The sequence below is a fragment of the Sciurus vulgaris genome (assembly GCF_902686455.1).
Source record: "Sciurus vulgaris genome assembly, chromosome: 12".
Classification (NCBI taxonomy): domain Eukaryota; kingdom Metazoa; phylum Chordata; class Mammalia; order Rodentia; family Sciuridae; genus Sciurus; species Sciurus vulgaris.
The window spans coordinates 101,877,552-101,988,981 of record NC_136473.1 but is presented as its reverse complement, the minus strand read 5'-3'; the positions used below and the strand labels follow the sequence as shown (position 1 = coordinate 101,988,981).

Here is a 111,430-nt window from a genome sequence, read left to right as displayed (position 1 = left end):
TCAAACCAAGGGCCTCATGCATGTTAGGCAAGTGCTTTACCACTGTGCTACACCCCAGGCTGAATTATATTGGGGGGTGGTTAAAAAGTATTTGGCATTTAATATTGGTAGATTAAATTTTTATACAAATACTTTCAAAAATTTAAAATAGAATCTTGACTTTGTTTCTTTGAATATGAATTTCACGTTTGAAGTGGCTACATGAAATTCCTAATCAAGACTCTTTAATGATTGGCTGTTAAAACCTTTGTTACCATCAATGAGAGATGTATTCACACGTTAAAAAAAAATTTTTTTTTTTGTACCCGGGATTGAACTCAGGGGCACTTAACCACTGAGCCACATCCCCAGCCCTATTTTGTATTTTATTTAGAGACAGGGTCTCACTGAGTTGCTTAGCCCCTCACCATTGACTGAGGCTGGCTTTGAACTCACAATCCTCCTGTCTCAACCTCCCCAGCCACTGGGTAACATTTTTAAAACCATTTTTATAGTCATAAATTTACAATGGATGAACTTAAGGGTGACATCATCAAGTCACTAGACAATGTTTGGCATATACTTGTAAGTCTCTAACAATATTGTGCCTTTGCTTTATTTAGTGTAAATAAAATACACTGTTTAAGCTAGTAATGTATGTAGGCATCAATCACCTGGACTCACGATTCTCTACGATTCAAGGGCTTTTTAAGAATTTGTTTCTGGAGGAAAACAAACTTGGAGGTAAAGGTCCAGTGGTTATGGAGTAGTTTTCTTTTTCCCTTTCCTGCTGGTCTCCTTTCTACCCAGCCTTTCCTCTGTCCTACCTCACTAGGATCATGTCTGGCACATAGTAGGACCTAAAAGGCATTTGTTTCTTGAATGAACATGTCTTTCGGAAGGCACCAGCCAGAGCTAAAACCATGACAGTGTAAAGGTCACCCAGGAAGAGGGGGCAGAGTAAAAAGAAGAGCTGAGCACAGACCCTCAATTAAATGCACATGCGTGTTTAATGGAGTAACAGGAGTAGGAAATAAGAGTAGAAAGCTGGGAGCCATGGCCATGTGGTGTCATCACAGAAACCACCAGAGGAGAAATGTTTGGAAGGGCGGGCGGGCACCAAGAGTGAACCCCGGAGATCATCTGCAAAGAAGAGATTGAGAAGCCCATGTCATTTGTCAATGAGAAGATTTGTCATTGATTCTGGTAAAAGTAACTTCAGAAAGATGCACTGAGTAGCAGGCTGATTGCTTTGGATTAAGTGGTAATAGAGGGAAAAGTGGAAAAGACTGTTCTACTGTTTATTCAGGATTTGGCCAGGGAGAGGCTAGAGAGGGGATATAGGTCAAGAAGTGTTTCTCATTCTCTCCCTCTCTGCATGTCTGCATATAAGATAAAAAGGATCAGAGCATAATTTTTTGTTGTAGGAGTTTGTAAAGAGATGTTGAACATCCATGATTGTGTAATAACCAAAAGACAAGTTTCATGGTCTCGAGGTGTTGGGGGATGGGATCACGAATAGAATGGATGGCTCCCTCACCCACTGAGACCAAAAGTTAGGATCTGAAGGGGCTAATTTATAGGCCTGGACGGGAAGCTGGGGGGAGTCATTAGGAGAGCCCCCATGGAGCGTAGCAGTTTTCTAGTAGTGGGGCAGCAGTGGGGTAAGAGTGGTGGCAAAGGCTTGCAGTAACTGCTATAGAAAATGGACTCGAATAAAGACGTGGAATGGCCCCATACCAGGCACGATGTGTAAGAACTTGGGAGGCAATCCTGTGCTGTCGCGTGCTTCTCTCACCACTCCTCCACTGTGTTCTTCAAGAAATTCTCTCTTCCTTGTCATAAGGCATATATTAAAGCTCCAGAAACTTTAATGACACAGGCACACAAAAAGGTCTTGACTTTTCCAAGGCAAGAATACTCGCGTGAGCAGCTGCAATTGGAATATACTCCTGGATGCAAGCAGGGCAGGAGGAGACCAGGTGCAGGCAGCTAATTACCAAAGGAAAAGTGGCCTCTGGTTGTCATAATGGGTGGGGGGATGGGACGACAAATGGGTCTGAGCTTTCTGGCTGTAGTTAATTAATTGAAGGAACCCAAGGAATGAATAACCCAAGAAGTCATTTTGATTTGTATGACAGAAAAAAACAAACAAGCCAAGAAAATAATCCTAGGTCTAGGGAACAGAGGCCTCCCATACGCTGGAGAGAGATCCTTTTTACTTCATTACCCGTACCAAGTCAGATACCAGATCCATAGCCTTTTACATGTAGCTCAGATAGTCTTGAAAAAGGGTGCTGGAGATGCTGTACCCTAGACAGCAAACTGTTATCTCAGACTTTCTTCAAAGGCCTTGCAATCCCTTACGGATAGCTATTCAAGAGAAAAGAAACACTCAAACTTTTTAGTGACCACTACTTGCTAATTCTAAGTAATCCTAATTTCTGGGACCCAAAATGTCACTGGTTGCCATCAACATTTTGAGCTTATAGGGGTTAGCTTATAGGGATTGGTTAGTGGGGATGTGAATTCATCCTGTGGTAATGGACTCTAAAAGTACCAAGTGAATAGCTGGAAAAAATAAATGTAGCAACTGGCTGGATTCCTACACTGCCACTTAGTCATAGAGTAAGTGCTATTCTGATAGGAAGCACCATCTGAGGTGTCAGAACAGTACATCAAAACCAATGCCACATCGCTGGAGAACTATAGAGGCAAGTGCCACCACCAAAGGAAAGACCACTATGATGGCTCCCGCCTCATTGCCACCCACTTACTTCGCTGCAAACCCAATCAAGCTGTGACTCCAATTCTAGCCTCTCTTCAAATGGGGCATGCTTCTTAATAAAGCAACTTCAGACAGGCCCTGACACTTGGTTTGCAAATATTGATCTGGAATTTAATTCCATAATATCCTTAAAAAATCTGTCTTTTTAAAATATTATGCACCTGTGCACTAAAGTTCTCCAAAGAAGCCACGTCTATATTCAAGAAGCTGCAGACTCTTCAATGTTGGTTAAAAGATGGGAGAGATGGAATGTTGCAGATCAAGAGCCATTGTTATCTTGGGCTATCTTTAGTTCTTTTTAATAACTCTTTACTATCAACCTCTGTATCTGACCTAGCATTCTTGTGACTACTAGGTAAAACACTTGGCATATAAGTATATTAAGGTTGGTAGCGTTCTAGCCTCCACCCATCTAAAGCTGAGAATGGAATACATCTGAATCCTGTAAAAGATTTGCTAGCCTCTTTAAACATCTGAATCCTGTAGAAGAGGTTTCCCTATCCACCTACTTGATGACTCCACCCACTTTCTTTTGTGAGTACAAAGGCTCATGTAACTTATTCCACAGAGAAAACATGTTGTTCTGGTATCTTGAATTTGTGTTCCCCTGTCATGATCACTCATATTGGGCTTGGAATGAGTCATTTTTAAAAACTTCCTTAAGGAAGTTATTTTCTGTCAATACACCAATAACTTTTATGATTCAATCAAAATTTTTGCTATTATTGTCTATCACACTCCTATCCTTATTCATGTCTGTATATTTAACATGGGGATCACAATTATGTCTTTTTCAGTTATCCTTTCAATAACAAAGAATAAATAGTGCTCTATATCTCACCTCTTATATAATTGGAGATGAAAATCTGGGATATCTTTTTTTTTTTCCAATTCATTGTTCATTTATCAGGAGTCATTTTCAAGTCATTCAGTGAAATGATAAATTTTCTGAAATCTTGCATGTCTGAAAATGGTTCTCCCCCCACAGCAAACACACTTTACTGCTGATTTGCCTGGGTAAAGCGTTCCAGGTTCAGCTTTGAAGGTACTGCTCCCTTGAGAAACCTTTGGCAATCTATTTTCAACTGCTTTATAGGTAGCCTATTTCTATGTAAAATCTCTGTCCTAGGCTAAGTCTAAAATGGGGGTCTTTTAAAAGTAAGTATTGTAAGGATTTAGTTGACCCTTAAAATCTGAAGATGTGTGTGTGTTCAAATCTGGGACATCTCCTTTTTAACGCCCCAATGCTTATCATCATTCTTTTCCCCTCATTTTTAAATCGGTGCAGTATAATTATACATAATGGCATCCCCATTCTATTCTTTGTTTCTATAACTTATGTTATTCAAATATTGCAATGGCTGGGTCCATCTTCAAACTCTTATTTTCATGTTTGTTAACTTGCTAATTAGCCCCCAAGGTTCTGTAAACTAGTTATAAATCTTGTCTATTTTCTGTCTTTCAGGGATTTCTCAATATTCCTGGTTCGTTGACTAAACATTTAGTCCCCTGGGGCTTTAAAAAAAAAATGTGTATGTCATGGGGTTTTAGGCAGAAGGTGGGTGTGCTCAGGTCTCTTGGTTGTCTTGTGGTTTAACATGTTCCCTTGCACATTTTAAACTCTTGCTGACTCTCTATAAACTACTGTGTTTGGTCTTCAAGGGTCTTACACCTCTGGCTTATTCCGCAGATACAACAAAACATCCAAATATATTCTTTTAGTCTGTTACCTGCAGTGGCACCTGGAGTCACTCCTCTCTCCCAGGATCTAAGGTCGCTTCTCGCTCCGCGGTGGGAACTGCCTGTGTAACACCCCCACCCCACTGAACCCGGACCTACTGAATGAGCACGTCTGACCTCTGCTGAGCAGACCTGGCGCCGTCTTTCCACTTAACAACCCTACAGGTGCGTCCGGGGCACACCCTGCTTAAGAGCCAGGCGGCCTCGTTCCCCGCCCGGCCTGTCGGCCTGGCCCCTGCCCCTGCCCCTGCCCCCTGCCCGCGACGAGCCTGGAGAGGCCCACGCGCCGGCCCCGCCTCGCGTCTCCCAACCACGTCGGAGGAGGTGGGCGCGGGCGGTCCCGCAAGGCCAGCCAGGCCGCCTCGGAGCCCGGCCAAGCGGCCCCGCAACCGGACGGGCCCCAGCCCGACCCCCAAGCGGCCGTCCTGCCCGGCCGTGCGGCCCAACCGTCCCACCCGCCGCGCGCCCTCGGGCTGGAACGCGGCGCCCCGGCCCGGCCTGCGGCCTCCGCCCGGTGCGCAGGCGCCGTTCCTCCGCGGCCCGCGGGCGAGCGCCTTCCGCTGCCCCAGCCGCAACGGCAGCCGGTCGCCGCGGGTCTCCTCCGGCCGCCCTCCCGCCTTCCTTTTCGCCCCGCGTCTCGGAAAGCCGTCGGGCAGGTGGAAAGACGCCTCCCCAGTCCCGCCAGGGGCAGTGAGGGCCGTCGGGGCGGGGAAGGGAGCACCGCCGCCACCGGGCACCGGGGAGGAGGCGGGCAGAGAGGGGTCGTGGGCTGGAGGTAAGAGGAAGCGGGAGCCTCCCTGGCGCTGCCTCCCGAGGGACCAGGTATGTGGGCGCGGACGTGTTTGAGTGCGGCCTCTCGCCTGTCGAGGAGGACCGAGTTGCTCCTGCCCACTTCCTGGCCCCGTTCCCGCACAGCCCTTGCCTCATGCAGAGTTGGCAGTGGAGAGTAAGCCCAGCGAGCCCGGTTGACCCCAGCAGCCTGCAGGCCAGCCGACCGGGCACCTCCCACTGGCCAGAGGCCATGGTTTCTTGATTCCCACGTAGGTTCATCAACACAGGTTGAGTTTTTAGGGTTTGAATTGTGTGTGGACTTTGCAAAGCACGAGCCCCGGCCCACCCTCAGCTCGCATCTCAGTAGTTCATATTCCACTACTGGTCGTTGAAAAAAAATAATAATTTTCAAGGATTTGCCTGTTCTTCCTCTTAAGCAGCGTTTGTGTTAAATTCTGTAGGGTACAATGTCGGAACAAGAACGTATACAAGAATGCCTCAGGAAAGAAATAAGGTCACTTCTTATTTCCACCAAAGATGGGTTGACTCCACAGCAGTTGGAAAAAGAGTACCTTTTGATGGTTGGCAACCACTTACCACTCCGAGTCCTTGGGTATCGGTCCACGATGGAACTGGTGTTGGACATGCCTGATGTGGTTAGTGTCTGTCCCTGTGGGGATGGTACAGTAATACTGAAAGGTAAGTTTAAGATTTTCGAAAATCTGTAAACTTTGTAATAAGAAATAATCACTTAGTTTAGAATTGTTCTTTATCTACAGTTATGCAGCATCCCAGGCATTGAATCTGAATTTGGGTGGAACAGGGAGGAGGAATCACAGGTGTCTCTGAGGCAAAGTCAGAACTTTACCAGAATTAAGAAACTGTCCCAGGAAAAGCTTGCATTCACAAAAAACTACAGTTTTGCATGATTTAAGGGTGCACCTTAAGTAGGGAGAAACATAACAATGGGAACATCTAATTCTAAAAACTTGTTTTAACCTCAATGAGGCACAAAAAGCATCATAAGGAACTTTGCTCTTCAAGATTTTCAGATCTTTCAGGGGTCAATTAGCAGTAATGATGATACATTGGGATGTCTTTTCATCCTCCAGTAGAGAAGCTAACAAGCCATTCCCCAGAATGCAAGAAATGGAAGGGCCACAGGCTTCTGTTTGGAGAATTCAGAATTGTTTACATAAGCACAGATAGAAAGGATAAAGGGAGTACCTTTTTTTTTTTTTTCCTTTTTTTAAAATCTAAACCACAATTTCTTTTTTCACATTTCCCTAGCCATTCCAGATGAATCCACCAAAGGAATAGCAAGTTTAGTTGCAAAGCAGAGGAGCAGCCATAAGGTTCGAAGCTCCATGCCAAAGGGAAGGGCCACTGTTTGCTCTGCGACAAGCTCTGGTCGAGTGCCTTACCGAGGAAGGGTGACCCCTATTCTTCCAGCTGTTGTGAAGAGTGAGTTGAAAGATCTCTTGGCGCTGTCTCCTGTTCTCCTTTCCGATTTTGAAAAGGCATTTGCCAAGCGATTTGGACGATCCTTTCAATATGTGCAATATGGATTCCTCTCGATGTTCGAAGTGCTGAATGCAGCTTCAGACGTCATTTCTGTAGAGCAGACCAGAGCGGGTTCTTTGTTGAAGCTAAAGAAGAGCATATCCATGGAAAAGCAGAGAGGATGGCCAGCAGGTAAGCATGTTAGTGCACATAATTGTATCACAGATGAACAAATGTTGGAGCAGCCCTAACATACACAGCTGTGTAATTGCTATGCTCCATGAGTGTGTCAAAGTTGAAACCTGGCCCTACCACTTGCAAGCTGAGTGTGGGGCAAGTGACTTAATCTGTCTAAACTCTAATTTCCTCATCTTTTAAAGTAGAAATAATAATACTTGCCGCTTGCTGAAGCCCTTACATGAGATAAAGCCTGTAAAGAGCCTGGCATTTAGTAAGCTCATAATGAGTGGTAGCTGAAGGCTCAGGACTAATGTGATTATTCATATAATATCTCCCTAAACCCAGACAGTATGGAATTTATCCACTAAACAGAGGGGCAACCTATTTTGGAGACTTATATCTGTTTCAGTGATTTTTTTTTTCCCCTCCAAAGTTTGCATTTAAATTAATGTGGGTGAAATATCATGAATTTACAAAGCAGTATTTAAATGGTGGTAGATAATATATTTGAATATATGAGGATGTGCTATGGTCAGGGAAAACTCTGAAGGCTATGAGTATTTCAGGTCTAGCCTTCATCCTTAGTGTTCTTGAGGTGTTCAGACTTAGGGAAGTTGGACTGAGGTGTATAAACCTAGGAGACGAGGTTACACTGGATAAAGCAGCTTACCAACTGAATAGTGTGGGGGTGGATAGCCTTTCCTATGATTGGATTGCTCATGTCCTCCATCTGTGTTCCCTTTTTCCTTTCAGGATATCTTGGAAGTAGTTGGTTTATTTGGTGAAGTTGATCTTGGGGTCAAGAAAGAGCTAGACTATTGTGATTTCCAGTGATGTAGCTTTCATGTTGTACAGTAGAATACGCTTCCCCCTCCTTCCCATAAATTTGAAGAAAAAGCTTATGCTTTAGAAGCTATCCTTTTTTCTGTTGCTTTTACTCTCCTCTTCCCATACTGTGAGGTGGCTACCCAGTTTGAATCATAGTTCTGAGCACACTCCTTAATTGGAGACTTTTTGGTTTAACAAGACACAGCTTTTTAGGTTTTTCCCTATCAAATCCAGCTTCTCTGTAATTATATTCAGGTGATCCGAAGTGGAATATTTTTTTTTTTTGTCCCAACCTTTCTGGTAATGTACTTATGATCTCCTGGTTTTCTCCTATTGATTACTAATTATGTACACAGTCGGTGATTTCTATTGGTTACTCGAAAAACATAGGCTTTCCTTAATTTTTGCATTAAGTTGAAGGCAGTTACTCACAGTAGTTTTTTATATATACACACCAGAAATTAAGCTCGAAATTGCTAGTGACAATGTTTTCTTCTATTATTCACAAAAGGTAAAATTTTTACCCAGCCATTTAGAATGAAACAACATGGGTCATATCCTACAGGCTGCGTGGTTGCAAAGGCACGCTTTTCACAACACACTCCAAACACGGAACCACCAAAGCAAATACTGAGCATGGACAAGACTGCCACGTTCAATGCAGTGGAGACTTCAAGGCTGAATCACACTGAAAAATTAAACCAGGTGAGATATCTGAGTTTGGAGATAGGAATACACTGAAAATGTGGTGGAAAACTGACCTTCTAAAATTGAAGTCATTCATTTAATTTTGACTATTTTCTGTGGTTCCATTAATTTAGTAAGAAGTGAGAGGTGGCAGTGAGTTGATGGTTTTATCAACTCTGGTTTCTACTGTTTTACTGTATATGTTCACATCTTGTGTGTGTGGTTCTGTTTTGGGTCCCTATTCTGGTCCACATAGCTACATATCTGTCCTTGTTCCGGTACTGAACCATATTGATTACTGTAGGCTTTTAATATCCTGAAAGTATATGGTTGAGTCCTACAACTTTATTCTTCAAAATTGCTTTGACTACTCTAGGTTTTTGCATTTCCATATACACTTCGTTTGATATAAATCAGCTTGTCACTTTTTACCAAAAATAAGCCTGTTAGAATTACATTAGATATATAGACAAATTTGGAGGAAAATGACATCTTTACAACATTGAGTCTGCTGATTCAAAAGTGTGGTGTATCCCATCATTTATTTAGGTCTTTAAATTCTCTCAGCAATGTTTTATAGTATGCAGTTCACAAGGCTTGTATGTATTTTATTAAACTTTTCATATTTTTGATGGTAGCATGAGTGGTATTTTCAAATCAATCTTTGCTAACATATAGAAAATCAGTTGTATTTTTTTTAGTATACTGACTTTGTATTTTGTAATTTTTGAATCGAGCTACTTGATAAACTCATTTTGATTGTTCAAATCATTCTAGTAGCTGTTCTGTAGAGTTGGGATTTTCTGCACAGACTATCACGCCATTCTGGGAGGAAGGGCGGTTGCTGCTTTTCTATGTGCTTTTTCTTCCTTTTACCTCTTTAGGCCAGCCTCTCTAATATGAATAGACTGATGAGAGTGGAAATCATGCTTTGTTCCTAACTATAGGAGGAAAGCATGTAGTCTTTTTTTTATTATTATTAACTATGATGTTAATTGTAGCTTTAAAAAATAGATTCTCTATCAAGTTGAGGAAATTCTTTCCTATTCATGGTTTCTGAGAATCTTTTCATAACTGTGTTGAATTTTGTCATAAATTACTGAGGGAAGAGTGTTGAAATATTTAAATAAGTTGTGGATTTGTTTTACCTTTGAGTTTGGCCAGCTTTTGCTTCAGTGATTGTGAATCCTGCATGCACACTTAGGATTGCTATTTGTTCCTCACAGATTTTCCTATTTGTCACTGTGATTGGCTTCTGCTCATTAACCTTATATCCTGCAACCTGGCTGTAATTGTTTATTAGACCCAAGGGCCGTTTTTATTCTTTCAGATTGTCTATGTGGGTGATCCTGTTTGTGAACAAAGACTATTTTATTCCTCCCTGGTCTGTATACTTTTTATTTCCTTTTCTTGTTTTGTTGGATTATTTGGGACTTGTGAGAGGATGTTGAAGCAGTGGTAGGAGAAGGGACATCCTTGCCTTGTTCCTAATTATTTTTTGTGGTTCCACTTTATTAGCTATACCTCTTCTATAGTTTTAGTGAATGGCTTAGGGTTTTCAACATATATTATTTTTAACTTACACATTTGACCCTAAATAATATACCAATTCATATGTAGTGTTAAGTGCCTTAGAATAATGAATACACATTCCTTCCATTCTTGGAGCTATTGTTGTGGTATTTGTATCTCATGTTATATATCCCTTGATACATTATTTTTGGTTCAAAATATTTTTATTTTATTTTTGCAGTGCTGGGGATCGAACCCAGAGGTGCTCTACCACCAAGCTACATTCCCAGCCCTTTTAAAATTTGTTTTATTTTGATGCAGGATATGGCTGACCTCAAACTTGCCATCCTCTTGCCTCAGCCTCCCAAGTAGCTGGGATTACAGGCATGTATCACCATGCCTGGCTAAAAATTTGTAAATAAAAAATGTTTGCCCACATTTATTTTGGTGCTTTCCAGTCTTTTGTGTCCTATTTGCTTCCAGTATAATTTTCTTTCTGCCTGGAAAATTTTAACATGCTCTGTAAGACAAATAGGTTGGGAGTAGATATTCTTAGCTTTTGAAAAAGCCTTTGTTGTCATTTTTGAAATATAACCTTGCTGGATGTAGAACTTTAGGTTGATAGGGCTCCCTTCCACCTGCTCTTCAGTACTTTAGAGATGTTATTTTGTTGTCTGCATAGTTTCTGACAGTTGTATAGTCTTATTTATCTTCTGTGTATGTTATTTTCCACTGTCACTTTCAAGATTTCTTTCTTCATTATTTTCTACAATTTGATTTTGGTGTCCCTGTTCCTTGGTATAATTTTACTTGTTTGTTGTCCTGGGATTCATTAGCTTCTTGAATTGTTCAGCTTCTTGTATGTGTATTTGAATTTTCATGAAATCTGGAAAATTTAGTCCTTAACTATTTTTCTTCCCTTCCATCTTCTCATAGGATTACAATTATACCTGTTTTAGTGTTTTTGTTATCTTCTTGAAGGTCACCGGGTCTCTGTTCTTTTTCTTTTTGTCCCTTTTCTTGTCTCTTTTTCCTTCCGTCGTGTACTTCATTTTGGATATTTTGTTGCCTTTAAATTAATTAATCTTCAGTTTTTTACTGGATGTCAGACACTGTGAAATTGTCATTGTTGGACTTTACATAGTAAGTTACTTTTACTCAATTTGGTGATATTTGAGTCTTTTAAACTTTTTTGGGTAGAGGATCCTCACTGTGTTGTCCAGGCTAGTCTCCAGCTCCCAGATCCAAGGGATCCTCCTGCCTCAGCCTTCCAAGTTCTGAGACCACAGGTATGTGTCACCACGCCTGACCTGCTTTTAGGCTTTGTTAGTAGGGCATCAAGCTCTGGACCAAATTGTGTTCCCCCAAATTCATATGTTGAAGCCCTAACTTACTGAATATGATGGTATTTGGAAAGGAGGCATTTGGCAATAATTAGGGTTCAATAAGATCACAAAGGTAGCTTTCTTATGGTGGGATTAGTACCCTTATAAGAAGGAACAGCAAGTTGGGTGTTGCGATGCTTGCCTGTGATCCCAGTGACTCAAGAGGCTGAAGGCAGGAGGATCACAAGTTCAAAGACAGCTTCAGCAATTTAGTGAGACCCTATCTCTGGGGCTATGGCTTAGGGTAAAGTGCTCCAGGTTCAATCCCCAGTACCAGAAACATAAAAAACCCAGAGAGCTTTTGCTTATTCTTAAAGTGGACACACAGCGAGAAGCTGGCCAGCTGTGAGCCAGAGAGCCCTCACAAGGAATCACACGGTACCTTGATCATAGACCTCCAACCTGGAGAACTGAAAGGATAAGTTTCTGTTAAAGCTACCCTGTCTGTGGTAACTTTGTGTGGCAGCTCGAGCAGACCAAGACAGAGGGCACAGAAAATCTTCAGGCTGATTTTGATCCCTGCACTGAGGCATTCTTTTCTGAGCATTTGACCCTTCTCCTGTCTGGTGGGAATAATAACTGTAACCAGCCCCATGTGAGCTTGGGTGGTGATTGACTTACTACTCTTTGTTTTATTTCTTTAGCCTCAGAGAACTTCCGCCCACTTGCACAGATCAATACTCATCAGAAACCTGCAGGGGGTCTGTTTGCAGATTTTGGAGCTATTTCTTGGTGCTGGTCTTTACTGCTATGTCCTGCAAAGTTTAGCATCCTTGTTGTCCCCACACTGATGCGTCTCTTCAGTTCACCTAGAGCCTGTGCGCTGCCACGGCCTGAGCACTCCCCAGGGTGTAAGTGGGGACTTTGAGGGGTCACTTCTCAGCTCTGCACTTTGTTACTCAGCATCTGTAAATTGTCATTTCATATATTTCCTGTTTTCTACTTACTTCCGGCATGTTGGAAGCTATCACCTTGCCTTAAATGGTGAAGCTAATTCCTAATACAAAAAAAGCAGCCTAAAAAATTACTGATAGTCATACTAACAAAATGTTTACTTCTTTGATAGCGATTTTCTCATTTTTAACAGTTTTCTCTTGACGTTTCTTAGGCCAGATGGGCCTAAGACTAACCTGTTCATCTGTGTTCATAGGTAAACCGACTGACTGCATCCTTGTGAAATTGACTTTATCTTTGACATTCAGAAAGGATAACCATGAACTGTTAGTCTTCTTAGTTTATTAAATAAAAGTTTTATTTTTATTTTTTAAAAGTATTTTATTAGTTGTTGAACCTTTGTATGTGGGACTGAGAATTGAACCCAGTTCCTCACATGCTAGGTAAGTGCTCTACCACTGAGCCAAAATCCCAGCCCAAATTTCATTTTTTAAAAGGCTTTTGCCAAACTGCCATCCAGAAAAGTATCAATATACACTTCAACTAAAATTCGTTTCTATTTCTCTAGCCTCTGGTTATGTAATCCTTAGGATTCTTTATGGTTATAAAAATTTCAAATATTATTTTGGTAGAACTGGAGATCAAATCCAGGCCTTACACATACTAGACAAGTGGTCTACCACTGAGCCATACCCCCAGTCCCCAAATGATAATTCTTGAAAGACAGGCACAAAAACATTTTCTCTCATCAAGAAACTAAATATTGGGCTGGGGTTGTGGCGAGCGTCTAGCATGTGTGAGGCACTGAATTCAATTCTTGGCACCATATATAAATAAATAAATAAAGGCCCTTCAACAATTTAAAAAATAAACTAAATATAGGATCACTTAATTTCCATTGTTGGCTACTGACAATTTGAATTAAATGTTAGCCATCTAGTTTAATGAATTATTTATTCTCATCCTTCTGTTTTTCCTTTTGAGATGTTAATAAGCTGAAGAAACTTTGCTTATTAATTTTTAAAGAATTAAAGGAACTTTTGCTATCATATGCTAGAAATACATTTTCTAAGTTATTTTCTTTTGTTTTTTTTTTTTTTTTTTTGGCCAGAAGTTCACAAGTTAGAATCATCAAATCTGTCAGTGGTTGTTTTCTACTTTGCTTCTGATCTTGAGCCTACAAAGCCCTTTCCCACCTGGAGGTTTTAAATAGGCTTCTATTTGTTGCAAGGTTATAAAGAAAAGATAACATTTTAATCTAGATGCATTATAATTTGGGGCTATGATCTGTGCTGGGGCCACACTTTTAATTTGGTTCCTTTTGAGCTCACATTTACATTTGTTAAAACACATCTACCTTGATTAGTCTCTTTTCAGACTTTTCTCCATTCTAATATCTTATCCTGAAATTTCAGAATTATTTTGTAAGTGCCAAAATTTTAATAAGATATCTTAGACTTAATTTTTTTGAAAAAGTGTTTCACATTACATAAATGTGTTCATTCAACATGTTGCAGCTCTTTTTCACCCTGGGCTCTTTGTTACAGATCTGAAGTTTTCTTCATTAGAGTTTGGCATGTTTTTGCAAGTGTTTCCTCAGGTTTTATATATTGTGGTCCTATTCTTGCTGTTGACAGTGTGATTGTAACTAATCATGGATCCTGAGAGAAGTTAATTTTTTAAAATACTACTTTGAAACTGACCACCTTGCTGAACTAGTTTAAATAGTCTTTCCATAGGTTTTCCAAGAAGACCATCATATCGTTTGTGGATAAGCTTGCCTTCTTATTCTCAATTCCTAAAGTTCTATTTCCTAAATATATTGTACTGACTAAAAATTCCAGAAAAATATTAAAGAATGATATTGCATATGTTTTTTTCAGAAATTTTAAACTCTAGAATTCAGGAGGAAGACTGCCTTTTAGCCAGGCAATAAGAAATGCAAAGCTTAAAACATGTGCTCATGGATGGTCTCAAGAAAAGGAATGAAAACGATGCAGACACGTTTTATCTGGATTTCTTTTTTCTTGAGTTTTGTCCCGTGTGTTGCAGCTCCAAGTGTTTTTCATAGATACAACCGAGTACCCTCTCCCTGACTCTTGTCTTACACATTAGAAAACTTTATTGTAATATTCACCATGAGCTTTAAAGTAGGTAAACCTTAGACCTATAAAAGAATGTTTTTTGATCTTAAATGAATTGCATCAAGTCTCGTTTTAGTTTGTACCTAACTTTTAATTTGTACCTGAGCAATTGTTTTTACATGAATTAGGTGCTATGCATATTTTATTTCACCTGATGACCTGATTCGCTATATTTCAAGAATATCCTTGAAAAGCAAATAATATGTTAAACCATTATCAGAAGGGGCTGTTCAGTAGGTTAGTTAATGGAATTCTCTGGAGGTTATATTCTGTGGCCAACTTTGAGTAACTTTTCCCTAAGTTCAGATGAAATTTTTAGTATGACAAATCAAATTCCTTATGGCCTATCTTTTAGTTAAATGAACCAGACTCTTATTTATAGGATCCTACTCCATTTGGGTTGCTATAGCATAAATCTCATAAACTGGGTGGCTTATCAACAAAGATTTATTTCTCACAGGTTCTGGAAGCTGAGAAATCCAGGATCATGGCAGTGGAAGATCTGAGTCTAGTGAGGGCCTGCTTCCTTGTTCATAGATGGAAGTCTTTTCTGTCCTCACACAGTTGAAGGGACAAAGGGTTTCTCTTGAGTTTGTTTTATAAGGGCACTTTCACACTCATGACCTAACCACCTCCTAATGCCCAGGCTTTAGAGTTAGGATTTCAACACAGGAACTTAAAGAAGGGGCACATTCAGGCCATAGCAGATAACCTGGCAGATTCCTAGAAAGTGTGTGTGCAGTTTGTAAGCATTGCCACAGAATGTTTCTGTGCCAGCTTTGTGATCTTTATCAAAAATTGTATTAATGTTTTCCCATATGGCTAAAATGTCTTCAGTGTATTCCTCTAAGAGTAACTTCTGTTTCTTTCTGCTTTTAGCTTCTATTTCGTCTTCTCCAAATGCTTCCACCCTCGTGTTTCTAAATTACCACCCAGGTGTCTGTTTTTTAAAACTTTTTCTTATTACAAAAGTAATACAGATTGCAGAAATTTTGCAGTTTTGAAAGGCACAGAAGATAAAAATCCATCTGTGCTTTTGTCACCTAGAAAAATTGACTTTTTAAAAAATGAAAATCTTTTTGTGACTTTTTTCTGCCACAATTATGCATTGTAAACATTCACATCGTTATATATTCTAATGCCTCGTGATTTATAACGGAAGTATAAGTGGGCCATAATTTATTTAATTTGTAACCTAGGTGGGTGTTTTCTCTGTCTGGTTTGTGCTATTATGCTCAAATTTGCAAGCCTATTACTTCACAGGATAAATTTCTAGAAGAACAATTACCAGATCAAAAGGCATGGGCACTTCTGTGGCTTAGACATGATTAGATTGTTCTCTCTAATGCTGGTTCCAGTTAACGCTGGACATGCCCGAGTATGCTACTTTCCTTGTGCCTTTGCTGGGATTCAGTTGAGAAGGACACTTCTTCTGAGAACACTCCCACCAATACCCACTGCTTTTCTAATACCTTTGGGCATAGTGTCCTGTTATGGCACTCTGTGGGGATACTTTCAATTTTTAAAATTGACAAGTAGAATTGCATAGATGTATGGTATAGAATGTGATGCTCACGTCTGTGTACACTGACTAGATCAAAACGGCAACACGTACATTGCCTCCCACACTTTTGTGTGTGTGTGGTGGAACCTCTGAGAATCTCAGCAATTTTCCAAGTAATATATTGTTATTGACTGTAGTCACCATGATGTATAATTGATTGATCTCTTGAACTTACTTCTCCTGTCTACTGAAGGTTTTTGTCTTTTGGCAACATCTCAGCAACCCCCCAGCCTCAGCCTCTGGTAATGACCATTTCACACCTCACGTAAAAGTGAGATCGCATGGACTAAATGTTTTTCAGTATGTTCATTATAATTAGATATTTATTTATATGTTTTATATTTTTTATATGTTTATATTTATTTGTTTTTTTTTTGTTGTTTCCCCACACTAGACTGTTCCATGAGGGCAGAGAGCATATATAGTTTATTGATCCCTGAGTATTCAACGCAGTATAGTGGGAAGAGCATACTAAATGCTCAGTATATTTTTGTTAAATAAGTAAATGAATGTTTTAAAACTTTTTCTCATTTGACAGGTAAGTATCTTACTGCTAATGAGTATTTGAGGTTGAACTTTGTTTTTATTGGTTATTTGGTGTTTTTAATTAATTGCCTATTCATGTCTTTGTTTTTCTGAGAAATATATCTGTTCAGAGCTCTTCTCTGGTCCTCTAGGCTTTTATTCTGAATATGGTATATTTTCTTTATAGCTTCCCAATTTTCTAAAATATTCAATCTCATTTACTTGATTTGTTTCCTGTTTCTTGTGTTTGATCTATAGGCACTGTCAGGTCCACCTTTGATTACTTTCTTCGTGTCCTCTTAATTTTTTTTGCACATCATAACTTCCCTCTATTTACCTGGACTTTCAAGCAACTCCCCCATCCCATTCAGTTTAAAGTCAGCTTCATTTACTCATAGCTTGAATGTTTTTTTCTTCACCTTTTTGAAATGCATCATTTCTAGCTAAGAGCCCATCATTTTGTTAACTTCAAACTATGATGGGAAAATATTTGCTCTAACAAGCAACATAGTAAGTACTTGATGCTTTGTGGGACAAATGGTACGTGTCATAACAGCTTGTCTCTGCCCTTGCAGCAGCCATGATAATATATAAATGAATGTGGCTATGTTCCATCAAAACTATGGAAACTGAAATTTGAATACCATATAATTTTCATGTGTCACAAAAATATTATTCTGCCTTTGGTTCTCTGTATTTCAAAATCCTTTAGTTTCTGTAACACTTGAGGCTCCAGGATATTTCTCTGATCTTGTTATTCATCCCTGGAGAATCGGCAGTTCTTTTCCCTCCATCATCTTTCCTGTTTCTGTGTATTTCACCTCTTGTAATATCTTTTTTCCATTCTTATTCTCCCTTCAGTCTAGTTTAAACTCTTGCTTAGCATCCTAGCTAAAACAGTGATCTAATTGCTGCCAAATCACAGTTCTGATCAAGGCTCTCCTTTGTGAAAAAATCTAGCATCAGTTCTGTTTTCACCTAATATATCCAAAAACAAACAAACAAACAAAAACAAAAATCCAAAAAAACCTTCTTAGCTTGGCCTTTAGGGTGCTCAATCTACCTTCCCAGTTATCTCTTCTACAATTTTCCTAGTGCCTTCAGGCAATTTATTTTTCTTCATGAAGTTCCTTCTACCTGCAAAGTGTCTTCTCCACCATCTCTGCAAAAATTTACCCATCCTTCAAAGAACTAAAAATGAGACTACCTGTGTATTTGTAATTTCATGTGATGGATTCTTTTTTTTTCTTTCTTTTTTTTTTTTTTTTTTTTTTGTGTGTGTGTGTGGGGGGGGGGGGGGGGAGATAGTACCAGGGATTGAACCCAGGGATACTTTACCACTGAGTCACATCCTCAGCCCTTTTTTATTTTGAGACAGTCTCACTAAGTTACTGAGGTTGTCCTTGAACTAGTGATCCTCCTGCCTCTGCCTCCTAAGTCACTGAGATTATAGGCATGCATCTTTGCACCTAGTAGGATTCTCTATAATAGCACGTTTAACCATAGTCATCCTTAGGTTGTAGCTGTTTATACATATATTTAATTTCCTTCTTAATTGTAATTGCCTTAAGAGGAATGATGCTGTCAAAGCTGACTACCTTTGTCCCCTGAAACACCTAGCACAGTGATAATTTAATAACTTGTTATGATGAGAGCATGTTGGGATATGATAAAACTGTTATGTTTAGATTCCTTTTTGTTCACTGGGACAGGTTTAGGGAATTATGACAGAGAAGAAATGTAAAGAAGCAAGACCTAGAGCTGAGATGTTTTATGAAAGTTAATGATGTAATCATAGACATCCCTTTTCAGATCCACATGGAAATGCCCAAGAGAACATGAAACTAGGGAAAAACTTAAGCCTTAGAAGCTAAATAGAAAGCCATCTAGCTGCCAAAATGTCGAGGGATTTCTACTAAATGTGTACCAGTGACACTGGATGAAAAGAGAAGTGAATCCTGCCAGGGGGCGCACTACCACACAGAGGATCAGGGCAGGGTCATCCTGAACTCGTACTGTGCACAGGGTGCCATGATTAGCCCTCTGCATGCCTCGTCTCCTAGTTTTCACATCAGCCTCTGAGAGATGGATGGTATCTTCATTTTTCAGATGAAGAAATAGGTTTCTTCACACAGGTTTTATATAATGACAGTCCAAGTGGGAGGCCACCAAAGGAAAGTTGAGGAGGAAAAAATATGATAGTGATTGTATCTTGGTGATAGGAGTTCACGTAATTTGTATTTTTCTTTATAACTTTGTGACTTCTCTGATTTTACATTTAGTTGTCAACTGTAATGACCTGAGTGAACATAACTTCATGCTCTCCCTCACTTGATTGCTTTGTTCACTAGACGTGGGTTATGTGAATGTACTGTACTCTGCTCTCTGGTCACCACCTCCTGTGCTTCTAGCCTACTGTTTGCTACCATGCATCATATTTTAACTTTATTGTGTCTCTGTGCCAGTGGCTTCATTTGTTGTACTAAAATACTCATACTCTTGCTATCCTAACTTGGGCCTCTCCTGCCTGCTTCCAATCTAAGCTGAGATTTTCCTTATTTCCTCAACTTTATTTTTCTGGGTTTTCTTTCTTTCTTTTTCTTTTTTTTTTTCTTTTTTTTTTTTTTTTTTGTTGTTGTTGTCGTCTGATCTCCCTCCTCTTTCCTTCTGTTTTTAGGAGAGGCCTTGTTTTTGGCTATCGGAGTTACTTTTCTACCTTCTGGCCTCACATTCAGAGTCTTTGTGCCACTGCTGTTTTTCATCCTTTGCATCTGTTGCTGCAAAAGAATTTTTCCTTCCTGACCTTTCGGGCCAGCGTCCCACCTATGACTTACTCATTCTGTCTCTCCCGCATTAGGTGTTCACTAAGTATGTGTTTCATAAACCTCCAACAATGGGCTGGGGTTGTAGCTCAGTGACTGAGCACTTGCTGGGCATGTGTGAGGCCCTGGGTTTGATTCTCAGCACCAATATAATAAATAAAATATTTTCATTGACAACTAAAAAAACTCCAATACTTTTATAAATAGAAAATTAGTGTCAAAAATCCCTTTCAATCTGTTACAGAGAATGTTATGCTGGAGAATTCCTCATGTGTAGTTTCATGAAAATTCTATCTGCATATTTATGTGGTATGAAAAGTCAGTGCTACTTCTTAAGAAGTGTTTTATCCATTTGGTTGAAGGACATTTCCTTTTACAGATATTTCCTTTTTATGCTGTTTTAGATTTTTCTTTGATTTTTATGTGTATGTCTTAGTCACAGGGCTGTGACTTGACTTTTCCCCCCATAGTTGGAGAACACGTTCAAATCGGTCATTGCACAAATTGGACCTGGAGGGACCATCCATCCAGAACTAAAACATAAGATAAAATTTGTAAGTATTTTATATTTCTTGGAAGCAAGAATAATTGATTATAAATTCAGATATCATTTGTGGTTGAGTTTAATTTGCTTGCAAGTATTAGTTTATATTTATACCTGATCTTTTCTAATATATTGCAAATAGAGTAGCTATTTTTTTAGAATCAAAAAATACATAAAGTATACACTTGTAAAAAGAATTTAATGTAAAGTTTAGAAAATATAAGTTCAACCACAAATGCTCTCTTCCTTTCCCTCCTCCCTTCATCCTAATAATTTCAGTTTTACATGTACATCAAATACTATTTCACATAATGTATGGTGTCCCATTATGTTTATTGTTTTTCACTTATGAGATCCATGATGGATTAAATTTGGATTATTTTTACTCTTGGCTGTTTAAAAAGGCTGTAGTGATGTCCTTGAACATTTATCCATGTTCATGTCCTTGACCAATCTGTTTTGCCTTATGAGCATGTGAAGCTCTTTGCTGTTATGCATGGGCTGCAGGGTGCACACGGTTAAGATGCTGTGGAAGCCGTTAATCCTGATTTGGATGATCAGGTTCCATTGCAGCTCTTCCTGCCTTATACTGTCCCATTTCAGGGATCATGACTTTGCTGGGAGAAATGCAAAATCCCTGGTACATTCAGGCTGTTTTGGGTTTTTGTTTTTGAAACTTGAATGCCTGATAGTTATTTGTTCAAGGATAGTAAATATGACCTTTTATGATACCAAAAAGTAGAGAAAAATTAAATGTTCATTGATAAAGCATTGGTTAAATTATCCACATAGTGTAGGGAATATCATGTGGCTTGTAAGAAAGCTTGTGTATATCTTTCTTAGCTAACTGGAATTCTCCTTCATGTTTTTGAACTCTAAAATCAGGTTTTATAGAATCAGTATTGAATATGGTATTCTCATAGAGTGAGTGATGTGGGTGTGCATACACACACAGGTTCCAAACGCATGCTTTCTGAAGTGTACAGCAATGGCTATCTCTGGGAGTTTGAAATTTTTTTATATATATTTTTCCTGAAGCTTGAGTTAGAATTTTGTATAAAATATAATCAAGAAAGATCTAGGAAAACACAAAATTTTATGCTGCATTGGAGATTGAACAGATCCACTTCTAGGGATTTATCCTAAAAAAAAAAAAAAAATCAGTAAATAAATGTGCAGAATGCAAGTATGAGGTTAATCATTGCAATTTTTGTGTTAATGAAAAATAAATGGTCATAAACAGATCAATACATTCAGGTACCTTGAATATTTTGAAAAACGTGTAGCCCATTTATCCATGTTTACTGATGTAGAATAATGTCTATGGCATGACATTTTAAAAAATGGTTATATAAACTTTAACCTTGTTTTTATATAAACATAAATGTTTTTATGAGAATATAGGTAATAGTGGCTATTTATGGTTATTTTATCTTTGCTTAACTGTATTTTCTGAAAATTTCTATAGCATCCATTGATTTCTTATAATTAAAATGCTTGACTATTAATGCAGAATATTAAGTGTATGTGAGCTGAACATAAAGATATTAGCTGGGCTAAAGAAATGAACTTCATGGGAGTTATGGCATTGTAGATTATGTAATAATGATTCTCAACTCTGGAAATGTTAGGAATTGCTTTTTTATAATGCTTTTTAAATATCGCAAAACATTTTTTTAACAAAAGCAATGTGTGATTAATTCATTGAATCATGTTATTTTTGCCTTTGTTACTATTAAGCTTTATACTGTCTTATTTTAAACATTTTGTCTCCTAGCATTTCAATTCTATGTTGTACTTCGTTTTCTTTTCATTAGGTTGTATCTAAGTTTCCAGAGGGTTTGTTAATTTCTAAACTTCTTGGAGAGTTTGAGGTAAGTTTTTTTCTGTGGCTTACATTTCTTTTGATAGAAATTATGTTGCTATTCCTTGGATCCCTCAAATTTATACTCTTAACACCTACACATTGTTTTGTATTTTAGTGTCTTTTTCTTCAATACAAGAGTTAAGGATACATACTTGATTATGTATAAAAGGGGTCTTTTTACCACTTGGTGATAACATCTTTGGAATTCAAGTGGATTTATTCTTAATATCTGACAATTCCAAGTGTTGGTGGGGAATGTGGAAAAACAATACCTCATTGCACATTCTTGATTTTATATTCAGTGATATCAAGAATGAAGGTAAAAATAAGGTATGTTCAGATAATCAAAAATAGGTCATTGTAAACACACCTGCACTATAAAGAGATGCTGAAGAATGGACCTCAGGCTGCAGGAAATGATGCCAGATTGGAACTTGAACCTTCAGGTAGAACTGAAGAATAAAGGATATAATATGTCTAAAAATATGCTTTCTTTCATCAATTAAAATGACTATTTAATGCAAAGGTGATAATATATAATTGTGTTTTAACTTAAAGATATAATACACCACCATATCATGCAACAGCATAATGAGTGAGGGCAGAATATGGAACTCTAGAATTGCAAGGTCCTTAGGCTTTATGTGAGATGGTACAATAAGCCTGAGAAGTTAAGGATGCGCACTGCAATACCTAGAACAATTATTAAAATGCTGAGTTATAGCATAAATCCAGTAGATGCATTAAATGCAATTGTATAAAATATGCAGTAAATGTAAGCAAAGTCAGGGAAGGAGGAACCAGGAACAAAATACAGTTGGAATCAACTGAAATTAATTTTAAATTCAGTTATATTCATAAGTGAAAATGGACTCACTACTACAATTAAAATATGGAAATCATGAGACTGTGGAAAGCAAAATGCAACTGCATGCTCTCTACAAGACACACATCATAAGTGTGAGGATAGATTGGCTCAGAGTAAAAGATGAGAAAGATACATAAGCAATATAGAAGAACCGAAGTAACTGAAATAACTTCAGGTAACACATTTGGCTTAAAACCTGCTTTATTGGAGATGGACACGTTCCATCAGGGTAAAGGGCCAGTTCTTCAGAAAGACAAAACAATCATAAATGTGAATTCACCTAGTAGAGACTTTAAAAATTCTCTAAAGTTTGACAGAATTAAGAGTTCCATAAATGTAGTTGGAGATTTTAAAATTCTCTTCCCAACAATTGGTCAAATGGCTAAAAAAAATGAAGAAATAGAAAATCAGCTGGGTACATGGCATATACCTGTAATCCCAGCTACTGGGGGAGCAGGAGAATCTCAAGGTTGAGGCCATCCTGAGCAATTAACGAGACCATCTCAAAATGAACAGGGTTGGAGATGTGGAGTACCCCTGGGTTCAATCTCCATATGCCCCCCACTGAAGAAAACCTTGAAAAGCTGATGCTTTCTACCATCTTGATCTATATGACTTTTATGGAACACTATACCCAACAACTGAAGAATACACATTCTGTTCAGCTACACGTGGAACTTTTGCCAAGATAGACCATATAGTTGGCTATAATGAAATAAATCAAATTTCAAAATATTAAAATTTTACCAAGTTGTATTCTAAGGTTATGATGGAATTTAATTATAAGTCAACATAATAAGTCTCTCAAGAACCCCATAGATGCTGGTGTGATGACTTGGGCAGAGCTGCTTGCCTAGCGCATGTAAGGCACTAGGTTCCATCCTCAGCCCCACATTAAGAAATAAAAGTTACTGTGTCCATCTACAACTAAAAATACATTTTTTAAAAAAGAACCCTATAGACATTTGGAAGTTAAACTGCATTCTTCTAAATTTAATACAGATGAAATTACAGGGGAAATTGTATAAAATTTCTAATGAAAATAGTGTCAAAATTTGTGAGATACATTTCAAGACAGAAGACAAGAGTGTCCAATTTCATTGCTTCAATTCAACATTGCACTGGTAGTCCTAACCAATATAAGACAAAGAATTAAAACTGTCTTTCTGTAAAATACGACTGTCTTTATAGAATATAGGAATAAATTCTGAAAAAACTACTGAAACTAGTTAGTGAATTTATTAAGGTCAAACATATAACATGCAAAATCTGATTGTATTTCCGTATATAAGCAAAAAATTGGAAAGTAAAAATTATAAAGATTCTGTTTACAATAGTGTCAAATACTTGGAAATTAGTTCAACAAAAGAAACATTAATAAATTGTCAAGACATCTATACTGAAAATTACCAAACATTTCTGACAGAAGTTGAAGATTTAAATGGAGAACTATAACATGCTTATGGATGAGAAGACTAAATATTATCATTAATAGATTCAGTATAATCCCCATCATAATTCCTCTTACTTATTCCTCTTACAAATCCACAAATGTCTGTCCTTAGAAAATCCACCATTTTGAACTGAAGCAATATTTAAACATTTTTTTTAGTTGTAGATGGACACAATACTTTTGTTATTTTTATGTGGTGCTGAGGATTGAACCTAGTGCTCCTCCACCACTGAGCCACAACCCCAACCCCCAAGTGATTTTTTTTTTTTTTTCTGGACTGGTGCTATGTTAGTCAGCTTTGCATCATTGTGACAAAATATCTGAGAAAAATCAACTGAAGGAGGAAAGATTTAATTTGACTCAAGGTTTCAGAGGTTTCAGTCTAATTGGTGGGCATGGTTCCCTTCAGGCCCTGCATGGAGGCAGTGCATGATCGTGGAAGCACGAGGCAGAGGAAAGCTCTTGGCTCATGGTGACCAGGAGACAGACAGACAGCTTGCTTTTTTTTTTTTTTTTTTTTTTTTAAAGAACTCCTTCCCCCAAACCCATTAAGCTGTGAATCCATTTATGGGGTCAGAGCGAGCCCTCATGATCCAATCACTGCCCAAAGGCCCACATTTGAACACTGTTGCACTAAGGATCAAGAGTTTCAACATGTGAGCTTGTGGGGGACCTTCAGGATCCATAACAGGTGCCAAGGTAATTCAGTGGGGATAGGAAAGTTTCAGTAAATGATGCTGGAACAGCCAAATGCAAGGGGAAAAATACAAACGTTGTTTCCAAACTCACTGTGCGAAAATTCAAAATATGTCATATACCTGAATGAAAAAATTAAAACTCGAACTTCTAGAAGAGAACTTACAACCAAGCAAAGGTTTTTTAGGACACAGAAAGTAATACTTATTTAAGAGAACATTGATAAACTGCATCAAAATTAGTTTCAATTTAAGAGCTCCCTTTTCAAAGCGAATAAGCAGATCATAGCCTAGGGATAAATATTTACATTCTAACACACACACACACACACACACACACACACACACACACACAGACACACCAAAGGAAAAAAAAACTGGTGAGACTGCAAATTGGTGCAGCCACTATGGAAAGCAGTATGGAGATTCCTCAGAGAACTTGGAATGGACCCACCATTTGACCCAATGATCCTACTTCTTGGTATATGCCCAAAGGATTTAAAATCAGCATACTACAGTGATGCAGCCACATCCATGTTTATAGCAGCTCAATTCATAATAAGCTATGGAACTAACCTAGGTGCCCTTCAACAAATGAAAGGATAAAGGAAATGTGCTATATGTACTCGATGAACTATTACTTGGCCATAAAAAGAATGACTTTATGACTTTTGCCAGTAAATGAATGGAGCTGGAGACTATCATGCTAAGTGGAATAAGCCAATCCCCAAAAAACAAAGACCGAACGTTCTCTCTGATACACAGGTGCTAACACACAATAAGCGGGGAGGGAAGAATAGAATTTCAGTGGATTAGACAAAGGGGGATGAAGGGAAGGGAGGGGGGTTGAGAATAGGAAAGACAGTAGAATGAATAGGACATAACTTTCCTATGTTCATATATGAATACACACCAGTGAAACTCCTCCACCTCATTTAAACCATAAGAATGGGATCTTAATTAGAATGTTATATGTATGTATAACCTGTCAAAATACCCTCTACTGTCATGTATGTCTAAAAAGAGCAAAATTTTTTTTAAAAGGACATATCTGTAATGTTAACCTTCTGCAGGTCCATAATAGAAAACCACTCAGTGTTTTTTAAAGCCCAGAAGATTTGAGTAGACACTTCACAAATGCAGATATGAGCAATTGATAAATGCAAATGTTGAAAAACCACATAAATATGCAGATAGAATTTTCATAAAACTAGGCATGAGGTATTCTCCAGCATAACTAACATTCTGTGTAACAGATTGAGAGGCATTTTTGTGCACTTAGTGATATAACTATGCTCTAAGAGTTTCTTTTAAGTATGTATGTATCCTGTGAACCTAGAATCACATTCCCAGATATTTATTCAAAATCTGTCTCGCCAAGGAAGGCTTGCGTGATAACTCTTAATAGCTTTGTACTTCAAATAACCCTATTATCCATTTAATGGAGTAAATAAATCATGATTCATTTGGACAATGACAAACTATTTACCATTAATACAAAACAAACTGCTGATACATTAACCAACCGGGATGAATCTTAAAAACACTTGCTGCTGAAGACATCAGAACTGATTTATTGTGCAGGAGTGTCTGCCTCTAGGGATGACTCAGAAGGGAACTTCGAGATGAGGGAAGTATTCTGTATCTTGAATAGGGGTTAAAGTTGCACAGTTCTTTATGTATTGAAGCTAATTGAATGGTAAACTTAAGTTCTATGCATTTCACTATACATGAATTTTATAAAAAGTCAACAGATTTTGAATTCTAGAAAATGGACGAACATGCTGATGTACTTCAGGGGTAAAAGCATAGAGAGTACTGGTATCTGTAGGTTACTTTGAAATACGTAAAAAGGTGAATTGATGGATGGGTGCATAGATGATCAAAAGTATAATCCTATAATTTGGGTGATGGAGTTTACTGTCCAATTCTTTAACCTTTTTCTGTTTTAAATTTTTATAAGAAAAATGTTATTAATAAGAACAAGAAAAGATAACAATATAAGAAAAAGTAGCAGGTACTGGAAACAGGCAAAGGAAAGTTAACATATGAATAATAATGCCCAAGAATAGAATACCAAAAACCAATTCAAGTAAACTTTGCTGAAATGAAGGATTTGGAACTCTATATTGAAAGAGCACACTGCATGCTTAGATCATCAACCTAAAATAACCAACATTATTGAAGTCTATTGGTGAACTTCAAAGAAAAAGGAAAAAACTCCTTTGACCATTTAAAACCAAAAGAGCAAGTAACTTAGACATTTTACATCATTGTTTTGCTAGAGAAAAGTAACATATTTCAAATATTCAAGGAAAGAAAATGTGAGCCAAGAATTTTATAGCTAGTAACACTGACTCAACTGTAGAGAGCCAAACTACAACCAGGCAAGAATTTAAGAGCTGTTGTTCCCTTGAACTCTTCCCAAGACATCTTCTAGAGAGTGAACTTCAAATAATTAAAATAACTGGAGTCATCAATGTCATCTATTAATAGAAGGACCGACATTTAGTGCAACTTCCAGAACCAAAACCAAATGAAAAGTTAGGAGAAGATATAAAATGGCTAGATACTCTTATGAACACATACATAAAATTAAATGGAGGAGAAGACAGGGTGAGCATATTATTATATTGATGGTAATCTTACTCTGAAATCATTGTTATATGATGTGGTACAAAGCAAATTAATAATTATGAGATAGTTGTAATAGTATATACAAGTGTATTCTAATTGCATAAATCAAGACTAGAACATTTTGTCATAGCAGACCAACAAGGAAACTGCTAAAGACAAGGTTTATATCAAAAGGGCTTACAAGTCCAATTGAAGAGTTATTTCAGGCTTTAATAGGATAATAATTGCAATGACTTAAAGCCCACCAAATATATTTAATTCCATGAGTTTATATGATATTAAAAAACTAATTGGTTAACATGGAAGTTGATAGAAAGCCACTCTTTTTGAAAAATGATAAATTTAATCACTTATCCTGATTTTTCTAAATGAAATTATATGACTGGGTAACCAATAGCAAATGAGGGGAAGCATTATCCTTATTAAACTATTCCAACTAAATAATGAAAAAGAATTGCTAGAATAACTCTATTAAAGATCTCCATAAAATAATGGATTAGGTACTGATGAGTAATGATCCCTAAGAACACCAAAGAGAGAACCAGACATTGTGTGCCTTTGTAGAACACACAGGATCATTTACAGTCTTATCAAAGGCATGAGTCTTATCCAGTTGCCAGTATAGGAAATAGCGTTCTCACTATGAGTTTTTCATCTGCACACTTCAGACAGTAGGGAAACAAAATCATGTAATAGGACATGTAATAGGATGTATACATAGCTTTGAAGGCATAAATCTAAATGCTAAGGAAAAATAATGGAAGTAAAGTTGAATGGGGATGAAAAGGAAGTAAGAGTGGGAGTAGAAATGTATCAATTCTTCATTGCCTGTAGTTGGGAGTCAATAAAGCAGAAAGCATATATAAAATATTATCTGTCACATCAGTGAATCAACTCAGGTGTCCTATCAAAAGAAACTGATTCTCAGGCTCATAGAGCAAAAACAACTTTTTTATGTACTAGTATGAAACTAATATCTCTATTAACAGCAAAAGACAAGATGCATATGCTGTACATAATCTTATATTAAAGCATGTTCACGTTTTCGCAATTTCTGGAAAGTTGCACATATAACTGGTGATTATAGTTATTTCCAGGAGGTGACTGCTGAGTGACTGAAGAATTGAGGTTGAGGTGGAGTCTGCTTTGCAATATACCTTCTTGAACCTTTTGAATATGTTACCTATTCAAAAAATTAGTTAACATTTAAAAAAAATTGTCCCAACTTAGTCTTAGGTTCAATTGAATTGTATTTCCATAGTCCTAGACACTTAGGGTTAAAAACAAACAAACAAACTAAACATTAAGGACTAATGAACATGAAAAGAAGCCTTAAGATACAATGTACAGACCAGGTGCAGTGGTGCATGCCTGTAATACTAGCCGCTCAGGAGGCTGAGGCAGGAAGATCTCAAGCTCAAAGCCATCCTCAGCAAAAGTGAGGTGCTAAGCAACTCACTGAGACCCTGTCTCTAAACAAAATACAAAATAGGACTGGGGATGTGACTCAGTGGTGGAGTACCCCTGAGTTCAACCCCGCCCCAAAAAGATACAATGTACAAAGAATAGAGAGATTGACTCTACTTTGCCACCACTCCTGCCCAATTCTCTATCAGTTCTTTTTCCTTTGGAATGCTCATGGGTGCTATAAATGTGATATTAATGACCCTTGTTCTATTGCTGTATCATGGTTCAGGAGATAAAAGTTGAATTAAGAATTTGAGCATTTTAATGGTAGGTCTTTTGATAAGGGAAAACTTACCAGTTCTCTGTGCAGTTTTAACCAAAACTAGTGTGATATCCTGTATTTTCTCTCCTCTTCTTTATTTGGTATGACTTTTCTTCTATACCAAGGCAGTAAAATCAAACTGTATACTACAGGAAACACACTGGTAGAAACCTGCTTATTTCCCTTCTAAGGTTAAATAATAAAATTTAAGAAAATATTTTCAATAGTAATACCAATTCTGCATGTTGAAAATGTTCACAAATATTCTTTCTCTGAAAAATGTAATAACAATAGGCTTATTATGAGTTTTGTAATTTTGTGCATTTCCCACCTGCAAAGACATTTGCTTTATAATCAAATATTGTTAAAAATGAGAGGTAAAAAGTTCGCCTAACTTTCACTTCTGTTTACCATGTATTCTCAAGGGAGCTTGACTTTGGCCTAGAAGTTTATGGCGAGCGATTATTAACCTCTTTTATATTATGCTGGTATGAAATACAGATTTACACCCAAGTTCACAGAACCTTAAAATTTTAGTTTGGCTAAATTGAAATTAAAGCATTGTCCAAGAGTATCTGTACACATTTTATTTCTGTTATCTAATGTTTTTCATAATTTTTATGACAGGCAGTTTTTAAAGAGCAGCTTTCGCCAAAAAAATTGGGCTTTTTAAACGTGACAGAACTTGTTGGAGCTCTTAGTGACATTCTCCGTGTTGAATTCAGGGAAGGAGAACAAGACTTGCTAGTGTTTGATGCTGATATGAGGCCTGTACAACCTGGTAAGTTGACTCACAGTGTAATGCAAACCTCATTTGTAATTGTCTTTGTAAGGACAGGGGGAAAGGAAGCATTGGCTAGGGAAGAGCCATCTTTATAATTACGTCAACCAGACACATCATGTATTACCCATAAAATGTTTTGTATATGATGATCTCCTTTCTGGTGGTATTTATTGTAATAAGGTTAACTGTGTTATTAATTTAAAAAATGAATTGATTTTTTTTTTCTTGGTGGAGATTGACCTGAGGAGCATTCTACCCCTGAACTACATCCCTAACCCTTTCTAAAAATTTCATTTTGAGTCAAGGTCTTGCCAGGTTGCCCAGGAGTGCCTCAACTTATGATCCTCCTGCCTCCGCCTCTGAGTTTTTTAAATTAATTCACTGTGCTAGACATGGTGGCATACACCTGTAATCCCAGCAACTCAGGCTGGGATAGGAAGATTGCAAGTTCAAGGCCAGCCTCAGCAATTTAGCAAGATCTGAAGCAACTTAGTGAGGCTCTATCTCAAAAAATAAAAAGGGATAGGGATGTAACTCAGTGGTTAAGCGTCCCTGGGTTCAGTCCCCAGTGCCATAAATAAATGAATTTTTTGATAATTCTGAAAAGAATTTTCTGAATAAATGGTCTGATAGTTAAGTAGTTAACTTTGGCCATATATTAAAAGCATTCTAGAATGACATGGAGATTCAGAATAAATGGGTATACATTCAGAACCCCTCATGCATTTTCTAAATAAATATTTGGGGATAATTTTAGGCTTATGGAAAAATTGCAAAGGTAGTACAAAGTTCCGATATTCTTTTCATCCATTTTCCCCTAATATTAATATCTTATACTACTGTAATATAATTGTCAGAGCTAAGACATTAACATTGGCACATTGTTACTAACTAAACTCCAGATTCTATTGCCAATTTTTCCAAAAATGTCTTTTTTCTGTTTCTGTCTCTACTCCAGGATATCACATTGCATTTTGGGCACTTGATTTTTGTTTTTCTTTTTGGCTTAAACTTTTTAAAAAATTTTTTATTGAGCTAACTGTAGATTCACATGTAGTTATAAGACAATACAGAAAGATCCCGTGTATCCTTTACTCAGTTTCCCCAACGGTAACATTTTGCAGAACTAACATAACAATATGATACTTGGATTTGTATAAGCTTCTACAAATGGTTTTGATGGACAGCCACATTCCCAAAATGTAAATACCATTATTGGTTTTTTTGATTGTTAAAAGAACTCATGTTCATTTAAAAAGTATTCAAACAGCACAAGTGAATAGAAAGTAGAAAGTAGGCATTTCTCATTATTTTAACATCCTGGAAATAATGCTGTTAGGATTTTTACATATTCTTTCAGATTTTTTTTCAGTGTGTTTAAGCATAGCTATATTTTTTTCACAAAAAAATTTTTTTAAACCATTCCAACAATACAGAAGTAACTAATGTTAATAGTTTTAGTGTGTATATTTCTGGACATTTTCTTTATAATGCAAATTATCACATATATAATTTTTCTTTCACAAAACAGTATTGTATAAATATTGTATAAATCCTTTTCATACTTCATGTATTGTGGATTTTTTTCATATTAGTATGTACAAGTTGATTTTTGACTACATATAATTATTTTATGTAACTATAATTCATTGAACCAGTCTCCTATTGATGGACATTTAGATTGTTCCCATTTTTACCATTGTAAGATGTATAGTAGTAAACTTTTTTTTTTTTTTTTTTTTTTTTCCATTTCTTATGGTGCTAGGGCCTCACACATGCTAGGCAAGTACTTTACACTGAGCTGCATCCTCAGCCCCATGATAAATATTTTTGTACCCACATCTTTCTGTACTTTTGAGTTTCTTTAGGAGCCTCTGTGATTATAGGTCTGTCTTCAGTCTGTTTTAATGTGCCAATCACTTGTAGTCATCATATATAAATCTGAACAAAGTTTGTGATTGACTTGAGAATACCTAGGAATTAAGGAATCCTTTTGGAATATTAAATAGCCATGTATATTATACATAAACAACAATGAATATCTGAGCTTAATTAGAACAAGAAATAAATTGAAATCAGGATGTTGAAAAATGAAGCCATTCACCAGAGTTTAAGAAGCATTGCCAGACTATATGCTCTCCTTGTCCAGCACACACAGAAAAACAGGACTTATTCTCATCTCGAACCTTCTCTTATATCTTGCAACATGGAAAGGTCTAAAAGGACAGGTTAGTATTTCTCATTTATCATCATCTCTAGTGCCTGGCACATAGAAGATGCTTATTAACAATCGTACCATTATTGTAGCAAATATGCACAGGTGATTCTGTTGGCCATTTCAGATGGAGCTATTTCAGCAGTCAGAAATTCATGTTTAGTTCAACCAGAAAAGAAAATGGAAGCCAAAGCTTGTGTCTTCAGTCCCCCTAGAAATTCACTGTCTACTGCTGCTGTCAAGGAGACTGTGTGGGATTGCCCTTTGAAAAACCATAAAGAACCAGAACAGAAGATTTATAAGAAGCCTAATCTGGTGGTAAAGCCTTTGCAGCTGGTGAGTGAGGGTTAAAGACCCTGCACAGTGCAGATTCAGCATTATGAAAAGTAACCAAATGTCTCATTAAACCAGAATTCCTTTTAGAAAAATCCTGTCTCTAGGTACATCATTTCTTGAAAAGACCAGTTCTTTGGTCCAAAGTCCCCTTATACAGTATTTTTTCAGTCATTTATGTAACTAGTTTTCCCTCAGTTTTTATTTTAAAGTTTTCAGATGGTTTTGAGATTGGATAGTTCTCTTATGATGATATCACTGTCTGTCTTCCTGTGTTTGGAAGTGTGGGCTAGAAAATCCTCAGGGGCTTCAGAAGGGACAGCAGAGGAGCTGTTTGACTCTGTGCCTCAACAGCTGCTACACATCTCCTTTGCACTCAGCCTCAGTTATTGGGGTCTTTTTATTTTTTAACCCTTCTGTTATTGCATCTTCACACACAATTTTTTTTTTTTTTGTTCTCATCTCCTATTCCTTTTGTTATTGTTACTAAGGAAGTAGTCATTGTTCTTCATGTCCCCTCTGTACCTGGCTCCTTTCATGGAATGACAAAAATTTCAGAGCTTGCTATATTCTGGAGGACAATAGGAAGGCCTAGAGGAAAATAGTATATTTTAGAAGTATTTGCACAATCCTATTTTTGATTGGAAGACTAGTCTGAAATTTAATCTAGACTTAAAATTACCTTTCACTGTTGGTAGGGTTGAATATTTATTTATTTATTTATTTATTTATATGCGATGCTGAGTATCAAACCCAGGGCCTTTCACGTGCCAGGCAAGTGCTTTACCACTGAACCACAACCCTAGCCCCATGTTGTCATGTTTTAATAGGGCATTTGCATAGCACTTCTTAACTCTTTTCCTAACATCAGAAGGTAACATATTCATATTTTAACATGTCACCTGTGGAATTTTTTTTAAGTGCACAATTGTGAGCCTCATTCTCAAGTATTCTGAATCAGTAAATCTAGCCTGAATGTGAATTTGTACAATTTCTCAGGTGATTCTGATAAAAGCAACTAATGAAATATACTTTGAGAAATGTCATGGGGTTTGAAATGTCACCCAAAGATTTATTATGGCTTCTTTGATTTCTTTCTTTTAACTTATAGCAAGTAGGAATAAGCAGATCACAGCTCAGCTTGGCAATGGCAAATCATGATATCCCACCAGATGCTGTACAGGAGAAGAAATTATGCAGACTTCCACCATTAGATACCAGTACCCTCGTGGGTGTCTTTGTGGAATATATCATCTCTCCAAGTCAATTCTACATCCGAATCTATAGCAGGGATTCATCAGAGTTACTTGAAGACATGATGATTGAAATGCGGTAGGAGTTCTTGTTTTCAGTGTTTTTTCATGCATCACTATTCAGCAGCTCTCATTTTTGTTCTCAGGACTCTTTAAAATGAAAGACCCAAAGACAGCTTTTGCATATTGATATTTATTAAATAGAAATTAAAGTTGCAAAATTAAAATACTGCTTTTAAAAATTCATGTGTCTTAAAACATTTTTATAAAAAAATAACTTAAAAATGTTGGGGCTGGGGTTGTAGCTCAGTGGTAGAGCACTTGCCTTGCATGTGTGAGGCAGGGGGTTTAATCCTCAGCACCACATAAATAAAGGTATTGTGTCCATCTACAACTAAAAAAACAAAAAAAAAAACTTTTTTTTAAATGTTGGAAGAGTATCATCGTTTTACATTTTTACAGATCAATTTAACATCCAGCTTAATAGAAAAAGGTTGGATTTTAATATCTGCTTTTGCATGTAATCTATTGAGATACAATAACTCCAGATCACCTTATGCAGGGGAAATGTTCCAAATCCTCAGTGAATACCTGATACAGGATAACACCAAACCCTGTGTATATACTTCTTTTTTCCTATATACACTATAATAAAGGTTTAATTTATAAACTAGGAATAGTAAGAGATTAACAACAATAAAAATAATAATTGTAACAGTATTCTATAATAACAGTTGATTGGGTGGCTAACATGGCTATTAAGTAACTAATGGGCAGATAGTGCATACAGTGGGTACATGCTGCAGAAAGCCATGATTCACAGCCTGGCTGGATGGAGCAGGATGGTATAAGATTTCATCATGCTACTCAGAATAGCATGCAATTTTAAAATTGTTATTTTCTTATTTCTGGAATTTTCCATTTAATATTTTTGCACCAAGGTTGACCATGGGTAACTGAAACCACAGTAAGCAAAAACCACTGAAAATGTGAAACTACTATATGTGGTTTTGGTTAAAGTGTATGGAAACATCTGGCCTCATATGTAGTTGGGGAAAGGAGTATTTTAATAGCCTTTTCAGAAAATTGTGAATTTTTTTTATAATATGCCCAAAGTTGACAGATGATAGTTTCTTAAAGATTACAATGTGAAATTTGAATTTTTCATATACTCTTGTGTTAAAATTGGTCTACCTTTGTGCTTTGAGTCAATCCAGGACTAGCTGTGTAATTACAGGTCCCAGTGCAAAATTAAAATGCAGGACACGTTACTTAAAAATTCTTAAGAATTTCAAGAGCAATAGAAGAGCATTTAAGCAAGCACAGGGCCCCTTAAGCATGAGTTCATGGGAAAGCATCCCTCAATTAATGTTTCACCCATGCATAATTTTATAACACGTATCAGTCATTTGTGAAATGCTAGCTCATTGAGTTATATAGATCTTCCACATGTTGGCACATTTGTTAATATCACTACTGAAGTCATTAGAAAAGCATTAACTTTGACAAGCTGTCAAGTTTGTGGTGGTGGATGCAGTATTTCCAAAATCTCAAATTTTACTTGGAAAATTGAATTTTATCATTGACAATATATACTGTTGGTTGTTTTCCTTGAAGTGACAGGCTCACTTAATTTTGGGTAAGATATGTACCAAACACCCAAATATCAATTAATCAATTATCATAGTTTGTTAATGGTTCTTTCAAGCAAAAAAAAAAAAAAAAAAAAAAAAAAGTGGTTCTTTCTATGAAAAAAGCGACTAATTCATCTTTCAAGTGAAAGTCATACTTCCCTTCCAAAAAAGATTAGGGCACAACTCAAACAAGCTTTTCCTTGACATAACTGGGAAAATGCTTTGTGTATACTTAGTTTCTAATATTGAAAAGATGTCACGCAGTGGTGAAGTTTAATAAGCTTAATCTTTACTTTGTCAAAGATGATATTAAGTGATATTGGCTGGTTTTTATTTTTTTTAATAATGTCAATGTCTGGCAGTGACAAATAAGTGACTACAAGTTTGCCACTGCCTTGAGATACCTGGCAAATTTACCCACTGTGCTTTTACACTGTCAGTGTAAATTTCAACATAGTGAAAAGGGCAGATAAGATATCAGTAATACTGTGAAAATGGTTTTGATCTTGTGAACCTCCCGGAAGGGTGTTAGGGTTTTTGAACTACTGTCCTAAATTATCTCTTCTCTCTACTCAAAAACTATGTCCTGGTAAACACCATGTTGTAAACACCATGTAAGATGTGGACACTTTTGATTCACTAGGTTTGTTCATGAACAAGAATGTCTGAGTTTTGTAGGGGTATCGTTTACAAGAATAATTAACTTGATGTCCCCCAAAGCATTCCTTGTTTTTTTTTTCCTGTTTTGCCACATTATGTACTCATCTCATTTCCCACAACACCTGACATAAGTCATGTGATAATCAGTAAAAATATTGTCATATATTCCAGTGCATCTATGAGATTTAGTCCATGTTTTAAAAAAGATTTAGCAGCTCTGTGACCTTGAAGTTACTTTACTTTTTTGGGCCTAGTCTTCTTATTTCTGAAGTGGAATAATAATAGTACCTACACCATAGCGTTGTGTAAATTAAAGTACTTAAGAGTCTGGCTCAAATGTTGGCTGCTAATATTAACACTGTACCTGTGCAGTGTGGGGCGTTGAGGGGTTGGCACTACAAGGGTAAGGAAGACATGGTCTTTGCCTTCGTGAGGAAGATGGCTGGGGACCAGTGTGATGTAGGACACAGTAGTTCTGCCTGAGCAAGCTTGAGGGAAGCTTCACAAAGGAAATATTTGAGAAAGGCCTCAAAAGCACTGAGTTTGCCATTCAAGGAGCCATGAGTGGATGCATTGGGCCCAATCACTGCACTGGGACCCACATCGACAGAGGAGTGAGAACAACAGATAGGGAAGCAGAGTTGGCACCAGGGAGGGAGGTGGAGGGAAGGTGCCTGGGCCTGAGACTGCACAACGCGGGGGGTGCTGGGTTGCAAGGGCCATGGGAGGAGTTCTGACCTGTCCTCTAGACAGTGAGGAGCACGAAGGGTTCCAAGACAGGAAGGGTACCAGAAGTTTATTTTTGTAGAAGGATAACTTCAGTTTCAGTGTTAAATGAACAACAACAACAAATCCAAAAAACAGGGAAGATCCATAAATAGGCTATTCTTTGCGAAAGAATAAGAGTAGAAAGAAAGAGATAACTGGAGAGAAATTAAAGTAAAATCATCAGGTGTTAATGATGGGGCTGAGAAGAATAGGGAGAGGAGGAGGATGTGAAGACTGTTGGCTTTAGAGACAGGTAGGTTTGAGCTAGGGTGAGAGGAGTTGCTTATGCACAGTGCCTGTGCGGTGAGCACCAGGGTCTGTGGCAGAGTTCCATAGGCCGTGTGCCTTGAGGTTGGGTTAGCCTCCGCCACAGAGGCACAACCATGGCAGCAAGCAGGGGAGACAAGTTTATTCTTTCCATAAGTGATAAGGGCTGATGTGGTAGCTCCATGGCGTGGGCGCCCAGGAGTTCCTATCATGCTGCTCTTGATAATGTGTTGCCCCGTCCACATGGTTCTGGATAGGCCCGCTGCACATCCACTGGGGTGTCCCTTAACCTGGGGGAAGGGGAAAAAGAAGGTGAGGTTGTGAGGGAGGGAGGTTGAAAGACACAACCTGAATTTTTCACACTTTTTAAAAACTTAAGAAAAAATACGCAATTTCCCCTCTTAACTGTGTACACTTTTCTCTTACATGCTGTTGGCTAGTACTTGGTGTTTATATAGCCACACCTAAAACTTGGGAAATCTGAATGGTCATGTATCTAGTTGAAACACAGCTGTCACATTACTGAGAACAAAGAGAATAAGTATTGGGGACCATAAGCGTGTCTTCCATATAGTTGGGCATATAAGTTTTGAAGCTTAGGATGTCTGGTCCTCTAGTGAGAGAGTCATCAGTTTATCAGTAGTGGGGTAAGATGTGTGAAGGTGAGAGATTGTGTACAGCTAGAATAATAACTAATATTTGAGTGTTCATTATGTTTAGTCACTGTCCTGAACTTCCACATACTTTAACTAAGGTGTTATTGTTATCTGCATTCTCAACAAGGAAGCTGAAGCACACAGCTCATAAATGGTGGAGTCAGGATTCGAACCCAGGTTTCTGGTTTCTGAGCTCTTATATTTCCTAAAGAAAAAACCCTAGGGAAACACATTTTTAAGGTAATGCAGAGCCTATTAAGAAATAATTATTGGCAAGGAAGAATAGAAGAGAATTGCATCTTGGAAACTAAGCAAGAGTGAGTTTGAAAAAGGGTAGGGTAATGCTACAGAGAGATCAGTAATATTGAAGGCTAAGGAGAGGGGCTGTTGAATTTGGGTATTAATGGATTATTGTGTGCTTTTTAAAATGTCCATTTTAGCAGGAGCTGGGAAATGAAGTCTCATTGTGTTCTGAGAACTCGAGATAAAATAATTTTCATACTTTATCTTTGAAGAAGTTTGTTGATAAAGAGAATGAATTTGGATAAGAAAAAAAATAAAGTTCTTTGGCCTTAGTAAACATTAATAAATCAGAAAAAAATAATAATTTTTTGCTTTGCTTTTTGCTAAGACTTTCCTGTTCTTGACCTATCCAGAAAAACAATCTTTAATTTTTCTTCCCCTGTGGTTTCTCTGTATATGGAATTTCACAGGCGTTGTTACTCTAACCAGCTGGTTTCCGATCGATATATTATGCCAGAATGTTTCGTCCAGCTGGGACACCTGTGTTGCGTAAGGATTTCTGAGGATAAGTGGTGGTATCGGGTTATTATCCATCGAGTGCTTGGGAAAAAGGAAGTTGAAGTATTCTACCCAGACTTCGGAAATATTGGAACTGTTCAGAAATCCTCTCTGAGGTTCCTCAAGTGAGTTGAATTTAAAAAGAACAGTGGACAAATTAAATTTTGAATCACAATGTTGAAACTCGTGCGACTGTGATCTCTCTTCTTTTTCTCTTGGCTTCCTCTCTCCATCCTTCCATCCTTCCCATGCCTCTCTCTTCTTAGTGCAGACTTGACAACTGTCATTTAATTTCACAGGTGGATTAATTCTATGTCTTCTTTTACTTGGCTATGAATTTGAATGGACTGTATGACTAAATTTTAGCCTCTTATTAAGAAAGCAAGTTCTTGGGGATGGCAAGTTGAAGGCCATCCTGGGTAACTTAGCAAGACCCTGTCTCAAACAATTAAGGGCCGGGAATGTAGAGTGCCCCTGAGTTCAACCCTCAGTATCCGAAAAACCAAAAAACAAAAGAAAATGACTCTGGGCCATACTAAGAGGTGCCTTCATATATTCAGGAAACTTGAACCTGAATTTTTACTGTATGGTTCTCTCAAGGATTTATTTTATACTTTTTCTTCTTAGGTTGCTCTAAAGTACAAGGTATTCATTTTTAAATTGATGAATAAAATATTCTGAAATGCTGTGCATAACAAATCAAGAAGAGATTTCATAAAAATGCACTTTAAACATATGATTAAATGTTCATATATTGTTGCTGCAGGTGCTGCTACACAAAGCTTCCCGCTCAGGCTATCCCTTGCTCTTTGGCTTGGGTGAGACCGGTAGAGGTATGTACTCTGGTTTTTCAGTAATTAGCAAACATCTTGAGAGTTTATTATGTTCCAAGACTGTTTCTGAGTTCTCAGGATACAAAAACAAAACACAAAACCAGCCCACCAAAAATAATCACACATGTTGTGTGGAATGGAGACATATGGACAGACATCGTTGTACCCTGCTGTATTTGCTATAATAGAGGCTCTAACAGCATGTGGTAGAGGAGAAAAAGGAAGCAGCCCCATCTCTCCTGGGTAATCTGGAAGGCTTCATAATAGAAGTGGCATCTGAGTGGAACTTCGAAGGACTATTAGAGACCAGACAAAAAAAGGAAAAGCATCCGGGCAAAGGGAGAGTAGCATGAACGTTTTAAATTTAAGAAATTGTAATTAGTTCTGTTTGGCATGGAATATAGAATGAGCTAGAGGGGTACATGACAAATGATGTCAGAAACAGGCACAGACTTTATGTGAAGAGCAGTCAAAGCTGCTGTTGTTAGGTGCCAGAGAACTGCCACGGTCAGACAAACCTTTTAAGAGAATTCTCCCATAGCAGCGTGGGGGGTGACTGGAGGGGGATGGAGCAGGAGGTGTTCGCATCCGCAGAGGCAGGTATGGTGTGTGCAGTTACAGTTATCGCAGGCCCTGACCTTTTCCCTGCAGGACCTACACATGTCTGTGTGTGTTTATAACACCATAGTGTCAGTTTAACCTAAATAATTTAGCAGTTGCTTACATATAAATGACTATTTAAAAATATCTCTTATTTAAAAAAATACAACAGATTCTTAAAAATCATCTAATTCAACCACTCAAATACACACATCTTGGAAATTGTTATGTGTCACTTCCAGTTTATTTTACTGGATGTTGGAAGTGAAGGTTTTTATCGGGCTTTTAGTGTTACCTAAAATAATCATAATATATTGTATAATATACTTTTTCACGTAGCATTTAACATAAATGTTATTCTCAATTCTAATGGATTCATAGTAATCTATTAGCTAAATATGCATTGTAACCTGTCTAACCATTCCTTTATTGTTAGACATTTAATCTTCTAATTTTTAACTACTATAAATATGTGAAGTGTTTTGTTTTATTATTTATTTATTTATTTGCAGACTGGGGATTGAACCCAGGGCCTTGTGCATTCTAGGCAAGCACTGTACCACTAATCTCTGACACCAGCACCCCCACCCCCACCTGTTTTTGAGACAGTCTCAGAGTTGCCCAGATTGACCTTTAACTTGGGATCCTCCTAAGTAACTGAGATTATAGGCATGCACCACTGCAGTCGATACAGTGAACGGTTTTTGTGCAAATCTGTCATCAGAATCAGTTTTTAGGGTGCACCATAGTTTTGAATGTGTTTCTTTTTACTACTTTGGCTATCAGGAAACTGGATGCTAAATTTGCCACCCACTTCTAACCAATGTTTATTACTCTTATATCAGTCAAATGACTTGTCTGTTTATTTTCCTTTTTTTTCCCCTCTTCATTTTCTCCTTATTTGCCTCCTATACCCCTCTTGCTTAGGGCTTTTGCCCATTCTGATCACTGGAATAGCTTAGTCCAAGAAGTTTCATGGTTGCTCTTCCTGTTACTTCCTCAAAAGGGATTTTCTTCCACCGCTAATTTAAAGTATGCTCTTCCCCTTGAGTCATTTATCATCACCCTGTTTTGTCTTTATTATACTGTCATTGTCTGCTGTTTTCTTATGTGCCCGTCTAAACCTAACGGTGTAAGCCCCTAAGACCAGGAACTTTGTCCTGTTCACCACTGAATCGCCAGTGCCTAGAGCAAGTTTGGTTAATGTTAAGAGCTCAGTAATTATGTTACTAACTAAATAAATTTATCTCACTTTATTTCTATGTCTATTTTCTAATTTCAAAAATGACTAATTCTTTTGGTAATGGCAGAGGAGCAACAGAGGAATGTGATGAGACTGTGTTCCATCAGGCAAAATCAAAAGCAGGCAGGAAAGCAGAGTAGTGGGTCAGGTTGGGACCTCGCCTTCTCAAGGGCAGTCCTCGCCCTGCAGCCTTGCTGGCTTGAAGAATTAGAAGAGATGGTTTGAGACTGACAGAACGGCTACAAGTGAGGGGGCAAATACTAACACACGGAGTGGGTGATTCCAAAATCGGTGTAAACATTCCTCCCAAATCCTAGGATGATGGTTAAACTTTGCAAGTACTGAGGACAACCATGTTGCCCTAGGGGAAAACCAACAGCTGGCATCTGAAGGAACTGAGCAGAGATTTCAGTTGCCTACAGACTGTGGGAGCAGGGTGGGAGACAAAATTTAGAGTGTAAGTCCAGACAACATAACTAGTTGTCACTTAATAATGGAGATACATTTTGAGAAATGAATAGGTGGTTTCATTATTTTATGAACATCATACCTGTATTTTCACAAACCTAGATGGTATAGCCTACTACCATACCTGGACTGTGTGTATTTTTAAACACATTTAAAATTTTTGTACTTTAAAACATTTTTTAATTTTAAGATTAAAATAGCCATTATGGTTTGGATATGAGGCATCCCTCCAAAACTCCTGTTAATACAGGAATATTCAGAGGTGAAATGATTCATCAGTCCATCCCAGTTTCATTGGACGGAGTGAATAGTAACTGGGCAGGGGGGTTGTGGCTGGAGGAGGTGTGTGACAGGGGAAGTTGCCTGGAAGGGCTTGTCTCTATGCCCCTGCTTCCTGACCCTGCCATGAGCGGAGCAGCTTTCCTTTCCTGGGCCCTTCCCCTGTGATATCTTGCCTCAACTTAGGCCCAGAGCAGTGGAGTTGACCATCAACCTGTGAGCCCCAAATAAATTGTTTTTAACTTCATTTTATTTATTTATTTGTTTGTTTATTTTGTGTGGTGCTGAGGATTGAACCCATTACCTCACATATGCTAGGCAAGTGCTCCACCACTGAGCCACAACCCCAGCCCCCACAAGTTGTTCTTGTTGGATATTTTTGTCACAACAACCCAAAAGCTAACTAAAACAATAACCCATTTTAACTTATTTTTAGCTTTTACATTTTTTTCTTTTTTTTTTTTCTTTTAAAACTGTTTTATTAAAAACTAGGACACCAACAGACATTAGTGTAGGCCCATGGAGGGTCAGGATCAAGATACCACTGTCTTCCACCTCTGCATCTTGTCCCACTGGAAGGTCTGCAGGGGCAGGAACCCAGAACTGTCATCTGTGACACCATTCCTTCTTCTGGCATCCCCCCTGAAGGACCTGCCTAAGACTGTTTTACAGTTACCTTTTTTTTTTAAGGTAGGGATATACTTCAATGATTAAAGTCTCGTGTGGCAAGTGTATAAGCCAGTTACATAGTTGTCCATCACTGTCATCAAGTATCATGTACTGGCAGCACAGTAGGCCTGTTTCCACATGGGCAGTGTTACGATGTTATGGCAGCTACCACGTGACTCTGCAGTATCAACTTTTCAGTTCCTTTGTAATCTTATGGGACCACTGTCACATACATGAGCAAAATATTGTTAAGTGGTGCCTAACACTGGGAGGACTGAGGGCATTCGTCAGGGGCAGAGCACTGTGTGACCCTGAATTCCATCCCCAGCTCAGCAGAACAAAAACAACTAGGATATTTTGTCACCCTCATTCTTGATACAAGAAATACTACAGGAAGCTCTTCTAGCTCTGAATGGAAAGGAAAGCGGATGGTAACTGAGATCTACAGGCAGGAACCAAGATTATGGAAAACAGTATGTGGAGAAATATAAAACTTTTATTCTCAGAATTTCTTTGGGAAACATAGAACTTTTAAAAGTAAAATCATTATATTTATTTTGGCATTTATAGCATGTTGATATGTATTTATCCCCAAAGTCTTCATGCAGTTTTGAGCTTTATTATCTTCAGAAGCATAAATGCCACAAGCTTTAAAAATATTATTTGACTTTAATTTTTAACATATACTTGTTTTATGTTATTTTGTGAATTTTGACTAGCAAATTTGCAGTGTTAATATTTTGTTTCATTTAACTTCTGCCCACTCCATGGGACTGTTGCAAAAAAATTAAAATGCAGTATTTGTGGTAGAATTTTTTCCTATTCCTCCTGGAGATGATTTTGATGTCATATTTTTAGGGAATGTGATCTTTTTACTTAGTTTCATTTATTGGCATAATTGTTACAATATCTCCCTGGTCTTTTTTTTTGGGGGGGGGGGGGGGTGGTAGTGCTGGGTATTGAACACCAGGTCTTCTGCATGTCAAGCAGGGACTCTTACCACTCAGCCACATCCCCAACCCTTTTAAAATTATTATTATTTTTTCTTTTGAGATGGAGTCTTGCTAAGTTGCCTAGACTGGCCTTAAACTTGTCATTCTCTGGCCTCAAGCCACCTGAGTAGCTGGGACTTACAGGCATGTACCATCTGTGGACCTTTATGATGGCCAAGTCCATGCATTTAAGGGCTGGGAGCAGTGCAGGGTTATTACTCCAGGCTGCCATCTGGGGCAGCAGGCATGCATCAGCATGCGTGGCCTACATTCTTTTCTTCTTAATGCCAGCAACTGTAGTGGTGTGTCCTTTTATATGCCAATTATTGTTTCTTAGTATCTTCTCTATTTCATGATCCAAAGAGAAAGGTATTTACCATTTGATTAGTTTTTTCAATGAACCAGCTAATCTGTAACTAATAAGAGGAGAAGGAATGGTGGCAACTGTCATAGTGGTAGTTGATTCTGACAGGAGAGACTAATATTGGTGGACTAAGATTGAGACTAAGATTGGTGGATTGAAGTTTGATAAAGAAGAGGAATATGTCCCACAAATTGCCAACTATTTGAAAGAGGGAAATGGTGACTTTATTTTTTTGGTACTGGGTGTTGAACCCAGGGGTGCTTTATCGTCAAGCTACATCTCCAGCCCTTTTTTATTCTGACATAGTCTTGCTAAGTTGCTTAAAGGCTTACAATTGCTGAGGCTGGCCTCTAACTTGGAATCCTCCTGCCTCAGCCTCCTGAGTCATTTGGGATTACAGGCATGTGCCACTGTGCCCAGCTGTTCGTGTGAATTTATGCTCATTTTTCCTACATTTTTTTATTGGACCTTTTTAAAATCTTAGTTTCTTACTTTTCGCTAAATCTTGCAAATTCCCAGTCATTGTCTCTTCAATTATTATCTATCCCCTATATTCATATTTTTATTATCTGTTTCTACCTCTTTTTCCAAGGCCATAAGTAAAAGTGTTAAACTTTTTCAGTTTTTCTTTCACATCTTTTAATTCCCTTCTGTATTTTATATTCATCTGTTTTCCCACACTGGGTAATTTTTTTTCAAATTATCTTCCCCTTTGTAATTTACTCTTTGATCCTATATAATCTGCTACTGAATTAATCTGTGAAGATTTTAGTTTCTGTTTTTATGTTTTTACTTTATAAAACTTCTTAGTTATGCTATATTAGTTTTTATAGATTGCTGATATCTGCAGAAGTTTTCAGACTAAGCTGGGTTGTGTTTTTGGAGGGGGAATTTTGCTTTAAGCACAGTAAGTTTAGTTTTATAATTTGTCTAGAAATTGTCCAAGATTTTAAGGGTTTGTTGCAGTTTTATGGTTTCTTCTGATTCATTGCTTATATGCTTTTTTTTATCTTTGCCTGTGTGCTGCTCATTGTCTTTAAAAAATTTTAAGAATGGTTGAGTGATGCATGCTGAGCTCACCTGTCTCTGGAGAGGGTTTATGTTCCCTTCTGACAGGTGTTTAGCAGTTCCACCAGCATGAAACCATATTAATTTAAATTGACAACATGAAGATTTATGGACCACTCTGGTGATGTGAAAATGGAACTCCAAACCCATGTGAAGGCTGATTTCTTTCTCTCCCTGCTTATCTGAGACTGTATCCCGCAAGACTTGACATAGTGAAGGAAAATTTTCTAGAGACTCCCTACTATAGTGGACCTTGGCTTTCCTATCTGTACCCTTCGTAAGGTTCAAATTTGCCTAGGTTAGGAGGTACCCTTAATATAAAAGCCATTCCCACTTTCCCTTCAGTTTTGGCCTGATAATTTGTTACTAACTTGCTAGTTCTTTGATTATCTGAGCATATTAAAAATTATATTTTACCTAGACTTTTAGGTTTTATTTTTTCCTATGGGATTGTTCGCCTAATAATATATTTCTGAAAATGGTAGTTCCTCACCAAATAATTACTTTTCATCATTTTTTTACTTTTGACTTTTCTCATCCTCAGATCATAAATATCTTGTGTATCATTCTAGTTCTTGTATGATTTTATTTTTCCACTTTAAACTCCAGTGCATTGGGAGTTCATTTTCATAAATGATACTGTAATTCATGTTGAAATTGATCACCTAAATCTAATGTTTTTATTATATTTCAGGAACACTGGACATCCAGAGCTATTTTGCAGTTCCAGAAGTTGTGTGGTCTGAAGCCATTAGTAGGAGTAGTGGATGAATATATTGATGGAATCCTTAACATTTTTCTGTGTGATACATCCTCACATGAAGATGTCTATTTCCATCATGTCTTAAGAGCAGAAGGCCATGCTATCGTATGCCGAGAAAATGTCCCTTCCAAGGTAGAGCAATCTGGGTGCATTTTGCAACATATTTTGTTTGCTCTCAACACTTAAAGGTTTTAGTGTTCGTTGTTTTTAGAGCCATTTGTTACATTGCTGACTTCTTAATGCAGAACACTCTCAATTTTTAGATGACCATAAAAACCACATTTGGCTAATTGTCCTTTAGAATGTGAATACTTTTGCCATGTGTGGTGGCACACACCTGTAATCTGGTGGTTTGGGAAGCTGAGGCAGGATAATCACAAGTTCAGAGCCAGCCCCAGCAACTTAGCAAGACCCTGTCTCAAAAAATAAAAAGGGCTGGGGATGTGGCTCAGTGGTTAAGTGCTCCTGGGTTCAATTCCCAATACCCCAGTGCCCCCCCCCCAAAAAAGATTGACTATTCTCTCTCACTCCAAAGTATTTCAAAGTGTTTAGTTATCTAAGGTCATCCTAGAGAAAAGCAGCACTCTTATTTTACATTATTGATTAGATTATTGATAGGTTGTTAGTGATCTATTGATAGTGATAGCTGGATCACTACTAATATTGATGTTAATTTTTATAGCTAGGTAAAAGTGTCAATATGGACACTTTTAATTTAACTATTAATTTTCGAAGATAATAAATCTCCATAGCACTTGAAAATTATGAGGTACAAATTTTTGTCCTTTCTTTTCTGGATAATTAAACCCTTCCTCCTTTTTTTAAATTTATCTATTTTTATCCAGGGCTTCAGAGACCTAAACCCTTTAGCTTTATACACTCAACCCAGTGGAGGACCAGATAAAGTTGTCTTGACAGAACTGGGTTATTCTTCCCAGCAGCACTATTTTAATGAAGACCGAGAGATAAGTCCACGATCCAAAGAGAGCGATTTCCATACCCTGGTAAGAGGTTTTTGCAGATATTTTAATAATTCCTTTAATCAACTCTAGTTGTCCTCATTTTACTGAGGTTTTCCAAACTTTGGAAATTTTGCAGAGTGATCTTAACAATTAACTTGTCTCTCATTGTTTGACAGTTTAAACCTTTGCAGTGTTTGTACTTCCTGTGTGTGGTTGTGACTTCACTTCTCTAACCCCGAATGTTGTCCTTCATCCTTGCTGCTCAGGTTCTTCTTCAGATGTTCTGATTTCTTTCTCCTTTAATGTTTGCCCACCCTCTCCATCCACCATGGCAACAGTGTTACTATAGCATCCTTTTATTATGCATTGTTCTAGCCGCATAGTAACAACATTTTTTGAACTTGTACCACCTCACAGGCACTGTTCTGAGTGCTCACATGTACCAGAATTCAACCTACGGATCGACCTTCCCATTCTAGATAAAGGAAAGTGAAGCTCATGCTAAGAACTTAATGTTTTTGTACAGAACAACAAAGATGATGGGTTTTTTTTAGTAGCTATTTACTAATTAGAAAAGATAAAAAGACCTTTTTAAAAAAATTTTTAGTTGCAGATGAGCACAATGTCTTTATATATTTATGTGGTGTTGAGGAACCAACCAAGTGCCCCGTGCATGCGAGGCAAGCGCTGTACCACTGAGCCACAACCCCAGCCCCCCAAAAGACCATTTTGATTGCTGGGAGATTACTCTGTTACAAAAAAATGGGTATTAACGTTGTATATTCAAAACAATCTAAGAATTTTAGATGTCTAGTTAACATTAAAATTAATTGGGCTTGGTTTGGTCCATAACAAACCTGAATTATTCTGTCATTCTAACGGTTCAGAAGAGTTATACTTCCTCATCTTAAATAGTGAATTGAATTCAACCTTTAATATTTTTAGACTATCTTATCTGTTGATGTCTTCAGATAATCATTGTTCAGACCTAGAAATATAGGAAGACTCTTTTCTGTACAAAGGGATAAAACTCTCCCAGCCCTTCCCAGCCCATGTTGTGATTTAGCAGGACTGCCATATGCTACACGCACCCCACCCGCCTCCCCTAGTTGTCTTCTAAGCATCCTGACAGTTCATGTTCTCTCTTCAGTTGCATCTTCCCAGACATCCTCCCTCAGTAATGTTTTTGGCACTTCTCTGTGATGGTGCTGCTCAAGAGATTGCACTGTCATGACCTGGTTGTGTGTTTTCCTGTTGTATGTTTTGCTTCCTTTAAAGTTGAGACCTGTTACATCCTTCAGCAAACTATCCATAGACATTTGGTCATATGTGCTCAAAAATGTTTTTTGCCTGAAATTGTTTTCTAGAATGCGAAGGCCTAGGGATAAAGTTAGAAAATAAAGTAGCATTTGAATGAACCATAGCAAAATATTCAACCAAAATTTATAGTTGTGTAGATTTTGGAAACAACATTAATATAGAAGACAAAATATTTTTCTTTCATATCTACTAGAAAGATATTAATGATGAAAAATGTTTAAGTCATCTTAAATCTGTGTCAAAGGAGCCATTAAAGGATTCTGAATCCAGTTATTTGAAAACCCACAAGAGCTGTGAAGAAGATCTAAAGTGGTCTGTTCCAGAGCCAAAGGATCTGAAGGAAGAAAATGAGGTAGGAGAGGAAAGGTGGTTTTTTTAAAAAAAAAATGTAATATAATTAATTCACAAATGAAGGAGACTGAAATAAAATAACTTTTTAAGCTCTGCTGCTTTTAGTGTCATAGATCATCTCCCACAGATGAATTATAAATTCTCTCTTCAGCAGTCTTCAAGACCAATATTATGGGAACATAACCTTGATTGTGGAAAAGAAAGGCAACACCTGTCTCTGATGTGCTAGTTACTCTCCCGTACCTTTGTACCATCTTCAAGGCTTGTGCAGCATCTAAGCCCTTGGATTGAGAACAGTACTAGGGAAAAAGGTTTATGACTTTTTTGGAGAGCATATTTTATCTTTATTTTAGTAAAATATTTATGTACCCATAGCCTAGAGTCCCCCATGACCATTTCTCCTTTATAGCCTGTATTCCAAAACAACCATTTTCATCTCTTTTAGCTACTACTTTTGGAATTGCCTCTATTCCTTTAATTACATACTTACCATTTTCTGATTTCTGTTTTATGTATCTCTGGACTTCCACTATGAAAGCTGAGGGTTTAGTTCTCTTTGATCCCTTCTCCCCACCACACACACACATAGCCCTTGTGTCCCCTCCCCCACCATCCATCTTACTAATCGGGTGTGTCAGTCTTTCCATTAGATCACCACTCACATGTGCATTTTTTTTTAATATTTTTAGTTATAGATGGACACAATGCGTTCATTTATATGGTTCTGAGAATCAAACCCAGTGCCTCACACGTGCTAGGCAAGTGCTCTATCCCTGAGCCACAACCCCAGCCCCACATGTTCATTCTTATGACTGTTAATGCTGTTCATGGCTCAGGCACATAGTATGCTATGACACCTTTTTCCTTTCCTGCATAATTTGTACTTTGTGTTAATCTTTCTTTTTAAACTAATATATAGTAAAATTTACTTTCTTTTGGTGTAATTTTCTGTCAGTTTTAATGCACAAGTAGTTTTGTGTAACCACCACAATCAGCATGCAGAATGATTTCATCAGTCTGAAGTAACTCCCTTGTTCTACCCTTTTTAATCAGTCTCCTCCATGTTCCTGACCCCATGCAACTACCGTCTCTCTTGTTTTACCTTTTTAGAACCATCATGTAAGTGGAACCACACAGTGTGTAACCTTTAGGACTGATATCATTCATTCTTCCAAGTGGTTGCATGTAGCAATTTCATATCAAAGCTTTTGACAGCCGAGTGTGGACTTACTGTATGGATGTACCACGCTTGCATATTTTCACCCACTAAAGAACATTTGGGTTGTTTCCAGTTTGGGATAATTATGCATAGAACTGCTACAAGTATTTGTGTTCAGGTTTTTATGTGAACATAAGCTTCATTTAAATAGGGCAAATGCCTGGGAGTGGGATTGCTGGGTCACATGATACACATTTACTAAACTGTTCTCCAGAAAGGCTGTACAAGTTTGCATTCCCACTAGCAATCTGTTAGTTCTAGTTGTTCTGCACTGTTGCTAGCACTGCATATTACCAGTAATTTCAATTTTAATCATTCTGTTAGGTGTGTGGTTGTAGTACCATATGGTTTATTTTGCATTTCCTAATGACTGATGTTGTTCAACATTTTTTCTGTGCTTACTTGGCATCCATACATCCTTTCTGGGGAAATGTCTGTTCAGGTCTTTTGCCCATGTCTTGATTGAGTCATCGATTTTTTGTTTTAATGTTTTGAGAATTTTTAATATATTTTGGATGCTATTCCTGTGTCAGATTCCACTTGTAGTTCATCTTTTCATTCTTTTAATAGTGTATTTCATGTAGAAAAAGGTTTTAATTTTGGGAAGGTTAAGATATCAACTTTTTTCTATGTACAGTGTTCCCAATATTGAGAAATCTAAATTAATTTTAGGAGGAGGTACGGGGTTAAGACAGGATTTATTTTGTTGCATGTGAATGTTTAGTTGTTTAAATACCATTTGTTGAGAAGACTATCCTATCTTCATTGAATTTCCTTTGAAGCATTACCAAAATTCAGTTGTCCTTATTTGTGTGTGTGTGTGTGTGTGTGTGTGTGTGGTGTACTGGGGACTGAACCCAGGGCCTTTACACATAGTAGGCCCTGATCTACACTGATCTACAACCCCACCTAGTCATCCATATTTGTATGAGTCTATTTCTAGACTGTGTTCTCTTCCATTGATCTGTTATGTTCATCCCTTTATTGGTACCACATTTTGATTACTGGGTTTATAGGACCTTTTAAAGTCAGGTAGTATGACTCTTCATATTTTATCCTTTTTTTTTTTTTTTTTTTTTTTTTTTGTGGTGCTGGGGATCGAACCCAGGGCTTTGTGCTTGCAAGGCAAGCATTCTACCGACTGAGCTATCTCCCCAGCCCTTATCCTTTTTCTTAAAAAAAAAAAAAAAAAAAAAAAAAAAAAAAATATATATATATATATATATATATATATATGGACCCAATTAGAGATGGACACAATGCCTTTATTTTATTTATTTTTATGTGGTACTGAGGATCGAACCCAGTGCCTCACACATGCTAGGCAAGTGCTCAACCACTGATATACAACCCCAACCCTATTTTTTCCTTTTTCACAATCATTTTTAATATTCTAGTTCCTTTTATTTCCTTGTAAGTTTTAGAATTAGTATATCTATCTGAGATTTTGGTTGGAATTATGTTAATTTGTGGATGAATTTGAGGAAAGTTGAAATCTTCATTCTATGAATACAAAACATACCTGCCTATTAATTTTTCTTTTTTATCTTTATCATGCTGCTATAATTTTAAGTATTCAGAAAGTACATGTGTTCCATTAGCTTTATACCTAAATATTTCATTTATCTTGGGAGCTATTTTTCAGATTTCACATTTTCATTGCTAATATATAGAAATTATTTTTTTATTTTTAACTTTTATCTTGTGGACTAGTTGAACTCACTTATTCTAGGAGTCCTTTGGGATTTTCACATAGCTGGTAGTACAGTTTTCTTTCTTTCTAACCTATGTGGTTTTAATCTATCTTCCTGCCTTGCTTTGGCTGGGATTTCAAATGCTGTTTGAGTAGGAGTGTGAGAAAGGGTATCCTTGTACTCCTGAAAGGTTTTACCATGCATGAATGTTGAATTTTGTTGAATTGCTTTTGCATATATTGATATGATCTTGTTCTCTCTTTTATTCTATTAATACTCTATTACCTTAGATATTGGATAGTGAACCCTATTTAGTCATGGTGAGTTATTCTTTTTATATATTGCTGGATGCCATTTCCTGATATATTATTGAAGATTTTTGTGTCTGTCTGCATGAAGGCTATTGGTCTGTATTTTCTGGAAAAGATTATATCAAATTGATTTTATTTCCTTTTTTGTTTTATTTATATCAACTTTAAATTTTATCTATTTATGGTATACAACATGAAGTTTTAATATGTGTAGATTGTGGAATGGCTAAATTAAGCCTTATCTCCCATACTTTTTTTTTTTCTTTTTTTAGTGAGAACATTTAAAATCTTTCTTAGCAGTTTTCAGGTATACAACATGTTATTAACTGCAGTTACCATGATGAATAATAGATTTCTTAACTTATTTGTCCTGTCTACTGAAATTTGTGTCCTTTGAACAATATCTCCCCAATTTCCCTATCATTTTACTGTTTCTATGAATTCACTTTGTTTTTAGATTCTACACACAAGTGGGAATATATGTTGTCGTCTGTGCCTGGCTTATTTCAGTTAACATAATGTCTCCCAAATTGTCCGTTTTGTCACAGTGATGGGATTTCCTTCTGTTTTAAGGCTGAATAGTATTCCGCTGTGTATATACCACATTTTCTTAAGACATTCATCTATTGATGAATGCTTAAATTGATTATATTTTGGTTCTGAGTAAAGCTGCAGCAAACATGGGAGTACAGATATATTTTCAAGATACTGGTTTCATTTCCTTTGGATTTATACCCATTAGCCAGGCTCCTGAATCATATAGTAGTTTTGTTTTTAATTTTTTGAGGAACCGCCATACTGTTTTACATGATGTCTGTATTAATTTTTGTTCTCATCAGTAGGGTGTAAGGGCTTTTTTCCACATCCTCACTAATACTTTTGTCTGTTTAGTAAGTCATTTAGTAATTCTAACTGGTATTGAGATGATAATTTCTTTGTAGTTTAAATTTGCATTTCTCTGATAATTAATGGTGAACATTTTTTCATATGCCTGTTGGACTTTTGTATATCTTCTCTTGAGAAATATCTGTTTAGGTCCTCTACTCATTTTTAAAAATCAGGTTGTTTTCTCACTATTGAACTGTTTACATTTCTTATATATTTGCAAAATTAACCTCGTATTAGATGTATCATCCACAAATATATTCTCGCTTTCCATAGGCTGTCTTTCATTCTGTTTGTTTGCTTTGCAGAAATTTTTTGTTTGATGTAATCTCATTTGTCTATTTTTGCTTTTTTTACCTGTACTTTTGGAGTCATATCCAAAAAAAAAATCATTGTGCAGACCAGTGTCATGGGACTTTTCCCCTTTGTTTTCTTGTAATAGTTTTACAGTTTTAGGTCTTACATTTAAGTCTTTAATTCACTTTGAGTTGATATTCATATGTGATGTGAGTTAAGGGTTTAAGTTCATTCTTCTGTGTATAGATATCCAGTTTTCTCAGTACCATCTGTTGAAACACTATACTTTCCCCATTGTGTGTCTGGGTATCTTTGTGGAAAATCAGTTGACTATAATGCATGGATTTATTTCTGGAATTTTTGCTCTACTTCATTTGTCCATTTGTCTGCTTTTATCTCAGTACCACGCTCCATGTGTTAGCTCTTGTAGAATTTGTGCCTTTACATATATATTTCAGAGGAAGTTTTTGCATACAAATGCCTTGCTGGGTTTTCCATAGATATTTCATAACAGTATTTGATTAATTTTGAAGAAAATTAACATCTTTATTATATTGACTCTTCTAACATATGAAAGTTGTATATCTCTCCATTATTTTAAGTCTTTGATTTCTTATCTCTGCATTTTGTAGTTTTCAGTATGTAGGTTCTGTATATGTTTTGTTAAGCGTAGATATAATGTTATTTGGTGTGATTGTAAATGCGGTGTTTTTACTTCCAGTTTCTACGTGTATAGAAATGAAGTTGATTGTTTTGTGCCAGTCTTGTGTACTGCAGCCTTCATCACTTAGGAGGGGTTTTTTGTTTTGTTTTGGTAGATTATTTGGGGTTTTCTTAGTCATGCCATCTACAGATAAAGTTAGTTTTATTTTTTCATTGCTGATCTGTGTGACTTTCATTTCTGTTCCTTGCCTTCTTGCACTGGGTAGAGCTTCTAGCACTACTGGTAGTGGGATAAGAATGGTGAGAGACAGATTTTCACTCCTTGTCTTGGAAAATACCAAAGATGTTAGCTGTGAGTTTTGTGTAGATGTTCTTTACAAATTGAGGAAATTCCCCTCTATTCTTATTTTTCTGAACTTTTTTGGTATTTTATCTGTTTTATTGTACCTGTTTGTGTAGGGTTTTGATTTTTTTCAGTGGTTGGTTTAGGAATTACAGTATAAATCCTGACCTCTTTTTAAAGTGGACTTAATCAGTTACCACTGAACAGCATATTGGTATCTTACCATCATATGTCTTTTACTTCTTTCTGCTTCCTTGCATACTTTGAAATTTCGTAATTTATGTTTCTTGCTTTCCATATTCAACTATATTTTAAAAATTAAAGAGGAGAAGAGTCTATTATATTTATCCATTTCATTTCTTTTATTCTTCCTTTTTCAGTGTTCCAGGTTTCCTTCTGATATCATCTCCTTTCTGTCCAAAGAATTGGAATTCTTTTTAGTGTAGGTCTGCTGACAATAAATCTTTGTTTTCTTTTTTGAGCATATATTTATATGCTAAAGAACATTAAAAATATGAGAGGTGTTTTTGCCAGATAGAGGCCTTGTTTGCGATTGCTTTTTTTTTTTTTTCTCCAAACACTTTAAGCTTCTTATTTCCACCTCCTTCAGGAATTCATAGTTTCTGATACAAAATCACAGCAATGATATAGTTCTTTATATGTAATATTTCATTTTTCTCTGCTACATTCAAGGTAGTGTCTGCCTTTAGTTTTCAGCAGGTCAATTATAACTTGTCTAGGCATGAATTTCCTTGGGTTTATAGTATTTGGGATTTACTAAACTTGTAGGTTTATGTCTTTGGAAATTTTTAACCATACTTATTCAAATTATTTTTTGCCATTGTACTCTTCTTTTTAGAACTTTAATTACACAAAGTTAAATATTTTGATATTGTCTATTAGTTTCTGAGGCTTTAAAAAAAATATTTTGGGCTTTTTTCCCAATATTTTTTTCTCTATTCAGGTTTGATAATGTTTATGGATCTGTCCTCAAGTTCACACACCTTTTCCTTTTATCTCTATCCTGTTATATTGAAAAGAGGGCCAGCAATATCAATATTCAATATAAAAACCATCTAATTTCTCTTTCTTATTGTGCTCGTTTTGCTCCCAGTTTTACCCTCCGAAAGTCTTTCTCGGCCCTCTGGAAGACCCTCTGGTCTTCCAGCAGGTAGAAGAGGTATAGTTGCCTGAGTCCTTGCAAAAGGCAGAGGTTTGAAGGTCTCACTACTGCTCACACTGATTTTTAACTGGTGTTCTTGTTTTCATTCCCATTTTACCCCTCTTTTAAAAAACCTTATAGTGCATTTCCTGAACTTTTAGGGTATTGTATAAATTTGGGTTGCTTCTCAGTTTTTCTTACTATAACCTCAGGAGTCTGCTTTATTGGGATTCCTTCATTAGTTGACAATTGTCTGCTTTCCTATATCCAGAATGTAGGTGGTTTTTCCTCCTCTTTTATTCTCTTTGACCATGGAGTTTATATTTTTAATCTCTCTGTTTTTGTTTTGGTGGCATTTCAGGAAGAAAAGAATAATAAATAGCAATAAATAGTGTATTTAAACTGCCATCTTTACTTGGAGTCAGGAAACATTATAAAACTAAATTTTAAAATATACTCATAAGGAAATATAAAATATAGTTTTTATTTGTCCTCTGATACATTCTAGGATGAGATCCCCACTGGAATGCCATGCCTGGAGTCAGTGACCATAGGTGATGATATCTGGGATGAGAACTGGCTACCACTGCAGGCTAAAATAGGAAAAGGAGGTGATTCTGTCTCCCACTTATTTACCTCAAGCCTCAGTGGAAAGAAGCAATGTCCTCCATGTGAAGAAATGCCACAGAAGGTTAGACCCTTGGGATAACAGAAAGCAAATCACTACTGAAAAGAGGAAACTTAAATTTAGATGGCCAAGCCTTAAAAAAGCTGCATATTCAGGAATTTAAAAGAATTTGTTAGGTCCTAATTCGTAGAAATACATGATTTTCTAAAACTAATGGTATTGGTACATAAGTGGGCAGAGGATCCAGCAAAGGGAAATAAGCCCCAGGCTTATTGTGTATATCTTCCTATCTGTTTTATCATTGGTCACCCAATCAAAGCTTTAGGATTTATAAACAAAGTCAAGAAACTGTTCTGAAATTTATTTTTGTTGCATTAGTCTTGTACTATAACCTTGGGGTTTTCTCAGTCAGGGTATTTGCTCATATTGTACCTAACTATATATTCGAAATGTGTTTTTCACTACCTCTAAGAAAGAAGAAATATTTGTGAGAAAGAAGATGCAGTTAAGTTGGTCCTTAGTGTTATGCTTTTTAAGTACTAGGTGATCATGTAAAATCATGTAGCCATGAAAATGATGTTAAACAGTACAAACAGGGTTTGTACAAAAGGAGGAGAGTCACAGTGATACAGAAAGTTAATCCAGACCTCTCATGTTTCTTCCAATGCCCATGTTATCCTCTTTTTTGATCATGTGTTACTATTCAGTTTATTGTTGTTTTTCCTTTATCTTCTAGGATTGGTGTTTTCCTACACCCAAAGATATATGGGATGATTCCTGGCAGCCTTCAGGCCTTGTGAATGGACTGAAAGTAGAAATTAAAAAACAAGAAGAGTTGGATACTCAAGAGAAAAGTACTGGTACAACCAAGATTCAAAAGGTAAATGTCTGATGCAGAGAATGCAGGTCAGTGGTAGCACACGTGCCCAGCAGGTGTGAGGCCCTGAGTTCAGTCCTCAGCTCTGCAAAAGAAAACACTGAAATAATAAAGAATAAACTACACTCTAGACATCAGCATAGAACTGGACGAAAAATGTTTTCCATCATTAAATTCTCAGATAACATAAAAAAAGATTTAAAAAGATGTGTCCAATTTTACTGTGGCATTTTGCATGAGTAAGTACTTTCATCCTTAGAAAGTAAAATAGTGCTTAATGAGCGGTTGATAGAATACACAGGCATAAAATTTAGACTTATTTTAAAATAAATTTCAATAATATTATTCATCTCTTTAGAGTAAAATCCCAAGCCTAAAATTAAAAGGCTGATTAACCTGTGTTAGGCATAGAGAAAAATAAGCATATCCTATAACTTAGCCATGAATTTTAAGCTCTTTTATAGTGTAAGCCAATTTCTTCTTTCATGTTGCAATGGCAGAAAGCAGTAACCCTGACATAAAATCCATTTGTTTCATGTTTCTCACACGTATTATGAGTGTCCTGAAAACAGCAGGACAATTTGTGTAAATCATGAAATTTGGTACTTGGTTTCTTGTTAAAAGTCAGATTTGGGGAAGATGAATCTTCTGAGTGATATATGTTGTACAGAATACAGTCCTTCTGTCTGACAGCAATGACAGTCATTCTACATTGCAGAAAACAGTCTGTTCCTGGGGTTGGGGTTGTGGTCAGTGGTGGAACGCTTACCTAGCACATGTGAGGCACTGGGTTCAATCCTCAGCACCACATAAAAATAAAGATATCGTGTCCTCCTACAACTAAAAATAATAAAAAATTCTGTTCCCGAAATTTAGGTTACTTAAGGGAATGGATTTAGTTTTAGCATAACATAGGCTTTTATATTTTTTGATATTGCTTTTTAAAAAATAACAGTTTTTAGTCATGAAAGCCATTTGGAAGAATAAGAGGCCCAAAATAACCAAAGCATTGCTTAGCAAGAAAAATGAAGCAGAAGGCATCACAATACCAGACCTTAAATTATACTATAGAGTTATAGTAACAAATGGCATTGTATTGGCACCAAAACAGGCATGAAGACCAATGGAACAGAATGGAAGACACAGAGACATCCCCACATAAATACAGTTATCTCATACTAGACAAAGGAGACATAAACATACATTAGAGAAAAGATAGCCTCTTCAACAAATGGTGCTGGGAAAACTGGAAATCCATATGTAGCAGAATGAAATTGAATCTCTCACCCTGCACAAAACTCAACTCAAAGTGGATCAAGGAACTCTAGGCATGCTTACTAGAAGAAAAAGTAGGCACAAATCTCTGTCTTGTCAGCTTAGGAACCGAGTTCCTCAACAAGACTCCTAAAATGCAAGAAGTAGAATCAAGAATCAGTAAATGGGATGGTGTCAAACTAAAAGGCTTCTTCACAGCAAAAGAAAGGAGAGAGCCTACAGAATGGGAGAAAATCTTGGCCACGTGTACCTCAGAGCATTAATCTCCAGGATATACAAAGAACTGAAAAAACACCAAAAAACAAATAACCCAATCAATAAATGGACAGAGGAACTGAACTGGCACTCCACAGAAGAAGAAATACGAATGGTCAAAAAATACATGAAAAAATGTTCAACATCCCTATCAGAGAAATGCAAATTAGCACTACACTGAGATTCCATCTCCAGTCATAATGGCAGTTATCAAGAATACAAGTAACAATAAACATTGGCAAGGATGTGGGGAACAAGGTACACTCATACATTACTGGTGGGACTGTACCACTGTGGAAAGCAGTATGGATATCTCAGAAAACTTGGAACTACCATTTGTCCCACTCCTTGGCATATACCCAAGGGATGTAAAATCATCATAATACAGTGACACGGCTACATCAATGTTTATAGCAACTCAATTGACAATAGGAAAGCTAAGGAACCAATCTAGGTACCCGTCAACCGATGGCTAAAGAAAATGTGGCACATATATACAATGAAATATTACTTGGCCATAAAGAAGAATTAAATTATGGCATTTGTTGGTAAATGGATGGAACCAGATACTATCATGCTAAGTGAAATAAGTCAATCCCAAAAAACCAAAGGCCAGATGTTCTTTCTGATAGGTGGATGATAACTCGAAATAAATGGGGAGGGAAGAATAGAAGTTCACTGAATTAGACAAAGGGGAATAACGAGTGGATGAGAATAAGACAGTAGAATGAATCAGACATAACTTCCTATTTCTTATGTGAGTATATGACCAGTGAAACTCCATATCTCATACAGCCACAAAATTGGGAAGTTATACTCCATGTATGCATGGTATGTCAAAATACATTCTACTGTCATGTGGAATTTGTTCTTTTTAAAAAGAACAAATGAAAAGCAACTTTATTGAAATACAATTAGTACACCATCATAATTAACTAAGGTGTACGATTTAATATGCTTAGTGTACAGAGTTGTACAATCTTCATGACAGTCTCTTTTAGAATATTTTCATCACCCCCAAAACCTCCATAATCTATTAGCAATTAAACCCCTCTGCATCTTCCCAGAGCCTTAAACAACTACTACTCTTTTCTATCACTACTTATTTGCTTGTCCAGGACATTTCCTGTAAATGTCATGCAAATATGGTGTTTTGTGACTGTCTCTTTCAATTGGCATAATTGTCTTGAAGGTCCATCCATGTTGTAGTATGAGTAAGTATTTCATCTGTTTCTATGGTTGAATAATATTTCATTATATGACATAGTACATTTTGTTTATCCATCCATCAGTTGATGGAATTTGGGGCTGATTTTACATTTTGGGTCATTACAAATGATGCAGCTAAGAACACTGAAGTACAAGTTTGTGTGTGGACATGTGTTTTAGGTTTTTAGCTATATAACTAGGAGTGGAGTTGCTGGACCATGTGATAATGCCACACAGTTTTCCAAAGCAACTGAACCATTTTATGTTTCCCACCAACAGTGTATGAGGGTTCCAGCTTCTCCACATCTTCAGTATTATTCTGTTTTTTTTTTTTTTTAATTACAGTCATACTAATAGATATACCACATATTTCACTGCGTATCCCTGATGGCTAATGATGTTGAGCATCTTTTCACATGCTTGTGAGAGCCATTTGTTTATATTTGGCAAAATCTCTCTTTAGATCCTTTACCCTTTAAGTTTTAATGATGATAATACTTTATTACAGATCACTTATGAGACAGTGGTTTTTAGAATTGTTTACTGTTAGTTGTCTTTCACTTTCTTATGGTGTCCTTTGCAGCATTATTAGTTTTTCATGAATTCCAATTTTTTTCTTTGGTTTCTTGAATTTTGGGTATCATATCTATAAGCCATTTACAATCCAAGGTTGTAAAGATTTTTACCTGTTCTTTCTTCTGAGAGTTTTATAGTTTTGGCTTTTAAGCCCTTGATCACTTTTTGCATGTGGATATTCATTTGTCCTAGAACTATATATTCAAAAGATGATTCTTTCCCCAGGTATTATCTTAGCACCCATATGGAAACTCAGTTGAGAGCTGGGGTTGTAGCTCAGTGGTAGAGCACTTGCCTAGCATGTATGAGGCACTGGGTTCAATCCTCAGCACCATATAAAAATGAATAAATAAAATAAAGTACTGTGTCCACCTACAACTAAAAATATTTTTAGAAAAAATTCAATTGACCATCAATGTTTTAATTTATTTATGTGCTCTCAAATCTGTTGTGTGTCTATTGCTATACCAGTAACAAATTGTCTTGATTACATTAGCTTCTTAGTTTTGAAATTGGGAAGCATGAGTTATCAAACTTTTTCTCATGTAGTTTTGGTTACTATTATAGCTTCCATGAAGAGTATTGTCAAAGGTTAATTAATTCATTACTGTGTCATGATGAACTTTATTCCTAATACTTATTTCCTTTTAAGAAAGCTTTCTATGCCCTTTTTTCTATCCCTATTTTAAGACAGCAGAGTACTTGCCATGTTTCACTTTGGAGATAGAACGGTTTTTTAACTTTTAAGTCAAGTTATTAGCCTTTTTCATAGGTTTCATTGGGACACACGTCAAAGGTTACATGGTATCCCTTGTAATCTTAGATTGAAGTTCTGGCCTCTGGTGAGATTGAATTCAATGTGATTTCAGTTGCTGCTGGGGAATTCCAACTACCTTGAGGAATGTTGGGGAGACTTGTGTTTTTTGTTTCAGGCCCTTGTAGGTTCACATTGAACTTGTATATATGGATCTGTGTTGTAGCATTAACTGCTCAGCACCATTTCCAGATTCATGTCTATATATGATTATATTTCAGTGTTAAGATAGATACAGTAATATTTTTAATCTGATATATAGAAAAACTATTGTTGGTTGTTTATAATGCTAAGTATAATGTTAGACTATAAGCAAAAAAAAAAAAAAAAAAGAGCCCTGGATTCATGCCCATCATACCAGGGATTGAACCCAGGGGCGCTCAACCACTGAGCCACATCCCCAGCCCGTGTTGTGTTTTTGTTTTTGCTATTGTTTTTCATTTTGAGACAGAGTCTTCATAAATTGCTCAGACTGGCTTTGAATTTGTGATCCTCCTGCCTCAGCCTCCTAAATTGCTGAGCTCACAGGAGTGTATGCCACTATGCCTGTCAGGAATTCATGTTTCTTATGAGCAATTCCATCTCCAGCCACAAAATAAGGCTTAACTTGGTCTTGGGCATACTGGGGAGATCAAATGTTGGAATAAAATACAGAATGAAAAAAGGATAATTTGGAAGAAAAGATCTCTCTGAAGACTTACTTCTTAAAATGCAAGAGATGCAAAATGAAGACTGTTTCCAGTATCAAGAAATGGGAAAACAAACATTATCTCTTAGCTGAAATAAAAATCCAGAAACTAGAAAGCTCCCTTTAAAAAAAGGCAGGGGGAGCTGGAGGTTTAACTAGTGGTAGGGAGTGTGTGGTTTAGCACATGCAAGACCTTGGGTTCAATCCCCGGCTGTGCACACCCAAAAAAACCAAAAAAATCTGTTCAATACAGGGGAGCCTGTAGTTAAGATGAGGTTTTCCCATTTCTGCCCCTACACCTGCAGCGAAGGTCTATTCCCAGCAAACACCCTGTCTTTGTATCCTTACAGCAATGATGAATTAGGGCTGTAAGATGAGAATATGAGAAACTTCGTCTTTAGGGAGGAAACCATAAGCTTACACAAACTTTGGAGTATTACATTGGCAGACAGCTTAGGATTTTTGTTTCTGCTTGGCTTGTTAGAACACAAATGTGAGATTGTAATAGCATCTTACACATCGAAAGTTCAAGCTGGGAAACTCCAGTTCCACCACTTAGCAGCTGAATGTCTTTCTAGAATAATAACACAGACACAGTTCCAAGGCCTTTGTATATGTTCTCAATTTTCACAAAAAGCTTTTGAGGCAAATACTATTATCTGTTTTATAGATGACAAAACTGAGGCACAGAGAAATTAGGTGATTCATTTAAAGTCATACAGCTTAGTGAGTGCAGAGCTGGAATTCAGAGACGGGCATGGTGGCCCAGGAGCCTTTGCCAGTGTCCTTTTTTTTTTTTTTTTTTAATTTGGTACTGAGGGTTGAACTCGGGCACTACTCAACCACTGAGCCACATCTCCAGCCCTGTTTTGTATTTTATTTAGAGACAGGGTCTCACTGAGTTGCTTAGGGCCTCGCTAAGTTGTTGAGGCTGGCTTTGAACTTGCCATCCTCCTGCCTCAGCCTCCTGAGCCACTGGGATTACAGGCATGTGCCATGGTGCCTGGTGGCTGTATCCGTTTGAATGTCAGAGGTCTCTGTACTTTTCAAACACTTCTAAAGCAGCATATGATTTTGTCTGTGTTTACTGTTCTCAGTAACTCTTTGGGGTTGGATGTCGTATGCATATCTGTTCTCCTTTTTCTCCCTTTTACATTGTTTTATGAAAACAGACATAGTCAGTCTATGGGAGAATTAAAAGACTAGCTAGCTTCGTTCATAGCAAATTTGGATCTGGAAAAATAGTTTAGACCTCAGGCTACTCTTTCTGTCAGAGTTAAACTCACCCAGCTGTAGGCAGAGCAGCTTCATTCCACTTACTGCCTAGGAGAGAGGAAGCAGAGACTCACCCTGTCCTTGTTGACCTGAGTAAGCAGTGAGAGCTGGGGCATCTCTGGAGAACGACGTTTAACACATGAATTCTGCCCAGCAAGAAAGTACAGACGAGTGGTTGTCAGATTCCTATCAACTCACCGAAATGACAAGCCACTCCTTCATGAGAAGGACTGAGTGGGTGGATTTGGAGTGTTTGTAGAAACTTCTTCCCCAGAAGTTCTTCCAAGAGATCACAAGTGGTCCAGAAGGTTTCATACTAGGCAAGATAGCAAGCTGGGGAAAGAGGCAGCTCCCTTGCAGTAGGTTTCAGAAACTCCTCGTTCATTGAGATCAGTTCGTTGTTCCATGTAAGCAAAGAGACTAACCACCTAAGATGTTTTTAAGTCACCATGGTTGTGATGGACAGTTTTATTTAATATCTGTAATTCTTGATAGCAAAGAATCTGAAGGTCACTTTCAGATATATTTATATATATTTTCACTATGGACTGTTTTCGTCCTGGCCTGATAAAGTTGTCAGTTCTTCCCCTTCTGGCAATTAACCCAAAGGGCATCTATCGCTAGGTGGTGTTGGGGATCAACCTCAGGGCCTCATGCTGCTGGGCAAGAGCTCTGCGCCTGAGCTGTACCCAGCCCCAAGAGGTGATCTCCAAGTCATCTGAGTGATGCAAGTTATTTACTCCAGGAATGCAGGGGCAGAAAGCAGGTTTGTCTTCTTTTTTTCAGACATATTCTCTCAAAGGCAGAAGGAAGTGTGTTGGGGAAGAAGTTAATAAAAAAACCTCTCAGGTGCAGTGATACACACTTGTAACCCCAAGCTACTCAGGAAGCTTAGGCAGGAGGATCACAAAAAGACTAGCCTGGGCAATTTAGCAAGATTCTATCTCAAAATAAAAAATAAAAAGGGCTGGGAAGATATCCCAGTGGTAGAGCATCCCTGGGTTTAATCCGCAGTACTGCCAATAAATAAAAATTTAAAAACACAAAAAACAGCTGGGGGTATAGCTCAGTGGTAGAGCACTTGCCTAGCATGTGTGAGGCCCTGGTTTCAATCCCCAGCAGCACACACACAGACACAGTAAAAGGCTTATTTCTTACCCTGTGTCCCACCCCCTACTAGATTTCCTGTGAAGTTGGGCGCAGGGGGATCTGAGCTGAGGATCCGGGCACTCTGCTTCCTCTGTGGAACAGGTGCAAGAGCAGCAATTTTGACAGGGGTGTGAGGGGCCAGGTGTACACTGGAGTCAGTTGCATAGTATGAGAGCAACCTGAAGCTCCCTCAAATTTCTTGTGGGTTCCTAGTGGCATTTGGGAGAATCATGCACTCCCACTTGTCTAGAGGGGGCTTCAGGAGTGAGTGTAATGTTGTTAGGGCTCAGGGACATGGTATAAGTGACCGACCAAGAATTTCAAAGAAACATTTGTCCTAATGGCCCTTCTGCCAGGGAGCTCCATGTGGACCAAGAAGCAAATTTTGAAGAGCATTAACAGCCAGCCTAGACAGGGCAGCTGCACAGGCCGTGGGGTACCAGGGTTAAACCCGAGAAGGAAGGAGGAAGCCCAGCTCCTGAATGGGGGTGAAAGTAGTAGGGCTTGTGACAGGAAATTGAAATCCAGTGAAAAGTAAGTTTATTTGGGGTCTTCCAGAGGGTGATCAAGAGATTTATGGCAGTTACCTATGTAATTATGGGGTTTGCCTGTGTGTGCTAATTTTCATCTGGAATCTCTGAGGGAGTCTTAATAATCACTTTTTTCTGTGTAGAGGAAAAATAAGTACTTGTTTTTGACCAGCGCTCTGTGCTGCTCTGGTGTGCGGCAGCACGCGATTTAAGCAGTCGGGATTCATTCGTGTGTGCCCTTGTGGTACTCCCGATTCCTGCTGGTGGTGTGAGTCTGCTAACAGCAGATCCTCTCAGAAGGTTTCATTTGTTCATTTTTCTTTATTTAATCTTCCTTTTTGTTGAACTTTTCCCCTAAACATGAAATTTTAGCTTGGCACTTTTTTCTTTCGACTATTTGAAGTGATCATTTCATTGTGTTCTGGCTTCTGTTGAAATGTCAGTTATCATTACACCTTTGAAGATCATGTCTTTTTTTTTTTTTTTTAATCTGACTTAAGATGTTTCTCCTTGCATCTCAGTTCTTTGATGATATGTCTAGATGTATAAATAAATAAGCCCTTTAGATTTATCCCCCTTTGGTTCACTGTGGGCTTATTGAATCAGAGAGTTGCTTATTCATCTGTTTTGGAAATTTGGGGCCCATTTATCTTAATAGCTATTTCTGCTGCTTATTGTCTGTCTCCTTTCCTGATGGAATTTAGCTGTAAGATGCTAGAACTTCTGACTGAATCTTCTATGGATCACTATTATCTCGTTTGGTATGGTTTGGTTTTGATTGGCAGTGCTTCAGTCTGATGGATTTCAGACATCATTTTTCAGTTCTAGAATGCCATTTGGTTATACATTTTGTTTAAATTTTTCATATGTTGATCTGCTTGGGCTATCATTTCCTCTTTGCCATGTTAATCATGGTATAATACAGTCCCTTTTGGATACTTTGAATATCTGAATCCCTTTTGGATATGTTCTTACTCTCTCTTTTCCCCCTCTATTTAATCCTGTTTTTAGTAATGGGTAGAGGGAAGAAGGAAGTACATCTCATGATTTTTTTAAAATCAAATGTTGGCTATTATGGAAAAAAAAAATTATAAAGCTCTGGGTTAAGTTATTTTCCTCCAAAGAGGATTGTTGTTGTCAATTTGGCTGCAGATACTGACAAATCACCTTAACATACACATTGGTTCTTGGTTTGGGCTTTGTTAGAATGCCCTGTTCCATGTTTGTTCTTGTTCCTTAATCCTTTGTGTCTCTTAGTCTAAAGCATCATCCTTTGAGCAGGCCTGAATGGCCGGTTGGTTGTTTGTCCCCCACCTGGGAGGGGCTCTGACCCCACCACAGGACACTGAAGTATCCGCTGATCTTGTTTAAACTCCTGGCTGTCATTTCCTGTTGGGTTTCTCAGAATCTCATACTTTGCATGTGCAATTTAGGACTTGACTGATACTTTAGGGAGATTTGTAAGCAGATTATTAGGCTCTTCTGTGATCCCTTGAGGCCTGCCTGTACTGTCAGCCTCAAACCCTAATCTCTATTTCCTTAGCCAGTATGGCTGCCAGTTTATGCTTGGACCTTATTCCCTGTACTGGATATAGAAAATGCCTTCAGTAAAAATGCTAGGGGAATAGGGGACCCAATTCATGTTCTGAAGTCCTGCTGACTTGTATGTTCCCAAGGACTTTCAAATATTTTAAAATCTAATTTTGTCCAACCTTTATAGTACCTGAGCAGTGATTAGTCTGCACCATGACTAGAACTGAAAGTCTTGCTACATATTTTTTATAGCTTGGAGTCGAGGATAAACCCACTCGCATTCAAATAATTGCAGTCTGAGCCTTTTCAATTAGTACACTTAAATTTCCCATTGCTGGTCCATACGAAGATATGAACTTCCTGGCAGTTAGGAGCTCCATCTCTGTAGTCAATTATGTATGTTTAGAACTTGGCTTCTACTATTTATTATCTCTGTGACCTTTGCAAGTTAGTAACAAAGATATTACTGGCATTTCCTAAGCACTTAGTATTTGCCTGTCACTGTTCTGAGCACAAGTTACCTTTGGGGGCTTCAGTTTCCCCATCTGCAGAGACTGGTGGACATCAAATAACTTAATCAACATATGGAAAGCATTAGGGTAAGTGAAAGAGGACCTGACACCTACCCACAATGGTGATTCTTGATGTTTAAATGAAAAAAAAAAAAAAAAAAAAATGTGCAGACAACCCACCACAGTACCTGACATGAGTGGTGCTGCGATGTCATTTCTCACATCCTGCCCCTCCTCCCCAGCTGTGTGTGTCACTCAGTCCCATGTCTGCTCATAATGTGTTTAATAAAGGTTTCTTAAGTTGATACTCATCACGTTAAGGAAGGGCTTGCTGTTTCAAGAGAATATTTAGGTTCTTGAAAGTGAGGCATTTTACTTATTAAATATTTATATTTTGTATATAAGGAAACAGAAAAGGCTTAATTCTTGTTATGCTAACAGTCACTTTTCATGCCTTTGCCCCATGTCTCTCATTTTGCAGCAACCAAACTTAAAGGGTTCTTCGGATTCTTCCGCACTGCCCAAATTGGAGGAGTTCTACATCTCCCTTTTCCAGTCACAGCAGTCAGCAGAAGGGAGCCACTTTGAACCTAACAGTCTCCAGACTCCACCAAAGCAAATTCAGCTGCCCACAGCAGCGGCCAGCTCAGCAACTGCAGCAGCTGATGCCCCAGAAGAGCACTCTGGCTCTGGTAGGTGCCCATGTGCTCCTGCCCGCTCGCCACTGACAGATGACATTTGGCCACGTTGATAAAAGTCTTCTTTTACCTCTTTCAGAACGTACATACCTTGGACATTACCAACTGTAGGATTTGTCTCAGTTCTTCCCTTTATCTGTGCTACTCTTTTTTTTTCCTGATGATTTTTGGAGGGAATTTTTTGCCAGTTTTTAAGGGTATGGTTCTTTGAATTTATAGAACATTTCTGTTAACTTGAAACGTTTCCTCCTCATTCCCCTTTTTGCGGTCAGTCTCTCCACTGACTTGCTAGCCTCAAGTCACTTTCCCTTTCTGGTGCTACACATATGTAGTTTTTATGACTTTGTTCGTTGCCATTATTTTTCAATACTGGGGATCGAACCCAGAGGCTCATGTATGCTAGGCAAGTGCTCTGCCATTGAGCCACACCTGAGCTCTGCTCACTCTCGTTTTTAGTTAATTTCCATCCAGTGTTTACATAGAAGTGGGTTTGCTAGGATATATGGTAACTGCATGTTGAACTTTTTAAATTGCCAAAATGCTTTCTAAAGTGGCTGCACTGTTTGCATTCCCACCATTGAAGGTTTAAAAGTTCTAATTGTTCCACATCCTCACTAACAGATGGTATTTTCATTCTTTGATTTCCCTATCTACAGGCATATTATGGTGATTTTAATTTCCTTTTTCCTACTTGCCACTTTTCACCTGATTTGCCATTCATATATCTTCTTAAGAGGCTGTTCAAGTATCTGTTCATTTTTAAAATTGGTGTATCTTGTCTACTTGTAAAAGCTCTTCATTCTAGACACACATCCATTGTCAGACCTGTGACTCTCTCACGTATCTATTTCTTACAGTTTGTGTTTTGTCTTTAAGTGTCATGTTCTTAATAGTGTCTTTGGAAGAGCAAGGCTTACATTTTGATTGTCTGATTTAGTGATTTTTTTTCATGATAATCTGAGCTTTGTGCATCCTCTTTAGAAATCTTTACCTAACCCAAGTAACTAAGTGCCAGTCGGCAGTGTTTGTAGACGACACGGTAAAGGCCTTGTGCCAGAATCTACACTGCATCGATGAGCACTGTTAGCTCACCTGAACTTTTTTTAAGCAGGACTTCCCTGAAGGAGGCAGCATGTTGGCTTAGATGCCAACAAATGCTCCTTCACTCGCAGTGGCTGGAGGTCAACAGTCCGGACCAGTTACTTGGGCAGCACTGGTCTGTCCCCATCTGAGAATGCTCGCAGCCCTTCCTTAGCTACCGGGAACTCTGGGGCATTGGAACTCCTCAGAGGGTTATTTCTTACTTAAAACTGATGCCTACGTCAGTCATTCCATGGCCGACGACTGGCTTTGGTGCTTCTTAGCAACCATTTTGCTTTCCCACTGGCACAGACTCTGGCAGCAGAGAATGGCTGGGGCGCACCATGGTGCTCAGAGCTGGAAGGATGGAAGAGAGCTTATGGCCTCTTCTCTGGGATCTGAGTCCACTTCCATGAAATTCTTGGAAAGCAGCCTTCCCTTCCTGGTTCATAAGTGCATTTCTCCCTCTCCTCCTCCTGACGATTTGATTCCAAGGCACAATTCCCCACCCTGTTATTTCCTTTCCACCTGGCGGCTGATTCCTGAATCTCAGCCTCCCCAAGCGGCCTTGTGTAACTGTCATCACCTAACAGAAGATGGTTTGTAGCACCTGGTGGTAAAGAACTGGAGTGGGGGAGAGAGGGCGGTGAAAAGACTTGTGTTCTCTTTTTTTAGTGGAGAGCTCTCCAGGGAGCCTAAAGAAGGAGGATCTTTCTAGTAGCCATGCTATCGCAGTGTTCAAGGATAAGAGTCAAGGAGCCTTGGACCAGCTGTCGTTGATTTTGTCTCCTGAGCACAAGATTTCTCAGAAGCTCTACATCCCTCGAAGTACAGCCACTGCTGCCTTGGGAGCTGCTGCGCGGCTGGCCACATCCAGGAGCTTCCTGCACTGGTACCCCAGTGTGAAAAGGATGGAGGCCTGAGCGGGAAGGGGCGCATGGGGCACTTCGCTCGTCCTAAGGGACTCTGATAGCTTTGTCATGCCGACTGTCCATGTTGGTGTGTAAGTATTGATATTTAACATTATTTTTATTTGTACTAATGATTTTATTCTATATGTTTTTGTTTACCTTTGTTTTTAATGTAGTTTAAAGGAGTTTTTGTTCTTTGTGTTTCTATAAATGTTTTTCTTTTACATATCATGACTGATGGATGAAAATTGAGAGTGTTTTGTGATCCATATTTAGCAAGGTAAATATATTCTCACTTCCCTGTCTCCAGAAGAAGGATGTCGGAGTTTTAGGGCTGCTGCTTTCTATCAAATTTGAAATATTATATATCACAGACCATCATTATTTCTTCTTAATACTGGGATCAGTAAGAAAATTCACACTCTGAGGCTTTGATCATAAAATTATTTTTACATTTTAAAAAAATTAAGCCATTTTCAGGATGGGTAAATTTCTGGAATATAGCTGAGCCTTCTGTGGTTACTGCATTTTCCAGAAGCATCAACGTGGCGTGGTTTGATGCAGTGGTGTTTGGCATTCATGTAGCACTGTGTGAAATGACCATGTGGAAAGTGTTGAAAAGGTGGCATTCATTTCTTTGTACTAAAGTACTAGGCTTATCCCCAAATTCTAAAAATATTGTTTTATCCATGTAATCAATTGCCAATATAGAATCATTTCTCAGAAGTCAGAGAAAGCGACGTAAGCTGCTGGTGTGCTATATGTGATACCTGGTCTGCTAGTTCCCCTCTTTGTACAAGGAGTTTCTTCTGTTTCCTTCTTAACTACTTAATCAGTAAAATATCCACTAAGGAAGGAAAAGGTTGGGATGGAAGTCAGTCTGAACCTCCCTTAGATAATCACGAAATAAAGTTAAACCCAAAGTCTTTAGAGAAGCTGATGAGGTGGCACATGCCTGGGGAGGCTGAGGCAGAAGGATCGCAAGTTCAAGGTCAGCCTCAGCAACTTAGGCCATGTCTCAAAATTAAAAAGAATGGGCTGGGGTTGTGGTTCAGAAAGAGCGCTTGCCTAGCATGTGTGAGGCACTGGGTTCGAGGCTCAGCACCACATATAAATAAATAAAGGTCCATCGACAACTAAAAAATATTTTTACAAAAGGACTGAGGATGTGACTCAGTGGTTAAGCACCCCCTGAGTTCAATCCCCAGTACCAAAAAAATAAAAAAGTCTTAAACATGTTTAATGTGATCAAATTTAAAAATCCAGATTCATCTTTTATGCCAATATAAGAATGATGATATACTAACTGAAAAAAAAAAAAACAAACCCTAGACACATTACTCACAGTTAATGCAACACATAGAATAGGTTCCCATTTGGGCTTTGTGAACTTTGCATCCGATATCTTTACTGCAGAGAGGTATATGTGGAGGGTCAGTAAGGAGCTAAATGTCTTATATGATACTTGACTAATTGAGCTGCCAAAGCTCTGTTTATCATATAAGTTTAGATAATTATCCATATTTTTTTCCAAAGACAACTTCATTTTTAAATGTTTCTATCTCAGCTACTTAGGAGATTGAGGCAGGAGGATCTCAAGTTTGAGGCCAGACTTGGCAGTCTAGCAAGACTCTCAGCAACTTACTGAGACCCTATCTCAAAATAAAATAATAATGATGATGTTTCTTAGGGTCTTCCTTTAAAGAAATCAAGTCCAAGTAATATACTTCATTTCTCTAGATGAGTAGTTACTGGGTTTGGAAGAAGGTGTGTCCTAAGTGGAAGGGTTGATTGACTACATGGTAGTAGGTTAAATTGTCACCCTCTCTGTAATTGCACCCAATGACCAGGAAGAACTCTGCCAAAGTTGGGTAGCTCTTTTGTAAGTTTCACAATTGGTTTTATAACCTGATGGGGACTCATTTTATATCTTGCAAGTTAGTAGAGACTAAAATAGCTGATGTGCTCAGGCCTTTTCAGAGTCCCACTCTTCTACAAAAGGCTGGGGAGAGAAGTACTTAGACAGAAGCCCTCTGAAGCTGAATGCCGACATACTTTGAAAGAAGCCTATTTAGTACTTAATATTTGACATCTATCTTGAATTAGCGTGAAGAATGGACCTTAGAAAGGCTTGTACTTTTTGACTGCTTGACTCTGACTAGGACTTGTCTGACCTTGTCCCCCAAAATGTGGGTTTTGTTTGGTAGTTAAATAGCCCAAAACATCAGAGTTAATCACTGAAAAATAGTATATTCCTGCTTATGGGCAGGAATGACAATAAGAAATGCACAGAAGATATGTAGATGCTCTGTGGTTTATAGTTAAATTACCTTTTATTGTCAAAAGATAGGCCAGCACCCATGCTTGGGACGTTGGTGGTGTTAAGGAGCCCTTAGCGCTAATGGAGGTCCGTCCCCCTGAAATGTCTGAATTGGGCACCCAAGTGTGAGGGAGGGAACGGGCTGGGAACTAAGGAAACTCCAGGTTCAGGGCTCCTGGACAGAAGAGGGCCTGGCTTTAACAGCGACTTGGTCTCAACTGCAGCGGCTAGTAGCCAGCGCTCCCTCTTCCACCCAAAAGGGCCCGTGGGATTTCAACAGACAGGCTCCTGCAGCAGCCGCCAACCTCTTCCCTCTGGGCCCAACCCGTGCGAGATGCCAGCTGCCCTCTAAGGCTGGGAGCAATGAGAGGCCGCTGCCTGCAGTCAGCCCGTGTCTGCCGAGGCTGGAACTGTGGGGAGGACCCTGTGAGGAAAGGTGAAGCCTGGAGAACCCACCTGCCTGGCTCAGCTCCAGTTCCCCTCTGCTGACCCAGCTCAGAGCCCTGTCCACAGGGGAGCGTGCTCTGAACGATTTGTGCCAGAAAACGTGCATTTAGTAAATCAGTCCAAAACAATGGTGGTTTTGATGGCTGAATTAAAGACTCAAAGTGTTGGTGGGATAGAGGAGACTGATATACAGAAAAATCTCATTTTCATGAAGATGGATAATTGAAATAACAGTAGGCCAGCTCTGCAGCAAAGAATCTGAAAAGGAGGCATCATAAGGAACAGGAAACCAGCGTCTTACAGAGAAGTCTTTCTTAAGTTTCCTATTAACCTTCACATGGTATAACAAGGCTTTTCTAAGGTATACTTATACAGTGCCACTGATGACATCCTTCTTTTCCAAGATATCAACCCAAGTGCATGGCTCTGTCAACTAACTGTACTTTGAATTCAGCCCCATTTCTAATGGGTGCCACTTATCTCATTTAGTCATCAGTTGGCCTGGGAAGTTTTTGGTGTCATTGATCATCTGGAACCAGAATCCTTTAAGTGGTATTTTAACCATGTGCAGGAAACGTTAGCTGCTCAGTGGAGGCTCCCGTAACATTCAGTATTACGATTGACTCACGCCGCTTTTCTTGTGAAGTTGACATTTGGCCATATATCAAAAATGAGCAGAGAATTATTCAGAGCTAAATTTTCTTGGTTATAAGCATAGTTTTCAGGAATTACTTTTAAAAAGCTTCCTACTGGGTTGTAAACTTTTACTTTTCTGCTAAATATTTTTAGTTTATGGAAAAATGAGCATAGTAAACAATGTTGCTTGATTATTTCTTAGTGCCACAAATGCTCCCATGTGGAAAACCAAATCCATGACACTGTCTGCTCTTGGCTTTGGTTACAGAATCTGATGGGGAGTTGCTGGGATTGAGGAGTGATGACTAGCTTACTCTTTGGAGGTCGTAATGTCATTTTGTTTGATTTAAATATTTATGAAGTCAAAATTTGTCCAAAATGTCTAGGTGTTTCTTTGTAATTAGTATTTTGTTGTGTTGGTTCTATATAAATGAAAATTTCACTTGAATATTGCAACTCAAAATAGTTGAGTAAAATACAAAATCAGTTAAGCTGGAAAGCAGACTTGACACTTTTTGACTAAAACCATTTGTCTCATTTTGTTATGACCTCTTCATTTCCAAAGAAGGCCTTTGCAGTCTTTTGCTCTGATAAATAATTATATTCCATAAACTTAAACATGTGTTTGTGTTGGAGTCAATTTTCCTGCCAGAACATTCAGAAACTTCTTTCTTTTGTTCATAGCAACCTGTCAGATCCCCTAAGCCTCATCCAGATTCTAAGATTCCCTTTGCCGCTCTTCCACATGCCACGTGCCAAACTCAGCCGCAGCTTGGAGCTGTCATGCAGCACTCTGTCACCTCCCCCATTCTGTCTGGAGCAGATTATTTCCAGGGGGCTCCCAAATTCTAAAGCTTTCCCTTAGCGTCATCCCACTGGACCAGAAGCAGCAGCCCAAGCCCGAGCTGTCCGTTTCTCACCAGAATAAGTGGCACCTGGGCAGAGCTGCTGGTTCTGAACGCTGTCCTGATGCAGTGTGAAAACGCCCCTCAGTTAAATCAGATGGCGTGGCCTGTAGGATGCTGATGACCAGGCAAAGAACATCCCCGGAGGGCGTTCGGTGTTTCTTCCCGTCCCGGCCTCCTCGTGCGCAACCGTCTCTTTGTGCACAACGGTCTCGTCCTTTTAGAAGGCCGAACCTTGAGCAAACATCCTGTGTGGAATCTGCCTCAGGAATTGAGGCAGATTTTGTTTTGCTAAACTTTTTAGATTCAGAAACATAACTTCATCAAATAATTTGGTGATTTTATCTTCTACTTGGAAGTGACCAGTAATTGACTTGACCTAGATTTATGAGGCTTTGCAAGGATTGCCCCAAAACTTGATTTGAGAGGAAAAACTGGTGAGTGTATACTAAATCCCAAATTAGTTGTGGCAAATATCACACAGTTGTCACTAAATGTGTATCCTGTACTGGCTTTGCTGCAGATCTTTTCAGATTTAGAGTCATTCAACATATAGTAGAAATCAATTTGTGATAGCAGTCTAGCTTTTGATAGCCAGGATAAAGAAGAAAACCGGCTTTAAAGACATTATTAACCTTCACTGAAGCTACTTTGTCCTTATACTGTGCCATAAGCGTCAGATGCTTGAGACACAGCTCTGTTAAAGACCATTTGCTTGAACAGTTGGGTAAAACTTGTGTTTGATGTGTGAGGTCTAAGATTTTCCAGGTTTCTATATGCTGTGGACAAGTGCTGTCTGACCCTTTATGGGATCATTAACTATTTTCAGTGTGTCAAACACCGAGGACTGTCTTTCCCAGAAGGTACAATTCATATAAAATTGTGCTCTGATTTCTAGGAATCCTGAAACCTGCCCTCAGCCTGCTAAACAGGAGAAGCTCAGGACCCTCCCTCCCTCCCCCCTCCCCCCTCCCCCCTCCCCCCTCCCCCCTCCCCACGCTGGTGTTCCCGCGCCGCGCCGACATCCCCCGGCATTCCCAGATTTAACCTAGGAGTACACACCTGCACTGCTCCCAACCTCGCCCATCATGAAGACCCATCAACAGCACACACCTGTAATCCCAGAAATGTGGGCGGCTGAGGCAGGAGGGTGACGTGTCTGAGGCCAACCTGGGAAATTTAACAAGATCCTGTCTCCAAAAGGGGTACAGTGTAGCTCAGTGGTAGAGCATTTGCAGGCTTAGCATGCACCAGATTCTGGGTTCAGTCCTCAGGATGACAAAATAAAAAGACTCATTAATTCTACTTCTCACCTCTCTCATTAGTCTTCCTCTGACTGCAGACCCCCTGCCACCACTCAGGCCAGGCCACCTCGTGTCTTTCCTAGTACATAGTAGAGTCTCTAAGTTTTATTGACTCAAAGAAGAGTAGGAAGGACAGATAATAGGTTATACATAAGGTTAATTGAAGTCTTGATCTTTTCCCTACAACTCTGTTCTGAACGTCCATGAGGCAGAAGCCTTACTGGGAACATCTACATGAGCAAACATCCCATTTAGTATTTGCATTTAGAACCGAATGAAGTGCACACAGTCCAGATAAGAGAACTGAGTAGGAAGACAGGACCCTAGCTTAGTCTTCTGCACAAGACATAATTACTTTTCTGGTTCAGTTTGTGGAAGAAAGTGGCAAAAAACAAATAGGCAGTTTGATGTTTGCTTCTGCTCAGGAGCAACCTCTTAATCTCCTCCCAGAACAGTTGATTTGCCAAACAGGCTCCTCTTAGTTTATTGTTCTTCATTCATAGGCTCACCTCTGACTTTGCAGTTTATTTTCTAGAAAAGGCTAATACCATAGATGCTAGTTCAGCAGGTACACAACCCAAAAGAAATTCATTTAAAGGTGCCCCTTAGGGTTGATACAGCAGGTTCGACTCTGCTTTTTGTGAACCTCTGATGGAGTAGATCAAACTGGGGGAAGGGAGGAGTGTGCTGGCTGGGTGCTACGCCAAACCATGGCAGCAGGGCAAAAGTCTGCTCTCCTTACCAGGAAGCTGTAAATTTTTTTTGATAGCTTTTTTTCCATTAATACTTTCAAAATATATATTGACTTTGAAGATTAAAATTGTAAGGTTTTCTCTTTTGAATTCAGTGTAGTGAGAGAAAAACATGATTTTTAAAAGTTAATGCAATTAAAGAAATGAGCAAAAAAAGTACCACCAACTACAGATTTCTGTTAGATGGCAAAGGTTAAATTATAGACACACACTGAAAAATACATTAAAAGAACCATCGCCAAGACCTGTGCACTGGTGGGATAGAGCTTCAGCCCACATTAGTTCCAGGCTTTCAGTGAGACCAGGCACACGCGCTGTCACCTCAAGACTGCAGGCCCCTGCTGCTGCAAGGCTCAGGGGCAACCCACATTAGTACTAACCTTGATGGCCAAGGGACTGTGTCCAACATGCATCTCTAAGCCTTAGGCGGCCATAGCAAGATCTGTACTTACTGAGAGGGCTCTGAACTCTCTGGCACCAGATAGAGACTCGAACCCTAATGGGATGAAATTTCATGAGTCTGCATCACTGCTAGCTGCAGAGTGAGCCCTGGTGCCTCCTAAGTCCATGCAGGTCCTTGCAGCTATGAGACTCGGTAGTGACCTAGCTCAATGCCAGCTTGGTTGACCAAAGGATGGCCTTTAACAGTACTACCCCAACCATCAGGCATAGTGTGGAACAAGATCCCAGCAGTCACTGGGGAACAACTTTGCTCTGGAACTTAGTGCCAGACTAACACTGGGAAAATCCTAATGGGCCCCAACCGCAGCCTGCTGGCAAATGGAGCCTCTGGAATGATTCGAGTACCAAGTGAAGGTGTGTGGCCCCAGTCTATTGGATTTCTTTTCCAGCTAGCATCACCTGTGGTCTTGGACTATGAGTTCACCTCAGGCAATAGGCAACCCATAGGAGTGTGGACCTTGGTCCTACCCAGATGTTGTGCTGTCTTGGCAGGCTATAGACTCAAACATAGATTGGCGATATTGGTGGTCATAGGTGTGCCAGAGGAGCCTGGGGATGATTCATCTACAGTGATTTCTGCCCAGATCCATAAATGAGGCATCTAGATCTATGGCCCTAGGAAGAGGCTTGTGGACACAGACTAGTGTTTCTAGGGACTCTCCCACTGCTCTCTGAATGATACACCAACAAACCTAGGCTTGGATAGTCCTCTAGTACTGAAAGAGTGACAATACACCAACAGTAGACTCCTGAAAATCTGAACCTATTCAGTGCTGAAATAGTGGAGGTGAATAAAATTTCAGAGAAAATTAGCAGGCTGCTTAGAATTTCTGGAAAGACAGACACAAAACCAGAATAGGAAGACTGGAATAAATATCTAATCCTTCAGTGTCCAGATGATGTCACATACCAATAATTGTCAAGAACTTTCAGGAAATCATGACCCCACCTAATGCTCAGAATAAGGTGCCAGAAACTGACCAGGCAGTACTCAGTATGAGAGAACTCTCAAAGAATTTAAGACAGCTGCTTAAAGGAAACAGTAATTTTGAAGAAAACAAATGTTTCAATATTCTAAAAGAAAATTTGGCTTTAAAAAGTCAAATTCTTGAGCTGAAAAACAGTGAAATTTAAAAAACATAGAAGGCATGACTAGCAGGATAAATGAGAGAATTATCTCAAAGACTATTTGAAAGTACACAATGGGGGAGGGGAGAAAAAAGAGTGAAGAGGATTGAAAAAGCTTACAGGAAATTGGGGACAGTGTTAAAAGAGCAAATATTAAGGTTATTGGCTCAAGAAGAATTTGCAAATGTCAAAAAAGGTAGAAAGCTTATTCAAAGAAATAGCACAAAACTTCCAAACCTAGAGAAGGACACAAATATCCAGGTACAGAAAGATCAAAGGTCACCAAATTTAACAAAGTCTATCCCAAGACAGAATTAAGCTCTCAAAGGTGAAGGATATATCTCTAGGCTTCAAGAGAAAAGGAACAAAAATAATATAGGGGAACCCCAATTCACCTGAGGGCAGACTTCTCAGCAGAAATCGAGTGGAGGAGATTCTCACAGTACTGAAGGGGAAGAAAAATGGACTGAGAATAGTATACCCAGCAAAGCTATTATTAAGAAATGATGACAAAATAAAGATGTTGCCAGACAAAAGTTGAATTTATCTCCACTCGATCTATTCTACAAGAAATACTAAAGGAAGTACTTCAAACCGAAAGAGATAATGAGCAAGAAGAAAACAAAACTCACTGGTAAGAATAATTAAACATTCAGAATAATATTGTAACCGTGATGTTAATCATTCATATCTTTAGTATGGAGATTTAAAACATCAAATATATTAAACGACAATACATAAATATGTAAAATGAGACATCAAAAAATTCAAAAATGGGAGTAATAGAGGGCAAGCGGAGAGTTTTCTTTCAAGATTTTTTTTCTCTACTGGGGATTGAACCCAGAAGCACTTTCCTACTGACCCACATCCCCAGCCCTTTTTTTTTTTTTGTGTGTTGAGCCAGGGTCTTACTAAGTTGCCAAGCCTGGCCTCAAATCCTCCTATCTCAGTCTCCATGTCACTGGGATTACAGACACGTGCCTGTCTGTACCTGGCGGAGTGAGTGTATTTTCTCTTGCACTTTTGTTTTCTTTATGATCATATTAAGTTGCTATAATTTCAAAATAGCTTGTTAAAATCAAAAGATATTTTTGTGGGACTGGGGTTGTGGCTCAGTGGCAGAGCGCTTGCCTAGCATGTGTGAGGCACTGGGTTCGATTCTCAGCACCACATAAAAAAAATAATAAAAAAGGTCCAACAACTAAAAATATATTTTTTAAAAAAGTGTTTTTGTATACCACATGGTAAACACAAAACTAAAATCTATGATACATATGCCAAAAATAATTAACAAGGAATCAAAACATACTACTAAAGCAAATCAACCACAAAAGAAGACTGCAAAAGAGAGAAAGCAAAGGGACTATAAAAAAACTAGAAAACAAGTTACATAATGGCTGTAGTAAGAACCTACCTATCAGCAATTACCTAGAATGTGAATGGATTAAATTTTCCAGTTAAAGACATACAGTTAATGAATGAAAAAACATGACCCAATCATATGTTGCTTATAAGAAATTTGCTTCTCCTCTAAGGACATACATGGGCTAGAAACAAAAGGATGGAATATGATATTCCATGCAAATGGGATCCTAAAGAAAGCAGGAGTAGCCATACTTACATCAGATAGTTTAAATCAAAAAACTCTTATCTAAAAAGAAATAAGGAAGGTTCTTATATAATGATAAGGGATCATTTCAGTGGGAAAAACTGACAAATGCCAAATACATATGCACCCAATATCAGAGCACCCAAATACATAGAGCAAATGTTAACGGACCTAGCAGGAGAGACTCCAATATAATTGTTATTAGGGACTTTCACACCCTATGTTGAGAAATAGATCATCCAGATAAAAAATTAACAAATAGCAGAGTTAAGTTGAATCCTAGACTAGTTGGACCTAATAGACATCTACAAAAATATTCCATCCAATAGCTGCAGAGTGCACATTTTTTTCATCAGCACATGGAACATACTCTAGGATAGATCATATTATAGGCCAAGAAATAAGTCTCAACAAACTGTTTTTAAATTGATATTATATTGAGAATCTTTTCTAACCCCATAAAGCAATGAAGCTAGAAATTGATAAGATAAACTTTAAAACTATCCAAATACAGTGGATCAAGGAAGAAATCAAGAAGGACATTTAAAAATTCTTGAAACAAATGAAAATTGGAGACACAACATACCAAAGTCTGTGGGATAGAGCAAAATAGCCTTGAAAAGGAGGTTGATAGTGATCAGAGCCCACATTTAAAAAGCTGAGCTCCAATAAACCATCCTCTGCTGCATCTCCAGGCACTGGAAAACAGCTACTGTGACCAAATGAGGAGAAGACAAGTGATAAAGATCGGAACAGAAATAAATGGAGACTACACAATATGAATGATCAATGGAACATCGTCAGTTCTTTGAAAAGATAAAATAGACAAACCCTTAGCTAGACTAATAAAAGGGATGATCAGAGACATCACAACTGACACCACAGACATACAAAAGACCTTAGAGATTATTATGAACAACTATGTGCTGATAATTTGATAATCCAGAAGAAAAGGGCCAATTCCCACATACACACACACGACTAGGACTGAATCGTGAGCAGGGCGTGGTGGCAAGACCTGTAACCCCAGCTGTGAGGAAGCTGAAGCAGGAAGATCACAAGCTGGAGCCCAGCCTCAGTAACTTAGTGTCTCAAAATAAAAAGTGCTGGGGATGTAGCTCAGTGCTAGAGTGCCCCTGGGTCAATCTCTAGTGCTTTAAAAAGAAAAAGACTGAATCATGAAGAAATAGAAAACCTGAACAAACCAATAGCAAGAAGACTGAATAAGTAATAATAAACCACGTGTCAAACAAAAGCCCCAAGACCAGATGGCTTCACTGCTGAATTCTACCAAAAACTTGAAGAACTAATGCCGGTTCTCCTTAAATATTTTATTCCCAAAAAATAGAAGAAGAGGGAATTATTTCAAACATATTCTATGAGGCCAGCGTAACCCTGATACCAAAATCAGAGGACATGACCAAAACAGAACAGAACTCTAGGCTAATATCTGATGAATAGAGACACAAAATCCTCAACAAAATGCTAGCAAAAAGGACATTAAAAAGAGTACTCACCACGTTCAAGTGGAATTCATCTCAAGGATGGTTCAATATATGCAAATGAGCAAACATGACACACTGCATCAACAGGATGAATGGTAAAAACAGTGTGGCGGTCTCAGCTGAATCAGGAAAGGCTTTCCATAAAATGCAGGGTCGAGACACTCGCCTGAAGGCACAGAAGGAACCCAGACCGCCACGTGATAATGCCATTATAGTGAGCCAAGAACAAACATTATACCGAGTGGGGAGAAGCAGAACGCTCCCTAAGATCTGGAACAAGCCAAGGAGGCCCACTTGCCCCACCTCTGTTCAACATGGTGCTGGAAGTCTAGTCGACAGCAGTTAGGCAAGAGAAAGAAAGGGGACCCAGAAAAGAAGAAACCAAATTGTCACTGTTTGCAAGTAACACGAGCTTGTATATAAAAAATCCCCAAATTTCCCCCTAAAAACTATAATATTCAATATATAACAATTGGTAAGATTGCTTTATGTCAGCGAATCATGTGAAATCAAGAAAGAAATCAAGAAAGCAATCCTGTTTACGGTAACTACAAAATAAATAAAACACCTAGAAATAGATTTAACCAAAGAGTGAAAGATCTCTACAATAAAAATTGTAAAACATTACTAAAAGAAACTGAAGAGGACACACAAAAGTAGAAAGACATATTGTGTCCATGGATTCAAAAGAAGCAATTTTGTTAAAATGCTTATATTACCCAGAGTAAGTTACAGATTCAGTATAATCCCTGTCAAAATAGCAAGGACCATTTGTTACAGAACTGGAAAAACAGAAGTCTGAAATTTATTCGGAACCGAAAAACAAACAAACAAACAAACAAAAAAACACCACAAATAGCCAAAGCCATCTTAAAAAGAACAAGGCAGCAGGCATTGCAGGCCTGACTTCACAACCTGCGACACAGTGTATCCATCAGAACAGCATGGCACTAGCAGAAGAGCCGACGGACCAGGACAGCGGGGCGGAGGCCTAGGCGCGGCCCAGGCTTCCACAGCCGAGCGATCTTCAGCAAAGGGCGCTGGGAACACGCACTGCAGGAAGGTGGGCCTTCTCAAGAAGTGGTGCTGGGAAGCTGGACAGCCACATGCAGAAGAACGCACCAGGCCCCTCCACCTCCCCAGCTAGCGTAGATCAGAGACTAGAATGCAACCCTGGAGACGCGAAACTACGGGAAGAAAACGCGGGAAATGCTTTAGGACGCTGGAATGGACAAGGCATTTTTGGACAAACCGCCCCAAAATCCTTTCCCACAGCAAAGGAAAGAAACAGGGTAAAGGAACATGCGACAGAACAGGGGAAAATATTGACAAAGCATACATCTGACAAGGGATTCATGTCCAGAATGTGCAAGGAACTCCAGAAACTCTCTATCAGAAGAGTCCCAAATAACCCCATTTGAAAGTGAGCAATCCATCTAAGTAAACACGACTCAAATGAAGACACACGAATGGTCAACAGGTACGTGAAAACAATCATGGGGGAAATGCAAGTCGGAGCCACAATGAGGCCCGGCCTGGTGGCGCAGGCCTGTAACCCCGTCAGGAAGCGGAGGCAGGAGGATCGGGAGCTTATAGCCAGCCTCATTAACTTAGTGAGGTCCTGTCTCTAAATAAAATGTAAATAAAATGTAAATAAAATGTAAATAAAATAAATGGTGGGGATGTGGCTCGGTGGGTTCAATCCCTTGTACCAAAAAATAGAAACAAAAAACAAACCACACTGAGCTATTGCCCCAGTAAGAACAGCTACTATAAAAGAGACTAAAGAGAAGTACTCATGAGGACATGGAGGAAAAGAACCCTTGCACACTGTTGGTGTAAATGTAAATCAGCACAATCATTATGAAACCTGGGTATACGTCCAAAGGAAATGGAATCAGTACGTTGAAGAGACACCTGCACCCCCATGTTTATTGCAGCATTATTCATAACAGCCAAATAGTAGAAACAACCTAAGTGTCTATGAACTAGTGAATGGATAAAGAAAATGTGGTACAGATATACAGTGGAATACTATTCAGCCATAAAAAAGAGATGAGATCTGCTGGGCACAGCCGCAGATGCCTATAGTTCCAGCTACGATGGAGGCTGAGGCGGAAGGATCACATGAGCCCACTAACTGGAGACCAGCCTGCACAACACTGCAAAACTCTGTCTCAAATAAAAAGAAAACGTGGATGGAACTGAAGATCATTATGTTAAATAAAATCAGACAGAAAGATGAGTAACCACGTGGTCTCGCTCATATGTGGAATCTAAAAAATTTGATCTCGCCAGGCACAGTGGCACACACCTGTGATCCCAGCAGCTTGTAGACTGAGGCAGAAGGACTACAAGTTCCAGGTCAGCCTCACCAACTTAGCGACGGTCCTAAACAACTCAGCAAGACCCTGCCTCAAAACAAAAAATAAAAAGTGCTGGGGGTGTAGCTCAGGGGCACAGCGCCTCTGGGTTTAATCCCCAGTACTGAAAAAAGAAAAGAAAAGAAAAGTGGGTCTCAGGGAAGTAGGTGAAGGGCGGGCCGGGAGAGTGGGGCGGGGTGAGTGATGGGAGATTTGACCAGTGGCTACTGAGCTGGGCGGAGCCAGAGCGCCCGTCCTGTTGCGGGTCAGGTGGCTGTAAGAACAAGGCACCTCCCTGTCAGAACAGCCAGAACCGGGTTGGGGCGGGGCTGGGTTTGATCCTCAGCACCTCATAAAAATAAATAAAGGTATGTGTCCATCTACAAGTAAAAAAAAAAAAAATTTAAAGCTAGAACGGGTTTTCAGAGTTTTCACCACAAGGACATGATGTTGAGGGGGGAGGTATGTTAGCCTGATTTGATCAGCATGCAGGGTACTCGTGATCAAGCATCCCGTGGTGCCCCATTCAAAAGTACGATTTGCATGTTTTTATGTCAGTTAAAAAAAAAAAAAAGACGATGAAGAAGCATTACCAGGTGGCAGGTAGAGCCGCAGGTGCCCCGGCCTGGCCTCGTGCAGCCTCGGGGTACAGTCACAGACTCCCCGCACTCGGCCTCGTCCTGCAGCGTCTGATCCCATGTGGCTCTGATGAGCAGCGGCTGAGAACTTCTGCACCGAGGAGGAGCCCAGCACCCGCGGGAAGAAATCTCGGAACACAAGCCCTTTGTCACTGATGCTGCACAGTTCGGAGTGGTGACTCTCAAGGGAGGGGGTCGGAGGACCGGCCCGCATCCACCGCCTCCTCTCCAGCGCCTGAGGCAGCCAGTCACAGCAGGGGTGTGTCCCCCAGACACCGCAGCACCGGATTAAGGTGAGAACTGGTGTGCTACAAAGTCCTTTGAATTTTAAATAAATGAAACAGGGGTGATAGACAACTGCAACCCGGATCCGATTATCTAATAGCTCAGTCCTACATTTATCTCCCCTGTCGGCACTTCCCTGCTACACCTGGGGGTATCCTATGCTGGATCCGGTCGCCTTGTCTAGCAGCTGTTCTCTACGACTGAGCTACATCTCTAGCCCTTTTATTATTTATTATTTATTAGGACCTTGCTAAATTGCTGAGGCTGGCCTCGAACTGGCAGTCCTCCTGCCTCAGCCTCCACAGTCACTGGGATTACAGGTGTGCACCACTGCACCAAGCAGGTGACTTTCTCCTCCTCCTCCTCCTTCTCCTCCTCCTCCTTCTTTTTCTTCCTCCTCCTTCTTTTTCTTCCTCCTCCTCCTCTTCTTCCTCTTCCTCCTCTTCTTCTTCTCCTCCTCCTCCTTCTTCTTCTCCTTCTCCTCCCCTCCTCCTCCTCCTCCTCCTCTTTTCTTCTTTCTTCACAAAATAGTAGCCTAAAGTCCATCATGGAGCCTATGGTAGCTTGTCTTTTACTTAACACAGTGTGGGTGACTGGGCTGGATATACTGCTATCATTGAAATCTTGATATGAAACCTTAACAAACTGAATTTCCAGCTGTCTTTGAAAGGAGTCAGTAGTGTCAGGGTGGTTTGGTGCCACAAAGGACACTGGCGGAGGGTTCCTTGGTGAGGCTGTCTAGGCATGCCCCGGTTTTCTCTGGGATGGATGTAGCTGAGCTCTTCTAAGAGGGAGAGCAAGAGGAAAGCAACCTGGGTATTAAAAGTACAGGATTTGCTACCTGAATTATTCCTCAGAGTAGACTTGGTGAGAAAGAAGAATGTTTCACCAAAGCTGTTATTTTTTAAAAATCTAGGTTTTGCTTTTTCTTTGCCACTAGGTGGCGCCCTAGGACAAGCGTGCTGCCGGCCAAGCTGGCTGCTAAAATCCTTCCTTGAAATTTGCAGGGTACTGTGTGGTCTTCAAGCTGGGAAAGGAGCTAGGTGCTCACTTCCTCCAAAACTCCCTTTATATTTGAAAAAGCCAAGCTAAATGACTTTTAAAATGCTGTCTTAGAGTAATTCTCATAGGGTGATCTTTTTACAGTTTAAAATTTCTCTAATTTTTCCCTAAAGGAATCTGCCAGAGCTAGCTCACTCTTTACAGAACTTAAAACTGGTGTCTGTTCCTGGAAGGTAGTGGGACGCACCCACAAGCCCCCAATCACACCTGGAAACTGCATATACGGATTCTGTCTTATTCCATTGAAAAGATTCTAAGAGAAAACAAACCTTGCCATCTTTATTTCAGATTTTCCAGGCAAAATATTTCCACTTTCTTCATAAATTTCCATGGTAGGAAAACCCCACTTTCAAAAAGAAAGAAATAAGAAAAACCATACAAAACTCTTACAATTTAGGCAGAAATTTTGTCTTTAAAAGGATTTTCTTGGGCTAGGGATATAGCTCAGTGCAAGAGAATGTGCTTTCCAAAGAAGAAAAATTTTTTTTTTTTTTTTTTTACTTAAGGGCATCGAAGTTTGTATGTTTGCATAGTTTTTAGAGAAAAATTCCTTGACTTTCTCAGATCCTCAGGATCTGCATTCTCCGAATGCCTGCAGGAACTCTGCACCCTGTGACCTGAGACTGCTCTCCAGAGTCTCCCAGAGATGGAGCGCCACGGTTAACCCTTGAGCCCTCACCCCCAGGTGAAGACACCGCCCGCCTGGGAGTCACCGCTGCCAACGAGTTAAGATCACATGAACAAAGGAGACTTTCCTAAGAGTGGGAGTCATTTCATAAGCTCCGTGCCCCTGTTCACCTCCTGAAGCTCTGCATTTACCAAAGAGAAAGGCTGAAATTCACAAGAGAATTGCTCCTGTAATCAGAGATCCATTGAGTTCGCATGTTTCACAAGCTGTTCATCCTGAGTGCTTCAGGTAGATTATCTCATTTAACCACAACACCACTCTGGAGTAGGTACTACTCCCATTTGACACTATAAGGAAATTGAGGCACAGCAAAGTTGAGTATCTTACCTTTTTTTTTTTTTTTTTTTTTCCTTTCCAGCACTGGGGATTGAACCCAGGGCCTTGTGCTTACGAGGCAAGCACTCTACCAGCTGAGCTATCTTCCCAGCCCACCAAGAGCAGAATCTTGAGAATAGAAAATTAATTTCCCCAGAGTCACGGCTAATAAGCAGCAGCACCCAAATGTGTGAGATTTCTCCAAAGAAGTACCTATATTGTTTTCTCATTGTGCTTCTCTCTTTTTACTTGTTTCTTTTTTGTGGGGGATTGAACCCACATGGGTGCAAGCCCTTTATAAAATTTTTATTTTGAGACAGAAACTTGCTAAGTTGTCCAGGCTGGCCTCAAACTCAGGTCCTCCTGCCTCAGCCTCCAGAGTAGTGGAATTATAGATCCTATTTCCTCCTAAACACATTCCAATCCACCCACACCACCCTCCCAAAGCTGCTCCTGTCAAGGTCTCTGGTGACCGCCCTGGGCTGCATCCAGCCCCTGAGTCACCCTACCTGAGTTGTCAGGAAACTTGACACCCATGCCGCACCTCCTGCCTGAGACCCTCCGGGACCTCTCCTTCTCCAGGGTTTCCTCTGGTTGACCCTGAAGTTCTTCTCCCGCTCTGCCTCTTGCCCCCAGCCTGTTGCTGCCGAGGGGCTCCTGGCCTCATTCTCTCAGGCAGCTCCTCCAGTCTCGTGGTGTCAGGACCATCTCTGCTGAGGGTCCCGCATTTGCAAGACAGTCCAGGCCTCTTTCCCAAACTCTAGGCTCACCTGCCTTCACGACCTCTCCACTTAGATACCAGAGGACACTTCAAGCTGAACACGGCCAAGATGGAGCTCATGATCTTCAACTCCTCCTGCCCTGCTCTGTGCCACCTAGTCCTCTGCAGCGGGCAGATGGCAACTCCCTCGTCACAGGCCCAGATCCTCAGTTGTCACTGACGCTTCTCTTCCAGCCTGAGCGCCCAGGCAGCCAGGCAGTCCCCTCAGCTGTACCTTCAAAACCTACCTAGAATCTGACCACTTCTTCCCACCCCACCACCCTGGTGGCAATTGGGTCACTTCAACAGCCCCGACTGGTTTTCTGCTTTACCCGTTGCTTGGCCACTCTGCTCTCCACAGAGTGGCCAGAGAGGTCCTTTCAAATTCCGGGTCACATGGACTCCCTCCGCTCGGATCCTTCCTGATTCCTCTCAGTGGCCCACAAGTGTTGCCAGATACAATACAAGAGGCCCTGTTAAATTTGGATTTCAGATAAATAGCAATTTTTCAGCATCTCTCATGCCATAACTCAGACATATTAAAAAGCATTCTTATTGTTTTTCTGAAATCCACATTTACCTGGGATTCCATATTTGTGTTTGCTAACTCCGCGGCCTCACCCACAGGCCCTATGAGGTGGCCCCCACCACTGCTTGTCCCCCTCTCCCTCCGTCTCCCCTCGCTCATTCCATCCCACCCGTGCCCACCTTCTGCTGCCCAGCGTGTGGCTCCTGTTGTTGGGCCTTCACTAGCCGTTCTTCCTCCCCCAGGGGGAGGGACCCGGGGAGGGGACCCAGGGAGGGCGCTAGCAAGCAGCCCTCTGCTGAGCTCTGCACACTTTTTCTGTAGTTAGCTTTGCGTCCCTGTGACTGAAAAACCCCAAAAGAGTAACTTAGAGGAGGCCAAGTTGGTTTGGGTTCAGTTTCAGCGGTTCAGTCCATGGCCAGCCCCAGAGCTGGGCCCAAGGCGGGGCAGCGCACCTGCGGGCAGGGCCCGTGGAGAAGAGCTTCCTCCGCTACCTGCCTGCCTCCCACCCAGCTGTCCCTTCAGACTGTTAATCCATCCGATGGATTAATCCGCGAGTTAGGTCACCGCTCTCCCAATCGAATCTCTTCACCTCTGAACACTTGGCACTGCTGGCGGGGCCACCTGGTATCCAAACCTAGGGCCTCTCAGCCCAGCGGTGCCTAGTCGCACTCCACTCTGCCCTTGACTTCAACAGGGAACGGAACTGGTTCTTCTCCTGGCGTGTTCTCTAGCATAGAAACGCCACGGGTCAGGTATTTCTGTCCATTTTGTGCATGATCGTATCCTGAGAGGCCAGAACCTAAGTAGACAGTACGTATTTGAATAATGAATGGTTTCAGAGCTACACTCCCAGGGCTGGGGTGTAGCTCAGTGGCAGATGCTGGCCTTGTGTGTGAGGCCCTGGCTTCTGTCCCCAGCACTGAAAGAAAAAGGGAAAAGCCTCAGTCCTTCCCGCTGCTTACATCTCCCATTTCAACGGGGCTTATGGCAGATATTCGAAGACCATACCGGCGTACCACCTGGACAGGAGACTATTGGCAGAGGCGGGCGTGGGCTTCCATCCCAGGAAGGGGCCCTTTGTCCTGGGGCTTCTGGTCAAGCACAGAACTGTCCCCAGCTCTCTGCCCAGGCAATTGCCACGTTCCCACGCCCTCAGCATCGTCCTCTATTTGTATTTTCTATGTGCCAGGTCCTCTGCTACTTGAAGGGCCTGAGAATAAACAGGCCAGTCGCTCCCTAGGAGGACTTCGTGGTGCGGCTGAGGTTCTTGCCTGTCTGATAAAGCCAAGGGGAATGGGCCCACTGGCCACAATCAGTGAGAAAGCCACAATCCCTGATAATCCCCCTGGTAATTCCTACTTTGGTGACCCCAGGAGAAAACCGGTGTGAATGCTAAGCTGGAGCAGAGAAGCATCTGCTCTGACCTCTCCGTGACCCTGGTGCGGCGGCTCAGCAGCGATGAATTAAAGCAAGACGCCGTTGGCGTCAGTCTCCATTGACGCCAACAGGAAGGTGGAGCAGAGGCAGATTGCCATGCGGTCATTTCCCCAGAAAGCCCCAAGGGGGGGAAATGTCAGAGCTAGGATAATGTTTACTCAACAGCTTTGTGTAAATTCTCAACCCACCTTATTTCTGCACTAGTGAATGTTCCTGAATTAGAGAAATTACCTCCGTGAGACACAATTGCTAGCAAGAAGCCCAGCGCAGTTGGCGGGGTGTAGTAGCAGCCTGGCTAACGTGCCAGAACACAGTGGCGAACGAGGTGGCTCTGGGGAAGGCTGGTTTGCAGAGTCCCTTTCTCCTCTCCTGTCCCCCTCATTCCAGGTGGGTCCTGCGGCAGGTACTAGTCAGTCAGAGGGCTGTCATTTCCCAACTCACAGGGGTCTCACAATTTACGAGGGGTCTGTTTAACACAGTCTGGATGACTTCCTGTTTCCAAGATGTCTGAGTCTATTTGTGCAGCTATAAGGTAACACCCGAGGCTGGGAAACCTATAAAGAAAAGAAATTTATTTCCTGCAGAGCTGGAGACTGGAATGTCCAAGTCATGTTCCCTGCACCTGGTGAAGGTTTCCTTGCCGCCTTATCCCACCGCAAAATGGCAAGAGGCAGAGGGACGCAATGGGAGCTCTCGTTCCCAGCCTTCCTGAGGTATGATGGGCAAATAAGACTCGTATATATTTAAGGTGCACAATGCGATGATTTGATATACAAATACACTGGGAAATGAATACCACAATCAAGCTAATTAGCATGCCCATCCCCTCACAGAGTCACTTCTTACGTACATGTGTGGTGAGAGTCCTTAGGGTCTACTCTGCTAGCCAATTTCAAGAGTATCATTATGAACTATAGTCATCATGCTGTACCCTAGATCCCAGCATTTAGTCTCAACTAAGAGTTCATATCCTTTCACCGGCATCTCTGCATCTGCCCTGTTCCCCAACGCATGGTGACCCCCACCCTATCCATTTCTATGAGCTCACTGTTCTACATTCCATATGAAAGGGAGAAATCACGGTGTATGTGGTAGGATTTCCTTCTTCAAGGCAGATAGCAGTCCATCCTGTGTGTGTCCTTTGTCACCGTGGGCACTGGGGTTGCTTCCATATCTTGGCTGTTGTGAACCATGCTGCGTCCCGGAGGCAGATAGCCTCCAGATACTGACTTCACCCGTTTTCTTTTGGATATAAAGCCAGATGCTGCTGGCTCCCAGAGTGGCTGTTTTTATTTCTTGAGGAGATTCCGTGCTGTTCTGGAGCCTCTGACGTTCCACAGCAGCGTGGGAGGCTCCCTCTTCTCCACAGCCTCACCAGCCCTTGTCCGTATCTTTATCACGGCTGCCATCCTAACAGGCACAGGATGAGATGTCATGACTGTGTTCTGGGTTTCCCTGAGGAATAGTGACACTGAACATCGTTTCATGCATTGTTGCCCATTTGTATGTCTTTTGTTTGTTTGTTTGTTTTTGAGAAATGTCTATTCAGGTCCTTTGCCAGTTTTTAATTGGGTCACATTTTGCTGTTGAGTTGTGTGAATTCCTTAAATAGTTTGGAATTGTCCTCCTTGGATCTGTGGCTTGTAAATCTTTTCTCACTCCATAGGTTGTCTTTTCAAGTCCTGGATTGTTTGCTGTGCAGAAGCTTTTTAGTTTAATGCAGTCTCACTTGTCTACTTTTATTTTTGTGTCCTGTTCTTTTGTTGTCACACCTAAGAAATCATGGCCAAGGCCAGTGTCAAGATGAATCTCCACTATGTTTCCATCTCAGAGTTTTGTAGTTGCGTGGCTTACAGTTAAGTCTGTAAGCTATTTAGAGTTGATTTTTGTGTGTGGTTGAAGAGAAAGGTCTAATTTCATACTTTTTTGTATGACTATCCATCTTTCCCAGCACCCCTGTTTATTCTTGTCATCTTTGTCAAAGATCAGTTTACTATTTATGCCCAGTTTTATTTCTGGGCTCTCTATTCTGTTCCATTGATCTCTACGTCCATTTTTATACCCATATCATACTGTTTGATTCCTTCTGCCTTGTAAGGTAATTCAAAATCAGCTTTATTCTTCTTTTTCAAGCTTTATTCTTTTTCTCCAGCTTTATTCTTCTTCTTTTATCAAGATTGCTTTAGCTGTTTGGGGCTTTCTTATGGTCCCATATGAATTTTAGAATTGTTATTTATGCATATATAGATTTATTTTAATATATATATATTAATTGGAGATGGACACAGTACCTTCATTTTATTTATCTTTTTATGTGGTGCTGAGGATTGAACCCAGGGTCCCATGTGTGCTAGGCAAGCACTTTACCACTGAGCCATTGCCCCAACCTATGATTGATATTTTTGTGAAAGATACCACTGAAATTTGTATAGGGATGATAGATACCTTTGGGTAATGTGACTGCTTTAACAGTGTTAAGTCTTCCAGTTCATGGACAGTGAACATTTTTCTTTTCTTTTCTTTTTCTTCTTTTTTTGGTCTTCTTTGACTTTCATCAATATTTGATAGCTTTTAGTGTGCATATCTTTCATTTCTTGGTTAAATTTATTTTTAAATATTTGATGCTTTTTAGTGGTATTGTAAATGGGATTATTTTATTTCTTTTTCAGATAGTTCATTGTTAGTGTGTAGAAGCACAACTAATTTTTGTACGTTGATTTTGTGTCTTGCAACTTTTGCGAATTTGTGTGTTACTTATAACAGTTTTTGGTAGACAAAAATTACCTACTTTATCCTGTTTTTCCATCATGAGAAAAATAATGATTTCCAGGAATGTTCTAGACTCTGCACTTTCATCAAGACAGTGTTCTCAACTATTGCTCTGTCATCTATGTCACCAATCGGGTTAGTTTTCTTCACCACTTTATTTGGGGCATTAGAGTTGTTAATTGATGTTTTCACTTGCAATTTTAAAATTCTCTTGGAAAGCATATACATCTCGGAGGTTAATTTGAGAATACCAGAATCATAGGCACCGTGTGACAATTTAGGCCCTGTGTGCCTGCCTGAAACTCATCTTGCATCCTGCTGGACGTAGCGCAATACTGTGATGAGGACACTTTCCACTGAGTTTGACCATTGGCTTAGGCCATTTTCTGCTACTGTAATAGAATACCTGAGACTGGGTAATTTTTAATGAACAGAAATTAATTGGGCTCAGTTCAGGAGAAGTCTAAGAGCAGAGTGCCAGCATCTGGTGAGAGCCTTCATGCCTCATCATCCCACACAGAAGACAGAAGTGCAAGAGTAAGACACTGACCCCCAGCCTCAGCCTGTTTATAACCGGATCGATCTGTTCACAAAGGTGGAGCCCTGGTAGCCTAAACACCTCCTGCTAGGTTCTGCCTCCCAGCGCTGTTGAATTGAGGACCAAGGTTCCAACACATGCTGTCTGGGGGACACTCGCCCTGGCCCCCAAAATTCATGTCCCTCTCACATGTAACGTACATTCATTCCATCACAATTTTAACTCATTCTAGTACCGACTCAAAATTCCAAGTCTTGGGCTAGGGCTGTAGCTCAGTGACACAGAGCTTGCCTGGCACGTGTGAGGCACTGGGTATGATCCTTAGCACCACATAAAAATAAGCAAATGAGCGGCTGGGGTTGTGGCTCAGGGGTAGAGTGCTTGCCTAGCATGTATGAGGCACTGGGTTCGGTTCTCAGCACCACATACAAATAAATGAATAAAATAAAGGCATTCTGTCCATTTACAAATACAAAATTTTTTTTTTTTTTAGATTCCAAGTCTCACCTAGATTAGATATGACTAAAACTGAAGGCCTGATTCATCCTGAGGCAAATTCCTCTCCATCTGAGAGCCCGGGACAATAGCAAATCACATGCTATCTAAATACAATGCTGGGACAGGCATAGATAGACATTCCCATTCCAAAACAGGAGAAATAGGAAGAAGAAAGGGGCAGCTGTCCCAAGTCAGTCTAAGCCCCAACAGGGAAAATAACATAGTCATATAGCTGGAGGATAAGCTCTTTTGCTTCTGTGTCCTACATCTTGGGCACACTTGGGTAGATACTGGGTCCCCAGAGCTTAGGCAGCCTCACCCCTGTGTCTTTGCTGACCTTAGTCCTCCCAGAAGCTCTCACAGGTCTCCCTGGCTGGAGTGGCCGCTGGTGGCCATTCCCACGGCTCCCCTGACCCGTCACATGTGCTTATAGATGTCCGACGGGTAACTAAAAGCAGATAAACGCTTAGCAACTCTGCCTTCATGTCACAACTCTTCTTTGCTACCTTAGACTTTGGTCAGATTCTTGCTTGACTCTACACGTAGGCACGTTGCTCGTTTAAGGAATGTTCATCTGAAACTGGTTCTCCTCCCGCTTCAAGGCTGAAGACACCAGGATAATGGTAACTGAGATGTTTTCAGGAACATCATGATCAACAAATTGTCCACTGCCTGTTTTCACAGTCTTGTTCCATAGCACTGGGGCGCCACCTAGACATCCTGGCCGTGGCCTGAACCTGAAGGAGGACCCAGCTACTGTCCTAACTCACTCCATCTTGCCTTTCTGACTTACTCATTCTCTCCCGCAGTTACCTTGGATTCCGGGAACAGAAGAAGGTCTGATGATAAACATCTGTGACAAGGGTCAAAACTACCCCCAGGCAAGCAACTTTCTTGTGGCTGACAAGGCTTCACAGGGCCAATCCTGAGATAATGATCAAACAGACCACAGCTGGAGTGAGGCTGTTTGACTATGCGTACTTCCTTCTCCACCCCACTTTCCTTCCTTCTCTATATAATCCTGAAGCTCTTGCCAGTCCCTGAAGACAGGGCTGAAGAAACTTCGTCTGTCTGGTCCTTCTCAGATGGCTCTACTGAAAAAATTCCTTTCCTATTTCACCATCAATTTTCCATTTGGTTTGGGGGCAAGTGACCAGACCTGGTGTGGTGAGACCCCCTCCTCCTGAAGTCAGGCTCCTCCTCCCAGCCTAGGTTTCAGGGACTCTCTGAGATGTTCTACTCCTTGGACAAGTCTCTGCTGGGACCCTCAGGCTGTCCAACACTTCATTTGAAATCTAGGTGGAGGCTGTCATGGTCCTATGGCTCCTGCATTAAGTATGTCTGGAGAATTAACACCACATGGCTATTGCCAGGGGTTACGCCTTGGATCTTCCTGCATGGCAGGCTGAGATGCCATGGACTGCATGAGTCACAGCAGAGGAGCAGAGTCCCAAGGTGGCACCAAGTGGCGAATGCTGAGGGCCACCCAGTATCTGGACACCCTGTCTCCGGTGGTACTCTGGGTCTGTGGTGGGAGATCTTTAAATGTCTCCGAGGCTTTCCCTCACTGTCTTGGTGAATGGCTCCCTTCTGTCCATGGTAATCTGTCCTTGGTTTATTCTCCTGAACAGGTTTTCCTAATTATTTTTCATTCTGCTCCCCTTTTAATTACAAGCTCCCTCTTTAAATAATTTCTGTCTTCTCTAAATGTATTCAGTGCTGTTAAAAGTATCAGGGCAGCACCTTCAACATTCCACTGCTTAGAAACCTCTTCTGCTGTAGGATATCCTAGCCCGTCACTCTGGAGTTCTGCCTTCCCCAAAGTCTTGGATCCAGACACAGTTCCGCCAAGCTCATCGCAACTGTATGACCAGGATGACCCCTGCTCTGTTTTCCTGTGCCTTGTTCCTCATTTCTATCGGAGACTGCAACAGAGCAGCCTCACCGTCTGTGTGTCTGACCAGCATCTGGCCATGGCTGCCTCAGTAATCTCTAAGAAGACTCGGGTTTTCCCTGCAGCTCTCCGTGCCTCCTGAGCCCTCACTGAATCTCTTGATGTGCCATTCATGGCAATCTAGACTTTTTTAAGTCTGCTCCGCCAAATTCTTCCAGCCTCTACCTCTTGGTCAGTTCCAAGGCCACTGCTACATTTTCAAGTACTTATTCTGGCAACAGCTCTGCTTCTGGGTACCACTTTTCTGTCTTAGTCCCTTTTCTGTTACTATAATAGAATACCACAGACTGGGTAAATTATAACAATAGAAGTTTATTTGGCTCACTGTTCTGGAGACTGGGAAGTCCAAGATCAAGATCACATCTGGCTAGGGCCTTCCTGCTGCATGGCCAAGTGGCTTCACCTTCCATTACTATCACAGTGGAAGCAAATTTCACCATAGTGGAGACTGACAAGTCCCCAGGTCTGCAGCGTGGGTTGGCAAACCAAAGTCCCAGGAGAGCCAATAGTATAGTTCCAGTCTGAGGCCAAAGGCCTGAGAAGCAGAAAAGCTGAAGGTAAAGTTCCAGTCATGCCAGGAGACGTGAGACCCAGGAAGGGGTCATGTTTCAGCCCAAGTTCAAAGTTAAGGAAAAGTTGATGCCCAGCTCTAGGGCAGTCAGACAGGAGGGCTCCCTTTCGACTCGGGGAAGAGTGGGGTCTTCAGCTCATTGAGTGAGCCCCCCACTGTGGGCCCAGCGACTGCTTACTCAGTCTACTGATTTCAATGTTAATATCATCCAAGAGCACCTCCGCAGAACCTCCCAGCACGTCAGACTACATATCTGGGTACCCCATATCCCAGTTCAGTTGAGACACACAATTAACCATCACACTGATGAAATTAAGTTGGTATTTATCTGAGTTATGCTGGTTTAAGTTGTTAATTGAAATTTCTACAGCAACCACTAAGATAACTCAAAAATAAGCCACACAATCATCTCAATAGATACAGAAAAGGCATTTGACAATGTCTAATACCCTTTCATTATATAAAAAAAAAAATTCAAACTAGGAAAAAAAAGGAAACTTCATCAACTGATATAGGTCATTGAGATAAACCCGCTGGTAACCTGGTAGTTAGCAGTGAAAGACTGAGAACCTCACCCTGAGGTCAGGGGCGAGACCAGGATGTGCATTCACGGCCCTTGTGTCCAACACTAGTCAGCTTCTAACCAGGACAATTAGACAACTAACAGAAATAAAGGGCATTTGGATTAAAAAGGAGACAGAAACTCTATATTTTCAGATAACATTATAGTCTATAAATGAAATCCTATGAAACATGCCCCCCATATTAGAGCTAAGAAAACAAGTAACAATGTTTCATCCATAAACAAAAATCAACTATACTCCTATACACTAGCAAGGAATAATCTGAAAATGAATTTAGGAACTCAATTTCATTTGTTTACAGCATCAAAATAATAAAACAGGGGCAGGGGCTATGGCTCAGTAGCAGAGCACTTACCTGGCATGTGTGAGGCCCTGGGTTCGTTCGATCCTCAGCACCACATATAAATAAATTAAATAAAAGATCAATTGACAACTAAAAAAATTATTAAAAAAATAAACACATAGTAACAAATGTAACAAAATAAATCCAAAACTTAAAACTACAAAACATTTCTTAAACACAAGAACAAAGTCAGAATGTTCACATTTCCAGATTCCAAAACTCACTGTAAAGCTATAGTACTCAAAACTTGGTGGTACCTGTGTAAGGACAGATACAAAACAATATAGACGTGATGACACAGAAATAAACCCATCCACTTAAGGTCAATCCATTTCCTACAAGGTACCAAGATGATTCACAGGGAAATACCTTTTCAACAAATGGCGCTGGGACAAGTGGGTAGACACATGCAAAGAATGAAGCTGGACCCAACCGCACACCATGTATAAAATTCAAAATGGGTCAAAGACGTTGTGCAAAAGCTGAAACTATAAACCTCTTAGAAAAAAATACAGACGTAAGTCTGGGTGATCTTGGCTTTAGTGATTCTTCTTGGCTATGATACCAAAACCACAGGCAACAAAAGCAAAAACAGGACTTTTCAAAGGAAAAAATATACAAATGGAACTTAATCTAACTTCCTTTTGTGCTTCAAAGGGTAACAACAAAAAAGTGAAAAGACAACCCATAGAAAAGAGAAAAATTTTACAAATTACACATGGTAAAGAACTTGCATCTGAAATATATCACTGAATAATAAAAAGACAACCAATTTTAAAATGGGCAAGGGATGTGAATAGACATTTCTCCAAAGAAGATAAACAAAATGGCCAATAAATTCATGAAAAGATGCTCACAATATCATTAGCCATCAGGGAAATTCAAAGGAGAAACACAATGTAAGACTTTACTTCACACTCACTAGCATGGCTATAATGAAAAAGACAGATAAAAACAGATATTGGTGAGGATGTGGAAAAATTGGAATCCTCATAGACCAGTTGTGAGAATGTCAAATGATGTACCACTTTGAAAAATAGTCTGAATAAGTACAGAATTACCATAGAACTCAGTAATTCTCCTCCTAGTATAGATACTTAAGGGAAATAAAAGGTTATGACCTTACAAAAACTCATACATGAATATTCGTGAAAGCATTACTCATAATAACCAAAAAATAGAAACAACCCAAGTGACCCAAGGCTCCTGATGTATGATAGAAACAAAATGTGCTTTATCCATGCAATCGAGTGCTATCTAGCCATAAAAAGTGGATGAAGTACTGATTCATGAAGAATACTTGTGAAGTATGTTATCACTGATACTTCTTTCCAAAACTCATACCAAAATCTCTACCATGTCAGATATGTAGAGGAATTTCATAAATGTTATTTATTTTCACTGTATCAATTTACATGTGAACCCCCAAACCTTTAGGATTGAATAACTTTCTCTGGTAGTAGCTTCGAAATATGTAAAAATAAATAAATAGGTAGATAAATAAGTAAATAAAAATAATTTAGATAAGGATTAGTGTTGATTAATCCAAAAGAAAATAGGATTTTGAATGAAAATTAGAAATCTCCTTCATCAATGAATGGCATTATGTAAGTGTGTTCTCACAGCCTCAGTCTTGGCCAATGTTAGAACACGAACTCTCTAGGGTTGTCCTAAGAACAGTGGGTCCCAGAAAAGGAAGAATGACTTGTGACAAGAACCCTGAGGAGAGCCTCAATCTGTTTCTATGATTTATGATCCTGTCTCAGTAATGCCTCCCACCATTGGGTTCAGACCCACAAGAGGCCATATCTGACACTTTAGCAGAAAGATTGGCGTACCCCTCCTGAATCTATATTGGGCTCACAGACCACAGTGAGCTCACGAATCACCTTCCTTCCCTGCAAAGTTTTCAGCTGCTTAATTACAGGAGATCAGTTTCCATCTGTGGCCAGGAACCAGGGCCAGGTTAAGTAAGACCTGAATTGGCTCCCAGTTCCCAAGGACAGTCAACCTCAAGGAGTCCTGCCAGATACCCTCACAGGACTATAGGGTTGATTTAAAAAAAAAAAAAAAAAAAAAAAAAAGGCCAGTGTTCCCAAGTAAAACCCCATTCAGATTCATGAATGGCTACTGACAATTTCCAATAAAACAATTGCTAATACACCTGGGTTTGGGTAAGGTGGGCAGTTAACCAAAATTAACCATGAAGGTGACCTATTAAATTCACTTCCCACCTGTCTCCATTCCTCTTCCTAGAAAACCATAGGCAGGTCAGTTTGGTATGGCCTGCCAGAGGGAAAGGAGAGGATGACTGAAAGGAGAGGGCAACTGACCTCTTGAAGTTCTTTATCTTCGCGTATTGTAAGGCCCAATGTTTGGGGAACTTCATGTAATTGTTATGTTGATAACCAACACATATATATCTACAAAACTTAATCCTCCTGCTTCTTATCCCAGCAGCAGTGGTGCCAGGGAATGTTCCAGAAATGAGCAAAACAGTCCCTGTCCTCAGTGAACTTACATTAATGTGGCGAGACACAGTACAGCCCTGGCGAGTCCTCTGAGCAAGACAAAACAGCCCACGAAGGAGCGGTCCCTGAGGTAGGAAGAACACCAGATGAGTGTCATTTCACAAGACCTAGAAAACAGAGTATTTAGAGAGTGAGGAGTTGCCAGTCATGCCAGGCTGCACGGAGGTCAAGTGAGGTAGGGATGGAGCTGACTGTTAACTTCTGCTAAGTGACGGTGATTGATAATCTTTTATTTATTTTGGTATTGAAGATTGAACCCAAAGTGCTTCACCACTAAGCTCTTTTTAACTTTTATTTTTAATAAAATTAAAATCCTAGTTAACACTTATTAAATTATTACCAATAATATTTATCTATAACAGTCAAAAAATATTTAATATTATTTTGAGACAGGGCCTCGCTAAATTGCTGAGGCTGTTCTAAAATTTGCAATCCTCCTGCCCCAGAGACTTGATTACAGCGGAATGTGATTGGTGGGTCATCTTGATAGTTGTTCTAGCAGTCTGCACTAATCAAAAACTCATTCGAAACGGATTGGAGAGGGAATTGGGAGGACTATAACAAATGTTTTGGAAGAATAGCAATCAAAAAATAGGTGGAAGAAGAATAAAGTGAACAGAAATTATAAAACAAGGACAGTTTTTCCTAAAATGTATTCTATGAAGGCATGTTTGTATGCTTAGGAAGTAATCTAGAAGAAAAAGAGAATTTAATTTAGGAAAGAAAGAGGATTGCTTTAGAAATAAAGTTCTTGAGGAGGTAAGAGAGGGTGGGATTAGGGCCCAAGAGGAGGCGACCCAGGGAAGAGGCACCAGGAGGCTGGGCCTGGGGGGAAGCCGGGCTGCTCCTTCCTGTCAACAGAGGGCTTCCTGCACAGGTATCCACAAATGTGTGTGTGTGTGTGTGTGTGTGTGTGTGTGTGTGTGTGTGTGTGTGTGAGAGAGAGAGACAGACAGACAGACAGACAGACAAAGACTGACTCGTGGTGGCTTGTTCCCATGGCCCTCTGCTTCTTGTTTCTGACTTCCTGGTGTAGCTGAGCTTACACTCCGGGACCTTCTAGTTCTTTCTGACAGCTGCCCAGCATTGCCTTCCATCACTGCACCACAGTTCACTTGGGGTCCTCTGTGACTGGACGTTGGTTGTTGCCAGTATTTTTTGACTGAATAATGTTTTAATGAAAGTACCAATGTGCTAGTGTATCTGCAAAATAAATTACTAGAAATGAAATGGCTGGGTCAAACAGTATGGGCAGTTTTAATTTCGAAAGCTGTCATCAAATTGTGACTAGTTTATTAACCCAAATTGTATATTAGAGTTCTTGCATCTGCCTCATCCATTCAGTGGCATAGTATTTTTTAAAATATTTTGTTTTAGTTGTAGGTGGGCACAATACCTTTATTTTATTTTTATGTGGTGCTGAGGATCGAATTCAGGACACCCACCACTGAGCCACAACTTCAACCCCACATAGTATTAAACACGCTTTCATATTTATCAGTCTCAGGTCTAATTTGCACTTATTATATGCATAAGATTGAACATCATTTTGTGTCTACAATCCACTTGTGTTTCCTTTTCTGTGAACTTTCTGTACTTGTCTTTACTTATTTTTCTATTGAGTTACTCACCTTTTTTCATTAATACATAGAAACTTTATATATTAAGGATTTAGAGTTATGTCTATTATTATGTTGCAAATATTTTCCCAATTTGTTGCATGTATTTTTACTGTAGGTTTTAAAACATATTTTTAAATCGTCAATGGGCCTTTATTTTATTTATTTATTTATATGTGGTGTTGAGTCCCTCATATGCTGAGTCCCTCATATGCTAGGCAAGTGCTACGACTCCAGTCCTCTTACTTCTTTTAATGCATCAAATTTCACGAACTTATATAGTTTATATAGTTTAATATATATACTGTCACTTATGTATTTTTTTGTCTTATGGAGTCTATGGAGTCTAATGACTTTCTTGTATGGTTTCTAGGTTTCATGTCATGCTTAAAAAGGTCTGTGCTCTAAAATGATAAGAAAAGATACGGATACTGATTTTCCTGTTCAAGCCTTTGATGTATCTAGGATTTATTTTTACTAAGAAATAAGTTAAGGATCCAACTTGATATTTTGACTACCCAGATTCCTAATGCCAGTTATTTGTTAAATCGGTCTCAATGGTTAACCTAAACCCCTTGCCATACCAAGAGAGACGTGGTTAAAGAAGAAGAGCGTGCCTTCAGCTAATGGTTGAAGAAAAACCGAAGAACTTGTGGATGGCAGAACACCGGGAAGCAATGGGAAGTTAGTAGAAAAACCGGTTAGCAAAGAGTTGGCCCCACTAGCAGTCTTGCTTTCCAACCTAGTTTCCACCAGTGTCTTGGGTGACAAAATCTTCATGTGCAAGCCCTCCAGTGACTGAGACTCATGGCGTCTCATCCTTCCTACCTCTATTTGAAATTCATTTTCACCTAAAAATGCATTCAAACTAGGATGGTCTTATTCAAGTCCTGGGAACACGTAGGGTGCCTGAGTGTTATCCACAGTTAGGAATGATCACGTCTTTGGCAAGCACAGACAAAAGTTTCTTTCCCAGGAGTTGTAGATGGCTGGGCTTTGTGTTTTGAGTGGCCTGTGGGAGGGCATTTGGGGCTGGCAGGTGGCGTTGGATGGCAGCATGTTTGCTTGCAGGAGTACTGCCAGTACCCGATATCAGGCAGCCATCTTCCTCCTCTCAGCTGCTTTGGTTGCTGCTTTGGACCCACCCAGAGGTGGGAGCAGGATTCTTCATCTCCAGAGAGGTTTCCTGGCATTTCCGTATCTTCCCGTGACAGTTTGGGAGGTGGTGTTTGTGGGTCTGTGATGTGTTTGGTGTTTGATCTTTTGTTTGCTAAGCTTCTGCCAAATAGACACATTTCCCCAGTTGTCAGGGAAAAAGCACTTAAATGGCCAAAGATTTGCTACAGGGATAAAACAATGAAGCTTGGTGGATAAAATACCACAAAGGTAAACTTCCCTCGCCTTCACAAAGAGGGCCAAATGGGTTTGTCCTTAAGTCACTGTTGTTTCAGGACCTGGTCTATGACAGCTTGTAAGTCCTGCTACAGAATCAGCCCACTTTCCAATTTGTGCCCAGTTGGTTAGCTGCTGTTCTAGAAAGAGAACGTTCCTTTTCATTTAAGACAACAGGGCCTGAATGCCCTTCCTGCCAGCTGACAGGCAGCACCCTGGAGCTTTACTTGGGATTGTATCTCAAAGCTCCCCCTTGTCACCTCTCCAGCACGGTGTCCCTTTCCAAAGCAACCTGCTGTCTGTCATGTCCCTATGTATTTGTGACTTCAGTCAATTGTTTTGCATTGCCACGTCATTCTTTTGGGTGTCTGTGCCTTATTTTGTCAGCTGTCCTTGTGAGCTCCTTAAACTTCTTTTGAATTCCCTCCAGCTGTGTGTACAGTATGGACTGTGAATATTTTAAAATCATTCTTAATGACTGGGTTACCCTTAAGGATCTTAGAGTTTCACCGGAGAATCAAGAAATACTCAGGTGCACTAGTAGTTCAGTAACAGGGCCAAGCAACCATAATCCAGTGCCAGATTAGGCCCAGGAGTACCATGATGAGAAGGTCAAAGGAGAGACAGTCACCTGGCTGAGCCAGTCCGAGGAGGCTCCTCCTCGCCTGGAGCACCTGTTATTTGTCCTGGAGAATAAGTCAGTGGCCGTTTCAAAGTTGGCCTGGTTTTACAGATGAATCCAGCTAGCACAGTAGCAATACTGCAGGCATCACTGGGGCCTTTGCACCCTGATAATCTCAGCTTCCCAAAAAGGATTTGTTGTCCAGACAAGCCCAGTTCCTGGGCCCTAGAAATCCACTGCAAAGTTTACTTCTGTCCTCCTTTCCTAATCTCCACGGCGCTTTCCGCACCATTTTTTCAACCTCCGTTTCTATGAAAAGGCTCATCTTCATGGTTCAGCTCTCTAAAAGAAAGCGCCCATCGCAGGAGAACGCGCAGGGCCAGGGTGCCCGCACCGCCCGGCCGCTTCTGGCTCTGCACTTGTGCTTTTAATCCTGCCGCTGTCAAGCTCCATTAGGAGGTTTGAGCATCAGCCTCCTACCTTTGGGGCCTGGCCTCCCATCCTCCCGCGCTGAAATGAGGGCGGTGTTGGAGATTGGTGATCAGAAAGGAGGACGGGCTGGGTACGGCAGAGAGCCTGGCCCTAACTCGCTCCCCTGGCGGCCCCATCACCTTCCACGTGCTACTGGGGCATTTATCCTCCCGCTTGCACAAACCCTCAGAGCCCACGTGGGGTGTCTACACAGTGATTGTAAAACAGCAGAAGAGCAAGACTAAGCAATGGCGCTCCTCTTTGGGGGAATGCAGAATGCTGCTGGAGGAGCGAGACCCCACCCCACCCAAGTAGGCAAAGTCACTCAGATCAATCCCGGTGATTCCAGGGTGGCAGATGCAACTGCTGGACAGCCTTCCCGCCCCGGCCTCCGCGGCAGTGGCCTCCGCGGCAGTTTTGGTGAGTCAGAGGCAACATGTGGACTCTTGGCAGTGAGTTTCTTGGAAGGGAAAGGCACCCTGAGTGATTCCCTTTCCCTGCATCTAATATAAAGTAGAACCCAGCTCTACAGGACCTGAAGGGACGTGGGTTTCTCTGGCTGAAGTTAACACCTTTGTCACCATCAGCTGAAAATATCAAGTGCTCAGCAGTGCAGGTTTTGTTCTGGATCTAAAGCCAGAAAGTGTGTGTGTGTGTGTGTGTGTGCGCGCGCGTGTGTGTGTGTGTGTGTATGTGAACTTCTCTTTTCTTAAAAATTTTTGTCGTATGTAAAAGAGCACTCTTATGTAAAAGAACTTTTTTCTTAAAGCTCTTTTCTTGTGTAAAAAAATTAAAGCTTTGGTTTACATTCAGCAAATCTTGAAAATTATATGAATGATAAATAGATCTAATATAAAGCTCAAAATCAGTGCTGGGGGCTGGGCGGTGTAGCTCAGTAGAGAACACTTGCCTAGCAAGCACAAGACCCTGGGTTGGATACCCAGCACTGCAAAAAGAAAAGAAAGAAAAGTAAGTAAATAAATAAATCCATGCTAGTAGGATCAAAAAAAAGGAAAGACCACAAAGGTTGATCCTTTCTATCTTGTTTCCATAGCTAATTGTTGAAGTAAATGCTTTTTCATTTAGAAAAGCTCAAAATTACATGCAAAATTTATTTATTTAACAATTTTTATTTAACTTAGAATTAAAATGAATTTACAGAAGAGCAAGTCATGTATTGGTGCCTATAGTGAGTTTTAGTGATAACCAACTTGACACTAATTTTTTGAAATAGTTACTTGTGCTTCCTTTGTCAGACTGAAGCAAAGATTTTTCTAGTATCAGCCATACAATCAGAGAGACAAATGTATTCTGTGTTGGAGGCTTAACACTAGTTTGGACAGAATGACCTGGGAAGAGAGAAGGGACATGGATTTATGAGCTAACAGGCCTTGAAAAGTCACAAATGTGAGCATGGATGTGAAGTATCCAACTCGGGACTGAAGAATCAGTCACTGTCCCAAGTGACAGTGAGCAAATCATTTCCGTCACCCTCAGTGGGCAAAACTGAACCAAGTAAGGATTTATGGTTCTTCTCTAGAGAGTGACATCAGCACTGAAAGCACCTGGCAAGAAATTTCCAGGAGAAACAGGGTAGTCGGCGCCACAAGGCATGAAATATTAGACAACAATTTATGTGGTGGATTTTAAACTATAACTTGTAGTACAGGAAGGAAATATTGATTCATGGCACCCACTTGAGGCTGAATAAATATGCTTGGACTCAGGCTGTTCCATCAAACTAGACACTGCTCAAAACAGGGTTTAGGATGCTACCATCGGGATGCCCAACCATCGCCATGCAGTTGACTCATTGGTTAAAAAAAAAAAAAAAATCCTCTCCCTTTTGCCCATTCACCTGTTTACAAATATGCTGTTATGTTGCATTGGTAAAGGACATAGAGGGCAAATATGGCATCCTTATCCTTGACATCAAAGAGAGAATATAGTGCCCACAACAAAGAGGTCGTTAGGTCTACGTAGAACTTAACCATGTGAATTAGTTGCTGAATATGGTGTCGTATTGCAAAAGATAAATATGTCAATGACTTGCCTATTTGAGGTGGCTAAAGAGCAGACCAAAGTCAACTGATGCTATTTCTTTAAATAAATAAATCATTCCTTTGATTTAGTTTCACAACAGTTGTAGGAACCACTTACAGAGCTTACAAATCTGCATAAGAAATTGCTTCTTACTCATTTACTGAATTACCCTATAGCTCTTCTGTGACTTTTCCATTCCAGAACTGATTCATCCTTAAATATCTTCTGGAGGCTCATGCCAAAATGGAAATTGAATGTCAACTTTGCTTTATGTGGAAATAGATGCCCTGAAGCTCTTTGGTCCTGGGTGGTGTTTTGTTCAGCTTAGGCACTGACACTATGTCCCCACATGGCCATACACACTTTACCCTCAGTTTGCTGTGTCAGTTACTTTAGCTCAATCATGAGCAAGCAGTTCACGATGATTTTACTTTCAACATACTGGGTTTTGTTGTTGTTGTTGTTGTTTTAAGATGTGGCCTTGCTACTTTGCCCAGGCTGACCTTAAATTCCTGGACTCAAGGGATCCCAGTGCCTCAGTGGCCCAAGTGATAAGACCTGGCTATATTGGTCTTCAGTGAGTAACATTCAAGAGCAGCTGGTTGTAAATGATTTAGTCTTGTGCATCAGCAAGTCCTGATGACAAGGGTAGGTGACTAGAGCCAGAAAGAGAACATGGGCAGAGACCTGTTCAGAAAGCCCACCTACAGTGTGAAAGAGAAAAGGGACGCAGGACCAGGAATGTGAACATGAAGCGCAGACAGAGGAATCAGGGAACTAGCGGCTCTCAAAATTTTTAGAGCTACCCCATATTGCATATGAACTATGCTCACAGCCACAACCGGAAGCGGTAAGGAGGATCTATTTCCATTGGCAGCTGAAGAACTAAAACTAAAGAAAGATTAAGTAACTTTCCCAGGGTCATTCTGGCTGAAAAGGGACTCAAACCCAGTTTGTCTGATTATAAATTTCAAACTGTGCATTTGACTATTGACTATACTATTTTTATAGTATGATTATATGAAATGCGTTTAAGTAATTTGTGGTTTCCAAACAATGACTACGAAATACATGATTTTGTCTCAAGAGAGGAAAGACGGTTGCTCATATAGAGAGACTAGGAAAGGGAAGAAGTTATAGAAGAAAAAGCAAAACTAAGTAAATTTAAATACAAGGCGAATTTCAGACCTTCACAGAGGTAGCGCAACCCTGCTCCCTAGATAATTGATAGCCTCATGCCAGAACCCCAATTCCAAGGCCCTGTGAGAGAAGACACACACCCTGTACTTCTGGAAGTTCTCAGAACTCCCTCAAACTTCTCTCTACTGCTGTTCTCACGTGCCCGCACAGACTCCCTCTTCCTGACCCATGTTGAAATAGGCCCAAAGTCAGCTCTCTACCTGCTCCCACACACCCACAAATTCACTCACAGAAACACGTACGTTGTCAGTTTAGAAATGTGGCTGAAGATCTGGGGAAGTTCACATGAGGGGTGAAATGTCACTCAGTCTTCTCCCACATGCCCATGTCCACTGTCCTCCGCCCTTTGTTCCTCATATGCCAAGAGCACCTAAGGCTTCCTCTGGCCTCATGGACAAGAGTTTTTTGAAAAATCCACCCCCTCCACCACCAAGTTCTAGAAAGGTAACATGAGGCATTTCCTGATTATCAGCATAACACACCCGATAGAGGCTGGAGCAGAAATCAGACGTGTCATTGTTTTTACAGCAAAATAAATATTGACATCAAGTGAGACGATGTCTTAGAAAGCCTCACTTTCTTAACAAAAAAAAAGTTTTGCCACCAAATAGGATTAGTTTAGCTCAGGTTTTGTATTCAAATGAAATCTTTTTAAAATATTGACCTTCTAGAATTTTTGAAATTCAAATTGTGAATAAGAGATTGTAGGCCTGTGTGGGAGAAAATGTACCATGGTTTATAATCTGGCTCCTCTCTAGAGAAAACTGTGGTACTAATCACTGATTGAACAGCATTTGGCATCTTTAGAAAGGAAAACTTGAATCCCAGCTCCACTTCATACATGGCTTGAATGCCAGACAGTAGAGGGAGGGACAGTGGTTTCTACTGGCCAAAGAGGAGGATAGGAGTTTTATCCCACTCCTATCAAGTGATTGGTCCCTTTTGAATAGTTCTTTGATTTTGTAATGAAAGTCAATAAAAAACTTAATGACTTTACGACTTATTTTGCTAGAATAAACTAAAGAAAGCAAGACATCCAATTACTTTTTTATATAGTTCTATAGATTTTTAGCAAAAGAACACCCAAAACAAACAAACAAAAACCTTGCATATTAAAACAACAATACCTGATACCCATTCTAACTGGGGACATTTTGCTTTTGGTAATGGCAGATTAAGTAATCCAGACCATTTTCCTGAAAGGTTAGCTCAAAATAACTAAAAAAGTACTATCAAGTATAATTTAAAATCTTAACCGCATCACAAAGTTACTAAGTTAATATGCAATTACTTGTTTAAGCCCCAAGAGAAGACAGATCAGAAAAGATGAGGTTAGCATTTGCAGTCACCAGGGATATTTGCTAACCCTGGCTACAGGTCAGAATTGAAGTCCCTGGCTCACCTGAGGGGTGGATGCTGCTAAATCACCCCCTGCTTTTTTTTTTTTTTTTTTTTTTTTTAATTCAAACCAGCAATTATTATCTATCACGGTTCTTACAGGTTCAGGGGTTTGGCTGGGTGATTTTCTCATAGGATCTCACACGATTCCATGTCAGATGATGCATGCAGTTGAAGTTTCCCCCCACCCAGGTCTTCTCATAAGTTTTTTTTTTTTTTTTACAGACTGCATTTTGATTCATTGTACATAAATGGGGTACAACTTTTCATTTCTATGGTTGTACACAATATAGATTCACATCATTCATGTAATCATACATGTACATAGAGTAACAATGTCTATCTCAGTCTATTAGCTTTCCTTCCTCCGCTGCCTCTGGCCCCATTTTCCTCTACACCATCCAAAGTTCCTCCATTCCTCTCTTGCCCACCCCACCACCTCCCCCCCACATTATGTATCATCATCCACTTATCAGCAAAACATTCAGCCTTTGGTGTTTTGGGCTTGGCTTATTTCACTTAGAATGATATTCTCCAACTCCATCCATTTACCTGTAAATGCCATAATTTTATTCTTCTGTATGGCGGAGTAATATTCCTTTGTGTATATATACCACAGTTTCTTTATCCATTCATCAATTGAAGGGCATCTTGGTTGGTTCCACAATCTAGCTATTGTGAATTGAGCAGCTATGAACATTGATGTGGCTGCGTCACTGTAGCATGCTGATTTTAAGTCCTTTGTCACCTCCTGCTTTGAGAACCCCAGAGGAGCTAAACTCCAGAACAGGGTGAATGGGAAATAGAGCAGTACTGGTACTTGGGTCTGGGCTCATGTAGGGGCTCACTTCTAATGAACAGCAGACTGTCAAGGTGATGCTTTTTCTCTGCATGGTGTTTCACCCTGGGTTTACTCACATGGGTATGATCAGGGCTCCAATAAGTCAAGAACAGAAGTTGGAAGGCTTTGGAGCTCATACAACTCCACTTCCACCATATTCTATAGGTAAATGCCCAGGGCAACCAGATTCAAGAAGACCCACCTCTTCATGGGAGAACAAAGTTATATTGCAAAATGGCACAGAAAGTAAACTGGGAGGAGTGCAAAACCATTAAACAATCCATCAGGTTAAGAAGTTCCCCTTTGTGGTAAAAAATAGCTACAAAAATCATTCCGTAAATTCATAGTTAATGGTAAGACTTTAAAAGTTTTTCATGCATATTCACATGAGAAGATTGCATGAATAGCTCCAAAATACGTGAAGTAAAAAGTGGCAGAACTGAATGGAGAAATAGAAAATCAAACCATAGAAGTCAGAATAATTGAACAATGGATGATCAAAATGGGTATAGACGACTTAATAGTATCATAAACAAACGAACTCAACATGTGTACAGAGCACACTACCCACCAACAGCATCATACACATTCTTTAGGGCACATGGAACATTTTCCATAGTACATCACTTATTAGGCCATAAAATAAGCCTCAGTAGATCTGGCATTGTAGAAAGCATGTCCTTTGACCACAATGAAATGAAATTAGATAATAACAAATACATTTGAGAAATTCACAAATATGATGAAATTAACACACTCCTGAATAGCCAATGGATCAAAGGAGAAATCACGATGAAAATACTTTGGGATAAATGAAAATGAAAACAAAACAAAACCCCCTGTTGGGCATGGGGGCATACACCAATAATTCCCAGTTACTAGGGAGGCTGAGGCAGGAGAATTGCAAGTTCAAGGCCAGCCTGGGAAACTTACCAAGCACCTGTCTCAAAACAAAATGAAAAGGGCAGGGGATGTGGCTCAGGGTAGAGTGCTTGTCTAATGTCCACAAGGCCCTGGATTCAATCCCTGCTACCAAAACCAAGCAAATCCCCAAACTTATGGAATCCAGTAAAAGCAGAGCATAGGGAGATATTTATACCTGTCAACACCTATTTTTTTTTTTTTTTTTTTTGGTACGGGCGATTGAACCCAGAGGTGCTTTACCACTGAACCACATCCCCAGCCCTTTTTATTTTTTATTTTGAGACCGGGTCTCACTAAGTTGTTGAGGCTGACCTCGAACCTTTGATCTTCCTGCCACAACCTCCTGAGATTACAGGCAGGCGCCACCAGATCTGGCCTTCTTTCTTTCTTTCTTTCTTTCCCTTCCTCCCTTCCTCTTTTTCATAAAGGAAGATATCAAATCAGTTAGCCAAACTTTCAACTTAGGAAACAAGAGGGGAAAGGCCAAACTAAACCCAAAGCAAGATGACAGAAAAAAAAAAATAATAAAGATTTAGAGTGGAAATAAATACAACAGAAAAACAGTAGAGAATCAATAAAACTAAAAACTGTATTTTGGAACAGATCAACCTTCATTTAAACTAATCAAGAAAAAAGAGAGATGACTTAAATTACTAAGATGAGGAATGAAAGTACAGTAATCACTACCAACCTTAGAGAAATAAGATTATAAAGGAATATTATGAACAATTATATGCCACCAAACTGGATGACCTACATGAAATGGACAAATTCCTAGAAAGACACAAACTATTGAAACTGACTCAAGAAAAAAAAAATAGAAAAATATGACTTATAACAAGAGGCTGAATCAGTCATTAAGGAAGTACTACAAAGAAAGCTCAGACCCAGACAGCTTCCCTGATGAAGTCTACTAGCTTTAAAGAACTAGCACCAACCCTTCACAAACTCTTCCAAAACAATGGAAAAGGAGGAAACACTTCGTGATTAACTCTTCATTTCTTTCTTTGTTTTGCAGTACTGAGAATTGGACTTGGGGCGCTCTACTACTGAGCTATGTCTCCTGCCCTGTTTATTTTGTGATGAGGTCTTGCTAAATTGTCCAGGCTGGCCTTGTACTTGAGATCCCCCTGCCTTGGCCTCTTGAGTTGCTGGGATTACAAGCAAATGCCACAACACGTGGCTATAATGTTATTATTGTTCAATGGGAATAAAGTTTGAGTTCTGCAAAATGAATAAGCTAAAGATCTATACAACATAGTATCTACAGTGAACAATACTATATTGGGCACTTAAAATTTTAAGAAGTTCTCATGAAAGAATTCTAATAATACACACATACAACAATAACAACAACAAAAAAGCACAAGGAAACTTATAGATGACAGGGATGTGCCTAGATTGTGTTAAGATTTCACAGCGTATGCACATGTCCAAACTCATCAAATGCTGGCAAAAACGTGGAGCTGGCTCACTCACATGTTGCTAGTGGAGGTATAAATGGTATGGTGATTCTGGAAAACAAGGTTTTCTTTCAAGATGAAGTATTCAACTACCATACAATCTAGCAATTACATGTCCGGGCATTTGTCCCAAAGACCTGAAAATTTATATTCACAGAAAAATTTGTACATGAACGTTGATGGCAACTTTATTTTTAGCAGCCCAAAACTAGGTCCCCATATGTCCTTAGATGGGTGACTGGTTAAACAAGCTGTGGTACAGCCATACCATGGAGTAGTACTCAATAATAAAAAGAAACGAAATACTGATACATGCAATATCTCTAAGCCCAGAGAAGGAAAAATCCAAAATGTTACATGTGGAGATGGAAAGTAGGTGTGGCTACAGAGAGGCACTAGAGGGATTCTTGTGGTAGAAATGTTCTGTACCTTGATTGTGGCAATGTCATGGCCAAGTTGTGATCTTGTACTACAATTTTGCAAGATGCTGCCAACAGGGGAAAACTGTTGGGTAAAGGGCACTTGGACTCTCTCTGTATTATTTCTTACAACTGCATGTGAATCTATAACTCAAGATGAAAAGTCTGATTTTAAAGAATTACTTGATCAAGAGATAACATTAAATTGAGTAGAACATACCTGCAGTCTATAAATGAGAAAGACATATAGCCAGAATATATAATAATCAACTTTATGAATCAATAAGAAAATGTTAGCCAGCTTAATAGAAAAATGAGCAAATATTTGAACAGGCACAGAAAATTCAAATAGCCTATACACTCATGTAGGTGTGCCCAGCTTCATTAGTAGCTAGGGATATGAAATAAAGATCTCAATGAGATGTCAGTACACATTCACCAGATTGATGAAAAATAATAAATTGAATTATATTTCAGCAACGACATGGAGCAAATGGGACTACCATGCATCTCTGATGGAAATGTTAAAATTTATGACCACTCTGCAAAATAATTTGGCATTCTCTAACAAAGCTTTAGCATACCCTATAAGAGATATACACAAAAATGTTTTAAAATATATTTTTTAGATGTTGATAGCCCTTTAATCATTTATTTATATGTGGTGCTGAGAATTGAACCCAGTGCCTCTACCACTGAGCCACAACCCCAGCCCACAGAAATATTTTTAACAGCATTATTTGTGTATCCCAAACAGGAAACAATCCAAATGTCCAGAGTACTAGAATGCACAAATAAATCGGGACATATTCATACACACAAATATTAAGTATCAGTGAATGAAGGAACTACAATTTTATGTAACAAAAGTGAATGGCTCCCATAAACATAATCAAATGTTATGACCAGACACAAAAATATATAGAACTTATAGAAAGTTCAAAAGCAAGCAAAACTAAACCATAGTGTTTGGAAGTGCATTAAAAATTGATCAAACTCCAAAGATACATGGGGAAATAATTACCATAGGCGGGATAGTAGTTACTTTGAGGGAGGAGTTCAGAAATGGAGCAGGCTGCAACGAGGAGGCTAGGGTGATGACATTAACTTGGGTAGTAATAAC

At 39.5% G+C, this 111,430-nt stretch overlaps 1 protein-coding gene across 2 annotated transcripts; it reads left to right on the top strand.

Moving 5' to 3' along the window:
* Positions 1-5,745: 5,745 nt before the first annotated feature.
* Positions 5,746-74,259, top strand: TDRD5 (tudor domain containing 5; the record flags this gene model as incomplete). 2 transcript variants are annotated; one of them, XM_079105923.1, is made up of 18 exons in its annotated part: positions 5,746-5,977; positions 6,569-6,973; positions 8,355-8,494; positions 19,793-19,876; positions 21,684-21,740; positions 29,743-29,896; positions 32,242-32,450; positions 33,559-33,779; positions 38,399-38,611; positions 39,253-39,319; positions 45,697-45,897; positions 46,611-46,769; positions 48,292-48,399; positions 55,481-55,663; positions 56,337-56,480; positions 66,775-66,985; positions 68,747-69,074; positions 74,189-74,259. In XM_079105923.1, 17 exons carry the CDS (start codon positions 5,746-5,748, stop codon positions 68,992-68,994), a joined length of 3,036 nt encoding a protein of 1,011 aa, XP_078962049.1. In that variant the 3' UTR covers positions 68,995-69,074; positions 74,189-74,259. The 2 variants fall into 2 exon arrangements, with proteins under 2 accessions (XP_078962049.1, XP_078962048.1); XM_079105922.1 differs by lacking the exon at positions 74,189-74,259 and having other exon boundaries at positions 8,301-8,494; positions 68,747-69,968.
* Between the last annotated feature and the right edge of the window lie 37,171 nt (positions 74,260-111,430).